At 33.0% G+C, this 124,898-nt stretch overlaps 11 protein-coding genes across 19 annotated transcripts; 7 read left to right on the top strand and 4 right to left on the bottom strand.

The window, feature by feature from the left end:
• The first annotated feature begins 619 nt into the window (after positions 1-619).
• On the top strand, positions 620-4,249 carry LOC105329355 (T-box-containing protein TBX6L). Its single transcript, XM_011430576.4, has 7 exons — positions 620-1,047; positions 1,360-1,627; positions 1,800-1,996; positions 2,864-2,983; positions 3,313-3,359; positions 3,617-3,715; positions 3,992-4,249. Exons 1-7 carry the CDS (start codon positions 647-649, stop codon positions 4,093-4,095), a joined length of 1,236 nt encoding a protein of 411 aa, XP_011428878.3. The 5' UTR covers positions 620-646; the 3' UTR covers positions 4,096-4,249.
• Positions 4,250-9,981: 5,732 nt separating this feature from the next.
• Positions 9,982-15,241, bottom strand: LOC117684123 (uncharacterized). The gene is made up of 7 exons (XM_034454953.2): positions 14,928-15,241; positions 13,899-14,018; positions 13,143-13,186; positions 12,856-12,954; positions 12,406-12,492; positions 11,057-11,143; positions 9,982-10,540 (listed from the first exon to the last, which is right to left on the bottom strand). Exons 2-7 carry the CDS (start codon positions 14,015-14,017, stop codon positions 10,518-10,520), a joined length of 459 nt encoding a protein of 152 aa, XP_034310844.2. The 5' UTR covers position 14,018; positions 14,928-15,241; the 3' UTR covers positions 9,982-10,517.
• An 8,148-nt stretch (positions 15,242-23,389) lies between these two features.
• Positions 23,390-26,169, top strand: LOC136272257 (polycystin-1-like protein 1). Its single transcript, XM_066073541.1, has 6 exons — positions 23,390-23,427; positions 23,677-23,786; positions 24,206-24,312; positions 25,069-25,242; positions 25,485-25,607; positions 25,969-26,169. Exons 1-6 carry the CDS (start codon positions 23,390-23,392, stop codon positions 26,167-26,169), a joined length of 753 nt encoding a protein of 250 aa, XP_065929613.1.
• Positions 26,170-27,715: 1,546 nt separating this feature from the next.
• On the top strand, positions 27,716-41,038 carry LOC117683448 (polycystin-1-like protein 1). Its single transcript, XM_066073540.1, has 18 exons — positions 27,716-27,803; positions 30,532-30,681; positions 31,234-31,442; positions 32,026-32,190; positions 32,393-32,511; positions 32,878-32,988; positions 34,569-34,677; positions 35,569-35,813; positions 36,151-36,385; positions 36,525-36,626; positions 36,883-37,023; positions 37,468-37,602; positions 37,779-38,000; positions 38,142-38,321; positions 38,645-38,809; positions 39,716-39,843; positions 40,003-40,103; positions 40,536-41,038. Exons 2-18 carry the CDS (start codon positions 30,603-30,605, stop codon positions 41,036-41,038), a joined length of 2,949 nt encoding a protein of 982 aa, XP_065929612.1. The 5' UTR covers positions 27,716-27,803; positions 30,532-30,602.
• Positions 41,039-50,659: 9,621 nt separating this feature from the next.
• On the top strand, positions 50,660-54,339 carry LOC136272298 (T-box protein 12-like). The gene is made up of 7 exons (XM_066073676.1): positions 50,660-51,066; positions 51,410-51,677; positions 51,850-52,046; positions 52,949-53,068; positions 53,399-53,445; positions 53,707-53,805; positions 54,086-54,339. The coding sequence occupies exons 1-7, from the start codon at positions 50,666-50,668 to the stop codon at positions 54,187-54,189; spliced, it is 1,236 nt and encodes a 411-aa protein (XP_065929748.1). The 5' UTR covers positions 50,660-50,665; the 3' UTR covers positions 54,190-54,339.
• Positions 54,340-60,528: 6,189 nt separating this feature from the next.
• On the bottom strand, positions 60,529-65,264 carry LOC136272346 (uncharacterized). The gene is made up of 7 exons (XM_066073809.1): positions 65,058-65,264; positions 64,022-64,141; positions 63,266-63,309; positions 62,979-63,077; positions 62,519-62,605; positions 61,279-61,365; positions 60,529-60,799 (listed from the first exon to the last, which is right to left on the bottom strand). Exons 2-7 carry the CDS (start codon positions 64,138-64,140, stop codon positions 60,777-60,779), a joined length of 459 nt encoding a protein of 152 aa, XP_065929881.1. The 5' UTR covers position 64,141; positions 65,058-65,264; the 3' UTR covers positions 60,529-60,776.
• A 7,972-nt stretch (positions 65,265-73,236) lies between these two features.
• Positions 73,237-81,543, top strand: LOC105329373 (E3 ubiquitin-protein ligase TRIM33). 7 transcript variants are annotated; one of them, XM_034454961.2, is made up of 5 exons: positions 73,237-73,260; positions 75,544-76,904; positions 77,647-77,814; positions 78,702-78,743; positions 79,737-81,543. In XM_034454961.2, the coding sequence occupies exons 2-5, from the start codon at positions 75,608-75,610 to the stop codon at positions 80,327-80,329; spliced, it is 2,100 nt and encodes a 699-aa protein (XP_034310852.2). In that variant the 5' UTR covers positions 73,237-73,260; positions 75,544-75,607; the 3' UTR covers positions 80,330-81,543. The 7 variants fall into 7 exon arrangements, with proteins under 7 accessions (XP_034310852.2, XP_034310849.2, XP_011428909.4 ...); XM_034454958.2 differs by lacking the exon at positions 73,237-73,260 and adding an exon at positions 73,514-73,647; XM_011430607.4 differs by lacking the exons at positions 73,237-73,260; positions 79,737-81,543 and adding exons at positions 73,514-73,647; positions 79,104-79,730.
• LOC105329390 (asparagine synthetase [glutamine-hydrolyzing]) lies at positions 81,539-93,657 on the bottom strand. The gene is made up of 10 exons (XM_034454964.2): positions 93,483-93,657; positions 87,478-87,750; positions 85,972-86,212; positions 85,478-85,648; positions 84,968-85,060; positions 84,585-84,712; positions 84,026-84,152; positions 83,291-83,498; positions 82,634-82,871; positions 81,539-81,847 (listed from the first exon to the last, which is right to left on the bottom strand). The coding sequence occupies exons 2-10, from the start codon at positions 87,724-87,726 to the stop codon at positions 81,647-81,649; spliced, it is 1,656 nt and encodes a 551-aa protein (XP_034310855.2). The 5' UTR covers positions 87,727-87,750; positions 93,483-93,657; the 3' UTR covers positions 81,539-81,646.
• A 2,725-nt stretch (positions 93,658-96,382) lies between these two features.
• Positions 96,383-100,357, top strand: LOC117681336 (uncharacterized). Its single transcript, XM_034445341.2, has 9 exons — positions 96,383-96,873; positions 97,031-97,115; positions 97,330-97,415; positions 97,551-97,724; positions 98,037-98,134; positions 98,335-98,474; positions 99,541-99,653; positions 99,852-100,012; positions 100,158-100,357. The coding sequence occupies exons 1-9, from the start codon at positions 96,773-96,775 to the stop codon at positions 100,355-100,357; spliced, it is 1,158 nt and encodes a 385-aa protein (XP_034301232.1). The 5' UTR covers positions 96,383-96,772.
• On the bottom strand, positions 100,157-111,527 carry LOC117681381 (G2/M phase-specific E3 ubiquitin-protein ligase). Of its 3 annotated transcripts, none has more exons than XM_066072861.1 (10): positions 111,289-111,527; positions 109,729-109,840; positions 108,558-109,030; positions 107,928-108,125; positions 106,505-106,611; positions 106,059-106,286; positions 103,403-103,658; positions 103,097-103,239; positions 101,885-102,126; positions 100,157-101,073 (listed from the first exon to the last, which is right to left on the bottom strand). In XM_066072861.1, the coding sequence occupies exons 1-10, from the start codon at positions 111,322-111,324 to the stop codon at positions 100,835-100,837; spliced, it is 2,034 nt and encodes a 677-aa protein (XP_065928933.1). In that variant the 5' UTR covers positions 111,325-111,527; the 3' UTR covers positions 100,157-100,834. The 3 variants fall into 3 exon arrangements, with proteins under 3 accessions (XP_065928933.1, XP_065928932.1, XP_034301464.2); XM_066072860.1 differs by having other exon boundaries at positions 107,928-108,128; positions 111,289-111,526; XM_034445573.2 differs by lacking the exon at positions 111,289-111,527 and adding an exon at positions 109,261-109,325 and having other exon boundaries at positions 107,928-108,128.
• A 3,168-nt stretch (positions 111,528-114,695) lies between these two features.
• Positions 114,696-120,919, top strand: LOC105329399 (calaxin). Its single transcript, XM_011430639.4, has 7 exons — positions 114,696-114,855; positions 115,745-115,888; positions 116,362-116,466; positions 117,176-117,261; positions 118,027-118,092; positions 119,900-120,004; positions 120,526-120,919. Exons 1-7 carry the CDS (start codon positions 114,777-114,779, stop codon positions 120,622-120,624), a joined length of 684 nt encoding a protein of 227 aa, XP_011428941.1. The 5' UTR covers positions 114,696-114,776; the 3' UTR covers positions 120,625-120,919.
• The last annotated feature ends 3,979 nt before the right edge of the window (positions 120,920-124,898 follow it).

Here is a 124,898-nt window from a genome sequence, read left to right as displayed (position 1 = left end):
TACTAGTGTTAATTATAATGAAATATCGAATAATTGTGTAATGGCATGATTCCAAATATGGAAAAAATCCGACAAACAATTATATTAAGTTAACAGTTTCAGCAGTTTAATCTGGTTTGTAGGCGTTGAAAGTAAAAATGCTTTAAAAATCTAGCGAATCAGTTGCCATGTTTTCTGCAAACACTAGAAACTAGAACCTTCTAAAGGCGGAATAGCGAGTTTTCATTAAGGAAATTACGCAGTTTTTATTTCGCGAAATCTATTTATTTCACATAGGCAGCATCAATCTACATAAAATCAAAACTTTGACAGGACCACAAGTAAGTAAAATTTTTTAACATTTATTCATGAAATGATATGACATATCTGAATTTCTTTTTTTCATATCATTAAATCATACGCAATGTTTATCTTTTGCAATTAAATAAGTTTTGAGTTAAGTATCTCAATGTAACTACATTTCACTATTCAAAACCATTTTTACAAATTACTTGGGTTTCATAACAGTTACAAAAATTCTTATAAGATATTTTTAAATGTTTCTTCGTAATTGTCCATGTTGTACTCTAACAATTTGTTTAAGAATCTATTGCAATCGACTATGTTTAATATCAATTTATTTATTCATTTAGGTAACACATTTGCAATGGACTACACAGATTATCTCGTTCTTGAAAAGAATGATCAAGAAGAAAGAAACACTGCAGCAAAGAGGCGGCGCTTTGAAACTTATCAATCCTATTCATCTCCGAGGATGAATTGGTCTCTTTCCAATACACTGACATCCTCTTCCAACGTTTCTTCGTCAGAAGACCTAGAGGTACAATCATCAGATACAGAGACCTACACGGTGTCTACCTCAGGTTCCTCAGGGTATCCAAACACCTCTGGGTCTGAGAGCAAGTATGAGGACACCGAAAGAGGGAATGCAACAAATACGTTTTCGCCTTTGCAAAACGGTTCCGTATCGCTAGAATTGGAAAAGGGCAACCTTTGGAATAAATTCTACAGACTAGGAACTGAAATGATTATCAACAGAACAGGACGGTATGTATGTGTAGATAGTATGACTTAAAATAAGGTTTAGATCTTTTATCATTGAAACATACTCCTAAACACCGTTTATCCAACATCCTTCTGTCCTGGTCTCTCTCTTCAATTTTCTTACATGAATTCTTTGGTTTCACGTCCTATATATGAATATGTGCAAGTAGTTTCATAGATTGGAGTTGAGATATGTGTTGAGTACCTTAACAATATGCATGTTACCATAAGCTGTGGACGTTGCAAAAGCAAAATATATTGACTTTAATAGTTATTTATAATCCCTCGTAACATATGATAACCATTTTATTTCAGGAGAATGTTTCCGTATGTCGAGTTCACCTTGAAAGGCCTGGATCCTGCGGGATTGTATGACATAATGTTTGATATAATCCCAGCTGACACCAATTATTTTAAATTTGTGGACAACAAATGGGTAGCTATTGGAGAAGCTGAACAAGATTTTAATAACAACTTTTTCAAGCATCCAGATTCTCCACAAATTGGGTCGAAATGGATGGACAAAATCATATCATTCCAGAATGTGAAACTTTCAAACCAACCTAGCTGTCAATGTGGAATCGTAAGTTGTTTTCTTAGTCACTTCTTAGAAATATGGCTTATGCCTTGCTTTATTGGTTATAAATGTGTTAATTGATATTTCGATAAGATCGTATTGGGTTTGTCTACGTAGCATTTGACATGTAGCATTTAAGTATAAGTTGATTGTTGCGTATCTTTGCATCAATTTACAGTTCACTCTCCGAACCCTTCAGAAGTATTTAGTGAGAATATCTCTCATCAAACACAAGACGGACAGATTTTCTGTGCTTGAAATTCCAATTCCTGTATCGACGTTTGTAGCAGTTACAGCATACAACAATAGGGAGGTCACAGAGCTGAAGATCAAGAGCAATCCATATTCCAAAGCCTTCCGGTACCCCAAAAGCAGGTAAATCAAATCCTACGTTTTGCATGAGTATCCCAAACAAGATATGTTTCCAAACGATGATATACCGCTGTATTTCTGTTTATTGTTTTTTTTCCTGAAAATATTGATTTTTTTTCTTTTTACATTTTTTCTACATTTTGAGTAAAGATAACAGTTTATACACCCAACGGCCAAGGACAGATCACGTGTTTGTCATGTTGATTTAGACACTTCAGGAAGAAGGTCTATACAGTTTGCAAATGAAATAATTGTTTTAATTAAAATAAACGCACGTATGACCATCCAATGATTAGAAAAATCAGATCCTTCCCTGCTAAGCAGGGAGTCTATTAAATATTCTTTATGCAAGAACGCACGTGTAACCTGGTTTCATTCTAATGGTAATAAGAGATTTAATCAAATGCATGCACTACATATACCTATGATAAACTATTATTAAATCTTCACCACAAAAATGTACATTATTACAGATAAACATTATTTGATAAAATCATTTTTAGTCACATTTGTTTATCTTTTATTCCTTTATATGGATGGAAAGGGATAAGCTAGGATAGAAAATAGCTTATTAGGGGGAAAGGATGCTTGATATACTTTGGTTTCATTAATATTAATGACCCTGTCAATGCAAAGTGTGAATAGAAATGGCACTTCAATGAACATTTAATTTCGTGGATCAACGTAACCACGAAATCCATTAAAATTGGTATTCAACGAATATTGATGAAACCACAGTAATTGATATGTCAACTTTCACGATAGCAGAATTATTATTTTTTGCAATGCATAGTGTTTTCTATTTGATTATTTATAATCGAAACTAACCTTTATTATTTTAAATTAATCTTTATTTGTGTTACTTCTTAGAATGAAAAAGCCTTCAGTTTCTCTTTCTGATAAGAAGATTAATCAACATCACAACAAAAGAATCCCAACATCAAGGATGGATGTGTTCACGGAAAGCTTTGATGATATTCACCACATACAGTGAGTTTTATAAAATCATATAAGGTATATTCTTTATTTTGTACTGACTATCCAATGATTGTATTTTCCATCACACCATGTATAATATACACTAAAAGGAAATTACCCTCAATTAATTATCAATACTTCAATACACTAAATTCATTAAAACGAAGATGAAGAATGTAAAAAACCAAAAAATATATACTTATTTTCAACAAGTTTATATTCTAAAAATGATTTGACATTATTTTCTTACTTTATTTTTCCTTGAAAGCTTTCACATGTATAATATCAAAATGCTACAGTATATAAAGCTAACATTATAAGTAACTAATTCTACATTTCAGACTTCCGCCACAATCGACGGCCTTGCAACACGACAGACGGAGACCAAGTACGTACACGTACCTAAAACTTTTCGAGTGACACATTTAAACAAACAAAGTTACATAATGACTAAAGCTGTGTTATTGGAGATATATATAAAGTAATTAATTTTGAATTCAATGGTTGGGAGAGAAATAGCTTGAATAGTTTTTATGTACTAAAATGACATGTTTAAAGACATAGGGTCTTTCTCTCCTTAGTTTTCTTTTTTTTTAAAAATAGCTGACATAAACTTAACAATCTAGAATTATTTTGTCTTTTCAGGTTTGTCAATCTCCGAAAAATCAGAATTGAAGAACGATCAAGGCACTCAAACAGAACTGTCAATGGCGGATGGAAACTTATGGTGCATGTTACCAGTCTGTAAGTTTTATATGATACTTTCCATAAACTAAATTAGATAAACGTATATTTCATAAGACAATACTTTGAATTCTGTTGACTGTCAATTGAAATTCTGGGAAGGTTATTGAAGGACAAGCGAATATTTCACAAGACAATACATTGTATTCTGTTTACTGTTATCAATTTGGGGTGTGTTTGACAAAGAAAAATGCTTCATCATAAATCGGTATTATATATGACACAACGATAAAAAAAACTTCGTTTTGTTATATGTTTTGCTTGCTTTTCATTTAGGTCCAATTGTGAGGAATCTTTTGAACATGGCGACCTCTCCATCATGTCCTCGCAATATGAATCTGGACATCAACTCAGTGAGGCAATATTTTGAGACATTGTAGCAGGTGGAATCATATTCTGTAGAGAAGAGAATTCCTTGCAACAAGGATATGTATATATTTTAAATCGAGAATTGCTAGAGGAAAATCATGGTGAAGAATAGATTGCTATTGTATTGTTTTCATGTTAATTTTTCATTGCAATAAATATCGTCTGTGGAGAAAATATTCTGATTTTGTTTGTTTTTAATACACTTCAATTCCTTCCGAGTTTTCGGAAAAATGCATCTTTCCAAGTCAAGGGTTTCTGATCCGCTCGACTCTTCATAAACCCTTGACCGATTAGGCATAGTTTAATGGGGTTAGAAACATCGTACGCTGGTTGGTGTCATACAAGCTTGCATGATCCAATAAGAAACGTTGTTTCAATAATGATGTGAAGTGTGCATTGATTGTTTAACCGTTGTCAAATAAATTTGAGACGGACTAGTAGGTAATTTACTTACTGCTATCGGTCTTTAGTCCGAGTGAATCCATCTTTTCTACAAATTCGATTTTGTTTATTGGAGCAGCCATGTTGCTATATTGTTTCTGTTTATAACGCATTCTCTGTTTGGTCAGAACAAGAGATCACAAAAGTTCCAAAATGAGTACACTCACTAGATGGCGTAATCGTTAACCTGCATATGTATTGTCTTTTCGGTCAAGGGTTTATGTAGAGCGGAGCGGATCAGAAACCCTTGACTTGGAAGATGCAAAAAGGCTATAGCTAGCTGTAGGTTTGTATCTCCGGACTAAAAACATTTTAAAAAAACACTAAAAACAGGTACGAACTGGGAGCAACAGTTCCGTACATATTAAAAGCTAGCGATTCACAACGCAAAAATTGCACTAGCTTTTGACTGATTAGTCTTATTTTCAAACATATCTTATACAAAAAATCCTCAGGCAGTTTACTACAAATATCGGCACTTCACTTCCCAATAATATTCCTTTGGGCACCATCTCTAGCCCAGTAAAGTGAACTGTTGCAGCTTGTTTTTATGCAAAACATAGCGACTCACAAAATCTGCACGTGAATTAAACTTTATTCTATGATATCGGTTAGCGTATTTCCGAGAAAGTCTAAGGCCTGTATAGATTACAGTGGTAAATTGCCTGCAAAATATAATAGTACTATTTTTTCTGCAACATATTTGTAGAAATTAGAATAATCATTCCAAAACAAGCGCAATATTTTGTTTTCCGTAAATCGCAACTTTAAAACACGCATTGAACCTTAGGTTCCCGGTCGTCCAACCTATTTTTTTTTAAACCGGGAACTAGATGCCCACAGCTAAAAGAAGGCTAGTCTCAAAAAACTGCCTGCAATAACGCATTTAACTGCTTATGCGATTGCCCCAAACAAATATATACTCCACATCTTTTGTATACTGATGCATATCTCAATTTGACTAATGTGTAACATTGGTTTAAATATATCCAAAAATGTCTTTAGGATCAGGATGAGAGATTTTTATGTTCATTACATCGCTAAATATTTTGGTTAAAAAACCTTTTTGTTGCTGGGCCACAAGCAAGGTTTTCGATGCACACATAGAGATTCTAATGAATTTTGACATGTGCCTTGGTAATGCCTTGCCCGAAACTGGTCATAAATGTTGCTAGATGATATGAAAGCAATAAGTATGATGTCCTGCATGTCATCTTGTTTGAAAAGCATGCATACAAGAACAAGGCAATGCCTTTTTAATCACTCAGAGCAGCTGTCGAACTGCGCAGCTACAGACTTATTTTAAAGATTTCAAAATCTGAAAAAATATGAAGGGGGTTCATTTGTGTCCTTTCTAAATTACACAGCGCAAGGTGCGAGATTTCAAATTCCAATATTTCTTACTTTATTTCATTTCTAAAATTTTAAATGTACTTATTAAAATCCAAATGTCTTTTTAAAAAAAAGCTGACACCATCATTGCATAAAATAAGACTTTAAAAAGTACTAATTGTGCATAAGTTAGTTAAATTGTCACTATTTAAAATGTAAACATACTCTGAACAAATATCAACATTTTAGTAAAACAAAAATGACACAAAAGAGAAATTGGTTTCGAAAACAGGCTTTGTTATTTTACTTAATCAATCATACCTAACATTGCCATATAATATACTGATATTTTGTTATTGCCCCAAAACACTTTGTGTCATTGAATCAAAAACCTACTTGTTGTCTTTAAATCCTTTTAAAAGCGTAAAAAAGATTAACACAGTCATAATTATCGTTTTCGTAATAGGAAAGAAACTACCAGTGGTATTCTCGAAATACAGTTATTGCTAATGCTAGAGTAATCCAGAAGTGTCTTTAGCAAATTAACATGTGCTAGACTGTCGATAAATATATTCAATTACATATCGCCTTACGGCTTTTAGAAGTTATCAACGCATTGGATTTCGTATTGTTTTCCTTGTGTAGCAAAGCACAACAATATGGTATCTCAATTTAAAGACTAAAACTTAAATGAATCTGCACTTTTTTCACGATGAGGCAGAAACTTTATGAGCAAAGGGTGCAATTGAAGAAGTTGACATCCCATCAAATATATTTATTTCAAATTTATTCTTGAACCTCAAAAAGATGGCTATCAAAGATCAATAATTAATTTAAAAAGCTTTAATAATTGTGTAGAATACCTACATTTTAGACAAGAGAATCTGCAATTGAAAAAAATATATATATTGATTTCTATTGATCCAAAGATTGTTAGTATTTATATAGTATATATTAGTTAGTATTCATCCAGATTTTACAAAAATGTTGGCATTCTACTGGAATAATATTTTGTAAAGATTAATGTATTACTTTGAAGCCTCAGCACCGAGAGGTTTTTACTAAGGTATATAAACCAGTATTTGCAGCTTTCTGAGCAACGGATAGTGTTGTTACAATATCAACGGTTCTCTTATTATTAATAAGAATTTTGAAGCAAAAAGTGAAATAGTAATGAGTGATTTAGATTATCTTGGGTTCCCAAAAAATCATTAGAAGTCAGTGAAGACATCAACTTAAAGAGTAAATTTTTGGGCTTATCATTCATTCGATAAATTTTAAATTTTTTTTTGCTAACCGAAGAAATGATCTCTACAATCAAGACAATATGTTAGAGATGTTGCTAGATCATTCAGTCCCAATTCGGAAGATCGCGTCTTTAATTTGTCAAATTGTTATTACATTCAGTGCAATTTTTTTTTACTCTTGCATTATAGAAATATGAAAAGAGTCAAAATAGGAAGTTTAAACAAAATTCCAGCTATGATTCAATAATGCATTATTCAGAGGAAACTGTTAAAAAATTACATGGTGGTTAAACAATGTTGATAGTTTTAATAGAAGACTAAATCTACACATTTATTATTTGGTTGAAACAAACGCATCCATTTAGAACTGGGAAGCAAGTTTTGGTAACAAATTCACTGAAGGATGATGGTTAAAAGCTAGTATGCATATTTCCAAGTTGAAACTTAAACCAATTGAAAAAAAAATTATTCAAAAAGTTATTCCAATTGTCACATTGGTATTTAATCCAATAACGGGACTCTAGGTGCTAATATCAATGCGACAGCTAGACATTGGATTCAATTCAAATCTGAATTGGTGTGTAGAAAAACGTTTCATCATATTAGCAAAATATATAGCTGGAGTTAAATATGTTTGTGCATATTTCTTTTCTAGAAGTTTCTCAAATTCAAAAGAATGAACAGTAAAATCAGATATTTTATGACATTTTTTCCTTTCCCGATATTGATCTGTTTGCTACAAAGCTCAATGCACAAATTGATAAGTTTGTTTCATTGGGTTTTGACTCTGATTATTTTGATACAGATGCTGTTTCTTTCAATTGGACAAATTTTACGCCAGATATTTGTTCTTCCTTTAGATTAATTGGGAAAATTATGGATAAAAGCATGTTAGATATATGTAATGGAGGAAGCTATCATTACTTCTCTTTGGAGAACACAGTGCTGATTTCCATAATTGAACCAAATTTAATATCTATTCCCACCAGGTTGTCAAGGCACAAAACTCTACCGACTATGTCGCACACGAGAGAGTTTCATCCCTTGGTAATGAAATTATTATTCATTGTTTCCCAAACCCTGTAGTGGGGCTGTCACAAACTCTTTAAAAGATGATTTTCGCACTTGGACAGGCCTTTCTATAGGGACAATGTTCTGTGTAGTCTAATTATCTCATGTTTTAACGTATTTGAAATGAACATCTCAAAAGTTATGCTACAAAAGAAAACCAAGCTATATAATACCCTATTGAGCCCAAGGCTCATTACATATAATGTATCTTATCCTTCACATTCCTAAAATTATGCTCGGATTAGGAATCATTATATATGACAGTGGCGTAGCTAGACCAGAAACGAAGTGCATGCTTAAAATGGCAGGGGGTCTGGGGGCCGCCATGAGACCCCTAGTGGGTCCAGGTCGAAGCCTGGCGGGGGCCCAGGGGGCGAAGGCCCCGGAAGCTCATGGATTCTGACGATTTTTAACACTAAATATATCGCAGAAATTTAAAGGAATGCTCACTATTTAAGTATATTTTTAGGCAGTTAAAGTTATAGTTTAGGCATAAAATAAAATATAAAACTTATTTTAAAAAGCTTAAAGAAGAAAAAACTTTTGACGTTTGTTTTTGACCCACTCAAAGCTTTTATTCTTACTTTCATTTTCACCTAGTTTATGGAAATGAATATCACAGCTTTATTGAGATATTCTATAGGGAAAATTTAAAATGATGCGTAAAACTAAGTTCAAATGCAAAATAAATCTTTACTTTATTAGGTACATCCATTGTGTACTGTTTCTTTAATATGGTACTGTAAGACCACATTGTGTGTCTATATTTGGTTCTTGTTTTAGCATTGATGAATTTGTCGATGACCGGTTGATGGAATAACTTAGTATGGACCTTAATACTTGAATTCTTTAATTTTTTTCTTTCTTTATTTTCTTACTGAGTTTCTTCCTCCCCCCCCCCTCAATGATGTGCATGCTCAGGCATATAAGCATACATGGTAGCTACGCCACTGTATGTATGCTCTTTGTAATCATTTTACATAGAAGATGTACACATTTTACTTTGGCGTAATTCATTTATTAAGTTTGATCATAGTTTAAAAATACAATACGAATTCAAAATCAATCTTTTAAGATACTTTCAGCATAATGTTTTCTCGTTGTTCCATAGACCATTTTTAAAAATAAAATCTGCTATCGATTTCATTTATTTTATAATGAAAGTATAAACTGTCCAGATTTATGTTATACATATACCGTATACAATAATTTAAAAAATTAATTATACGACTAAATTCAGAAAATAAGGCCAATTATTTAATATTTAATTTTAATAACGTTAATTTGTACAAAATTTAAACGTATACTAACGTCAAACGAATTAACACATTTTGCACACAAGTCGTATTTTGAAGTAGGCAGGTTTAGTCATATATATACGATATACATATGTATATAAACTTGTATAGCCAATCAAATTAGGTGTTACACTTAGAATAAAATTATTGCACGTTACATTTCCAGTCCAAATTAAAAGTGTCGGTTGTATTTTGGATATCAAAATATTATTTAAAAATAAAGGTTTTGATTGTCTTATCTGATATTGCTTGATGATTTTGAAAATACAATGTCTTTATGTTCCGTTTTATGTTGGAAAAAAAAATCCATATGATCCATATGTTGACAGTTTGTAGGTACAATAGTTTGGTATTTTTATTTTGTTAAAAGCATTCACCCCTTTCTAAGAAGCAAACAACGCAAATAGCTGATATAACGAAAGTTTTTTAAATTGCTTCAAGTCAATAAAAAGCAAAGAATTATTTTTGAGACTATATTTATTTTTTGTGTACAATAAGATTGGCTGTCAAAACATCTTCAATTTACATGTACATTGCTATTATAATCATTATTATCGTCCATTTCAATTACTTCACATTTTGATTGATAAGTATAACTTATGAACTCTTATACACCTACAGATTCATGGACATAACAAAATATCATTTAACTAAAATCAATATTTTCTTCTATTTCAAAACCTACTTTTCATTTTTTTACTTTTGTAAAGTGAATTAAACAATTAAAAAGAAGGTAATTAAGAATAAAAAATACAATTTATGCACAACAACAACAATAACACCATGTAAACACATCTAAACACAAATGAAAAAATGACCTTTTTTGAAACCCAAACACATATTATTGAAAATTTTAATTGATCTAGAAGTTAGTAAATCGCATTAACATTTCCTTTTAAAATATCAAATAGCTTATGATCATCAATTCATTGAATACATAAAGTAAAGATAATATCAACCCACAAAAGCTTTTTATCTGTTGCGTTATCCCTGTAACTTGATCAAAATGATAGAAACAACTGCAGAAGAAGAAAGGACTGCTTTTCATTCATTGTCTTTTAGCCATTCTGTGGGGAAAAAAACAATAAGTACTTACCAGTACGCAATTGAAATGTTATCTACTCAAATGGATTAGTGCATTGTGATCAGAACTTGATAAACGATAAAACTCATCTTATTTAGTCACGACACACTTCAAGTATTTTAAAAATAAATGTCTTTCATATTTTTCATCTTTATATTTGTTTTGGTTTTCCTATTTTTATACATTCGTTTTCCCCAATTTTCATTTTATTTATGAGTATTAACGTTTTAAAAGTTTGTTTTTCGAGATATACAAAGTATCGAGATATAGTGTTATATACATGTAAAGCATATACACTTTTAATCTTTTTTATCCAAGAAAGAAACATTTTTTTTAAAACTGTTGCAATGCTATACAAATTTACCAATGCGTTAGTTTGATTTGAATTGAACATATTTAATAATTATTGTGTAAATATATATTACACTAATAAACTACATATAGGCAACAGACAATGCTTATGTAAGCAATATATTCTTCTATAAGAGAATATTCTTACTTTGAATCCTTGCTTTGTGTTCTTCTAGATGCTCGGTCATCTGTTTCATGTCTTGTTCTGTGGTATGCTCCCATTGAGATTGAAATGCTTTAAGTAAGGAAATATAAAATATTCTAGTATATGTGTCAGCTGTTAAAACAATCATATTATTTATACATTCATTAACACTTCTTTATGTATTTATTCAATGTAAGTACTGTTTACAGGGAAGTATTCACCCCCGTTTTATCTTCGCCCCGTTCACCCTCGTTTTTAGCGGGCGAATTTAAGACTTGGCGAATTCTATGTCCAAAAAAATATATCTTTTAACACAACTACATCTGGGCGAATTCAAGAAGGGGAGAAGCCGTATGCAAGTGAAAAAGGGCAAAAATGACATGGGGCGAAAATAACCCTGTAAACAAAGAAGCATAGTTTGTATGGGTTTTTTTAAGGTCGATAAAATGATAAAACATATTATTTAAATATCTATTTACACTTCTTTATATATTTATGCAATATAATGACATAGTTATGATAAGTTTATTTCGGTCTATACGATCTATTGTACGTATAAAAAGCCAAAACAATAATAGTTTTATTATATGATCACGTGACAAAATAATATAAACATAATAAATTCGTTGTTATTTCATCACCTTTATTTTATATGATCCAGTGACAAAATAATATAAACATAATAAATTCGTTGTTATTTCATCACCTTTATTTATTTTCTTAACATCAAGCTAAATTTATTGCCGAAACCATTGAGAAAAACACATAATTTCATTGGACTAATGATTACCAATTATAGAAAAGTAGAAAAAATCAATTATTATATCCACTTTAACCGTTACGTGAGGGTGATAATAACATGTTATTTTCTTAGAATGTTTGGTTTTAGCCAATCAGTAAGCTGCTAAGAAAAAATATCTATTATGTTTGTGTCTATTTAGAATTATTAACGTTTTCCATTTCTTCCATTCGTCCGTGATAAAAGCAAAAGTGTATTTTATGTTAGTTAATTATGCATGAAGGCATGTACATAATATAACTGTGTCATATTAAGGTCATAAATCAATGATAAGGACGTATTGCTTTTATGCATATTATGATTAGTATGCATTATCCAAATTATCACGTGGTTATCGTCAGTTTTGACCGCCACTGCTTTGAAATTTTAATGTCGCCACTCATTTTTCCGTCTTATTTCTAACAAGTAAGAAATATAAAAACTATAAATTTTAATTTTTTCATACATTATAAAACTTGTTGAATAACTTGTATTTTCTGTAAGACTAAATAGTAAATATCAGCAACAAGTAATGAAATATTTGTTTTATGAGTTTATCATAAGAATCAAAAACCTTGTAGCAATAAGTTGATGTCCAAATTGTTACAGCCAGGAAAATCCGGAAATGACGCCGTGTCCGAGGAACTCCAATCAAAAGGACCTAATAGAATTGTGATAAAAAAACGTAATAATGAAAATCGTGTTAATAGTGTTTGTGCTGTTATTTTATAGATTTTTATTTAATAAATATTTAACAATTTTACAACCATGATAATGAAAAATCGTGTTAATAGTGTTTGTGCTGTAATTAAAATTAATGATCAACAGTTTAACACCTTTAGTTACTCAACATTTAATTTAACTTAATAATAAGAAAGATAAAAAATAAATTTAGTATAGATACATAATATTACTCGCCTCTGCACCTAGCCCTTCCACCCACTCCCATCCAACCCACCTTCCCCCCCCCCAAAAAAAAAACCCCGAAAAAAACCCACCTTGATTGATAGTGTTTTGAACTTACACAATGGAAACATGGACCAAAGGGTTCCATCTGCCATTGATATTTCTGATTGAGTTCCCTGGTCATTCTTTACAAGTGATCCTCCCGACGAGAATTCTCCTGGATAAAAGCACCAACAATTGACAAACTTGAATTTAATTCCCCAAAATATGTTCAGTTTAAATAAGGATTTTTTACAATCCTCTCATTTTAGTTGATAGTTCTTTTAGCAACAAAAATTTATTGACAAAATGCTCCAGATCATAAGTTTAAGCATATTCAGCATCAGTATATGTTTGTGTACGTACTTTGTCTCCTTCTGTTGGAGGCGTCGATGGATAATAAAGAAGGTCTAAAATGTAAACAGTAACTTTTGTTAAAGAATACTTTTCAAAATCCATCATTAATTCTACTCATCAAACAAGTCAAGATAAACTATATTTAAAAAATGTAAATATTGAAAAGTACTGAATTTATACTTAGACCATAGGAACCGACTTACGACCAATTAATGAATATTTATTAATCACCACAAACTAATCAATATTTTATTGTAATAGTTGTAAAATATAATTATGGAAATCAAAATGGATATAAATGAATGGTTTGATATAAATTCTGTTCATCAAAGACCGCTCCATTAGACTGAAAATATTTACGACTCTGTCGTAAGTTCTTTTGTAAAACGCAGCAAGCGAAAACAGCGTACTAAGAAACTATTTTCTTTTTTACTAATTAGAAAGATACTTATTATTCAGCGCTTAACTAGTAATTCTATTATTAATACAATTTAAGGATCATTAAAAATTCAAAAAATATGCTGTATACAAGGAGAACTTTGTCTCCAATTTATTTTTGCTCCTTTCTTCCACGTCGTCAGCAGGCAAATCTAACAATGGGCGAATTCAAATGTCTCAAATTATTTCTTTCTTAACACACTGCATCTGGGCGAACTCAAGACGTAGAACCGTTAACAATGGTAGAGGGTATTAAACAACACGGGGCAAAAGAATCCTGTGTTCAGTAATTTATTTTGATTTATCAACTCATTTCCATCAACTTACTGTGAACGGTCGCTTCCATCGAAACGCCGAGCTCTAGCGTGGACTCTTGATTTTGTGCGTTTGTTTGGATGACTTTTGTAACATTTTCTATTTGCAGAGCTGTTAGAAAGCTTCTTCATTCTAAATAGACAAAAATACAGAAAAATAATATAAACATTTAAAAAGACCAAATTATTTGATTTTAATAAGGTTCTAATAGTATGTCTGCAAAATCTTATAATTTTGAATATGTGTCAATGAGTTTCATGTTTAAATTTTCTAAAATTCTAATAAAAACAAAATGACATTTTTACAGATATAACGTTATTCACACTATGCGTTAATAACATTAAATAAACCATGGAAACCAAAAGCCTAGATTTATTGCGTTACATCAACCACCTGCAAACTGAGAAAATTGATTTGTCTAGGCGAATCTAGAATTGCATACCCTACTCATACGTTACTAATAACTATTGTATGACGTCATCTCTTTAAACAGACCAGAATAGCTTAATCAATAAAATCCAGTATTACAAGAGAAATAGACTTGTCTAGCTATTTTATTAGAAATTCATAGTTTACCAATTATGGTGGATGAATAACAGTATTCTGTCATATTTCTTTTTCGCACAAATAAACTCTTTATTATCCGCTTTTTGCTGTTTTCTTCTATTACTATTTTATTTATGTTTTTTGTTTTGTATCTTAGATTATTGCATAATGCATACTAAACTGCAAACGAATATGCTTGCACACTGAATGCTATAGGACAAATCCAAAGCTTTTAAAATTGCCGCTATCCAAGCATGCACAGAAAAAAAATTTCCGAAATAATTATAAAGCCGATTAGTCTAGGCGAGTCTAGAATTGCAAACTTTTGTTTTGTTTCGTATTTTAAAACACAAACTAATCTGCAAACGAATCCAAGCATGCACTGAAAAAAAATATACCAAAATAATTATAAAGTATTCTGCGTCGAATCTATGACTATGATTGCTTTCATTTTCATTAATATTCAAATTGAATTTCAAAAACGGTAAATTTTACCTGCTGTCGCGGTAACGATGGGGTTTCCAAACACGGATGATTATTGAGATGAAGATTTGTGACCACCAGTTCCCTTCTCGGTTAAAACACAACCGCAATAAATTTTGATGCAGCTGTTCGGTTTTGCAGAACAGAAAATTCCTCCTTTTCTTGTCTTTAGATGAAGTCGCACGGGATACTTATGTCTTGTTTCAAGCGTGAGCTGTGACTGAAAGCAAACAATGGGTGTCTAGTTGTCATTTTGCTCTTATATATTACGTAGGCTTAAAAGGCGTTCACTAAACGCCTTTCAAACGTTCGCATTGTTAATATTAATATCAAGACACTTACACATTCCTAGCCAATAAGAAAAAAGACTTGTTGTTACACAGAACAGCTCACAATTCCACATATACAGTCATGATGTTTTACACTATTTAAAGATGGAAATAAATTTCTATTTCTAACGTAGTCAAAGAGAACCTGGTTACGCTTGAATAGATTAGTTGTGATCAAATTCTAATTCTGCTTCTAAAATACGTTTCCATTTGTTGTCTACGCATTAATTGCAATTTTTTAAGCTGGGATTATATTATTAAACATAATGTCATACGATGGCAAAGAATCCAGACCACTCAATGTGAACTCGACATACGGTAATATTCTTCTGAAAAAAAAGGTTTAAACTGAAACAAAATTGGTTTTATCATTTCGTCATCGATACGTTCATGTAGAAACAGTGTATTAACTTATTCATATAAAAAAAATAACTGAACTTTAGTTAAGCAATTTTGTTTTGCTTTGACAACAAAAGAATTTTAAATGCAATATCATTTATTTATTAAGCTTTTCATTAATAATTTTGTTTATTTGTTAATTGTGAATTATTCGTCCTCAACCAGTTTAAGTTAGTTTAAAATCAGATGTTGATTTTCCATAAAACATGTTTTAAAACAATCTTAAATTAAAACTGAGAGGGGCATGGTCATGATTTTGGACGAATTCTATTTTCATGTTTTTATTATTTATAATGCTTTAGAAATGCATTTCAAATGATCAAATAAAATTTGAGAGTCAATCGTAAAGTTATAAGCAAGATACAGGGCTCACAATTCTTTGTCATGTAAAAAAGGCCCGTTCCCTGTTTTTGGTTACATAGGTTCAATATCCCAGTACAAAAACTTTTCCCAGCCTATGAGTCTATCTTTTTATTTATTTTAAGCATTGATACACAGTTCCTAACGTTTAACACATTCGTTTTTAGTTTTAAAACTGAAATTTTTACTTCAACGTTCAAAAGGTAAACAAACGCTTTGTTTACATATCAAGAATTTCAAGCCCTGTTACTCGCTTGAAATTCAACAAATGACACTCAAACTTTGGTTGCCTATTAAAAATGTCTTTCTGAAACATTGTAAATATTAAAAACAGAAAAATAATTTTTAAAACAAAAAATCGTGACCATGCCCCTTTTAACACATAACGTCCCGTTATGTTAATCATCTTTTAAGTTATCAATATAAAAAATCGGTCTAAAAGTAAATACTTTCGAAAGGCAACAACACAGACCCGTGTCGCAAGGGAAAAGCCCCGCTTGATGCATTTGACGTATCATCTCTGTTCCTATAGAACTTAAATTGAACTAATCAGTTCAGTTCCAAATATGAGGAAGAAGATAATGTATACAGGGTTATTTTCGCCCATTGTAATTTTCGCCCTTCTACACTTTCAAACAGTTTTGCCCCGTCTTGAATTCCCCCAGACACAGTTGTGTTTAAAGAAAATCAATTGAAGACATCGGAATTCGCCCAGTCTTAAATTCGTCCGTTAACAATAAGGGCGAAATGGGCGAAAATAAAACTGGGACGAATATGTTTCTGTAAACAGTACCCTTTAAAGACAATATCTCACTCCCATATCACAGGAGCAAAAGCCTCACCCAATGCATCTAAAATAGATCTTAATCCGTCCCGTATCTCACCTTTAAACTAGGCAGAAAAGACATGGGGACTTTGATATCCAATGTTTGTACTTCTGATTCTTCCGACGAAGAACCGTTGGATAAGGAGGACAGTTTTGTTTTTGTGTGTGTGTGTTTTTTTATTTTAAAGACAGGCCGGTGTAGACCGCACACTCAGAAAAGAACAGGCTGGTTTTTGGAGAGGTAGAGGGACTGTTTCTGAATTTTATATATATATATATATATATATATATATATATATATATATATATATATATATATATATATATATATATATATATATATACACACCATTTAAACTTATTTGTATTGTGATTCAACTTTTTCTTCTGTAATTGTAACATGTAAATCAAGAAAACTTTGATGATATGCCTTACCTTTATTACTTTCCGTCAATTCAAACGTAATTATGTGAAACTGAAAAAGAAAAATCTGACAAAAACATCTGAAAAACAAGAATCCTTGTGTGACAGATTTAGTCAAATTTGACTCTGTAGTTCTGAGTTCTAGATGAAAGACAAAGGTTTGAGATTTACCTTGCATCTTCTTCGCCAAAGGTACATGATTTTTTTTTTCGCTATTTTGTAAAAAAAAACTTTTTTGAAATGTGTGTATTTTAGATTTCGTTAAATTTGACTTTGTAGTTCTAAATTCAGAAGTAAACACTAAGGTATGATATACCATAGGTATAAAATACCTATCATACAGATTACAAAAGATAGGACAGTTAATACCGGGCAAAATACTGGGTATATTGTAGACAAATTGTCCAGAAACAAGGTTGTCATGTTGAAGAAATCACGACGAACAGATAACTGTTAATTATCAATCAGTGACAAAGACTTTTGAGTATATCGTTTTATCAACTTTTTCTTATAAAAAATGGTATTCTTTAATTTCATTTAAGTTTAAAATTGGTAATTTATACTTTTTGCAACAACAATTTTAAACTTTTTATAGATCTGGATTTTTATCACAAATCTTTATCTTTAATTTTTACAAATTCCATTCTTATTCTGTAGAAGAAGAAAAAGTGTCTGCAAAGTCAATTATGGGGGAAAGGTTTCTGCATAGTCTAGTTTAAAAAAACCCACTTTCCTCAGAGTTTCTGCAGCGTTTATAATGAAAGAAACACTTGCTTCAGAGTTTCTGCAGAGTCTACAATGAAAGAAACATTTTCAACAGAATCTATAATGGAAACACTACCTTTAGAGTCTTAAATGGGAGAAACACTTTACGTAAAGTCTTTAATAAAGACGCTTTATGTACAGTCTATAACCGGAGGAACACTTTCTGCAGAATTTGTAATGGAAGAAACAATTTTTACGGAGTCTTCAGTGGAAGGAACCTTTTATGTAAAGTTTACAATAAAAAATAAAAACACTTGGCAGAGTCTTAAATTGATGAAACACATTCTAGGGAATATTTTCTGCTGAGTCGCTGGAACGCTTTATTTAGAGTCTATAATAGAAGAAATACACTCTGCGAAATTTATAATGGAGTAAACACCTTTTTCAGTGATTGCAATTGAAGAAACACTTTCTGCAGGATCTATTATAGAAGAAACATTTTTAGCAAAGGAAGATACATTTTCTGCAGAGTATATTATTAAAGAAACAGTTTCTGCTGAGTTTATAATGGAAGAAACGCTTTCTGCAATTTATGAAAGTACTTTCATCTGAAAAAATACTTTATGTAGTCTACAGTGGAGTAATAATTTCTACAGAGTTTACTTTGGCGGACACAGTTTTTGCGGTGTTTATAATGGAAAAACGCTTAAATGTTTAGAGCTTTAAATGGAAGAAACACTTTTTGTTGAGTCTGAGGTGGGATAATCATTTTGGTAGGGTTTGTAATATATAAACACTTTTCGTAGTCTGTATTAGATTAAATACTTAATCTCAATTCGAAACATTTATTCATTTGAAACGTTTTCATACTTGAGGAAATGTTTTATAATTTGTTTTATTACCTTATCGAAGGGATTTTGTTGTTTTATTACCATTTAAATATTTGCGTTTATTTTGAACTGCCAGTCAATAGACTGCGATCTATTAGACCACCGGTCAATAGACTGCGATCTATTGGACCGGCAACGCATTTCAGAACGCGGGTATGTTAATGTTACATCCTTTCAATAGTTCTCGGGGAAGGTATATTCCATTACATAGACGTTGTTTTTAGTACTTGGTGAAACCAAATTCAATGTTATCAAAATGGAGTATCAAATAATCAACAGCTTTAAAGCCTCAAATAAGGTAAAAGACTATTTAAAATCTAATGGGTTTAAGACCCCCTCCTTTGTGTAAACTAATATTAAATTGAGATGTTGTAATGCATGCAACAGGTTCTGTGCATGTAAAAGATGAAAAAAATCTTAGTATCTTGCATAATGGCACAAAAACCATCTGCAATATGCAAATTGTAAACCCCGAAAACTAAAAAAGGAATTAGGTAATAAAACAATTATTTAATGCTTGAACACTCAATAGACCAGAATTTTTTTTTCCGTTGGTGCAGCGAAACAGCTCATTATGATTTATTGCCCGCGGCCATTGGCCTCGGGCAATAGATCATACTGAGCTGTTACCTGTACTTCGGGAAAAATATTCTGGTCTATTGACTGCTCAAGCATTAAATAATTGTATAATATTCCATGGTTAATTTATACAAGAGAATTGACGATATACAATAACTTTAATTCCGAAAGTCAAATGAACGCCACTACTAATATAATTAATCAAATGTACTACATATTTGCTCTTTTACATTTGTTTGCTTGTGTTTCGAATGTCTTGTTACTATGCATAGATTCTATCAAACCAAAACCAGTAAAGTATAACTGAAACGTTGAATGATTCATTCATTTTATACTTTTTTATGCTGCAAATTGTATAAAAATATTTGAGTTTGAAAACTAATGCCATGAAATTAAATGAAGACCTTAATAGATTGATATTGTTAGAATATAAGGACACTTGAAAGCAAATTATTTTGCAGTTAATACAGGAATATTGATGATACTCTATATTTTAGGGTTTTTTTAAAATCTAAACACATGATAAAAAATCGTGATTTTAAAGTTTTAACAGTTTTTTCTGCTTTAAAAAACTCACTAAGTAAATGTACATGTAAATAACTGAATTGAAACTTTTAGTAAGCATACATGTATACACAGGTATCTGATGGGAAAAAAAATCAAACACAAATTAAAAGAGAAGAAATCTTTAAGAAGATTCGGTTTTACTGGCCATTTTGGTACATTAAGGTTTTCAACGAGAGAGAATTATACAAATCCAAAAAAAGATTTTGAATTAACCTTAATGAATATAACTTTATTGTAATGTTAATCATATTTACAAACATTGAAGGTAGACCTGACAGGCAAGCTGGCCACTCGTCCTCATTAAAATCTTGCGCAAGGATCACTAGAAACGTTGTAACCTTTCTGGAATTATCTACGCAGTTCTACATGTACACATACTAATGTTAATTATAATGAAATATCGAATAATTGTGTAATGTCACGATTCCAAATATGAAAAAAACCGACAAACATTTATATTAAGTTAACAGTTTCAGCAGTTAAATCTGGTTTGGTGGCGTTGTTAATAAAAGTACAATAAAAATCTAGCGAATCGGTTTCTATGTTTCCTGTAAACACTGGAAACAAGAACCTTCTAAAGGCGGAATAGCGAGTTTTCATTTAGGAAGTTGCGCAGTTTTTATTTCGCAAAATGTATTTATTTCACACAGAAACCATTAATCTGCATAAAATCAAAACTTTAACAGGACCACAAGTAAGTAAGATTTTTTTTTACATTTATCCATGAAATGATAATAATGACATATCTGTATTTCCTTTTTTCATGTTCTTAAATCATAGTCAATATGTATCTTTTGCAATTAACCAAGTTTTGAGTTTAGTTATTTGGTATCTCAATGTAACTACATTTCAGTATTCAAAACCATTTTTACAAATTACTTGTGTTTCATAACAGTTGAACAATTCTTATAAGATAGTTTTAAATGTTTCTTCGTAATTTTCGATGTTATATTCTAGCAATTTGTTTAAGAATCTATTGCAATCGGCTATGTTTAATTTCAATTTATTTATTCATGTAGGCAAGCACTTGCAATAGAATATACAGATTATTTCGGAGCTAAAACGAGTGATCAAGAAAAAAGAAACACTGCAGCAAAGAGGCGGCGCTTTGAAACGTATTCATTCAATTCATCTCCGAGGATGAATTGGTCTCTTTTCAACACGCAGTCATCCTCGATCTTCCAACGTTTCTTCGACAGAAGAACTAGAGGTACAATCATCAGATACCGAGACCTACACGGTGTCTACCTCAGGTTCCTCAGGGTATCCAAACACCTCTGGGTCTGAGAGCAAGTCTGAGGACACTGAAAGAAGGAATGCAACAAATACGTTTTAGCCTTTGCAAAACGGTTCCGAATCGCTGGAATTGGAAAAGAGCAACCTTTGAAATAACTTCTACAGAAATGGAACTGAAATGATTATCAATAGAACAGGACGGTATGTATGTGTAGATAATATGACTTAAAATTAGGTATATATCTTTTATCATCGAAACATGCTCCCAAACACTGTTTATCCAACATCCTCTTGTCCTTGACTCTCTCTCATCAGTTTTCTCATACAAATTCTTTGACGTCATATTCATGAACATGTTTAGTAGATTAGCTTTAAGAAATGTGATGTTGAGTAGGTTAACAACATGCATGTTGGTAAACTTGGGACCATAAGCTGTGTGGACGTTGGAAAAGCAAAATATTTTGACTTTAATAGATATTTATAATCCCTCTTAACATATGATAACCTGGTTTGATATCATTTTAAATACATGTATTATCCATTTTATTTCAGGAGAATCTTTCCGTATGTCAAGTTCACCTTGAAAGGCCTGGATCCTGCGGGATTGTATGACATAATGTTCGATATAATCCCAGCTGACACCAATTATTTTAAATTTGTGGACAACAAATGGGTAGCTATTGGAGAAGCTGAACAAGATTTTAATAACAACCTTTTCAAGCCTCCAAATTCTCCACAAATTGGGTCGGAATGGATAGCCAAAATCATATCATTCCAAAATGTGAAACTTTCAAACCAACCTAGCTGTAAATGTAGAATCGTAAGTTTTTTTTTTAGTCACTTCTTAAAATTGTGGCTTATGCCTTGCTTTATTGGCTTTAAATGTGTTAATTGATATTTCGATAAAATCGTACTGGGGTTGTCTACGTACCAATTGACATGTAGGATGTGTTAATTGATATTTCGATAAAATTGTACTGGGGTTATCCACGTACAATTTGACATGTAGCATTTGAGTATAAGTTGATTGTTGCGAATCTTTGTATCAATTTACAGTTCAGTCTCCGAACCCTTTAAAAGTATTTAGTGAAAATATCTCTCATCAAACACAAGACAGACATTTTTTCGGTGCTTGAAATTCCAATTCCTGTATCGACGTTTGAAGCAGTTACAGCATACAACAACAGGCAGGTCACGGAGCTGAAGATCAAGAGCAATCCATATTCCAAAGCCTTCCGGTACCCCAACAGCAGGTAAATCGAATCTTACGTTTTGCAAAAGTATCAAGATATGATTCCAAACGGTGATATATCGCTGTATCTCTGTTTATTGTTTTTTCTGAAAATATTGATATTTGACATGTTTGCAAATGTAGAGGGGCGAAAATTACTCTGTATACAGTATTATTTATACATTTATTAAATAATGGTTCATTTTGTACATGTCAATCAATGGTTTGTTTTAGCGCCAACGAGGACCCCGTCTGTGTGACCCTGACTGTGATGGCGCTGATTGTATACGTCACACTGATGGTTCTCTGCCACAGGGCGGACCGTCACGACGCCAGGAAGGGGGGATACTCTACCTCAGGGACAACGCCCTCACCGACAAGCAGAAATTCGAGGTCATCGTGGAAACGGGGTTCAGAAGGGGGGCCGGAACAACTGCTAAGGTGGGAGGAGCTAGAACAGTAGAACGATAATTAAAAAAGAAAAAAATCAAGATATAAAGACTGAGTTATTTTCTATGCATGTTATTTTCGCCCTTGTATGCTTGCAAACCCACTGTTTTGGTAAAAATACAAAATCTGTTGCCATATTGTAAATTGTTTATTTGCACCTACATATACCAATGTAATTCAAAATTTACATACGACTCAATTATGACACAAAGTAAATATAGAAGTGATTAACTGTAGTCTATATTTTGATTCCTCAAATACTCTTACTACAAAACACCTGGGTTTATTTAGATAGGTTTATCATTTTAGTTAACTTAATTTATTTTAGTTATTAAGTTATTTTTTTTTTGTTCTTGGCTTTTTAATTTTTTTTAAAAACTTTTTTTTGCTCTTTTTTCAGATCAGTATAATTTTGCACGGAGAGGAGGGAATGTCCGGTACAAGAGAAGTGATCAGTGATCAGTGATGACGACAGACCGATGTTTGAAAGAAACTCCAGGGACAAGTTCATTCTGACGTAAGTCTCACGATATCCACAATAGCTTGGTATTGACAAACCCTCTTTAACTAAAACTGTTGCTCTGTATACCGCCTTTAAGTGACACTTAATTGCGCAGATGTTGACAATGAATCCCAATGGTAAGACCCCCCCCCCAAAAAAAAGTGCTTGCATTTGAATTAAGGTTTGATTGCCCACAAGAATGTATAAATTTTGCATTGATTTAACACAGCCAACATGCTTTTCATTTGTTTTTCTTTTGTACAGGCTGCCTGAGAGTATCGGAAAAATCTGGAAGGTTCAGATTTGGCATAACAATGTTGGATCCTCCCCCAGCTGGTACCTGAGCCGGGTCATCGTCAAGGACCTTAACAATGGTCAGTGTAGCAATCATTTATTTATTTTTTAAACTTTTTTCTAAAATGTATAAAACTTTTTGCTTGCTCTATAAACAAATAAAGGATACATAATGCAATACCAAAATTATTCCAAATACATGTATACCTCATACCTCTTTATTTACAGAGTTCTCACTGGTTTTTATGCAAATTAAAAAAAAATTGAATTGATTTATTTATTAAAATTGATAATGTTATTTTATGTAATCCTATTTTCAAAATCCGCAGGTAGTTAATATAAAATGTTGATGGTAAACAAACTTGTTTGATTGAAACGTGATATATTGAATACCGGTATTCAATTTATGCAAGAAAAGTAATATTATAACTCTCAACCATTTTTGTTTTAAATGAAAGACCGAGTCAAAATAATAATGGTCTATTTTGTTATTTCCCAGAACGTGAGTTCTACTTTATATCGGAGAAATGGCTGGCGGTGGAGGAGGAGGATGGGAAAGTGGAGAGAGAATTCCTGGCACTGGACGGGAACCTGGGGTTCAAACGAGTAAAGATATTAAATCTATTTCATCATATCTATTTTTGTACATGTATGATTGCTTTAAGGGACATTGTCACGGTTTTGGTCAAATTCTTTTTTTCTGATTTTCTTATTTACAAAGCTTTCGGAATGCATTTCTAATGATCAAATAAAATTTGAGAGTCATTCGTAGAGTTATAAGCAAGATACAGGACTCACAATTCTTTGTCATGTAAACAAGGCTCGTGCCTTGTTTTTGTTTACGTATGTTCAATATACCAGTAAAAAATCTTTTTCAAGCTAATTTGTCTATGTTCTTATTCATTTGAAGCACAAATAGACAGTTCTTAACGTTATTATAATACACATACATTTTAGTTCTAAAACTGGAATTTTTACCTCAATATTCCAAACGTAAAAAAAGTTTTGTTTACATAGCAAAGAAATGTAAGCTCTGTAACTCCCTTATAACTTAACGAACGACACTCAAATTTTGCATGGTTGTTTATTAACAATGCCTTACTGAAGCATTGTAAACATTAAAATTGTAAAAATAATTTTTGACCAAAATCGTGATCATGTCCCTTTAATAGATCTGCATGTAAAAAAAGTCGTCGCAAGCAAAAGTTAGTTTTGGTACCCGGTCACAATAAAGTTAACATTTCTGACGCAAAGATGTTCTCTCTGCTTGATTGTCAATTTATTAACATCTGAACGCATTATGTTTCACATGTATAATATCCATTTTCTTTTAATCAACACATGTATTGTTTTTGACTGTAGGTGTTCCTGACCAAGGGGACGCAATACCTGGCGGACTATCACCTGTGGTTATCGCCCTTTACCTGTCCCTCCTATAGTCAGTTCACGCGGACCCAGAGGTTGACCTGCTGTCTGACCCTGTTCTCTGTCTACATGTGTCTGAATACCCTGGTGTACCATTACACCTATAAACAGGTGAGAATATATGCGGAGAACACACCTGTGTATCACTACATTCAATTAAGGCAAACTTTCTTTGATTTCATTTTTTGAGTCGATTTTCGAAATAAATAAAAAAAGAAATATTAAAAAAAAATCATTCGGTTAATCTATTGTCCACGAGCTGTATAAATAAATCAAATTGCACTCATAAATTGTTATATTAGGTAAAGGAATGTTTTTTGAGTGTTTTTTTTTTTGAGTGCTTGCTTTTTCAGTACCGCGGTGAGTTTGGGTTGTTGTTAGACCTGTCTTGGAATAGCGTTATTGTTGGAGTCGTTTGCTGTGTGGTAGCCATTCCATTGAATTTTGTTTTGTCCTTTTTATTCCGGAGAAGCAAGGTACGCGTTGGTTTCAAACTTAGATTGATTTCTACTAAAAAGTTCAACCTTTTTGAAAACGTACCAACAATTTGACTTAATTTAAACACTTAGTGCTGGAAATGTCATTGAAAACATACTATAATGAGATTAAAATTTCACTAGTGAGCAAATACCGATGAAATTTAAATGTAAAAAAAGTCAAACGTTTCTTTCAGACGCGACACATAAGTTTGTTAGCATATCTCGGCGCCAGATTATTTTAAATAACTAGTTAAATTAAAATGTTGTCAAAGGAAAGTTTAGAACAGTAAGATAATTGGATTAGACGATGCAATGTGGTTAAAAAGATCATTGTTTTTTACATTCATTTTTATTTCAGCTGGTTCCAACAGCGCGTAGTAAAACCTCATTAGCAGAAGACAAAGATGAAGATGCGTATCCGAGCGGGAAACCGAACGAGCACTCACAGGAAGAGGAAACTGACACCTCGGCGGAAGTGGTCCAACCCATTATGACGTATTCCATTCTTGATCAATCTATTTTGAACTGGCCAGCTATACAGGTATCTGTCTCAAACTGAAATGAAATGTCTAATGTTTAATAAGATGTTATTAGACGGGGTCACGTGACCCCGTCTATTGGTTTACTGTCAGCCGAAGTCTAAAACCGGAAGGCACGCGTAAAACACATGAATTGAGTCTACGCATAAGAAAATAGTGCAGAAAGCTTTCTGGCTTAGTTGGAATCTGGCTTGGGGTGAATTACATTGTAAAATAATACATTACATTACCATTACTTCATGAGTAAGGGCATTAAATTACCATTACCATTACTTAATTTTCTTGAAGTAATGCATTACATTACCATTACTTTGTGAAAAGTCAATAAGTTTTAAAAAAGTAATTTAAAAACTAATTAAAGAGTTTTTGTAAATATTTCATAAATAAAACATGCTTAAAATATTTACAGGTTCATGTTCATGTTCACTATCAGGTTCAAATTTAATGACTTATACAAGATTGCTGCACTTGTAGTTCTAAAAGTAATTAAGGTTGGTCCCGTAACATTCACAAGCTAATGGCGGAGTTGACAATCTCTGTTATTTATGTCTCTGATTTTCAGAGTATAATTTGTAATGAAAGGAACGGTTGTATCGTAATTCGTGTGGGTGATGCACGAGTTTACACAAAAAAGTAGTAAGTGGCGAACGGATTTATTTTTACCTATTAATTTTGCATAAAACGCAAATGAAGAAAATCATGTCAGATAAGTCGGTCTTAAAAATCAAAATGGCGACCGTGACAAATCTTTTTATGCTCATTGTCAAAGTTCTTGGAATCTTTTTGTAAAAAAAAATATTTCTAACGTCAGGTACGTGTGTTTGTTATCAGTATACAAATGTTCACTTTGTTTGTTAATTCAGCAGTTTTAGAGTTTTCATAAAACTTTTATTACGGATACAGTGGGTCCGACTTGTGGATTTTCCCTTGGATCACAAAATTGAATAAATCTAATGATTAAAATTATCTTCTTTGATATAGTTGTTTGATTTTCCCGGTTATTAGTATTTTTTAAAAATTTTCCTTGGGGTCTTATTTTACATAATATACCGTTGTGTCAATTTTCTACAATTATAAAGGCCGGGATTGAGTAAAATTTAGACAAAGTATCGGACAATTGCAAAAAAGCCGAATTAACATAGATTGTAACAACTTTTTCAAACTAGTAAATTTTGGAAGCATATTCGAGGAAATCGAGGACAATTACAAATTCAAACTTTCAAGACCCCGTCTTTCAGTACTCTCAGTACTTTGATTTTGATATTTTGTCCTACAGTTAAGAATAAATTTAAAACTGTATTCACACAGGCCTGTTTACAATTAACCAATGACATATTGCAAAGTACAAAATATTATAAAATACAATAAAGTAAGAGCAAAAATGTTATGAAAACAACCAGTTTTAGCAAGTTGATACCGGTATATCATACGTAAACAACTTATTTATTAATTCAATCCTTATAACTAAAATTGCTTGTGAGCTGTGAGACAGATAAAGTGGTAATTGTTTGATTGTTATAATGATAATATTTACGCCAACGTTCTCGTTTGTTTTGTTACGTATAGAATTGGGCACAAAAACAATGGATCAAGCGTCAACAAACTGTCAGCAAGGAGAGTCAGAGTTCACAGACCGAGGCCCTACTCAGTAAATGTAGGTATCTACTCAGTAAATCTTGGTATCTACTCAGTAATTGTATGTATCTACTCAGTAAATGTAGGTATTTACTCAGTAAATGTTGGTATCTACTTAGTAAATGTAGGTATCTACTCAGTAAATGTAGGTATCTACTCAGTAAATATAAGTACATGTATCTACTCAGTAAATGTAGGTATCTACTCAGTAAATATAGGTATCTACTCAGTAAATGTATTTAATTACTCAGTAAATGTAGGTATCTTCTCAGTAAATGTAGGTATCTACTCAGTAAATGTATTTACTTACTCAGTAAATGTAGGTATCTACTCAGTAAATGTAGGTATCTACTCAGTAAATGTAGGTATCTACTCAGTAAATGTAGGTATCTACTCAGTAAATGTATTTAATTACTCAGTAAATGTATTTACTAACTCAGTAGTAGATGTATGTATCTACTCAGTAAATGTAGGTATCTACTCAATAAATGTATGTATCTTCTCAATAAATGTAGGTATCTACTCAGTAAATGTAGGTATCTACTCAGTAAATGTATTTAATTACTCAGTAAATGTATTTACTAACTCAGTAGTAAATGTATGTATCTTCTCAGTAAATGTAGGTCTCTACTCAGTAAATGTATTTAATTACTCAGTAAATGTTGGTATCTACTCAGTAAATGTATTTAATTACTCAGTAAATGTAGGTATCTACTCAGTAAATGTAGGTATCTACTCAGTAAATGTATTTAATTACTCAGTAAATGTAGGTATCTACTCAGTAAATGTAGGTATCTACTCAGTAAATGTAGGTATCTACTCAGTAAATGTATTTAATTACTCAGTAGTAGATGTATGTATCTACTCAGTAAATGTGGGTATCTACTCAGTAAATGTATGTATCTTCTCAATAAATGTAGGTATCTACTCAGTAAATGTAGGTATCTACTCAGTAAATGTATTTATTACTCAGTAAATGTATTTACTAACTCAGTAGTAAATGTATGTATCTTCTCAGTAAATGTAGGTATTTACTCAGTAAATGTATTTAATTACTCAGTAAATGTTGGTATCTACTCAGTAAATGTATTCAATTGCTCAGTAAATGTAAGTATCTACTCAGTAAATGTAGGCATTTACTCAATAACTGTAAGTACTTGTACAATAAATTTATGAACTTACTCAGTGAATGTATAGTTATTTATTCAATAAATGTATTTACTAACTCAGTAGTAAATGTAGGTACCCACTCAGTAAATGTAAGAACGTGTTCAATAAATAGAGGTACCTACTCAGTAATATAAGAACTTGTTCAATAAATGTAGGTACCCACTCAATAAATGTAAGAACTAGTTCAATTAATGTAGGTACATACTCAGTAAATGTAGGAACTTGTTCAATAAATGTAGGTACCTACTCAGTAAATGTAAGAACGTGTTCAATAAATGGAGGTACCTACTCAGTTAATGTACGAACTTGTTCAATAGATATAGGTTCCTACTCAGTAAATGTAAGAACTTGTTCAATAACTGTAGGTACCTACTCAGTTAATGTAAGAACTTGTTCAATAAATATAGGTACCTACTCTGTAAATGTAAGAACTTGTTCAATAAATAAAGGTACCTAATCAGTAAATGTAAGAACGTGTTCAATAAATGGAGGTACCTACTCAGTTATATAAGAACTTGTTCAATAAATGTAGGTACCCACTCAATAAATGTAAGAGCTTGTTCAATTAATGTACGTACCTACTCAGTAAATGTAAGAACGTGTTCAATAAATGGAGGTACCTACTCAGTAATATAAGAACTTGTTCAATAAATGTAGGTATCTACTCAGTAAATGTAAGAACGTGTTCAATGAATGGAGGGACCTACTCAGTAATATAAGAACTTGTTCAATAAATGGAGGTACCTACTAAGTAAATGTGAGAACTTGTTCAATAAATGTAGATACCAACTCAGTTAATGTAAGAACTTGTTCAATAAATATAGGTACCTACTCAGTAAATTTAAGAACTTGTTCAATAAATGTAGGTACCTACTCAGTAAATTTAAGAACTTATTCAATAAATGTAAGTACCTTCTCGGTAAATAAGTACTTGTTCAATAAATGTAGGGATCTTCTCAGTAAATGTAGATACGTGTATTTACTCAAACACTGTAGATAATTTTTCAAAAAATGTAGAAACATATTCAAATGATGTAGGTACATTGTACTTTGAAAAAAAACTAAAGCTCTAAAAATCAAAATTAATTTTTTTTATGTTCGTTTTAAAAACCCTCTGCCATTTGGTTTTAAAAAGAATATAAACCGCTATCTACAGCACATGTATGTAATCAATCCAAGTATTGTAAACTCTAGATTAGCACAAGAATAAGTACAATGTATTTGAAAACTTCAATCGCATGTAATTTCCTTCTTTTAGTAATGCCAATTTTTATCAGTATTCAACAACTCCAGAGACGTCAGAACGTTAAAAAATATTCAGTTGCTGCTGCCTCTATGCTAAGACACTTTAAAAATGCGTAGTTTATTTTTTTTTTTCAATTAACCATGAATTCTAGAGATTTTTTGTTTGTTTGTTTTTAAAGATATTTTTTATGTAGTTAATCATACTTATATAGCAAAGCAAGACACACAGAAACTATTATAGTTAGTTAGCACTTGAAAATTAGAGAAAAAAAGGTTAATAGTTAACAATGATATGCAAAAATAAAGACAATTTTCTTTCACATTTTCATCAGTGATAGGTTCAGATACGGACATGGCGTCCAGCGGTTTCGAGGACTCGAACAGTACATAGCCCCAACCACAGATGACCCTCAGTTCTACCGACGGCAGCGTCAAGAACAAGACAGCGTCAGAGAGCAGTCAAAGCTCGGCCAATTGTCCAGGTGAGTCAAAGTAGATCTAAAAAATTAAACAAAAGATTCTTTGTTCTATGGTATATTTTGTTAATACTTTATGAAAAAAAGTCTGTTAGGTATTGTAGAAATTATATCAAAAGAAAAAATCTTAGCAAGATATTTAGATATTTAAGTACATTCAATTTGTAAAAAAAACCTGAATAAGTTACTAGCGGAATATAAAATCCAATCTAAGCAATATTTCATCAGGTGAGTGATTTGTTATCATAAACGGTGACGAGGAACAATTTAGAGATAGGTAAAACACTTATCTATACATCGACATACCTGTGTTTATCAAAAAAGTATTTTACAACGTAATTTATATTTCAAAATAATACTTGTTATATATAGAACGGCGAAGGATAAATTAGTACCTGCAAATGGTTTCATTGGAGTAAGGAGCTTCGAGTACTACTGAGAAGATTTCCAACTTTTATCATAAATTGATGATCATTTGCACATCGCAACATTGATTTCTTCGCTTGCCCGTTACATGTAACATCTAATATAGTATTTTTTATGAACACCTTTTATTAGCTCCGTCTAAGAAGAACCCCAACTCTCGTCTGCTCCTGCCCACGTGGATGCAGTACGTCACGTGGTTTCTGTGTGCCATCATTATCGTCTGTTCCACGGTTCTGACGATTTGGATCGGTTTCCGGTTTGATGAAGTCCGTAGCATCCTTTGGCTGCAGTCCCTCTACATCAGCGTGTTGTTCTGTATATTCGTTGTCCACCCAATCCTGGTCAGTCGATATTCATTGCGTGTTCAATTAAAGAGATTGAACACTCAACAATTTAACCATCAGATCTACCTCAAGGAGGCTGGGGATCAATAATTTAACCATCATATCTGCCTTAAAAGAACTCAATACATACATACATATAATTTTACGACATAAATTATGTAAAATTTATGACAAGATAAAACAGATTCAAACAGTTTTGGTTAAGAATATGAATGTTCCCTTCTACTGTAACTGAACATTCCATCTGCAGGGGGAAAATAAAGACTTACAGTGATTACGACCATCTAGCATTCTTGAGCAAGCGTCAAATTTTATATTTGCCTTTTAATAATTAAGTTTTTTTAATTATAGATTCATCTGGTCTAACCTTTTTAAAGCCTAATTTTGTTCAAGTGTTTTTATCTGCCTATCTTGGCTGTTTTTTTTAATATACTCGAAATTATGCATTTATCAACGGAAAAAATATCATTTTCAAAACAGAAAATCCGAGAATTTCAAAGACTTCATGTCTGTAACAAAAGTTTTTGCTTTTATTGTTTCATGCTCTATTGTTTTGAAATGTTTTTATTTTAATAAATAGATATTCATTGCAGTATTGTACACTACGATACGGTATCGGTGTGATCCCAGCATCCTGGACCATTATGAAGAATCCTATTTCGGCGAAAATGCGGAAAGGGAAATATTCCGTAGGAAAAAGGAACAGTCGTGTGAAAGTTGGAGCGAGGCAGAGGAGTTAGACAAGGTGAATTTTCATTAAAAACATTCAGACTAATAGGATATTTTCAAAACATTATTGAAAACTGCTTTGCTTTTCACTTCCATTATGAAAAATTAAATGTTTCACTTATTAACTGTGTTGAAAAACATGTATTTTGGGTTTGCTTTTAGTACCGTTTGTCAATTTAACTGTATGGTATAATAGCGCTATTGATCTGTCTCTTCAGGCTGTAGCTGCGCGGCAAAGATCCCGGTACCTGCGGTTTGCTAGGCCTCCACAGGAAAAACAGCTTATTGAATCCAGAAAAAAAGTCATGAAGGAGAAAAAAGCGCTCACAATACTGTTGTACGTTCAGAGTTTTGATTGAATAGTTTTTAATTAACATATCGGTATTTTTAAAAAAGAAACTTATTTCTTAAATTGAAGTCTAGAGAAATGCTTCATACTTATTCTTTGATGTATATTTCCTGTATATTCATTTTAGGAGCAATTTGTTAAAGATAAGGTCTATCTTCTTTTTTTATTAATTTTGCGCCAGTCATTTTTGGTGAATTTTAAAAAGTAGGATGTTTGACACAATATGGGACATACATGTACATGTACATATAATTTCTGAAGTTACATGATTTTGCGAAATATAAAAAAAATGCCAAAAAATACGTAATATCATAATATATTCCGATTACTATGCGATGTATTTCATTTTTGTAGAGATATAGTTTCCCTAGTAGTCACTTTCCTCATCGTTCTTGTTATGGCGTATGGCAAAGATATCAGTCCAGAATACCATCTCAACAAAGCCGTAACAGACCATTTTATCAGGTACCTTTACTAAGTATCTCTTAAAACGTTTATTTTAAATAATACTGATCACAAGTATCATCCCAAGACTTTAATTTCACATCCTGCCTTTAGTAGCATTTTGAAACTACATGTATTTTTATTTTTATACCCCCGCAAACGAAGTTTAGGGGGGTATATTGGTTTCACCCTGTCCGTCTGTCTGTCTGTCTGTCCGTCTGTCGGTAGACGCAACTTTGTCCCCCCTATAGAATTTTTTTACTACTGCATGGAACAGTCTGAAAATTTGTACATAATTATATTGATCACCATCTGAAAATGTGCACCTGCATTTTTTTTAAAGATCAGACAAGATTTATTGATTCTATGACAGTTTTCATTTTCCTTATTCTATAAATTGTACACTGATGTTGAAAAGTAAGGGAGGTAATCCTTTCATATTTTATTAATTAATTAATAGTATTAATATTCATATAAATACATCCAGATGGAGGTTTTTTTCTTTTTGTCTTAACTAAATCTATTTTCTATAAGTATTCTATCAACTGACAATGCCAAATTTTTGATTGTCAATGATAAATTATTAGGAGCTAATAAGAACATCAAAGACAAGTGTGGCTGAATTCATTTGTCCCAAGGGAGCCATTATCTGAGCCATGGTTTAGATGGAGCATGTGTTTAGGGAAAATTGATAATCTGTAAAATGGGCGCTGGTTTTGGGGCTATTTTAAAACTGTTTCATGTAAACCAAAAGTTTCTGTCATTATAAGGAAATAAATAATATCATTATCAATAAAGAAGTTAACTATTTTTAGAAGTTGTTTAAATTTATTAGTCAAGTAAAATTGATGAAGTGAACCTATAGGGCATTAATTTAAATACAAAATTCAAAATTACTGATATGATTGTAGTGTTTTTGCAATTTAAAAATTGTATGTTATATTATTTTTTTTTTACATATTTTTACATAGTATGGTAATTATGGTAATGTTTTGGGAGTTTATTAAATTTGACAAGCTCATCAAGGAAAATCATAGTCCTATGGGATCAATTTTCTGATATGGAGTTCCATTGTACCATAGGAGAAAGTGAGGAAAATTTGAAACAACCAATTGCATCTGGCAAGACTCTTATTAGAAAGATATTCAAAGTTTTATCAACAGAAGAGCCTTGCTTGGCTACTGGTATTTCCATTTACTCCAAAGGGAGGGGTTATTGTCATTTTGTTGGTTTTTCTTTGAAATATCATCAGATATATATAAATTTGTAAATGTTTTACTTTTATACATATGTATTTACAGTGAAATTCTGACAATTTTGATTTTAATTGTTCTTTGTTACCTAATTTTTTTTTAACAATTCTAAAATTTATTTACTTTTTTGTGCTCCAAACCTTTATTATTCAATTCAATTATTGTCCAATTTGAAATAGCCTTGCGGGGGTATTAGTCCCATTAGGACAATTCTAGTTTCAAAATAATTATCAAATAATTCAATTAACCTCAGATATTGTTTGATTTCATTGGAAAAAAGTATTGTATTTTATAAAGAAAGGTAAGCGTGACATACATGTATATCAGATGTTTTTTTTTCTGTTGAAGAAATGGTTCTCCAAATTTTACATCAATAAAATTCAGACAGGAATGGTATGATTGGGCTTCAACAACATTTATGGAAAGTATCTATAAGGAAAATTCAGTAAGCAAACAGGTACCAGTATGTATTGCATCAAAATGATTCATATTTTAAAAAGCGGAGAGTGGTTCTTTCTAATTGAACATTAATATCCTTAGACACGTTGGCGTACAAATTAAAATTTCAAATATTGCTTCTCTAATACCTGAAGCAGGTGCGCACAATCTTTTAATTGTAATTAAAATATGAATCATCAACTTACGTGGTGATATAGGTCGTGGATTTCCCACGTTTAATAAGTCTGAAAAGTGAACAATCGATGATGTCTGGGTGACGTCTTACGACGGTACATTTAATAATTTCATGATTTGAACATGAAACAAGTAGGTGTTAAGGAAAGCTTTCTCTTTCCAATGAGAATTAAGAATTTCTCAAAATTTCTCTCTGCATAATACAAATATGCAAACCAAAATGCAACAAACGTCAGTTAAAATATAACAGTATATAAATAGTGTCGTTTGGGAGGGTAACAGTTGAAATTGACACCCCGAAGAAACCATTGTCAACCGACGCGAAGCGGAGGTTGACAATGGTTTCCTCGGGGTGTCAATTTCAAATGTTATCCTCCCAAACAGGCACTATTTATTTTATTATACTGAATGTCTTAATTTTAGAGAATTTTTTACTACATTTATATAGAAATGACATGAATTCTACGGCGAACCGTACGTGCATGATTTACGCGCATGTAACAATTCGTTGTGTTACCCGTTGGTAGGTGTGTTGCTAACACTGAGGGTAAAAGAACGGATTATCAACTGCGTCTAAACCAATCAGATTTCAGTATTTAACATGAAAGTATAATAATATTAAATGTATTTATGTTAACAGCAAGCTTTTAAACACAGATTGTATGTTCTGAACGCCATTATCATGAAATACATACTTTTCTCTCTTTTGCTTCAGAAAAGAGTGTTGCAAGGTTACATCATCGGACACGTCCAGTTGCGAAAGGTCAAGGCCACAGAAAGAGAATGCGCGGCCATGAACGATATGCCTTACCTCTCATTAAGATGTAGAAATATTTCTATAACTCGATCAAGTGAACCCGAGAACTCTACATTCCAGTCCAAATCTTCTCCATATTTGTTGTTCGGTCGACATGGTATCTATGACAACTCTGGTCACGTGATTAAGCTAAATCATTCAAGGTATTTTTACTGTAACATTTTATTTCCATACAATATATAACAAATTGTCGTTCTTTTGTATTTTGGAATATTTTTGGTCTTAACACTAACAAATGGAAAGAAAATAATGCTTAAAAGTCAAGTCTGGAATTTTAAAACTCTCATTTTAGCAATGTTCTTCGCCCTTTTCTCTGTTGTTCATTTTTGATTAAACTTTTATTCTAGTTATTGAAAAAAAATTACTAAAACAAATAAATATCGTAAAGCTCTGGTATAAATGGTGTTTATTGCGAAATAAATGACTTTACACGAACATAGACCGTCATGAATATGTCATTTTTCCTCCCCACATTTTTAGAAATGAGTCCGTGCTTCAAATTCAGAGACTGGCCTCCTCTCACTGGATGGACGACTTCACCAAAGCCGTGTTCGTGGAGTTCACTCTCTTTCACCCGTCCACTGGCCTCTTCACCTCCGTCATTCTGTACCTGGAAATTCCGGACACAGGCGGAGTGACCCCAGGTCACAGTATCAGCTCCACCTATCTGTTCAAGTATACGTCAGGAACAGATAACTTCCTTCTTTTTTGTGAGGTATAACGTCATTATATTTTTTTTCAGAGTTTGTTAATACATATGTAGCATCATTTGTTACATTATTTAGCTCAAATTCTTACAATAAAATGATTTCCCTTTAGATAACTTTTGAATATTCTTTTGATTATATTTTCAGCTGCTTTTCATACTACAGACACTATGGAAACTGAAGATTGTTGTATATGACATCGTTAAACTACAAATGAAATTTCTACATTATGGTTGGAAAGTGTTACAGGTGAGAGAGAGAGAGAGAGACAGACAGAGAGAGAGAGAGAGAGAGGTGCATTTTTAAGCACAGTTGTCGAATAATTTGCATTAATGGGCAGTCTTCGTAAATAATTTAAGCTAATTTTTTAAGGTATACCTGTTAATGATTTTTTTTTATTAAAAAACATTATAGAATATCAGTAATTAAAGGACTATTTAACGTAACATTTGGAACAAGTAGTCATGGTTTAGAAGTTAATTATTCAAGTGTTCTTGGTTTACAGAGTGTTTTAAGCCTGGTGTCCGTTGCGTACATCGGTTGTAACATCTACAGATTCATATTGGTTTCTAATGTTATTGAACAACAGAGAACAACATATAACGAGGATATCGTGGATGTCTCCTTTGTTACATTCTGGGACGAGGTATTTATTAAAACCTATTGTATTAAGTAATGTGGCTTTATCAGTATTCTGGGCATCAGTTTTTGTGGTGAAAATGACAGTTTCGAGTGTATTTTAAATCATGATGGCTAATGCTCTTATCAATACATTAGGTTTTGGATATTACATAACAATATTACACATTTATTCTCTTTGATGAACTCGACAAAGAAATCCAAGAAAATTAATATAATGAAATTACGAGTATTGATAGAATCCCTGTACATTTTGATGGTAGTGTAGTATTTTAATTCACTGTAACAATGACAAGGAAACATAAAAAATGATAGTTACTTATCATCATTTTCAAATTAGAAAAAAAAATCATTGTAATCGAGATTTTATTTGGAAGAAAAATAAAATACTATAGAAATACAACGCCTGTTCATATGAACGTTTGTAGTTATTGTTAAACTTTTCTTTCAGATGTTGCGGTGTATGGTTGGCTTTATCCTGTTTGTAGTCATTTTGCAATCTCTACGACTTCTGAGATACGAGCGATTGTTTCTTCTATTTGGAAAAATATACAGCCGTGCTCATAGAGAGTTGAAAGTGTTGGCGGTAGTGCTTGTTGAATTTAGAGTTTCCTCTTTCAAACTGATATTTATCTATCATGTAAGAGAATTAATATTATGTGTATTATAAACTGTGATTGACAACGTTTTTGAAACAAATCGTGTTCCGGAAAAATAATTCGCATTTTTAATGAATAAAAAACTAAATTGAATTCTTTGTAGATTCTGCTTTTTGTGTTGCTACTGGGGTTTGCTGCTCTTGGTTATGCCTTATTTGGTGTCTTGTTCTTCGGTTTTGTGGATATGTGGACCAGTATTTTTACAGTGTCGGCCATACTCTCTGGGCGCTACGTTGATCTGACATCTGAACCCTCTTTGATACACGCTACCCGGATGTTTATATTTTTTTTTACTGTATTTGGCCTCGGTCTGTCCACAATTTACGTAAGCAACTTTTTATATCACACAATCCTGTGTATTCTCAAAAATAATATTAATTCAAATATGTGTGGAAACACATTATAATTTCCCCACTTAGCATGTAAATTGTAATGTAAAATAAAATAATACACTCTGCTGTTTCAGGTTGTTTCTTTCTTAACGTTTCGTTTTCACGGGACAAAAAGGCGGCAGCATAAGATGCTAGCTTTAAGTGGACCGGAAACGCTAACGTACTACTGGCGCATGCTCCATCAGCTGGCGGGGTTTAGAACTGTTGATACTAGCACGGAATCTGAATCCGAGCCAGACAATACTTTGCCACCGATAGAATTGTTTTCCCTACTTTAAAATAACCATGCAGTGTCTATCAAGTCAAGCTTCTTAAGCTTCAATGTATATTCTATTCATTATTTTTTTAACTAAGGCCACTATGTTACTTGTATAGTGTCACAATTTAACTTTGAAAACTATCCGACGGTGGTATTAGGTGCCTTGTGAAAATTAATCTTAGACCTGTAGATTATACAAAAAAGAAGCGTTCAAAATCATTTCAAAATACAGTAACCATATGATAAAAAAATTGTAATGTACAGGTATAGATGTTCTACACCTTTTACAATTCATTATAATTTTACATTTACTTCTAGGAGTTTACAATGGCTGAGATCGAATACCAAGTGGACGAGCTATTCTACAGAATTGCCGCTTTATCCGGATCCCACACTTTACCAGAAAAACCCACCAATTACTTCACGGATTCGGACGGAACCTATGGCGCGGGAGATGACAGGATATCCAGTGCAGGATCTGAGGTACAGAACCCATACTAAAGTTCATAGACGTAGACGTAAACTTAAACGAAGCGTACGTTTTCGTCTTCTGTATTCACAAAATGACGTTGACGTAAAAATTACGTCAAAACCTAAACTTACGTCTAAAAGTAGCTAAATTAATACCATTTCAAGTGTTTAGAACTTTAATCTTACGTCATTCGTATCTTCTACGTTTACGAATTTTAGTAAATACGGGTACTGATCTATATTGTAATTAGTGAATGAATTGCTCTTACATGTAATAACAACGAAACCACACATTTGCATAACAATATGTAGGAAAATGATGTTTATTTTTAATTGTAATAACCCACCCCCCTTCATGAGATGTATGAAATTACCGTTGACAAGAGTTTTTGAATACATGTAATGTTTTGCAGGTGTTGCTTTGCAATATAACAAGTAAACGAAATGGAAATATGAAAATTCCTTATGCAAAAATTTCCAGTGAGATATATTATATTTTTGTGTTCCTCTGTAATGCCTTGAAGGATAATAATTCTGCAAAAAAAAATCATAAAAACATGCAAGGTGTTTGTTTCATAAGGATTTATGTCACTATATAATACTATCTGATATTGTTTTATCAAAACAAGCGGGGTTTTTTTTGGAAAATTCATCTTCCTACAAGAATTTAAAATCGTTCTGAACTTATTTAAAACAAGTAGAAATCGGAGTCCCTTAAGACTGTGAAACATTCTAAATGTCTCACATATTTTCCCCGAATAGTTTTTTATGAAATCAAGGCTAAATATATCATATTTAAGATAAGAAATGTAAGTTTCTAAAGAGAAAAACGTTTTGGACTCAATTGAAAATTCGCCGTGGACTAGTTCAAATAGCTACATTGACAGTGTCTTAATTCTCCAATTTGAACTTATTCAGGTTCATGATGAAGAGAGACTTGAACACCGTGTTCACAAAATCGAAGACAACCTGTGTTCAAAGGAACCCTACTTAGCACAGCTTTTTGGAACAGATAGTTTATCAAAAGACCAGGAAAATCAAATCAGGTCGGCTTTTTTTTTACCAAGCAAACACTAGCAGTAAATGTATTTATGAAAATAAATTTAAAAGACAATGTCATTGGAAAGTCAAAATTCAAAATCGCTGTAATTTAAATATAATTGATATTAAATATATTTAGTGTTTGCATTGGTCATTATTTCAAGGTCGCATCTAGAACTAGAGATTTTCCGCCAGCTACAGATTCAAAGACAAACAGGGGGAGAAAACGAAACTACTGGTGCAGACCCAAACGCGAGGGAGCAAGGTAATGGATTCAGTGTATTAATCATTGGTGCAGACCCAAACACGAGGGAGCAAGGTAATAGATTGAGTGTATTAACTATTGGTGCAGACCCAAACACGAGGGAGCAAGGTAATGGATTGAGTGTATTAACCATTGGTGCATACCCAAACACGAGGGAGCAAGGTAATAGATTGAGTGTATTAACCATTGGTACAGACCCAAACACGAGGGAGCAAGGTAATAGATTGAGTGTATTAACCATTGGTGCAGACCCAAACACGAAGAAGCAAGGTAATAGACTGAGTGTATTAATTGCAAACTGCATGAAAATTTGGATCGTGAAATTGATACTATCGTTAGTTTATATTATCAGCTTCTTGTGATCTAAGACAAGCCAATTTTTTTCAGACTGCAAGCCTTTTAGCATATTTTTAACAAATTATTTTGTTTCAGAAACCTCACCACAAACAGAGCCAAAATCAGGAACAAATAATCCTGGCAAATTAGAAATAGAGGAGGCTAGTAATTCTAATCTTAGGGACAAAGAGACGTGTCCACCGAGGCCCGATTCACCAGAGTCGGTGAAAAACTCAACAGAGAAGACGAAGAAACCAGCGGTAGGGGAAGCATCACCTGAACTATGTCACCCCAATGCAAAACCAGTTATCAAAGCTCAAAAATGTATGAAGAAACCCGAGTTGCCCGCAAAACCAACTTTCATAAACCCCGGGACATCTCGAGGGGGACCATTACATGAAATTCATAAGCCGCAAATAATCAGTAGTCCTACATTACGTCAGCTAAAGGCAGACAAGTTTGGCATTCGTGAAGTTTTGTTAGACGAAATTGAAAGTGAACTTCAGCAACGAGAATGTGCAAGTGTAACTGACGATAAGTTCGTTATTCTTGAACAAGAAGTGTTGGAAGTCATTGATGATGAACATTTAAATGCATAAGATGCGTCTAAATTTCTAGAGTTTCTATTACAATTGTACTAGGTAAGATAAATTAACTGGTCCCTTTCCTTTGCCACGTGACTTTGTTTTACGCAAGTTCCGTTTCCCCATTGCTGTCACGTGGCCATGTAGAGCGTCTTGTTCAGAACCGGAACTTGATTCAGTAATACTACTTCCGCTGTTACTTTCACCTTTAGCCCCGCCTTTTTCTCCACGAATAATAAAAGTTTTGTGAGAGAAATTGACATCGTTATAGTAACAGCTGAATTCATCAGTAAAAGAAAACTAAAATCATTACCATTCCAAATTTAAATGTCAATTTTCTATATATTATATCATTTTACGTCGATTATGAAAAAACAATTACTCATCTGAATATCACTAACGAAAGATCTCTGATTAAGAAAAGAAGACGTCTGATTTTCAATTATCTCTTTAAGAATTATGTGTCGTTTTTGCTGATTTCCATGCTCTTGCTGAATTCTTGAATTTTGCCCCTTATTTCGTTTACAACTCTACATATGCTTCTTTGACAGCTAGGAATATGTATCTCCGCAAAAAATCGTCAAAACTGGCAAAGATGGTAACAAGGAAGAGTCAATACGATTGTGAAATGAAATGTTGTACATTTTATTTAATTTTTGCACGCATAGTCATGTACGTTGTAGGCACATACGTTGTATATGTAAAAGAGGGGAAAAAATTTACATTGGCAGTGTTAAGTCAATATGAAAAGAAAAAAGTCTTTTCTCATTTACTTGTTTAGAATACCCAAACTTATTAAGTATTTTAAAAACTAGATATGAACTGATAGGTTACAGTCCTTCGTGGGCCATCTGTTAATTGAAGGAGTGAGTTAATACTCTTTAGTGTTAATGTGTTTGGTGAGATTGTGTTATTGCGCAGTACACAATGTCTCATGAGTAAACTGCGTTTCTACGGTTGTTTTGCAATTTCTCTCTCAGATGAAATTTTCAAAACTTACTTGTGAAAAACTACAAAGGATATAATCTTACTTGTAATAAGTCAAAATACAGACTTATTTACCCACACATTTACACTGTACGCAGACATAAAAACAATTGCGCATCATTTGATTAAAAATTCAGCCCACATATTGAGTACGTTTTCTCCTGGGTATATTTTTCTCCAGCATTCTCTCTGAGAAAGGGATCAATGCTTGTTATTTTAAAATGTATAATCTAATTTTGGCAAGTAATTAAATGAGGAAAAAGGTGATCCACTCCTCATTAAAACTTTAAGGAGGCAATATTCATATTTAAACTTTTTAAAACAATTTCTTTTCCAACACATCCCTACATTCTTGAAATATAAACTATATTTTTAAGCATCCTATGGACTGTAATGAGTACGTTTTTCTTCAAGTGAAGATTTGTGTAGTTGGTCATGCATGGATTTCATTAACAAGGTTTTGAATTCAAATTCTAAAATATCAACGTTTATATATATCTCTCTTGTCGTTGTTTTAAATGGTTAAATTACAATAACAGCATAATCAATTCGCTATATTGTGTTTTGGAAGGAACCAACAATTATACTTCAATGTCGTCAAGAAGCTGAAGTTTTATCCCAGGCGAAAAACTGCGTATATTGTAGACAAATTGTCAAGAAACAAGGTTATGATGTACGACAAACCGTTAATTATTAATTGCCATCATAAGTGACAAAGACTATTGGGTATATCGTATTTTACATGCACAAGTACTGTATTCATTCTAATGTTTACGAATAATCGGAAACTTTTTTTTCTTTTCTGTTTTTTTTTAATTGTTTAAACAGTTCACCATTGGTAATAAGAGGCGCGTCCGAGTTTGTGACCCAAATGGCCGAAAACTGTTGGATATAATTTTTTAATATATTGAAGTATATGAACAATTTATAAAAAAACATCTACCGTACCTTTTAACTGAAAACAAAACAAAAAATGTCGCCTATTCATTTATGATTTTAAATCATTCTGGAGATAGTTCCTATTGTACTGAATATAAATTAGGGCGAATGAAATATCAAGAAAAAATACACCAACTTTGGTTGTTGGACAAAATTTAATTTAATGAAGATGATACAAAAGATATTTTATCAGAATAACAGAGAAGAACTGCTAATGAATTTAAAGTATCTGATAGTTTTCTCCGTATTCGTAATTATATTCTTACACAATATCTCCATATTTGATATTGATTAACACATACACGTATATCAAGAACTGCGTAGAGAATTCAGGAAAGGTTATTATGCTTTGGACATTACCTAAACAAGTGATTGGATTTTTTAAAGTGGTTAGCACATACAGATTAGGCGTAATGGCATACGACCGAAACTTTGGCCAAAGAGCTACGGTAACCAATGAGGAATCAAAGTATTGAGATTACTGAAATATTTGGTTTTGTTTGTTTCACTTTATACGTATACATATTTTATGGACATGAATTATCTTCTTAAAGTTCTACTTAATCATCATAATATAATCGCTGTTCTTTTACAAGGAGCATGCATTTATTCAGTTTTGACTCAGAATTTGGTAATTAATGAAACGACAGTTTATGATGCCAATTAACGTTATCGTATTATATTTTACAATTGAATTTTTTTAACGTTACATATGATTTATTTCTAGCTTTTCGTTCAACCAAAATAAATGTGAAAAATTAGATGGGGTTTGATCTCTCCTTTTTTTTTGGTAATCTTACTAAAAAAAACTAACAAGTTTTTATGAAAAAAATATTAGCTAGTCTTACAGTACAATGTTGATTTATGTAGTCGTATATTTGAACTCTACAGTACCTTACATGCAATCTTCTTTCAAGTATTCCCGACTGATTTTCGGTATTTTTCGAAGTTAGATTATTAGTGTTCATCACTGTTCTATAAACTAGATACCAAGTGGAAAATGTTCAAATCGGTTTCTATGTGTACCATCGTCTAAATTAGAATCTAGTTGGGCTGAATGGTTTCATGATAAATTATAATACATTTACAGGTCTCAACGTTTTTAGAGAAAACTGTCAATTTTAATACAACCAATTACTTTGAATGAGTCATTTGCATGTCCAAATCGTTGTGACATTTCCGGGAATTTCTACGCAGTTCTAGGTGTATTAATGGTTGATTATAATCCAACAAGAAGACAGTGTGTAAGAATACACCAACACATGCGGAGAAAACCAGCCAATAAATGATTAATTTAACAGCTTCAGCTGTTAAATCAGGTTTACCATCCTAGAATAACGACTCTTCTATTTCTAGATACATTTGTATAAAATACACTTGTTTTGTTCATTATTGAACATATTTGAAAGTTTTAAACACTTGCACGTACATGAAGACACTCATATATTTGAAATACATGCTTTTATAAATTGCTTAATTATATTAATGAAAACTTTATTGATGTTTCACTTTCATTATAATACATGTATTTATTTCATTGATTTAAAACACTCCGAATAAAGCTGTTGTCGATGCACATATTCTCCAAACAAAAAACTGTTTAAACAGACTTATTCGTATTGTAATTTAAAATTTTTTACTTTTTTTAATTGTTTACATTTAAATTTAAAAAAAAAACTATGATTATATGATGCGCACATTTTACTTTCCGGCGGACGGGAGTTGTTTGATTTAATAAGATGTATTTGTGTCCCAATATTAATAAGCATACACTTCAAATGTAGTTATGTGAAACTGGAAAAAAAAGTCTGACAAAAACAATTGAAAACCAAGAATTATTGTGTGGAAGATTTAATTAAATTCTGTAGTTCTGAGTTCAGGATGAAAGACATAGGTATAATTTACCTTTAATCTTTTTTTTTTAAAAGAACAATTTAAGAATGTTTGTATGGTAAATGTAGTTAAATCTGACTCTGTAGTTCTAAATTCAGGAGTAAAGACTTAGGTATAATATACCATATGTATAATAAATGTACCTATCATACAGACTACAACAGATAGGACATTTTTTTCCTAAGCAAAATACTGCGTATATTGTAGACAAATTGTCAAGAAACAAGGTTGTGATGTTAAAGAAACTACGACGAAGCGTTAACTGTTAATTGCCATCATAAGTGACAAAGGCTTTTGCGTATATCGTATTATCAACCTTTCTCCTATAGACCCTTTCACAATGGGCGCACGAGCACTTTACAACGCTTTGCGATCGGAATTTTTTAGATTCGCAGGAGATCTCTCATATGTTGAACGAGCACTCAAATACGTTGCACGAGCTCTCGCATTCGTTGCATGCGTTTAAGTGCTCGCATCAAGTCTCCTCAAAATATTGGACATGGACACTATTCAAACGCGACCAAATGCGATCAAAATCATCGCAGTGCAACGCACGAACATAAGTACGTACGTTTTATAACGTTTTGTGTACTCGCAAGAGTGATGCACGATTTTTAAAGGTCGTAAGATGAATCGCATTTGTTTAAGCGCGTATTGTGCGACCATGAGACTGTTGCTCAACATGTCTCATGTTATCTTGCATCGTTGTACTATCATTGCACGACTTATTAGTAATATGCCATGCTTTGCCACTAGTATATGTACCCTGTATAAGCATCTCTGTTTCAGACTACAATTCAACAATATACATTTATTGCATAATATTGAGGGAAAAATGAAGATTTATTTCTCCAGGAAAAATCATTTATTTCCCGAAGGCATTGCCCGAGGGAAATTTGTTTTTCTTCGGGGAATAGATTGATTACGTTGATTTCTAAAAATTGTTTGACTTTTTGATAGCAATAACGTCGTAATTGTTTGATTTCCTATGAAATCGCCCTGCCACGTGACTTTCTAGAACAATTAAAAGTAATAGAAAAATCATATTGAGGTATAATGATAAATGCTGCTGCACCCCCGTTTCTTTTGGGGCGACATGGTCTCTCTCTTTCAACTATGTCTACTGAAGAGCGTCGGAATTCGGCGGTATATGTACCCCCTCTGACTTGCACGAGCATTCGTACCATGGAACGCATGATCGCACGTCCAATCGCATTGGCGCACGTTACATCGTCTGATCACCTGGTCTCTCGCACGATCCAATCGCATTATCTTTCAACAGTCGTTTTCATTGTAAAACAGTCGCATATAAACTCAAGATATATCGCAAGATTTGATGCGTTTACATCGCACAGCGCTCGCTTAGATCGTGCGAATTTCGTACGAATACCTTTTTCAAATGCGATTATTTCGGCAACAGTTTACGATTCATATCTAATTTTATCAGTCCCACGAATATTCAGTCGCTTCTGGTCGTGCGCCAATTGTGAAAGGGGCTATAGAAAATGGTATTCTTTATTTTCATTTATGTTTAATATTGGTAATTTCTATTTCTTGCAACAACTAAACAGCAAAGGAACTAATTAATTGACCACTGTAAACATTTAGTGAATAAGGATTTTTATTCTAAAAATTTATTTTGTTTTACGAATTCCATTCTTATTCTGTAAAGAAGGAACATATTCGGCAGAGTATATCATGGAAACAAACAATTTCTGCATAGTCTTTAATGGAGAAAAAAACTTTTTTTCAGAGTCTAGTATAAAAAACCCACTTACTTCAGCGTTTCTGCATAGTTTATAATGGAAGACACAATTTCTGAATAGTCTACAATGAAATGATTACTTTCATCAGAGTGTATAATGGAACACTTTATGTAGAGTCTGTAATCGAAAAAACAATTTTTGCAGAGTCTATAATGAAAGAAACACTTTATGTAGAGTCTTTGATAAAAAAAAAACCACTTGGTGGAGTCTATCATGGAAGAAACACTTTCTGTGGAGTTTATAATGGTAACACACTTTCCTTATTGTCCGTAATGGACGAAACAGTATCTGAAGAGGTTTTTTTTGTGGATACATTTAAGCAAAGGTAGAACCAGTTTCTGCAGGGTTTATAATTAAAGAAACAGTTTTTGCTGAGTCTATAATGGAAGAAACACTTTCTGCAATGGATGAGACAGTTTCTGCAGAGTCCAAATGGAAAAAAAAACACTCTATGTAGAGTTTATCATGGACTAAACACTTTCTGCGGAGTACATTATGAGAGAAACACCTTCTCCGGAGTCTGTAAAGGAAGAAGAAACATTTTCTTCTTTGGCTGTTATGGAAAAATAAAAAGATTTCCGCAGTGTCTTTTATCATTTTATGAAGAGAGCTTTTTAGCAAAGGGAGAAGCAGTTTCTGAAGAGAATGAGTTAAGAAACAGTTTCTGCTGAGTGTATAATAGAAGAAACACTTTCTTAATAGGAGTCCATCATGAAAAAAAAACACTTTCTGCAATGGATGAGATAGTTTCTGCAGAGTGCAAATGGAAGAAACGCTTTATGTAGAGTCTATAATGGAAGAAACACTTTCTGCGGGGTAATTTTTAAAGCGCTAAGCATAGCTCAGCGCTTTATTGTCGTTAGACTTCTACTTCCGGTGCAACGAATAACCGCCCCCTATGAGCATAATTATACATCATTTAAACTGGTTTGGGAACCAGTTTCAGGAGCTGCACGGGCTAGTACGGGCTACTGTGAATTTGATGTACAGGGCTTACATACATCATTGCAGGGGCTGTCACGCAGTGATGAGGAAATATATTGCGTATACAGAAACTAAAATGTTATATACATATATCTTTTATATACAAACAGAATCTGGGTTAGCGCTTTTCAGTACTTTGATTAGAAGAAACGTTTCTAGAAAAGGAAGGTATTTAAACAGTTTCTGTAGGGTCTTATATGGAAAAAACATTACTAGCAAAGAACGTAACAGTTTCTGCAGGGTAATAATGGAAGAAACGCTTTCTGCAAAGGATGAAAGCACTTTCCTCTGAAGAGTCTATAATAAGAGAAAAAACTTTGTAGAGTCTATTATGGAATGACAATTTGTACAGAATCCACATTTAAAAAGAGTTTTTGCAAAGTCTCTAAGAAGGAACTGTACATACTTTCGCAGAGTCTCTAAAGAAAGAAACACGTTTTCTAGAGCCTCTAATGGATTAAACACTTTTTGCAGAGTTTATAATTTTAAAAAAAATCTTTCAAATGTTTTGTTCTTCTGGCGACTTCAAACTTTTCATATTGAAACTATTAATCATTTAAAACGTTTTCATAATTTAGAAAATGTTTTATCATTGGTTATATTTCACGGTTAATCAATGAAAGAAAACTGACGATATACAATAACTTTTAATGTGAAAAGTCTAATGAACGTCACTTTTATTATTACGGGCCGCCGGAAGGCGGTCCGTTATTTGATATACATTTAAATATTGTTACTGCGTTTCTGCGGGATAGTTCTTTTTTTAATAGAATTAATACTATGCTTATTTTTATGAATTAAAAGTAAATTTGCATGTAAAAATATGTTTTATGCCTTTTAGAAAATATCACATAATTTTTGTTTTACTCGTAAATGAAAAGTAGGTCATACTTAATAGATTGTCGTGTTTGGCGCGTTTTTATCGAGACTATAATCTATTCAGAAAATTTCGGAGTTCTTCATTCTTTTCAAAACAATGCATCAGGATCGGTATGCGGGATATACTAAAGACCTGAAATACTAAAGACCTGAATGTCATTAAATTCTATATAAATGATATATTTGAATTTCTATGTGTCGTGTCAAATAAAATGACTTTGTGTGTGTATTTATTGTATTTCCAAGTAAAATGTGGTAGAAAATATCATGAAATGACATCCATATCAATTATTTACGCAAAAATATTACAGAAAAGAAAATTTGAATTGACTGGAAAATTTGAACTAATCCATTTCTATTTTATCTTGTGGTCCCTTGAAATCATATTAAACTAATGCATTAAGTTTTCATTCAATACAATGCAACAAGAAAAAACCAAAATGGTTTGAAATACGTCATCTCCAAGAGAAAACAAAATGATGATTTGAACTTTGTATTAGAGTAATGTACAAATCAATGTGTTCTCCATTACTTTATGCTATGGCAATGGTCATACAATTATCGTTAGAAATGCCTACAGTAACGAACTCGATTCTTAATGATAATAGTAAAATGTTAAACTTCAAAACAAGTTGCTGAAAGTATTTTAAAATTTACCATAAAAATTATAACCACCAATTCTATTTTCTTCTTTGTGGTGCGTTTTTATGTAAGCAACCAGTGATTCATAGAACAATTATATTTTTGCGGCCCATTTGACGCCTGCGTCAATATGACTTCTTGTAATTATTTGGATGCATGTACTACATTCTTGCTCTGCTACATTTGTTTGCTTGTTGCGAATATAGTATTTAATTCAAAATCAATACTCATAGATTATATCAAACCAAAACCAGTAAAGATAATCTGTAACGTTGTATGATTCATTCTCTTTATAATTTCTTATGCTGCAAATGGTTTAAAAATTTACTTTAATTCTTATATCTAATGCCAAGAAATTAAATGAAGACACTACAATAGATTGGCAATTGTATTAATATAAGGACACTTGACAGCAAATTATTTTGTAGTTACATGTATTTCAGGAATATTGATAATACTGTACATTCTGGTTTGCTTTTTCTGATTTAATCACATGCGAGAAAATCGTGACTTGAAAGTTCCTACAGGTTTTTTTTTGCTTTAAAAACTCAATAAGTAAATGTACATGTAAATACCTAAAGCGAAACGCTTTACGCTTTGTATTTCGTGTCTAATTCATAAGAATGGTAAAACACAAGTTAATAGAGACGACATTTTTAAGAGGGTTGGGTGATATTGGCCATTTTGAGACGGTATTGTTTTCAATGATAAAAAATTTAAGAAATAGAATTTTGAATTACCCTTAATGAATATTACTTTATTGTAATGCTTATCATATCTACAAATATAAAAGGGAGACCTGACAGGCAAGCTGACCACTCGTCCTCATTAAACTCTTGCGCAGGGATCACTAGAAACGTAGTAACCTTTTTGGAATTATCTACGCAGTTCTACATATACTAGTGTTAATTATAATGAAATATCGAATAATTGTGTAATGGCACGATTCCAAATATGGAAAAAAACCGACAAACAATTATATTAAGTTGACAGTTTCAGCAGTTTAATCTGGTTTGTAGGCGTTGATAGTAAAAATGCTTTAAAAATCTAGCGAATCAGTTGCCATGTTTTCTGCAAACACTAGAAACTAGAACCTTCTAAAGGCGGAATAACGAGTTTTCATTAAGGAAATTACGCAGTTTTTATTTCGCGAAATCTATTTATTTCACACAGGCATCATCAATCTACATAAAATCAAAACTTTGACAGGACCACAAGTAAGTAAAATTCTTTAACATTTATTCATGAAATGATATGACATATCTGTATTTCTTTTTTTCATATTCTTAAATCATATGCAATGTTTATCTTTTGCAATTAAATAAGTTTTGAGTTTAGTAATTTGGTATCTCAATGTAACTACATTTCACTATTCAAAACCATTTTTACAAATTACTTGGGTTTCCTAACAGTTTAAAAAATTCTTATAAGATATTTTTTTAATGTTTCTTCGTAATTGTCGATGTTGTATTCTAACAATTTGTTTAAGAATCTATTGGAATCGAAAATGTTTAATATCAATTTATTTATTCATTAAGGTAACACATTTGCAATGGACTACACAGATTATCTCGTTCTTGAAAAGAATGATCAAGAAGAAAGAAACTCTGCAGCAAAGAGGCGGCGCTTTGAAACTTATCAATCCTATTCATCTCCGAGGGTGAATTGGTCTCTTTCCAATACACTGTCATCCTCTTCCAATGTTTCTTCGTCAGAAGACCTAGAGGTACAATCATCAGATACAGAGACCTACACGGTGTCTACCGCAGGTTCCTCGGGGTATCCAAACACCTCTGGGTCTGAGAGCATGTCTGAGGACACTGAAAGAGGGAATGCAATAAATACGTTTTCGCCTTTGCAAAACGGTTCCGTATCGTTAGAATTGGAAAAGGGCAACCTTTGGAATAAATTCTACAGACTAGGAACTGAAATGATTATCAACAGAACAGGACGGTATGTATGTGTAGATAGTATGACTTAAAATAAGGTCTTTTAGATCTTTTATCATTGAAACATACTCCTAAACACCGTTTATCCAACATCCTTCTGTCCTGGTCTCTCTCTTCAATTTTCTTAAATGAATTCTTTGGTTTTACGTCCTATATATGAATATGTGCAAGTAGTTTCATAGATTGGAGTTGAGATATGTGTTGAGTACCTTAACAATATGCATGTTACCATAAGCTGTGGACGTTGGAAAAGCAAAATATATTGACTGTAATAGTTATTTATAATCCCTCTTAACATATGATAATCTGGTTTGATATCATTTTAAATATTATCCATTTTATTTCAGGAGAATGTTTCCGTATGTCGAGTTCACCTTGAAAGGCCTGGATCCTGCGGGATTGTATGACATAATGTTTGATATAATCCCAGCTGACACCAATTATTTTAAATTTGTGGACAACAAATGGGTAGCTATTGGAGAAGCTGAACAAGATTTTAATAACAACTTTTTCAAGCATCCAGATTCTCCACAAATTGGGTCGAAATGGATGGACAAAATCATATCATTCCAGAATGTGAAACTTTCAAACCAACCTAGCTGTCAATGTGGAATCGTAAGTTGTTTTCTTAGTCACTTCTTAGAATTATGGCTTATGCCTTGCTTTATTGGTTATAAATGTGTTAATTGATATTTCGATAAGATCGTATTGGGTTTGTCTACGTAGCATTTGACATGTAGCATTTAAGTATAAGTTGATTGTTGCGTATCTTTGCATCAATTTACAGTTCACTCTCCGAACCCTTCAGAAGTATTTAGTGAGAATATCTCTCATCAAACACAAGACGGACAGATTTTCTGTGCTTGAAATTCCAATTCCTGTATCGACGTTTGTAGCAGTTACAGCATACAACAATAGGGAGGTCACAGAGCTGAAGATCAAGAGCAATCCATATTCCAAAGCCTTCCGGTACCCCAAAAGCAGGTAAATCAAATCTTACGTTTTGCATGAGTATCCCAAACAAGATATGTTTCCAAACGATGATATACCGCTGTATTTCTGTTTATTGTTTTTTTTCTGAAAATATTGATTTTTTTTTTGATTTTTTTTTTGATTTTTTTTTTTTTTACATTTTTTCTACATTTTGAGTAAAGATAACATTTAAAACACCCAACGGCGAAGGACAGGTCACGTGTTTGTCATGTTGATTTAGACACTTCAGGAAGAAGGTCTATACAGTTTGCAAATGAAAGAATTGTTTTAATTAAAATAAACGCACGTATGACCATCCAATGATTAGAAAAATCAGATCCTTTCCTGCTAAGCAGGAAGTCTATTAAATATTCTTTATGCAAGAACGCACGTGTAACCTGGTTTCATTCTAATGGTAATAAGAGATTTAATCAAATGCATGTACTACATATACCTATGATAAAATATTATTAAATCTTCACCACAAAAATGTACATTATTACAGAAAAACATTATTTGATAAAATCATTTTTAGTCACATTTGTTTATCTTTTATTCCTTTATATGGATGGTAAGGGATAAGCTAGGATAGAAAATAGCTTATTAGTGGGAAAGGATGCTTGATATAGGATAGGATATACTTTGGTTTCATTAATATTAATGACCCTGTCAATGCAAAGTGTGAATAGAAATTGCACTTCAATGAACATTTAATTTCGTGGATCAACTTAACCACGAAATCCATTAAAATTGGTATTCAACGAATATTGATGAAACCACAGTAATTGATTTGTCAACTTTCACGATAGCAGAATTATAATTTTTTGCAATGCATAGTGTTGTCTATTTGATTATCTATAATCGAAACTAACCTTTATTATTTTAAATTAATCTTTATTTGTGTTACTCCTTAGAATGAAAAAGCCTTCAGTTTCTCTTTCTGATAAGAAGATTAATCAACATCACAACAAAAGAATCCCATCATCAAGGATGGATGTGTTCACGGAAAGCTTTGATGATATTCACCACAAACAGTGAGTTTTATAAAATCATATAAGGTATATTCTTTATTTTGTACTGACTATCCAATGATTGTATTTTCCATCACACCATGTATAATATACACTAAAAGGAACTTACCCTCAATTAATTATCAATACTTCAATACACTAAATTCATTAAAACGAAGATGAAGAATTTAAAAAACCAAAAAAATATATACTTATTTTCAACAAGTTTATATTCTAAAAATGATTTGACATTATTTTCTTACTTTATTCTTCCTTGAAAGCTTACACATGTATAATATCAAAAGGCTACAGTATATAAAGCTAACATTATAAGTAACTAATTCTACATTTCAGACTTCCGCCACAATCCACGGCCTTGCAACACGACAGACGGAGACCAAGTACGTACACGTACCTAAAACTTTTCGAGTGACACATTTAAACAAACAAAGTTACATAATGACTAAAGTTGTGTTATTGGAGATATATATAAAGTAATTAATTTTGAATTCAATGGTCGGGAGAGAAATAGCTTGAATAGTTTTTATGTACTAAAATGACATGTTTAAAGACATAGGGTCTTTCTCTCCTTAGTTTTCTTTTTTTTTTTTTTAAATAGCTGACATAAACTTAACAATCTAGAATTATTTTTGTCTTTTCAGGTTTGTCAATCTCCGAAAAATCAGAATTGAAGAACGATCAAGGCACTCAAACAGAACTGTCCATGGCGGATGGAAACTTATGGTGCATGTTACCAGTCTGTAAGTTTTATATGATACTTTCCATAAACTAAATTAAATAAACGTATATTTCATAAGACAATACTTTGAATTCTGTTGACAATCAATTGAAATTCTGGGAAGGTTATTGAAGGACAAGAGAATATTTCACAAGACAATACATTGTATTCTGTTTACTGTTATCAATTTGGGGTGTGTTTGACAAAGAAAAATGCTTCATCGTCATAAATCAGTATTATATATGACACAACGATAAAAAAAAAATTCGTTTTGTTAAATGTTTGGCTTGCTTTTCATTTAGGTCCAATTGTGAGGAATCTTTTGAACATTGCGACCTCTCCATCATGTCCTCGCAATATGAATCCGGACATCAACTCACTGAGGCAATATTTTGAGACATTGTAGCAGGTGGAATCATATTCTGTAGAGAAGAGAATTCCTTGCAACAAGAATATGTATATATTTTAAATCGAGAATTGCTAGAGGAAAATCTTGGTGAAAAATAGATTGCTTTTGTATTATTTTCATGTTATATTTTCATTGAAATAAATGTCTGTGGAGAAAATATTTCGATTTTGTTTGTTTTTAATGCACTTTTATTCCTTCCAAGTTCTCCAAAAAGGCATCTTTCCAACTCAAGGGTTTCTGATCCGCTCGACTCTACATAAACCCTTGACCGAATAGGCATAGTTTAACTGGGTTAGAAACATCGTACGCTGGTTGGTGTCATACAAGTTTGCATGATCCAATAAGAAGCGCTGTTTTAATAATGTTGTTAAGTGTGCATTGATCAATGTTGAACCATTGTCAAATAAATTTGAGACGGACTAGAAAGTATTTGACTTACTGCTGTCGGTTTTAAGTCCTAGTGAATCCATCTTTTGTACAAATTCGATTTTGTTAATGGGAGCAGCCACGTTGCTTTATTGTTTCTGTTTATAACGCATTCTCTAATTGGTCAGAGCAAGAAATCACAAAATTCAATAAATAAGTAAAATCACTAGATGGCGTAATCGTTAACCCGCATATGTATTGTCTTTTCAGTCAAGGGTTTATGTAGAGTGGAGCGGATCAGAAACCCTTGACTTTGGAAGATGCAAAAAAAACTATATCTAGCTGAAGGTTTGTAACATTCAGAGGTACGAACTGGGAGCTACAGTTCCGTACATATTAAAAACTAGCAATTCACGACGCAAAAATTGCGCTAGTTTTTGACTGATTAGTCTTATTTTTAAAACATATCTTTTACAAAATATCCTCAGACAATTTACTACAAATATCGTCACTTCACTTGCCAAAAATTACTGTAAACCAAATATTATTCGCGACAACTTTATTTCGCAATTTCCCTAAAATTAACTGGTTCGCAACGACTTATTTTTGCGACCAAGCCTTTTTTAAAATTACGATTATATGGTAAATACTCGTCCGCGGCGAGAAATTTTTGCGACGATGAGGCTCTCGCGAACCTCGCAAAAATTTCTTGCACGCGTATAAAAGTTGGTTTACAGTATTCTTTTGGGCACCATCTCCAGCCCAGTAAAGTGAACTGGTGTAGTTTGATTTTATGCAAAATAAAGCGACTCACAAAATCTGTGCGTGAAATTAACTTTATTCCACGATGTCGGTTAGCGTATTTCTGAGAAAGTCAAAGGCCTGTATAGATTACAGTAGTAAACTGCGTGTAAAATGTAATAAAACTATTTTTTCCGCAAAATTTTTGATAAAATTAGAATAATCATTCCAAAATTAGCGTAATATTTAGTTCGCCGTAAATTGCAACTTTAAAACGCACATGGAACCTTAGGTTCCCGGTCTTCCAACTTATCTTTCAACCGGGAACTAAATACCCACAGCTAACAAAAGGCTAGTCTCAAAACACTGCCTATAATAACGCATTTAACTGCTTATGCGATTGCCCCAAACCAATATATACTCCACATCTTTTGTATTCTGATGCATATGTCAATTTGAGTAATGTTTAACATTGGTTTAAATGTATCTTAAAATGTCGTTAAGATCAGGATGGGAGATTGTTACGTTCATTACATCGCAAAATATTTTGGTTAAAAATCCTTTTTGCTGCTTGGCCACAAGCAAGATTTTCAATGCACACATAGAGATTCTAATGAATGTTGACATGTGCCTTGGCACAGAAAATTGCGTGGTCCCTAGTATTGACGTGAACGTGGTAACGACAATTGAACATGTCCAATACTCTGAGGAGCCACGATTTGGTTTTGAAATTGACAAATAGCTAATTCAAGCTTTGATAGAGTCAAAAGAGTTTGCAACATTAAAAAAAATACTAGTAGGTCATGTAACATATTCGAAAGTTGGCGGCGTGAAAGTAATGCGCAGTATCAATTAAGGGCCGGACTCTTAAGGGGATGTGCAGCTATCTTGTAAATTTAAGGATAAGAATGTAAACTTTTCTTGAACTGGCTTGTTTCTGCCCGAAACTGGCCAAAAATGTTGCCAAAAGATATAAAAACAATAAATATGAAGTCCTACATGTCATTTTGTTTTAAAAGCATGCAAACAAGAACAGGACAATGCCTTTTTAATCACTCAGAACAGCTGTCGAACTGCGCAGCTACAGACTTATTTAAGGGATTTCAAGATCTGAAAAAAATATGAAGGGGGGGGGGGGGTCATTTGTGTCCTTTCTAAATTTCTAAATTACACAGCGCAAGGTGCGAGATTTCTCATTCCAATATTTCTTACTTTATTTAATTTTTAAAATTTTAAATGTACTTATAAAAATCCGAATGTCATTTTTAAAAAAAGCTGACACCATCATTGCACAAAGTAAGACTTTAAAAAGTACTGATTGTGCATAAGTTAGTTAAATTGTCACTTTTTTAAATGTAAACATACCCTGAACAAATATCAAAATTTTAGTAAAAAAATGATACAAAAGCGAAATTGGTTTCGAAAACAAGCTTTGTTATTTTACTTAATCAATCATACCTAACATTGCCATATAATATACTGATATTTTGTTATTGCCCAAAAACACTTTGTGTCATTGAATCAAAAACCTACGTGTTGTCTTTAAATCCTTTTAAAAGCTTAAAAAAGATTAACACAGTCATAATTACCGCTTTCGTCATAGGAAAGACACAATTGATGGCCATGGTATTTTTGAAATAAAGTAATTGCTAACGCTAGAGTAATCCAGAAGTGTCTTTCGCAAACTAACATGTGCTAGACTGTCGATGAATATATTCAATTACATATCGCCTTACGGCTTTTAGAAGTTATCATTGCATTTGATATGTAGTGTTGTTTTCATGTGTACCAAAGCATACAATTTGGGATCTCAATTTAAAGACTAAAATTAAATGAATCTGCACTTTTTTTCACAATGAGGCAGAAACTTTATTAGCAAAGAATGGAATTGAAGAAGTTGACGTTCCAACAAATAAATTTATTTCAAATTTATTCTTGAACCACAAAGAGATGGCTCTCAAAGACCAATAATTAATTTAAAAAGGTCAAATTTTAATGAGTTTGTAAAAAACTAACATAACAGACAAGAGATTCTGCAATTAAAAAATATGATTATTTGATTTGTATTGATCCAAAAGATGCTTATTTTATAGTTAGTATTCATCCAGATTTTACAAAAATGTTGGCATTCTAATGGAATAATATTTTGTATAAATTAATGTATTACTATGTAGCCTCAGCACCGAGAGGTTTTAACTAAGGTATATAAACCAGTTTTTGCAGCTTTCAGAGCAATGGATACAGTTTTGTTACATTATCAACGGTTCTCTTATTATTAACAAGAGTTTTGAAGCAAAAGTGAAATAGTAATGAGTGATTTAGATTATCTTGGTTTCTCAAAAAATCATTAAAAGTCATTGAAGACACAAAGTCAAAGATTAAATTTGTGGGCTTATTATTTAATCGATAAAATTTAAGATTTTTCTATCCTGAAGAAATGATCTCTAAAATCATGACATTATATTAGAAACAATGCAAGAACATTCGGTTCCGATACGGAAGTTTGCGTCTTCGATTGGTCTAACTGTTTATACATTCAAAGCAAAAATAAAAGTTGAAAAATTCCTGCTTTGCTTTAATAACACATAATTCAGAGGAAATTGTTTAAGAAATTACATAGTTGATACACGATGTTGAGAAATTTAATAGAAGACTAATTAAAAATCTACATATTGATTATTTGGTTGAAACAAACGCATCCATTTAGGACTGGGGGCAAGTTTTAGTGACAAATACACTGAAGGTCAATGGTCGTTGTTAGAAGCTAGAATGCATATATTTGAAACTTAAATATATTGAAATCATTTTTGAAAGTTATACCAATTGTCACATTAGGATTAAATCCGATAACACGACGACTGTAGGAACTAATGTCAATGCGACGGACAGTATGTCTTCTAGATCATTGGATTTAATTCAAATCGGAAATTGATGTATAGGAAAACATATTATTATGTTAGCAAAAAATATATAGGGATTTAAATATGTTTGTGCATAATTGTTTTGTAGAAATTTCTAAGATTCAAAAGAATGAATGTTAAAATCTGATATTTCTTTCTATTAGGTTTATTTGGGAGAATTATGAATAAAAGCATATTATCATTTCTCTTCTTTGAATAATACATAGTTGGTTTTCATTATTGAAATCAATTTTAATATCTATTCCTACTAGGTTGTCAAGACACAAAACTCTACTGATACATGGGAGAGTTTCATCCCTTGGTAAGGAAATTATCCTTGATAACTTATGTTTTATCTGGAAACAGAAGAAAAGTGGGTTGAATAGTGCATTTAATGGAAAATTAATCTCTGTCAACTTTCTGAAGTGAATGTTCTAATATTCAGTTATAAATTTTAACATAAATCAATTATTTTTTTAACTCATTTTTTTCAATGTAAAAAAGATTAACAACCAGACATTGATTTCAACAATGATTAAAAGATATTCTTAATATAGGCCTCCTGAGACTTCCTGTAAATGTAAGCGGCGATGGATGTTTCAAAGCGATTTTTTGTGGTCTATGTCCACTTCAAACATTGAATCTCAAAATGATGTCTCTTAAATTAGTAGCACTCTGGGCAATAACTACTACCGCAAAAGCAAAAAGCCTATCAGTTTTGAATTTAGATTTTATATGAGTATTTTCAATGATAAAACCGGATTACAAATTCAAACTCCTGTAAAAACGTCAAGGCCAAGAACACCTTTGCCTTCAATTACGTTTCACAAATATGATAAACTAATGTTATGCGTCTGAGGCCTAAGAGGATATCATATACCCACCTACAGACGCCTTTTGTTTTGTTTCCCAAACCCTGTAGGGGGGTTGTCACAAATTCGTTTAAGATGGTTGCCGCGCTCGGACAGGCCTTTTTAAAGAGGTAAGGTTCTGTGTTGTCAAATGATCACCCGTTTTAATGTTATGCTACAAAAGATAACCATGCTATACGATACCTATTGAGCCTTAGGCTTATAACATATAATGGATCTTATCCTTCACACTCTTAAAATAATGCTCGGATGAGGGACCATTATATATGTATGCTTTTTGTAATCTTTTTACCTAAATGATACACAAATTGCACTTTGGCGTGATTCATTCATTAAGTTATAACAGAAGTATTAAACTGTCCAGGGTTATGTTACACGATATATAGGAACTTGTTTAGCCAATCAAATTATGTGTTACAATCAGAATTAAAATATTTCACTTAACATTTCCAGCCCAAATTGAATTTTTGGTTGTATTTTGGATATCAAAATATTATTCAAAGAGAAAAGTTTTGAATGTCCGATCTGAAATTGCTTGAAAACTTTTAAAATAGTCTTTAGATTTTATTTCATGTTCGAAAAAAACAATCCATGTGATTCATATGTTGACAGTTTGCATATACAGTTGTTTGTTATTTTTATTTTGTTAAAAGCATTCATCTTTTATCCCTTTCTGAGAAACAAACAATGCAAATAGCTGATAAAACAAAAGTATTCTAAGTATTGCTTCAGGTCAATAAAAAAGCAAAGTATGATTTTTTGAGACTATATTTATTTTTTGTGTACAATAAGATTGGTTGTCAAAACATATTCAATTTACATGATCGTACATTGCTATTATAATCATTTTTCCGTCCATTTCAATAGCTCACCATTTTGATTTATAAGTATAATTTATGAACTCTTATACACCTATAGATTCATGGACAAAACAAAAGATCATTTAACTTAATACAATATTTCTTCTATTTCAAAACCTTCTTTTCATTTTTTTACTTTTGTAAAGTGAATTGAAAAATTAAGAAGAAGGTAATAAAAAATAAAAAATACAATTTATGCACAACAACACAAATAACACCATGTAAACACATCTAAACAAAAATGAAACAGACATGACCTTTTTTGATACCCGAAAACCTATTATGGACATTTTTAATTTATCTAGAAGTTGTTAAATCATATTATTATACTTTCATGTAAAATACTGAAATCTGATTGGTTAAGACGCAGTTGATAATCCGTTCTATAACCTAAGCGTAAGCAACACACTTAGCAACGGGTAACACAACGAATTGTTACATGCGCGTAAACTATGCGCGAACCGTTCGCCAAAGAATTCACGTCATTCATATATAAGAGTAGTAAAGTTTTCTTTAAAATTGAAACATTCAGTATAATAAAATAAATTGTGCCTGTTTAGGAGGGTAAGAGTTGAAATTGACACCCCTCGAAAACCATTGTCAACATCCGCTTCGCGTAGGTTGACAATAGTTTTCCCGGGGTGTCAATTTCAACTCTTACCCTCCTAAACAGGCACTATTGATATAATAACATCTTTCAAAATATCAAATAGCTTATGATCATCAATTCATTGATACATAAAGTAAAGATAATATCAACCCAAAGAAACTTTTTATCTGCTGCGTTATCTCTGTAACTTGCTCAAAATGATAGAAACAATTGCAGGAGAAGAAAGGACCGCTTTTCATTCATTGTCTTTGAGCCATTCTGTGGGGGAAAAAACAATAAGTACTTACCAGTACGCAATTGAACTGTTATCTACTCAAATGGATAAGTGCATTGTGATCAGAACTTGATAAACGATAAAACTCATCTTCTTTTTTTTATTCGTTTTTATATTTGTTTTGGTTTTTCTATTTTTATACATTCGTTTTTCCCAATTATTATTTTATTAATGAGTATTAACGTTTTTAAAGTTTGTTTTTAGAGATATACAAAGTATCGATATATATAGTCTTATATACATGCAAAGCATATACACTTTTAATTTTTTTATCCAAGAAAATAACATTCTTTTATACCGTTGCAATGCTACATGTATTTAAATTTACCAATGCATTAGTTTAATTGATTTGATTTGAATTGATCATATTTGAATATGTAATTATATTACACTTATAAATTACATATAGGCAGCGGGCTTTGTTTATGTAAGCAAAATATACCTTTATAAGAAACATTCTTACTTTGAATCCTTGTTTTGAGTTCTTCAAGATGCTCGGTCATCTGTTTCATGTCTTGTTCTGTGGTAGGCTCCCATTGAGTTTGAAATGCTTTAAGTAAGGAAATATAAAATATTCTAGTATATGTGCCAGCTTTTAAAACAATCATATTATTTATACATTATTATTTATACGAATTCTATGTCAAAAATAATATCTCTGTTAACACAACTACATCAGGGCGAATTCAAGACGGGCAGAAGTCGTATGCAAGTGAAGAAGGGCAAAAATTGCATGGGGCGAAAATAACCCTGTATACAAAACATAGTTTGTACATGTATGTATTTTAGGTCGATAAGATGATAAAACATATTATTTAAATATCTTTTTACACTTCTTAATGAATTTATGCAATATAATGACATAGTTATGATAAGTTTATTTCGGTCTATACGATCTATTGTACTGATAAAAAGCCAAAACAGTAATAGTTTTATTATATGATCACGTGACAAAATAATATAAACATGATACATTCGTTGTTATTTCATCACCTTTATTATATGATCCAGTCACAAAATAATATAAACATAATACATTCGTTGTTATTTCATCACCTTTTTTTATTTTCTGAACATCAAGCTAAATTTATTGCCGAAACCACTAAGAAAAACACATAATTTCATTGGACTAATGATAACCAATTATAGCAAAGTAGAAAAAAATCAATTATTATATCCACTTTAACCGTTACGTGAGGGTGATAATAACATGTTATTTTCTTAGAATGTTTGGTTTTAGCCAATCAGTAAGCTGCTAAGAAAAAATATCTATTATGTTTGTGTCTATTTAGAATTATTAACATTTTCCATTTCTTCCATTCGTCCGTGATAAAAGCAAAAGTGTATTTTATGTTAGTTAATTATGCATGTAGGCATGTACATAATATAACTGTGTCATATTAAGGTCATAAATCAATGATAAGGACGTATTGCTTTTATGCATATTATGATTAGTATGCATTATCCAAATTATCACGTGGTTATCGTCAGTTTTGACCGCCACTGCTTTGAAATTTTAATGTCGCCACTCATTTTTCCGTCTTATTTCTAACAAGTAAGAAATATAAAAACTATAAATTTTAATTTTTTCATACATTATAAAACTTGTTGAATAACTTGTATTTTCTGTAAGACTAAATAGTAAATATCAGCAACAAGTAATGAAATATTTGTTTTATGAGTTTATCATAAGAATCAAAAACCTTGTAGCAATAAGTTGATGTCCAAATTGTTACAGCGAGGAAAATCCGGAAATGACGCCGTGTCCGAGGAACTCCAATCAAAAGGACCTAATAGAATTGTGATAAAAAAACGTAATAATGAAAATCGTGTTAATAGTGTTTGTGCGGTAATTTTATAAATGTTTATTTAATAAATATTTAACAATTTTACAACCATGATAATGAAAAATCGTGTTAATAGTGTTTGTGCTGTAATTGAAATTAATGATCAACAGTTTAACACCTTTAGTTACTCAACATTTAATTTTAACTTAATAATAAGAAAGATAAAAAATAAATAAATTTAGTATAGATACATAATATTACTCGCCTCTGCACCTAGCCCTTCCACCCACTCCCATCCAACCCACCTCCCCCCCCCCCCCCCAAAAAAAAAACCCCCGAAAAAAACCCACCTTGATTGATAGTGTTTTGAACTTACACAATGGAAACATGGACCAAAGGGTTCCATCTGCCATTGATATTTCTGATTGAGTTCCCTGGTCATTCTTTACAAGTGATCCTCCCGACGAGAATTCTCCTGGATAAAAGCACCAACAATTGACTAACTTGAATTTAATTCCCCAAAATATGTTCAGTTTAAATAAGGATTTTTTACAACCCTCTCATTTTAGTTGATAGTTATTTTAGCAACAAAAATTTATTGACAAAATGCTCCAGATCATAAGTTTAAGCATATTCAGCATCAGTATATGTTTGTGTACGTACTTTGTCTCCTTCTGTTGGAGGCGTCGATGGATAATAAAGAAGGTCTAAAATGTAAACAGTAACTTTTGTTAAAGAATACTTTTCAAAATCCATCATTAATTCTACTCATCAAACAAGTCAAGATAAACTATATTTAAAAAATGTAAATATTGAAAAGTACTGAATTTATACTTAGACCATAGGAACCGACTTACGACCAATTAATGAATATTTATTAATCACAAACTAATCAATATTTTATTGTAATAGTTGTAAAATATAATTATGGAAATCAAAATGGATATAAATGAATGGTTTGATATAAATTCTGTTCATCAAAGACCGCTCCATTAGACTGAAAATATTTACGACTCTGTCGTAAGTTCTTTTGTAAAACGCAGCAAGCGAAAACAGCGTACTAAGAAACTATTTTCTTTTTTACTAATTAGAAAGATACTTATTATTCAGCGCTTAACTAGTAATTCTATTATTAATACAATTTAAGGATCATTAAAAATTCAAAAAATATGCTGTATACAAGGAGAACTTTGTCTCCAATTTATTTTTGCTCCTTTCTTCCACGTCGTCAGCAGGCAAATCTAACAATGGGCGAAATCAAATGTCTCAAATTATTTCTTTCTTAACACACTGCATCTGGGCGAACTCAAGACGTTGCAGAACCGTTAACAATTGTAGAGGATATTAAACAACACGGGGCAAAAGAATCCTGTGTTCAGTAATTTATTTTGATTTATCAACTCATTTCCATCAACTTACTGTGAACGGTCGCTTCCATCGAAACGCCGAGCTCTAGCGTGGGCTATTGATTTTGTGCGTTTGTTTGGATGACTTTTGTAACATTTTCTATTTGCAGAGCTGTTAGAAAGCTTCTTCATTCTAAATAGACAAAAATACAGAAAAATAATATAAACATTTAAAAAGACCAAATGATTTGATTTTAATAAGGTTCTAATAGTATGTCTGCAAAATCTTATAATTTTGAATATGTGTCAATGAGTTTCATGTTTAAATTTTCTAAAATTCTAATAAAAACAAAATGACATTTTTACAGATATAACGTTATTCACACTATGCGTTAATAACATTAAATAAACCATGGAAACCAAAAGCCTAGATTTATTGCGTTACATCAACCACCTGCAAACTGAGAAAATTGATTTGTCTAGGCGAATCTAGAATTGCATACCCTACTCATACGTTACTAATAACTATTGTATGACGTCATCTCTTTAAACAGACCAGAATAGCTTAATCAATAAAATCCAGTATTACAAGAGAAATAGACTTGTCTAGCTATTTTATTAGAAATTCATAGTTTACCAATTATGGTGGATGGATAACAGTGTTCTGTCATATTTCTTTTTCGCACAACTAAACCCTTTATTATCCGCTTTTTGCTGTTTTTCTATTACTATTTTTATTATTGTTTTTTGTTTTGTATCTTAGATTATTGCATAATGCATACTAAACTGCAAACGAATATGCTTGCACACTGAATGACAGAATGCTGAAGGACAAATTCAAAGCTTTTAAAATTGCCGCTATCCAAGCATGCACAGAAAAACATTTCCGAAATAATTATAAAGCCGATTAGTCTAGGCGAGTCTAGAATTGCATACTTTTTTAAATTTTGTTTTGTTTCGTATTTTAAAACGCAAATTAATCTGCAAACGATTCCAAGAATGCACTGAAAAAAATATACCAAAATAATTTTAAAGTATTCTGCGTCGAATCTATGACTATGATTGCTTTCATTTTCATTGATATTCAAATTGAATTTCAAAAATTTTACCTAATGCCGCGGTAACGTAGGGTTTCCAAACACGGATAATTGTTGAAATGAAGATTTGTGATCACCAGTTCCCTTCTAGGGTAAAACACAGCCGCAATAAATGTTGATGCAGCTGTTTGATTTTGCAGAACAGAAAATTCTTCCTCTTCTTGTCTTTTGATGAACTCACACAAGATGCTTATGCCTTGGTCGATGCGTGAGCTGTAAATAAAAGCAAACACTGGGTGTCTAGTTGTCACTTTGCTCTTATATATTACGTACATATGTGTAGGCCTAAAAGGCGTTCACTAAACGCCTTCCAATGATCGCATTGTTAATATTAATATCAAGACATTTACACATTCCTAGCCAATAAGAAAAAGACTTGTTGTTACACAGAACAGCTCACAATTCCACATTTACAGCGGCTCCCATGATGTTTCACACTATTTAAAGATGGAAATAAATTTCTATTTCTAACGTTGTCAAAGAAAATCTGGTTACGCTTGAATAGATTAGTTGTGATCAAATTCTTATTCTGTTTCTGAAACATGTTTCCATTTGTTGTCTACGCATTAATAACGATTTTTTAAGCTGAGGTTATATTATTTAACATAATGTCATACAATCGCAAAGAATCCATGATATCTCTCAATGTGAACTCGACATACGGAAACATTCTCCTGAAATAAAAAAAGGTTTCATCTGACACAAAATTGGTTTTTCTTCATTTCGTCATCGATACTTTTATGTAGAAACGGCGTATTAACTTATTCATATAAAAAAGTAATTGAAGTTAGTAAAGCCATTTTGTTTTGCTCTGACAACAAAAGAATTTTGAATGTTATATCATTTATTTATTTAGCTTTTCCTTAATCATCATGTATATTTATTTGTTGTGAATCATTCGTCCTCAACCAATTTAAGTTAGTTTAAAATCAGATATTGCTTTTATAATTCAATCACATTGTATGGAGTCTGCCATTGATTTTCCATAAAACATGTTTTAAAACAATCTTAAATTAAAATCTTAACACATACATACTTTCCTGTTGTGTTAATCATCTTTTAAGATATCAAAATAAAGAAATCGGTCCTTAATTAATTGATTTCTAAAGGTAACAAAACAAACCCATGTCGCAAAAGAAAAGTCTCGCTTGATGCATTCGACGTATCATCTCTGTTCCTATAGAACTTGAATTGAACAAATCAGTTCAGTTCCAAATATGAAGAGGAAGATACCCTTTAAAGATAACATTACAGTCCCATGTCGCAGGAGCAAAAGCCTCACCCAATATATCTAAATCAGATCCCAATCCGTCCCTTATCTTACCCTTAAACTAGGCAGAAAAGACATGGGGACTTTGATATCCAATGATTGTACTTCTGAATCTTCCGACGAAGAACCGTTGGAAAAGGAGGACAATTTGGTTTGTGTGTGGTATGTATTAAAAGACAGGTCGGCATAGACCGCTCATTAAGAAAATAACAGACGGGTTTCTGGATAGATAGAGGGACTGTCGACCAGATGTTCATCTTAAAAAATATCCTGAAGCAGCTAGGCCAGTGAGTGAAATGCTACTATGTATATAGTCACTTCGTGGATTTTGAGAAGGCCTTCGACTCAGTGCACAGAGACAGTCTTTGGATCATCATGAGAAAGTAAGATATACCAAATAAACTGATCCAAATGGGCAAATCACCTTACAAAGACTTCCAATGTTCTGAAATTAAAGACAATGAGACCACAACCCCTTTTCCTGCTATGAGTCTATGACCGGCGTAAAGCAAGGCTGCTTCGTGTCAGGATTCTTGTTCCTTTTGATAACAGACTGGGTGATGCAACATACAGTCAAAGAAGAATAAACCGGAATTCAATGAGACTTCACCATCATGCTTGAAGACCTCGAGTCCGCGGACGACGTGGCTTTGCTGGCATCTACTATGAACCATCTCCAGTACAAGACAACAAAGCTGGAAGACAACTCAGCTAAGGTTGGTTTGAAGCGCAATGCCAAGAAATGCAAGGTGCTGAAGGTCAACAGTAAGAGAGAAGCCAGCCTTAATGTCAGGAACAGTGAAGTTGAGGGGGTGGGCAGCTTCATGTACCTGGGCGCCAATAACATCACGGACAGCGGAGGCAGAGCCGACATTAGGAAGAGGATAGCAATGGCCTGTGCATCCTTCAGGAGGCTAGACAATATTTGGAAAGTTACAAACATCAGCAGTGAGATTAAAATCTCTCTTTTCAAAAGCCTAGTCCTCTCCGTATTATTATATGGATGTGAGACGTGTAACCTCACGAAAACAGAGGAAAAGAAGATTAACTCCTTCCAGACAAAATGAGAACGCCCAATGTCAACGTGGCGACGGATGGTGAAAGTAGAACGAAACAAGGTTGGCAAGAATTCCTGGAACACAACACGCCTTGAGGCTTCAGACCGCAATACAAAGCTCCGCGTTCTACAAGTGTATGCTTCTTGTTCTACATCTAGTAAGTAAAATCTTATTCAGATAATCTAATTTTTATCGACCCTGTTCCCTTCAAACATGTGTTTAAACATACATATAGCAATAAAAATATCAAAGAAAAAGCACCGAAGCAATTATATGTCTGAGTTTGTACCTGTCTGTGGTTTTGAATGTCTGTTCCATGTCACATGTTTACCATCTGTAGCCCGTTTGCAGTTTTACTCAGTGTGTAAATATATAAAATGTATTCTGCTGGAAACATTTTAAAGAATCGCACATCCTTTTATTAATAACTTTTGAATGGAAAGCCGAATAGGGGATCCCAATGGCTTTCCATAGGTATTTTGTACTAGAAGAGGAAAAGGAGCTGTATATAGAAAATGCACATCCAAGATCTTCCGTGGAATCATTTTAATTCGAGGGGGAGGGGGGGGGGGGCAATTTGGTGGAATGTGGGATTTTTGTTTATTCTTAGGTAAATAATTTTGTGGGTGGGTTTCTTTTCAGTTCCAATACAATGTAACAATTATAACACTTTCTAAGTTCGTTTTCGTCAGGGATGTTTTGTGGGGTTGGGCTACACACGAAGTTCTCTATATTTTAATTTTTTTTTCGACATTCTATATTTAGAGGTTGCGACATCAAGCAACCACTGACGATGTGAGTACATGTATCACGTGACCTGCTGTACACATTGTATTTTCGATGCAATGATCTATTATGTCTTTTGAATTGTATATCTTTAACTGACAATAATACCGTAAAAATAGTTGCATGCATCTATTCTATGTTATTTTCTCGATGATATATGGGCGTTACAAATGATAAAATACAGTACCAATCAGACCCAACCTAACAGAAAGTAAACCCCAACTAAACCCTGGGTTTACTTTCTGGGTTTACTCCAGGTTTTCTAGAGTGGACCCAGAGTAAACCCAGAGTGGACACAGAGAGTAAATCCTGTCAGAAATATACCCCTGAAAACAGATGCTAACTGTGTATTCGGAATATTCAAGGGGCAGGAATTACAGGCAGTAGGATGGTAAGATAAAATACGGGTCTATTCCACACTTCAGTGCGTACAGTTGACCTCAAATACAATTTCCAAGTAAACCCAAAGTAAACCCCGAGTGGACCCAAATTTTCAAAAAGTAAACCCCATGGTTTAGTTGGGGTTTATTCTGTTGTTAGGTTGGGTCTGATCGGTACTCCATGCCGATTTTATACAGCTTGGTTCACCTCAGTATAAGTCACATTTTGTACAAATCGTCACTTTTAAGTATGATGTGAACGGTCCTTTTTTCGTGACAATAGCTGATATGACTACCAAATATGTCCCAGGAAAAGTTTGAATTAATTTCTAGAAAAAAAGGATCTTTTTATGAATTGAGTGAAACGTTTCCATGCCTTTCCCTTTTACTGTCAATTAATACAAATGGTACATAGAGAACTAAATAAACTATTTTAAGACTTAAATAAAAATATAATACGAACTGTATGAAAGGAATGAAAGGCAAAAAATCTTAAGTGTGGACATTATCAACAAAACTTTCCTCCGCGTTTAGTCCGTTCCATTTCAGCGTATTCCTCAAGTTCAGCAGAACCAGCATCCGCCTTTGGACAATCCGATCTTTATCTAGCCTGTTCCCTTCAAACGCTCATATTCAATACAAAGTTAAGATATTGACGAGAAACAAAGATATTGTAGATTTTTTTTATTTTGACAGATTTGTATTTGATGAAATTGTGTTGAAATGGCAATGCTTGTTGCTTAGATTAATTGTTTCCAAATCAATTGACAATTTCGAAGTTTAAACACCAAAATCGGAAAAAAAAGTAATGCTTGATTTAATATAATTTTGTAGCATTTACAAGGGAAATCATCTCTTTATGATTAAGACCCAAAAGAAATTTGAAGTAAACATTTTATTGGAACGTTTAATCTTGGAAATTTACTAATGCTCCGCGTCGGCAGTGTCCTCCGCGTTCGGAAATGTACTTCGCTTTTGGGAAAGCCATATAATGGGGGTGTGCGTAGTTTAACTGCTATATAAGCAAGTTTGGTCCATATTCGGAATCATAATGTTACACAATTGGTGTAACAAGATGTTCGATTAGACATGTAATTAACATCAATATATATTTTTTATTATATATGTATTATACCTCAATATATTGCCCTTGGGAAATACATATTTCCCTCATAATCATGCAATAAATGTACATGTATAATAATACGCGTAGGTATATCTCACTGTATGGAAAGTGCAACTAAAAAATGGGTTGATTTGGATCACTAGCTTTATTAATTGCAGTACGCTTGTGTATTTTTGAACACGTCTTTGTTATTAGCTTGCAACAATTATTTTGCAATTACCATATTTTTTTGGCCCCTTCGCCCTAAAAAAACAGCGAGTGAAGTTTTATTTTTTTTAATATATCATCAGGAAGTAGAAATCCTTAAAATATTATCATTATGATTAAAACATCACATGGCCTATCATCGTCGTCGTGTTCTCGTGATGCTTAAATATAATACCCGATTTTGTTATTGTTGCGTTGGGTTGAATGGAAATATCATCCTTGATTTGGGCATGTATCAGTTATTGTTACAAAACTTAAATATTAAACAGTGTGAGGAAAAAAACCTCACAGATGTAACTGGTATTTTCTCATTTTTTCAGTGGTTTGAGGTAAATGATTAACTCCACCAACCTTACCAAGATTGACGATGTAATTAAATGCATATTTCAACGTGACTTCGCCATGAGACAAGATGTATTGGCCATGTATGGAACGCCATAGCTGCCTTATGTGGCTATTTTATATGTAGATGGTGCTTTATTATATTATGCTGTGGTTATTTCATGTGAAGATGGTGCTTTATTATATGAAGATGGTGCTTTATTATATGAAGATGGTGCCTTATTATATGAAGGTGGTGCTTTATTATATGAAGATGGTGATTTTTTATGTGAAGATGGTGCTTTATTATATGAAGATGGTGCTTTATTATATGAAGGTGGTGCCTTATTATATGAAGATGGTGCTTTTTTATGTGATGATGGTGCTTTGTTATATGAAGATGGTGCTTTTTTATATGATGGTGCTTTTTAATGTGAAGATGGTCACTCGGAACTTTATTTCTGAAGACTGAGTTAAACATTTATTATCTCGAAATTTTGAAACTAGAACAAAATTGATACAGTTAAAATCCATTTAATACACAATTGCTAGTTTCTCTTTTTTTAGCATAATAAGTATTTATGTTACAAGATGAACTGTACGACTTAATCTCAACTGAATTGACAAATATGATTAATTGAATAATACAATATTTTGTCAGTATTTCTTGACATTTTACTTTTGCCTTTACCACTTATAAAAGGACCTTCTTTGAGCTATATTATAGTATAGTAGACCTTTCCCTATGACTTTCCCTTACTTTATCTTCAAGTCAAATCCTATCACCTAGAGCATCAGTCTGTTTAAAATCAGATCCTCAATCCGTTCCTTTATTTGTTTTTTTATAATGTTTTGTTTTGAAACACTCAGAATGTGAGCTCTTCGTCCAACTCACCACTTAGGTTAAAGAGGAACGGTCATCAATAACGAAGACCGACTGGGCGATGACAATAACAAAATCAAAGTACTGAAGAACTGACGAGAGTTGATTTTGTCGATGATTATTTATTTTAAAATCAATGATATGTTATTTTGCATGACAAGTACATGTAGTTTCTAATTTGTATTTGAATTACGCACATTTTTATAATATGAATTTTTGGACTTTTTCGACAAGAATGTCGAGAAACCCCCCATACGAATCATCTTAAATAATATTTAAAGATAAAATTAATTCAATCAAACTATGTATCAGTAATAGAAATATTTCTCCAAAATTGTATGAATCCAAGCAATATTGAACTCTATAGTCTCGTTCAACCAAACGCTCGGCTGACACTGTAAATCTCCGACAAGCAAGGGAGACTCTCTGCTTGTCGGAGATTTACGGAGACAGCCGAGCGTCGAGTTGAACGAGACTATATTGAACTCTGGCGTAGGAATACATACGACTACAAAAAATATCTTAATTGTTCGTACCATTTAAAATCTGACTATTTTCAAGCTATTTATAAATAAGTTTCCTTGAAAAACAATTCTTTAGCATACATTACATCGAATTTATCAATTATGTTCAAGAACTAAGTCTTGTCAGCAGCGATGATTTGTGATGAGGTCCAAACACTGTTTCACTTTCGGTTTGTCTGAGTAACTGCATAGGAGAGTTGATTGAAATCAACTCCCAATTAAGAGCGGATCAAAGATCTTATTTTAATCAGATTGCAAGGGCATAACCTTCGCTGAAACACAAATAATTATTAAATTCAATTTTCTGCTTTTCAGGAAAACGTTACTAGGCTTTAATTCTTGTAATATTCCGTTATTACATAGTTGTCACTTAATAGATGCAAGTTCGGTTGGGGTAAAGTCGTACACAGCTAGATCTTCTCGATAGCTTATATACTAATTGTGCTAGAAAAAAGAGGAACTAGCAAAAGTGTATCAAATGGATTTTGATCGCATCAATTTTTTGTTTTACTTTCAATATTTCGAGATAATACATAAATGGTTAACCCAGTATTCAAAAATAAGAAGAGTTCCGAGTGACCACCTTCACATTAAAAAGCACCATCATATAAAAAAGCACCATCATATAATAAAGCACCATCTTCACATAAAAAAACACCTTCACATAAAAAAGCATCATCACATAAAAAAGCACCATCTTCATATAATAAAGCACCATCTTCATATAATAAAGCTCCACCTTCATATAATAAAGCACCATCTTCATATAATAAAGCACCACCTTCATATAATAAAGCACCATCTTCATATAAAAAAGCACCATCTTCATATAATAAAGCACCATCTTCATATAATAAAGCAGCACCTTCATATAATAAAGCACCATCTTCACATGAAATAACCACAGCATAATATAATAAAGCACCATCTTCACATGAAATAGGCACATAAGGCAGCTATGGCGTTCCATAGCCATGTCTTCTGTGCATGTTAGGTGGCACACTTTAATCCTTCCAATAAACACCTCAGACATAGGGTGAATCATGCATAGACATTATTACACGTCTGGCGAGCGAAAAGGGCCTACCACATATCATTTATCCATCTCCTTTTTTTTGTAATTTTGTTTCTTTTTTATTAAAATTTAATGACTGTCACTCTACATTCATATATGACGCAACGGTCATAAACCTTGTGTTTTTAAAAAAAAAAACGGTTTTTTTTTTTGCTTCGAGTTGAGGCAATATTGTGTACATTGTCATATCGTAAATCTAAGAGTTTGACAATGCGTTGATTATTCATATGGTAAGTTTTAGGGGGCACTAACCGTATCTTAACCTTAGAAGACTAGGATAGAATTCCTTAATGATAATCTAAATTCGTTTAGTATTTCTTGTGAATCACGGGTTTATGATAGGACTGGTAGACAGAAAATTAAGATCTAACAGCTGATTTAGAATTGTACAAAAAAATGTTATTACATACATGTATGTAAGTGGTGAATTTGGCGTTCAAATTGGAATACTTCCATAGATACGAGTGTTTCGTTGTCTGGGTAGTTTGAATGTATCAGTATAATAGTAAGGCAATTACTATTCAACTCTTTAAATTAGATCGAGGGCGTTGAATACATGTACCATAATTTATCTCTGGAAGGCAGGTAAGACAGAACACTAAGACATGATTTCTTAATCTAAAATTCCTTTGATATTGCTTATGACTCACGGATGGATTTAGAATTGTTACTTGCAGATAAGGGAATAAAAAGAAAAAAAGTTTACTACATTCGATGCAGTTTTACGTATTCTAGCAATTCCATATGAAATTAATTTACTATAAAATTCATTAGCCAAAAGTAATCTTGAAGGAGAGGGAGGGGGGGGGGGGGGGGGGGGTTGGATCTGAATCATAACATCGCAGTAAGTTATTATATAAATAAGTGCATGATGTCTACTTTCGTTTTAAATTTCCTCGTACAAGTCAAAGATCGATATAGAAAATATTTATCTATACTTCCCATTGGCAGCTGTTGTTTTCGAGAAGTGAGGTATGAACTTAATAACATTGATCTGGTGGGAATAAGTTTTATTTGTCAGATGTATTAAACTATACGTATATACATGTCACGGTAAGTCTATTATGTTATACCCGATTGTTGATACGCCATTTTTTCAAAATGGATGAATTAGCCTGGTTCTGAGCTTTGCAGTTGATGTAATAAAAACATTTTCGTAACAGTGATTCTTCAAGTGAGGAGGTTGAATTGTAGACAACACTTCAGAGTGAACGTATCCAACATCAATCTTAAAGGGGGTGGGGGTGAGGGGTCAACAACTTCCATGTGTATCGTTAGAATACATAGGAGTACAGATAAACACAGAATATTTACAGTGCATAAACTTTAACCAGATAACAGGACCAAGTGTTGTAAGCTATGCACTTCTATGGTCATAAAGCAGATAAGGGTAGGGAGTAAAATGTCAAACTCTAGAGTAAAGGGATGGTCACGCGCGGATCTAGGTGGTGTTGGTGGGATCCACCACCCCCCCCCCCCCCCCACCCCTGGAAAATTCAAACTTATGAATTTTACGTAGAAAAATAATTATCTTTCGCCCGCTCCTGAAAAAACCCCAAATCAGCTCATGGCGATGAATATTTGAATTAGGAAATATAAAAAAGCAACGTGCACTTTCCCAGCCTGAGGGTAGGGTGGATCAAAGTACATGTATGTAACTTTGGTTCAGAATTGAAATAAAATACAATGTTATTCGTTTCTAAATTGTATTTCTAAATTGTGTGATTTTATATTTTTCGAGTCATCCTCTAAATGTTTATTGTACAAGTATCTGCCTGACACTTTTTCGTTACAATTTTATTTGAGTAAAAATATTCCGGAAAACCTTGTTGTCCTTTTAACAAAATATAGACTGTCATCGCATATGCTTTTGGTAGAGCAAGGCCGTTATAATGGAACTGTCAGATCGATGCGTATCTGTAAATATTGTAATTTAGGTGAAGTCGAGGATGAATTCCATTTCATACTTATCTGTCCATTTTATAAAAGTCTACGGGTATTGTATTTAAAAAAATATTACTGGTCTCGTCCTTCAATGTTTAAGTTAGTTCAACTCCTTGCCATTCATAATCGCAAACAATTGTGCCATCTCGCAATGTTTCTGCGTGAGGCAGGTAAAAAACGGGATGTCGGATAACTAGTACATCCAACTGATGTATTATTACTATCACTATTATTATTAATATTACTATCATTATCATTATTATCATTATTATAATCATTTGATTTATTGATTTATAGGGTCTCTCCTCCTATGAATGTACATGTATGAATAATATTTTTTTAGAATATTGTTTAACGTCAATAGCGAACTGTTTGATTTTGATTGGATAGAGGGTAGCATTATATATTTATAATTATGTACATATGTTTCAACAGCTTATAATTCATTTGAATTTAGCCAATAAACAATACAATACAATATACTATGACGTTAGCTTTGCTGCAGGTGTAGTGTTGTGTAAAATAAACAAAAGCAATTATGACAAATTGATTGTTCATTAAAGCAATGTGCTATAAATCAATTTGTCAAATCAAAGGCGAGATAAGTACGGGTTGAATTGCATTGTCTACTTTAAATCTAAACCTCAAACAAACACAACATGCGATGCATGATTGAATATATTCTATTCATATTATTTTTCCGCGAAACATGTCAAAACTTGCAACTTGTTTGCTAATGTAAACCATCAAAGGGCCTTATTTGTTTTTATTATATTTTTTTTTGGGGGGGGGGGGATTTGTGGGTGGGGGTTATTGTTGATTTTTAAAAAAAAAGTGTATTAACGTATATAAAATATTCTCGATTTGATGCAAATCATTGTTCAACATATTTCATTGCTGATAAACACCTTGTTTTTATTTCAGACTTTGCCCCATTCCATGTATTATTAATTAAGGGACATAACTCACAGAGAACCAAACTCTAACAATGGAAAGTGATCGCCCTTTGCGTTTCTCAAGTAATGAAATCGAGGCTGAGTTTTTGACCTGTCCTGTATGCAAGGGGAACCTTGTAAACAGAGACACATCTCAGGCTCATTTGTTGCCATGCCTTCATGCTATATGCAGGTCTTGTTTACTGATCAACATCAGAGGAGAAGGTCAAAATCGCACCCAGAAAATAAATTGTGTTGTATGTGGAGAAGGTCATGACCTTAAGTCGAGCAATGTAAAGGATGCATTTCCGGTGGACAATACGAGGCCGGATTTATGGGAGTATATCCAGACGAAGAAGACAACTGCAGCGATAGATTGCGCCTCCGTTAATTGTAATAATGGCAAAAATGCTACCGCCCGATGCGTGGATTGCGCCGAGTTTTTGTGCGATGACTGCACGCTTGCGCACCAACGAAATTCAAAAACCAGTCACCACGGCATTTTAGACATATCCGAACTAAAAGAAACAGAAAATCTGAAAGCGTTCCACAAGCCGTTGGCCTGCTCTTTGCACGGTGAACCTCTGTTATGTTACTGTTTAAAGGTGTCTTGCCAAAAACCAGTCTGTTTTATGTGTGCCCTCACTTCTTGTAAGGAATCAGAAGGTCACACAATCATAAGTTTGGAAGAAACTGTGGCTCAGCTGAAATTGGATTTAGAGCAACAAATGAGAACTCTTGGGACCAAAAAGCATGAAATTCAGAAAGTTGGAACTCTCGTCGAGAGGGAGGTTGGAAAGTTAGAGGAACGCAAGGAGATGCTAGAATCGGACATTGATTCAACGATTGATGGGATGATTATAATGCTGGAGTCGAAGCGAGTGGAGCTGAAGACCACATTGAGGAAAAAGATAGACACCAAGCGACAGCATTTGAATGAACAAAAGAAAAGTTTGGATGGGAAGGATGCTTCTATTTCCCAGGGTCTTCGTTTAGCTGAGACGGCGCTCTGTTCCACAAACAATGCCGCTTTCTCACAACTAGAGAATCCCATTCGGAAACGATTCGATCGATTGGAGCACGATCCATTTGATAGGAAACCTCACGAGCGAGCTGCCCAAATTAAGTTCGATACGCTCAACGCTAAACAGGCACTGCAAAAAATCTTGAACGAATCGGTAGAAGTCTGGTCCACTTCTGTTTTCCCGCCATTTACAACGATTGAGATTTATGGAGAGCCGAGGGAAAACACATTGACTAAGATGTCGATATGTCTTCATGACTATCAGAAACGCCCAGTTGACCAAGACGTGTCTGCCGGTTTGAAGATATTTGTTGTTGACCCATCAGGTAATTTGATATTATATAAATAGTGCCTGCTTGGGAGGATAACTGTTGAAATTGACACCCCGAGAAAACCATTGTCAACCGACGCGAAGCGGAGGTTGACAATGGTTTTAGAGGGGTGTCAATTTCAACAGTTACACTCCCAAACTGGCACTATATTTTTTATTATACTGAATGTCTTAATTTTATAGAAAATTTTACTGCTTTTATATAAAAATGAAGTTAATTTTACGGCGAACCGTACGCGCATAATTTACGCGCATGTAACAATTCGTTGTGTTACCTGTTGCCAAGTGTGTTGGTTGGGCTGAAGGTAATAGAACGGATTATCAACTGCGTCTAAATCAATCATATTTCAGTATTTAACATAAATTTAAGTATAATAATATAAATTGTTTATTTGCTAATGGTCAACAAATTAGCCGTCAGATCTGCTTAATAAGGTAGGATTTGATTTATTTAGCTATAACCTTTAATTTATTCAGAAAAGAGAAAAAAATCATATACTTTATATTTTAAATTTGGGTATTTTCCTATACCAGTATTTCTTACAGTCTGAGAGCTTTTTGTATTTAGGAGATAAATACAGTCTTAAAATGGCCGCGAAAATTCTTGAGTCACCCTGTACACGTAACCCATCAATGAGAGCCACAATACAAAAATTCATCTCACTAAAATAAAAAAAAAACCCATAAAACATATCAACAAAAATTTCAAAATGTAGTCCATAACATTTCATCAACAGAAAAGAAGATGGAGCTACAGCTGACCAAAGGGAACCTGTCTGGTGATCTACTTGTTTCCTATGTCCCGTTTTCTACGGGAAAACACGAGATTTCTGTCGAGCTGCTCGGCGAAGATGTTGGTCGGAAGGCGTTTATAGTGGATTGTGCTGATGGGAAAAACACACAATGTAAGATGTATGGCTTGAAATGTACATACTTATGTAGTTTTAGTGCATTTTTACATTGTTGTCGATTACTTTATAGAAAATTAACCTCCCATCGCACTCTCTCTTTCTCTATTTCACTCTCTCTCTTTCTCTCTCTCTCTTTCTTTTAAATATCTGTTTATCAAATAAATAAACTAGTTTTAGAGCACAGTAATTTTTAAAGACAAGTATTATAATAAGAGAACTAAACTCTTTATGCTAACTTAAATAGATAAAAATTATTAAGATTTTATACCTATGATGCAATTTAGTGCTCTGTTGCATGATACTAGTAGTTTTAAATATGTAGAGTCTATTTGTCAAATTTTAACTAATCTCTCTCTCTCTCTCTCTCTCTCTCTCTCTCTCTCTCTCTCTCTCTCTCTCTCTCTGACGTAACGCACATTTCCCTGTTCCTTCCTGCCTACAAATTACGTTTTACTTTCTATCTGTCACTAGGCCACCTTTAAAAAATTGTTTGGTGTTTGGTTGCTCTCTTTCTCACCAACTTGAGGAAAGGTTCCCGACGCAATTCGTTCCTCTAACCAATCTGAGGATAATTTTTTTTTTTTAATCCGATTGTTTGTAAATCTTTTATAACTCTTCACGCAACTTTCAAATTTTTTTCCTTACTAAATCAATCAAAATTTAATTTGGGAAAGAGTAAACAAAATGTTTTTCTTAAAGGTGGCCAGATCGTTGCCTTAGCATGAACTGTGTTTTCGTGGGATAGAACGAGTGATGTGTTTGTAGTTGTGTTCATAGCTTTTATTCAATTAACACTACAAGACTAGTTACTAGATGACACAGATTTCGCTAGGATTGCCTGTTTCCCAGCATGCAATGTATACGCCATTGTGATATTGTAGGCGAGAATAGCTGTCAAGACATCGAGAACGGAGATACAGGCAGTAAGTTCATACATGTATTTTTAGACAACATGACGAACGCGGCATTTCCATTGGGCTAAAAGTGTCACGTGGTAATCATATTGGCTTGCAGGATAGTGTGTTAGATTAACCATCTTTTTAAAAAGATAAACTTTTATTTTTATCATTGATTCATATTACCCAATTTGACTTTGGACCATATTTAAAAGAAATATTGTTCGATTTTTTACCTAGCCAAACACTTTTTTGGGGACAGAGTACCAATTCCTTTGCCAGGAATTTTTTCAATCATAGTCTTTCTCACTTTGTACTTTGCTATAAAGCTACATACAATGTACTATGGTAATTAATCTTTGTTTTTTACTTATTGTTCATTAACAGCCTCGTTACAAGTACCATCGAAAAACACAGAATAAAGGATCCCATCAAGTTTATAGGAAATCTTTCTCATATTATCGAATATATTAGTAAATGCAGTTCAAATCAACACTCCCACTCCTCCCCCTTACCCCTGGAATTCCTATATTTTCCTATGTAGCACATCTTGCGTCTGACCTTTGAGAGAAAGCTTATTATTTATGTACTCATCTTTTATTATGGGGCGATCAGTCACTATCCTTTGATATTAATAAGCAATTATTCTCATTAGTTCAGTTGTATACAAGGAAACGGGTAGATTCGTTTAATACAGTATATGCATGTGCTCCTTTCTTATACTAGTAGATGTCACTTATTTTGCTATTTTGTAATTACTCTACATCATGTTACAACAATTGTAACTTTTGTACAATTTTTTTATTTTAATGGTAAAAACCTTGTTAGTTGTCAAAACTTGTGTTCTAACGGTTTGTATGTATCTTATGTTACGTGTATATACAATAAAATATGTTCAAACCTCTATTTGATTGGATTACTAGATAGTAATACCTAATAGTATTTGAATGCATCATTTAGAGTAATTTCTCTACTTAAAAGGACGGTGTGCCTTAATAAAAGATTTATTTTACATTCCAGGACAGATTTTCACATTTGACAGCACGCTTTCACATCCAAATGTAACAATATCAGAGAACGGAATTTCCTTTGAAAATTTTACTTCACTTTCTTCAAGCCCAAGTCTGTCTGCAAAACGTTTTCGGCGTTTTAAAGGAACCCGGGGAAGCCTTCCTTTCAAAACTACAGACATTGCCTCATATAGCATGTCTGTTCGATTCTGGGTAAGACAGCCACTCGGCAAAAGCCAAGTCATTTTTGAAATTGGCCTCGCTTTGGAAACTTCCATTGACAACAATCATCACGTGGATGGGCAGCCATTTTGCTGGTCCATGGTCGGATTCCATCATCCCGAATGTGACGCCATTTGTCTCGTTGTTGCACACAGAGGGCAAGTTCTTTGTCATGAAAAGATGGCCGAGAATCGTGCCGACTGCATTTTCCAGACAACGTTTTCTTTCAACGTGGATATGAAAAATGGCCGCTGGGAGATTTTGAAGGAAAATCGAAAATTATGTTCGGTCGAGATAAATTCGGATAATCCCCTTTATCCTGTCATTTCCGGGTATAATCCATCTAAAGTTTGGTTAAAGGTTAATCTCAAAGATTGTTGAGATGGATAGACGGATCTATGCCGATACAAATACATATAACACACAATGAATCATTCCTATGCTACCGCGCTTAGGGAAGGGATATTGTTATCGGAATAGACAGTTATTCGGATTAAATAGGCATTGTGTCACAGTTTTTATTTTGGTGCACTTTTTATGATCTGTTTGTTTGTTTACGTTTACAAAATATAATTTCATAAAATGAATAGTGCTTTACTGTTTAAACAGATTGAAATAATTGATATGTATTTACGTAATAATATAAGTGCATTTAAATGTCTTAAAATGAATTTGAAATGTTTAAGATTAGGTTATATTTATACAAAAATAAGTTGTTGGATTTTCGATGCCAGAACAAGGAAATCCGAACTGACTATTTATAAGGAGGGCTTCTTCTAATAAACATCATCTCTATCGCAGATCGAACTAAATATAGAAAAAATACTTAGTGTTCGGATTGACTATGATCACGTTTTTATGTGGGTGTGACGATGTACCATGCAGTTTATGAACACGTAAACATTTGTACCAACCTTCTCGGAGACATTTATTTCCTCATTGTTACGTTGATATCAATATCGTTAATGGATTATAATTTTGCGAGTTCTGTGTAACAATCTGGTTTTGCATGAAGGCTTTTTCTTGTTGTTGCTTTTTTGTGGGTGGGTGGGGGTGTAGATATAAGGAAGTATTTTGAATGTGTCTTCCATATCATATTATTGTTTAAATACATGTAACTCTTGTTATGATGAATATTACATATATTTGGTTTTGTATTTATTATACTATTGATTATGTATTTGTTATTTCTTATTTGTCTCTGGCATGCACTTCATTATGTTTTGAGCATAATTATATCGTGAACTACTATATTAGAAAAGTTTTTACTATATTTTATTATGAAACATTGATACACTTAAATCAAAATGAGTGTATAATTGATAAACACGCTGTTATATATAAATATTGTTTTATTATACAATGTTCTTACACAAATAGATCGAGATTGAGATGTCGAACGTTTGTTTTCAATTGTAATTATCTGTTTGTTGTTGGGTTTTTTCCTTCAAAGTATTATATAATATATGCCTAACATTTTATTAATCAAATTGAAAACTCACAACCAGAAGGTCGAAATTTTGTTTCTGTATAAAAGTATGCATTTATTTGCATTTGTGGTAGACCAAGCAAAATAAAAACAAAATCAAATCAAATATTCGTTATCATTTTATTTTTCTGTAGGACATAGACATCTCTCTCTCTCTCTCTCTCTCTCTCTCTCTCTCTCTCTCTCTCTCTCTCTCTCTCTCCACACCCTCACTCGTTTTTGTAGTACTTTAGAGTTCTGGCTGACGGATCTGACGCCACAGTCCAGCGTGGCATCCAGAAATAGGGTATCCAGTCAGCCCTGCCCGGGTAGAACGACTCGAACACCTTCCGGAAGTACAGCGCCTCCTTCGTGAGCGGGGTATTGTGGGGATATTTTGATGACGCCTCCTCAAGTTCTCCTTCATTTATCTGGCGATAAAGCAACAGAAATTTTCAGTTTGTAAGGCAGAAGTTACTAACGCCCGTTATACAATGAGTTCCTTGTTTATCAATAATAAGCAGCTCTTTAGTTCTCAGTTTTTATTATGAACCAAACGGGGGCACTACTGACGGCTTCTGAGTCCGTGATATTTTCGTGTCAAAGACTTCTGTTTTCAGATAAGAATGATTGATCCCCCTAACCGTAGCCCTAAACTCCGCTTAGAAGGTATACTCGCGGGTAGGCCCGGCCAGTGGACCTTCGCGGCGAACAACACGGCTCAAGAGTTACAGCGGAGAAATCGCATTTCATACTGGTATTCAATTTCAGAATTTTATTTTATCTTACTACATATCTATTAATAATAAGTTAAACGAGATCTCTAAAGGATTAATATAAATGGTCTTATTATGAAATTTTTAAAATACTTCAAAGGACACTTGTTGAAAGACAAAGAAAAATTGCTTGAGGTATTGTTCTTGAAGGTTTGATCGTTTTGTATACTTGTCCCATTAAAATGTGAAAGCAAGTGTTTGGTCACAAAGCAATTTATAGAAATTTTTAAGGTACACTTACTCTCTGATAAGAGAGATGACTCTTGGTAGTATAAAATTATAATGACAATAATTCCTTCGTAAAATTTGAGTCCTTTTGGGACATTAATATCTGATTCATCTGAATCAATAAATAAATTATAGTGAAATAATGTGCAAGTAGAACTTTAACTATACGATATTTGGACAAATGGCGTGTCAAATTATAGACTTTAGTAATACCTGATCACATAAATGATCCTGCAGGATCTCATACCACGACCGCTTCACACTAGAAAGTCCATCGCTAAAGGCCTCCTTTGGCCGCCATAGAATGTCATTTGGCAAGAGTCCAGTTTTGTCAAAAGCCGCTCTTAATAAATACTTTTCTATTCCGTCACGTGGTTGTCTCACTTCCGGTGGAAGGGACAGGAAGTAGCTGGTTAATCGATGGTCAAGGAATGGTACACGGATTTCCAACCTTATGAATTAATACAAAATAAACTGTACTCAAAATAACTTTTTTTATGTATTATAAATGCAAATTTTTATTTTATTCGTGTTCAATAAATCAAAGTGTTTAAAAACTTATCATTGATTTTTTAGATATATATTTTAAAAGAAAAAAGGTTTAAACAACTCGAAAAAGCTTTTCGAGACCCTCTCTATTTATCTGAAAATTGAGTGACCGTAAATTGGGTTTTTCGACTTGTTGCAAAATTGAAGCTTATCTGTATTGTTTTTTTATTATTCCAAACAATAAATATGTTTTTATATATACAATGACAATATCACAAAAATATAAAACAGTCTATCATCACGAAGTTGACAGACGCATGGTACGTGACATTAAAAAAATATTTATTTAGTTGTTGTATTGTTGAATACGTAATGACCTACCCCCAGGCGGCCGTGGACCGGTCCCCCCTCAGTACGTCGTACATATACAGGTCCCTACAGAGGCGCAGGCTCTCTGTGTCCGCCTCGCTGGGTGAGGGCGCCTTATGGAAGTAGATGTAGCCCTGCATCACCTCGTCCGCCCCCTCCCCCGACAAAATCACGCGGGTGTCGGTCTTCTCGTTAATGTACTTACTCAGTAAATACATCGCTAAAAAAGAATGAACAGCTCTTTACCAAATTTAACGGTTTCTAAAATAATATCAACCAGTAGAATAATACTTGTTTGTTTGTATGTGATAAAGTGGATTGGTGGAAATGGAGGTGGTTCTAGATTATAAGTCGTTACGTTTCCGGATCAGTGATGTTCGATTGGTTTGCTTATTTTGATAAATAATTCAGAAAAAAAACCTGTAAGTAAACTTTTATTGGCGATTATTTCTTATTTGGAACAACAAATTTTCGCGACCATGCCTATATTTAATATATGTTTTTCAAGTGATTTAAGAAAATGACATTGCGGGAAGAATTTTCAACAACAAAAAATTCTGACAAAGTTATTGCACGTGAATGAAAGTCGGGTTTACAGTGAAGGCATGTAGCAACGGAGGTGGAGACAGGCATTTTTCTTAAATGTAATTTAAAGAAAACCCGCCCCTTTCCCATTTTTGGAAGCATGGTTAAGTATATTAGGTACTACTTGTCAGTAAAAAATTTAAAAGTTTGAAAAATAATTACCGACAGACGCCCGGATCGTAGTGATGTCATAACTTTCTAGATGGAAGATGACAGATTTCAGGGACTCTATTCCCTCGTCCGGAGTCATGACAACCTCGTGATGCTCGGTTCCAAGGTGCTTAGCTACCTGTAATTACCACAGAATGAATCCGATCACTGATATCTTAAATTTACAAAAGGAATTAATCCGGGACGGTAATATTCGACCGTTTTCGTTGTTTGTTTTTTTTTCATTTTTACGAGCAACATCAATTTATCTCTACTCTCACTTTTTTCAATTTAATTTAGTTCTGCAAATTCTATACACAACTTTTAGTGCAATATTTCATTAAGGTATTATAATAATGGGTGCAAAGGTCCCATCTAACTTCTTTTAAAGCAATAATATCTTATGCAAACTTTCCTGAACTAATGGTCAGCTATATAAATGTACATGAATATTTGCCAAAAAAAAACATAACCTTCTAAAAACACAACCTTTCAAATGCTACCTCCACAAATAATGCTCAAATGATATCTAATAAATCAAGAATTACATAAAAAAAAATACCACACGTACCTTTCTGGCGGCCAGTAAGTCCGGACTATTTTCCATACCGATAGAGAATGTTTGGATTGGGTACTTGAGTCCGATTTCCTTGGCCTTTCTGACAAACAGGGCGGTCACCAAGCTAGAATCAAGACCGCCTGTAATGTTAAAAACTTGTTATCGTAGGTAGAAGAATAAATACGATCATACTCTTTTAAAATCATATGTACCCATACGTTAATGCAGCAGAAACTGTTACATGTGTTACGGGAAATTCAATATGATTCATAATGAGCAACCAGTATGCAAATTTACCATTTCCTTCAGATAAAATACATTTATTTACTTTCAAATTAATTTATGGGTTTAAGGAAATTTTATTAGTTGAAAATAGGAAGAAGCATGAAACGGACCTGACAGAAGACAGCCTATTCTCCTCTCAGCCATTGTTCTTTTATGCACTGCAGCATCTAGTAAAACACGGATGCTCTCATCAACGTCATCATCTGTAAACATTGTGAACATTGACAGTACTATATTGGACATTGTTCTCCCAGCAGAGCTTGCATTGACTTAATTTTTAACGAAGTAATGGTAATAGAAATGCATTACTTTACACATCACATCATGGGTTTGATGATCTACTTTCTTATCATTATAGTTAATGGTTTTCTAAAATTATAAAAATTATAAAAAAAAAATTGATCGTCAACTTTCACAACTTTATAGCTTTCCTGGGAAAATGTTTTAGAAAAAGAAGTTTGTGAAGTATTTGAAATCCATTCCCTAGATTTCATTATTAAAGATTTTCCAGATATCATGTACTATCATGTCTTCGCATACGAAATCTGGTGAGGGAAATGTCTAACATTTATAAAAACAGACTCAAAGACAAACAACAAAAAACATAAAGTCTCACCCACCTACTGGGTTGACCAAAGTCTTGTATGCTGGAGGTTCTCCAATTTTATGGAACCGTGTTGTATTGACGTATGTGGCCCTTCCGCTCAGATCGAGGCTATAGGTCTCCACGTGACCGGGAGGGAAAATGGAAATCTGAACGTTGTTGTCGATCTGTTGTAATGGCATCAGACCTGCAGGAAGTCAATTTTATGTATGAAAGGTTATATTTGTGACGAGAAAACATTTCAAATATATTTCACCAAATGTGTATTTAAAAGCATATTAATATTACGTACAACATACTTAGTACCATAAGCTCAGTCTGATGTACAACATACCATGTATATTTGTATAAAAAGTTCAAGTTAAGTCATTAAGAATTCGACAACAATCATTTGCTAAGAAATTATTAAAAGTTCTGAATCACTCAAGTTCTCAAGAATTGCAAGTGTTTTATTTGTACAGTGTTTCTAGTTTAATAATTATATCCTTTCGAAGAATTTGAAAAAAATACCTTTAGCCTCAGAGCAGACGGCAAGGAACCCCTTCTGTTCAATGTAAGATTTAAAACCGGGTCGGACGCCGAACGTATCCCGGCCGACGTACACGCGCCGTTCCGCCGTGTCCAGGATGACGAAACAGAAGACGCCGTCCAGGTGTTTGGCGGCGTACTCCGCCCCTCCCTTGGCGTACAGGTGAATGATGACCTCGCCGTCACAGGCAGTCGACGTGTCAAAGTTAAACTGCTCCTCGAGCTGTTGGAAGAAATCGAATAAAAAAATTGAATTTTGCAAAATAAATGATATTAAAGATATACTGCATGGTTATGATTTTTTTTTCTGCAGTGAGCTATATTTGCTATCTTTTTGTAGTATCATTGCAAGCTACATAAACTAATCTAAAAAAGAAGTGTTATCCGAAAATATGTCCGAAAAATTGGCAAAGTTATCCAAAAGCTGTAGACATTTTCTTACAAGTTTCTGTGTTTTTCGTACATTTATTTAATATGTATTTAGTCGGTTTTTAACATTGAATCGCGGTTGCTGCGAACAAATTTATCAATTGTGAATAGCAAAAAATAGTGGCGAAAAAAAATAACAACTTGTTTAAAAGTAAGTTCAACAGAAGATAAGTAAAGTTATATATCATGCGACCCTACATGCACAGACATCAATAGTCAATGTCAGCAAGATGACACATGCTCGATGCTAATGCATGTCACTCTTAAACACGTGCGATGCAATGTAACATATGTTTGAATGATGGTAAGGGGACAAGAAATGTTTTGGGGAGCAATTAGACACATCCGGTCCGCTGTTGGAAGCTAACACAGCAGTTTATGGCAATTGTCTGGGTGCCAAAAACTAAACTAAAAATCTTAGTCTAAATTTTGAATTGATATAAATTTTACAGTACATACAAAAATCAAATGAGGGTTGATATAACTGAATATTTCTCAGATGAGCAGCCTTTTTATTATTAACGTTGTAAGATCTATTAATTTCTCAGTTTTTATTCTTGGGAAAAGGTCTCTCCTTATAACATAATTTAGCGATCGTGGTTCGATGCAAATCGAGCAATTGATATCAAATCAACAGATTAACTTCAGTTTGATTTCTCAGAGTATCAATGCCTGAAAATGTCCTAGCAAAAATGTAAATACAGTGTAAAGTTTTAATGGAGTTTTGTAATTTTGTCATTTGAAATCTTGGTGAATTTAATACTTTACTAAAATTATTGACGTACTGGGGTTTTATTAATATTCATGGATATCAATTTTCGTGGATAAAGTGAAAATCACAGTTTCAAGGATACGTAAATTCGTGGCCAATGACCCTTTCAATACAAAATGTTAATGGAAATTGCACTTCAATGAACACTTAATTTCGTGGATCAACTTAATAACGAAATTCACGAAGATTGGTATTCAACGAATATTGATGAAATCACAATATCAATAAAATAATTGGTTTCGTTGATAAAACCCTTTTCTTTTTTAAATTATGTATAATATTCTTACTAGTTTATGGTTATATATTTCTCCATTGTACATTAGCCAGATGTGAGGATATTTGAAAACTCTCATAGGCTGCATTCCCGCTAAATCGTCAACAATGGCTAAACGGTGAAACCCGAGGGCGCAGTTCGGGAAGTGATGGATTGTCTCCAATCGGAAGGCATCGGGTCCCCTGTGTGTGATTTTGTGAGCTGCATTGCACTGCATAGCAACATCGTCGTCGCTTCCAAATATAGCCCAGATTCCGCACATATTTATTCTCGTCTTTTTTGAGTTCTGGTGAAAAACATGTATATCAATTTACAGATCACCTTTACTAATGGAATATTTATATAGTGTAAGTTAGACTGATGATTTTTATTTAAAAAAAACATACACCCCAAGGTCTGTCTTTTATAATAGCAAAACTGTAAACAAAAAACAAAAAACAAAAAAAACCCAAAAAACTTCCATATAAAAAAAATTACACTGACTACAGCGACATTCTGGATATGTACATTTGTATATGTCTAGAATATAATTAGAAGGTTTGAATAGCATTGTCTTATGGCCCATTTCCTACGTGTAAAATCCTTCAAAAAGATGCGACTGACAGTGTTTAATTTCAACAGTACGTGGAGTTATGAATGAAATATCAGTAGGTGTGCTGTGTTTAAATAATATGACTAAGTAATCACCCGTTTTATTTTGATTTTCTTGAATGAATAAGAATCATATGGGCGACGTGTGAATAATATATATTACTTGTCCTTGAAAAAACAACGAGCCCAAAAACGCATTGAGTTTCAATAACAAATTATAACTCCTCCAACCTCAAACATTGGCATTAGTGGGAGTGAACTAGATGTAACATACAAACAACAACAGTTTATTTGTCACTGATATATTGTCTTGACTATTTGTCTTCGAACATCTGATGTCAAAAACAAAACGTCATATTGCTTGAGTTAATACCGTGTCACTGCTCCAATTTCACGCTTTGGAAGTATAGTGGGAGTGAACTAAATCACCATTTGTTTTCGTCTAGAGTGATTATTCAATTAAACATATATTTGAACATATTTGACATATTGCAAGGTCCAATTGAATTCAATTTACAAGTCCTACAATTCCACACCTTTTCTTCGGTGGGAGTAAATTAATATATCCCCAGTTCGACAAAAACACTTCGGAATATGTTATTGTTTTACCTTGCATCGTCCTAAATATCACTCCCACCATGCATCTCCAAAGTGTGAAGTTGTAGGAGTTACTTGTAACAAATTGTAAATAACACATTTCATAGTTCCTCTACATTTGTTACATGTACCTCCTACAATTTCGCACTTTGGAGATGCATGGTGGGAGTGAACCACATTATTTGAAACAACATAAAAAAGGTTATGACTTTGTTACACTTGTATTGTCTAAACAGGCACGTAGCATCGTTTTTGAAAGTGTGTGTGTGTGTGTGGGGGGGGGGGGGCAGACTCATCCAAAAACTCTTGACAAGCAAAAAAAAGGGTGGGTTGAATTTTCCAAAATCTTCAAAATTCTAATCCGTGTGTGTTTGGGGGAGGGGGGGGGGGGCAGAATATCTATAACTTCGACTTCAATTTCACTCCTAATTTCCTTATTTTTATATCAGTTCTTCATTTTTCAATTTTTTACATACTCCCAAAAAAAAGTGAGGGGGGGGGGGGGGGCACCTCAATGATAATTCAATTTTTTATGTGTCAATTAAAAAAAAATTGTTGCTGCGAAAAAAATTGTGCCCTGCCCTCCCCCCCCCCCTCCCCCACTGTTGCTACGTGCCTGCTTAAGGTTAAAGTTAAATTATTTGATACAAAACATATTTGACATAAAAACAGTCCCCCTTCCAAATTAACACGCTTGGGTTTGTGGGAGTGAACCTAATTACAAGACAGACACTAACTTTCTTATTGTTTAAATATTGCCTTGTCTTAAATTGAATATTGAAACAAATTTTGTTGTACGTGCATAACTGTCACAATCTGGTTCACCCACGACCGCCTCCAAGTGTTAACTTAAGGTGCCTCACTACACCTTGAAATAGTTTCTCAAATCAGCAGACAATTACTTGATTATGATAGAAAGCATGATGGATAAGAAGTATATATATCAAATAGGCGAAAAAATGTGCAACTTTAGATAAAAAATAGTATTTTCAAAAATTTCTTATAGTTAATATAAACAAAAGCCCCAAGTGGATTCGAACTCATGACCTGCGGTTCACAAGCCTGATACTTTAACAACTTAGCTATCATAATGACGATATACATCTGAATCGATTGATACAAACACTTTAACAAAACATTTAAATCGCCATCGTGACGTAGTGTCTTAAAAAGTATAAGTTTCGGTGTAGTGAAGTACCTTAAAAGAGTAAAATGTTATTCAATAAGCAAGTTCGACCTTGACTTCATTAAAAGTGCTGCCTTAGCGTTTTGAAAACATGGACTAATTATAAGGCACTGCCGTTTTCCAAGTCGTGGTTTTGACGTGTTGACTGCATGCATATTTAACATTTTTATTTCCTTTACGTTCACCAATATAATGTAGTCATTAGGCTTTCATTTCTCTTACTGCAAAAATTCTTCTGAAAGCACTTTAAATATAAACCTACCTGATTAATATCTTTTAAACATTCATTTACATAAACAAAATTTACACTTTCTTTGAGAGGTCGGCAAAAAGGAAATAATGCATATGTTATGCAATGAAATAAAACAATTGCATATTGTAAGATACATGTAATTTCAATATATTTGTTTGTGAAATGTTATAATATTTACATGTACATATGTTAATCGATAAAAAGTTTGTTTACTATTAAAATGAGCCATTAGATACATAATCTTAAGTGTCATAGTCATATCATATGTTGAGTATTGCAGTTCTCAAAAAGATCCTTAACAATAGTTTATATATGGGATATAAACCTACATCAAACTCTGAACCTTCTTGTGACGCCAAAGAATTGTCCTGGGGCCAAAGTCTTAACAATTATAAAGAATCATCTGGCTGATTAGTTTCTGAGAAGAAGATTTTTAAAGATTTTCTCTATATATTCCTTTGTTAAACTTTGACACCCCCATTGTGGCCCCACCCTACCCCTGGGGATCATGATTTTCACAACTTTGAATCTGCACTACCTGAGAATGCTTTCACACAAGTTTCAGCTTTCCTGGCCGATTCGTTTCTGAGAAGAAGATTTTTAAAGATTTACTTCATATATTCCTATGTTAAACTTTGACCTCCCCCCCCCCATTGTGGCCCCACCCTACCCCCAGGGGTCATGACTTTCACAACTTTGAATCTACACTACCTGATAATGCTTTCAGAAAAGTTTCAGCTTTCCTGGTCTTATGGTTCATGAGAAGAAGATTTTTGAAAATTTCTCAAAATTTTTCATAAATTCCTAATTATCTCCCTTTGCAAAAAGGTGTGGTTCTTAATTTTCACAAGTTTGAATCCCCTTAGGCTAAGGATGCTCTGTGCCAAATTTGGTTGAAATTGGCCCAGTGGTTCTTGAGAAGATGTTGAAAATGGGAAAAGTTTACAGACGGACAGACGGACAGACAGACGGACGACAGACAAAATGTGATCAGAATAGCTCACTTGAGCTTTCAGCTCAGGTGAACTAAAAAAAACAACAAAAAAACTTTCCATATCAATACATTTACAATGACTACAGCGACATTCTGGATATGTACATGTATATTATACATTTTGTATATCTGAAATATAACTTATGATTTAGAAAGTTTGAATAGCATTGACTTTTGGCCCATTTTCTACGTGTAAAATCCTTCAAAAAGACTTCAGCGCAGACCTAAAATGCAATTGTTTAATTTCAACAGTACGTGGAGTTATGAATGAAATATATGTAGTTGTGCTGTGTTTAAATAATATGACTAAGTAATCACCCATCTTATTTTGATTTTTCTTGAATGAATAAGAATCATATGGGCGACGTGTGAATAATATATATTACTTGCCCTTGAAGAACGCATTGATTCAATAACAAATTATAACTCCTCCAACCTCAAACATTGGCATTAGTGGGAGTGAACTAGATGTAACATACAAACAACAACAGTTTATGTTTCACTGATATATTGTCTTGTCTATTTGTCTCAGAGCATCTGATGTCAAAAACAAAACGTCATATTGCTTGAGTGTCACTGCTCCAATTTCACGCTTTGGACGTAGTGGGAGTGAACTAAATCACCATTTGTTTTCGTCTAGAGTGATTATTCAATTAAACATATATTTGAACATATTTGACATATTGTAAGGTCAAATTGAATTCAATTTACAAGTTCTACAATTTCACACTTTTTCTTCGGTGGGAGTAAATTAATATATCCCCAGTTCGACAAAAACACTTCGGAATATGTTATTGTTTTATCTTGCATCGTCCTAAGTATTTGTGAAAGTCAGCTGCATTGATTAGTTCCTTTACAATTTGTTACAAGTAACTCCTACAACTTCACACTTTGAAGATGCATGGTGGGAGTGAACCACATTATTTGAAACAACATAAAAAGGTTTTGACTTCGTTACACTTGTATTGTCTTAACAGGCACGTAGCATCGTTTTTGAAAGTGTGTGTGTGGGGGGGGGGGGGGGGGGCAGACTCATTCAAAAACTCTTGACAAGCAAAAAAAAAGGGGGGGGGTTGAATTTTCCAAAATCTTCAAAATTCTAATCCGTGTGTGTTTGGGGGAAGGGGGGGGGGGGGGCAGAATATCTATAACTTCGACTTCAATTTCACTCCTAATTTCCTTATTTTTATATCAGTTCTTCATTTTTCAATGTTTTACATACTCCCAAAAAAAGTGAGGGGGGGGCACCTCCATGATAATTCAATATTTTATATGTCAATTTAAAAAAAATTGTTGCTGCGAAAAAAATTGTGCCCTGCCCCCCCTCCCCCACTGTTGCTACGTGCCTGCTTAAGTTAAAGTTAAATTATTTGATACAAAACATATTTGACATAAAAACAGTCCCCCTTCCAAATTAACACGCTTGGGTTTGTGGGAGTGAACCTAATTACAAGACAGACACTAACTTTCTTATTGTTTAAATATTGCCTTGTCTTAAATTGAATATTGAAACAAATTTTGTTGTACGTGCATAACTGTCACAATCTGGTTCACCCACGACCGCCTCCAAGTGTTAACTTAAAAGAGTAAAATGTTATTCAATAAGCGCGTTCGACCTTGACTTCATTAAAAGTGCTGCCTTAGCGTTTTGAAAACATGGACTAATTATAAGGCACTGCCGTTTTCCAAGTCATGGTTTTGGCATGCATGTTGACTGCATGCATATTTAACATTTTTATTTCCTTTACGTTCACCAAAATAATGTAGTAATTAAGTTTTCACTTCTCTTACTGCAAAAATTCTTCTGAAAGCACTTTAAATATAAACCTACCTGATTAATATCTTTTAAACATTCATTTACATAAACAAACTTTCTTTGAGAGGTCGGAAAAAAGGAAATAATGCAAATGTTATGCAATGAAATAAAACAATTGCATATTGTAAGATACATGTAATTTTAATATATTTGTTTGTGTATATTGTTTTAATATTTACACGTACATGTTTTAATCGATAAAAAGTTTGTTTACTATTAAAATGAGCCATTAGATACATAATCTTAAGTGTGAATTTCCTAGACAATTTTTAACATTATGAATGATGAATTGCACTACTTGTTCAAACAGTTGAGTAACGCGTGCAACGATTAGGAGATATAGCTTATATGATATCTTAAATGACGTTCAAATCCAATATATTTATTGATTTCCACGCACCAAAAATAAGCTTTTTAAATTTGATAGGTGAAGGAATTTAAATGCACTACTTGCAAAATCGAGTTAAAATAATGCATCCTGATTATTGCAAAATCAAGTTTAAAATTAGATAACCCTAGACATAAAATAAGTTAAAAGCAAATACTTAAAGTACGTATGTTAACATACAAATGCAACTTACTGAGAGAACTTCAGTCTTTTTCCGATGTCCCTAGAAAGTGTCTGGATTCCTTGCAGATGTCCAGACTAAATACCCACCAAATAATGATGCAATCGTCTATTCGTCTGTTTGTTTATATACTTTACAGAGACTTCGTTCACCATCATGCTTCCGCCTCGTGGTGAAAACATGATCCAATTTGTTTTATTCTTGTGTTACGGTTTAGTGGTTTTTTTTGTGAACCTCGAAACGTGTCATGTGTGCGTTAATATTAGGACAGTCGGTGCTTCCGTCAGAGAGAGAGAGAGAGAGAGAGAGAGAGCGGTGCTTCCGTCAGAGAGAGAGAGAGAGAGAGAGAGAGAGAGAGAGAGAGAGAGAATAAGAGAGAGAGAGAGAGAAAAACCATTTTTGATGTACATGTATTTTAATTAGTGCTATTTTTCCACTTGTCTTTATTACAGCTCGAGAAAGAATAATTAAGTTGCTTGTAACTTAACTAAACTTTTATTAAAAAAAATGCTTGATCTGCAATACACATTCATTTAGTTTAAATAATCATATGTAAAGCTAAACTTGCCTCATAAACAGGTAGTGCTCCAATACTGATCGTTTCTCAACAGAAAATAAAGAACACACGCAAATGATTTCACAAAAGTGTGAATCATATACCCCTTAACAATTCCAACAGATAGTTTATTCATTTGTATACAACATTGTATACATACGTATTGTCGAATTAACAAGCCAGTCAGTTAATTAAAAGGATCTATTACGAATAACAATTGAATTGACCTAAAGGACCGTTATTGATTTCTGTCTTTACAAAAAACATATCGATTACCGTTCCACATCTTGATTTTATATAGGCCATACATTGTAAACTCTTAGGTTCTAGTTCTCATGATGTATAGTGATTGAAAAAAAGTTTCACAGTCGTTGTCCGAGCAGCATGAGTTATGGTCGCCTTTTTACTTGATTATCTTTAAATTTTATTTTCAGTTTACTTGCTATACAGGCACGTAGCATCAGGGGGGGCCAGGGGGGGGGCCTGGCCCCCCCACTTTTTCTCGCAACAACAAATTTTTAAAAATTTACATATAAAAAAATGAATTATAATGGAGTTGGCCCCCCCCACTTTTTTGGAAGTTAGTAAAAAATTGAGATGAAAATAAGGAAATGAGTAGTCAAATTGAATACCCCCCCCCCCCCCACGGATTAGGAATTTCATGATTTGGAGGGAGAAAAATTTTGGTAGGGAAGAATTTTTTGGAAGTATAGTTGAGTCCCCCCCCCCCCCCCCCCCCCGGATTAGGATTTTGAAGATTTTTGGAAACTTTAAATTTCCTTATTATTTTTTTTTTTTTTTGCTTGTCAAGATTTTTGGGATGGGTCTGGCCCCCCCACTTTCAAAAACGATGCTACGTGCCTGCTATAATACGATACATGTTCTTTATGTGCGTTTATTTACAACCAGGGACATACTAGCAAATATCGAAAGTCTCGCGTTAAGCGATTTCAAAGGTCGCAAACCCTTTGAATCTTTGCTACAGATAATGCACGTCGCCTTAAGTTTTTTTTCAACAGAAATAACAGGAAGAATAATGTTTGTAGATGTATAAGGATTTTTACGAGGCGTTCGAACACTATCATCATTCACCGTACATTCAACTGAATTCTTTTCTGTATTAAATGCTACATCCTTTGTATAAAGGGACTTACTTGATGCCGGGATGACAAAGGGACAAATTTCAAACCCTAAATATAACGCGGAAAGGACCTTTACATATCCGTTTCGCTTGAAGAGTCATATTATAATAAAGACACTATTACGTAGACCACAAATTTACCATGTTTACATAGCGGATATGTTCTGTATGTAGGAAAATACAGAAATACAAACAATTTACGCGCATTTCAATCGCACCAAATACAGTTAGGAAGATGACCATATATATTCTGTATTTTGATGTACATGTAAACATATATATGAGCCATGATATTAATTATTCAGACATTTCGTAAAAAAAAATAAATAAATAAAGCTGATACCCTACCGCTCTCGAGAAAGATTTGAAATAAAACTAAATGATCCACTGAGCAATATTAAGTTTCATTTAGTAAAATATCACCTATAAGTGAAATGTGAACTCTCTTTTAGTACAATCTGACATGATAGAGCAAAATACGTTTTCAATGAAGTTATTCATGTTAAAACATTAATAGAAAAAAAACCAAAGATGGACACATTCATTTTAAATCTAAGGTGGGGCAATTACAGTAGAGTTGACAACAGACTCTCATCAGCACTGGGGTACTGCATAACATATGCGAGAGTACATGTAAATGTATACCGAGAATGACCTCGTGGCTGCAGAGGATGAGGATGTTGAAAACTCTCAACCGGAGTACGGACAGGACAAGGGATAAGGGGATCCGGTCAGATACCGTCTGATCAGAGCCCACTCCTCTTGAGAAGCTCAGACTTGCTTAAATAGTTCAATCTTGAGTTGATGTCAAGTAAATTGGGAATATTTTTTTTGGTATTATTTATTTACAATTTACAATGTATGTTGTTACATTGAATTTTAATGCATTTAAATGCTTTTAAACGTCAACGGATAATTTTAATGAAAGTTACATTGAATTAATTTTTAGTTCATTATAATGAAGCAAACAAATAGCTGTAATACGTGCATTTTTAATGTCATGAAGAATGTTGCTGATTTTTTACAGTTTGTATTGTTGTTACCTTTTTACGTCTGTTATCAAAACAATTTAATGTATAAATTCCATAAGAATTCATGTATGAATTCCAAACCGCAACAAGTTGCGAGAAAGACAATGCTTGAGCCGTCAGTCGGTTAGTGTGTCAATCCGTCAGTCTTTTTTTTTTTTTCACTGCGTTAAATTTCACGAAACTATGGAATCCGGATAGGGCCATGCAGTTCACTATCGCACCATCGCACCATCGAGGTTGGGGTCGATAGCGCGATGACGCGATAATGCGATGACGATGGCGCGATGATGCGATGACGATGAAGCGATGGTGCGATAGCGCGATGACGATGATGCGATGGCGCGATGATGCGATGACGATGAAGCGATGGCAAGATGAAGCGATAGCGCGATGAAGCGATGGTACGATAGCGATGATGCGATAACACGATGACAATGGCACGATGATGCGATGACGATGATGCGATGCTCTATCGTGTCATCGTCATTGTACTATCGTATCATCGTCATCTCGTCATCGCACCATCGTGCTATCGACCTTCTATAGGAAGCATTCCCAGCAGCCATTGCGCAAAATGGCGTTTGTTGACGAAAGGATTCAAGAGTATTTTTTTAACGGATATGATAATAACGAAATAATATTCCTTCTTTGGAGTAATCATAATGTGAAAATAAGGTAGGTGTAAACAATAAAAATATTTCATATTAAAATTATATCATAATACATGTAGTAAGTAGGCTAATATTTCAAAGTAACAATACATCAGTACTGTATAAAATGAAGGTCAGAACTTTTATTTCAAGTAATATTTTATGTATTAAAAATATTTAAGCTGCAGGCATTTGAAAAGGCGCTTGGCCAGACTAAATCTGAGAAGACGGAGATACAGCCTGGATATGGCAATTAGAGCCATTCAGGTATGATAGCGATAGTATTGCTATCGTTTTGTTCAAGTCCTAATAGCATTTTTTATAGATAGGTAAAGTACAAGAAAATCCTCTAAAACATAATTAATTTAAAGGTCGTTATTATTATTATTATTATTATTATTATTATTATTATTATTATTATTATTTAACTCATTTGACTGTTCCTCCTCGACTGATTTACATGAAATTATTCTACTGAAAGGAGGAAATGATGTTCAGTGGTCAGACTCTTGGATGTCGCTCGATGAAACGGAGACTTCTTCAGAAACATGGAATCTTTATAGGAAGGTATATACAAATATAGTATACTATGATAAATTAAAATGTGTTTCTTGCGTCATAATATATTTAATTACAATACGTGTAATAAAACTGATTTCTAGTTCCTTTTAAAATTAAATAAGTGATATAAAACTGTTTCAGGGATGACGTTTTGTGTTTATTGAGAATAATCGATCCTGATGGAGTTGATCTGAGAGCGAGTCACTGCTTGACAAGAAGAATGTATCTAAACAATGGACCAAATTATCTTATACATGTTGATGGTTACGACAAATTAAAGCCATTTGGTTTCGCTATTCATGGTGCGATGTGTGGGTAAGTTGTATGTATCAGTTCTTTTAGAGTTTGGTTGGTCATGTAAGATGATAAAAATGCTTCTTTTATAACTCTATTTATACAGCATTGGCGTCGAAACCGGGAAGAGGGGGCACCCCCCCCCCGGTTTTTGTGTCAAGATTTTTGATAAGTCTAGCCCCCCCCCTCTATTAATTTGCTTCCGACGCCACTGTACACTCAAAATCAAGTTTGATATTTTATGATTGTTGTACTGTTGTATAAATATAGCTGCATATTAGAAAACAATTAATAAAATATTATAAATGATCAGCTGTTCTGATTTTTTAAAAGATTTTCAAGGCGAATATTGTGGCTTCAAGTTGCAAGAACGAACAATGACCCTTGTGTTGTAGCTTCATATTTCTTGAAATACCTGGAGGAAATAAACAGTTAAGTATAAGTTTACATTAATTTGGATTATCCTTGATACTATAAATACAGTTTTTAATTAGCTCCACAGTTTTAAATGATTATGTGCATTCTTTTGTATTTATAACAAGTAAAAAAACATAATTTTATGAAATCATTTACTTAAAAGTAAAAAAAAATCACTGTCTTAGTTTATAGCTGTATTAGTTTTCTAATTCAGGTGCTCCAAGGTGCGTGAGACTTGATGCTGGAACTGAAAATATATACATTGAGGACATTCAAAAATCTTTTCGTTGGTACCATGATGATGACATGTGTGGAGAAAAGAGTGTTATCATAGGAAGATCAATGTCTAACCAGGTACTATAAGATTCAGTAACATATGATGTAAAGAAAATTACCAAATCCAATAAGTTTAACCTTTTCTTACATGTACACTGAGAAAATCTACTCTCATGCAAAAGCATAGTTTGCACTTTGGTTTAGAGTTATATAGGATTATATATATATATATATATATATATATATATATATATATATATATATATATATATATATATATATATATATATGTGTGTGTGTGTGTGTGTGTGTGTGTGTGTGTGTGTGTGTGAAGAGAGAGAGAGAGAGAGAGAGAGAGAGAGAGAATTTCAGTGTAATTCCTCCCTCAGGAGAATGTTCAAAGAAGTACTGATAGCTTTAAAAGCCTAAAGTGATTTAAGAATGAATGAATGCATAATGTATGCATGGTCAACTGCACGGTTTGCGGACAATTCAACCTTTGTGTAGTTAGGAATACACATGCAAATAAAGCATCCAATGGCGTCAAGTACGTTGAAATTTAACTTGTGGATGTTAATATAAGTTGAATAGACTGCAAACCGTGTAGTTGACCATACATTCACTCTTTATTCACTTTGGGTTTTAGTACTTCTTTGAACATTCTTCTGAGGGAGGAATTACAGATATTATACGTGTTTGTGCAAAAACTCAAACCTTGGTAATAACTTTTGAACAATTGATGTGAAGGCTTTCAAATTTTATGGTGTATTACTTTTGACATTACATATATTTAATTCCCCACTTGTTTTTACTTAATGACCTTGACCTTAGAGTTTGACCTACTTTTGAAAAATGTTTAACCTTGGCCATAACCTTTGAATGATTAGAAAGAGAGATTTAACATGTAATATGTATAAACCTTGTAAAAAATCATCTATCAGTATATATCAACATTATTAACCTAATAAGAGTTTAATCTACTTAAATTTGTAAAACTTTCACACAGGTTGTACCTGTGTACATATTAATATACCTTAATTTATTGGACCTTTGAGTACCAAACTCTTTTATCCAATGACCTTGAAGTGTGACATACTCTTTAAAAAATTGCCATCAGTATTTAACAAACTGATCTTGTTATAAGAGAATAGAACGCTGGTGGAGAACACTGAGAGAGATGGGCATTTCCTTCTGGATACACTTGTTCAAAGATATGGAAGACCAAGGGATGTTTTCATTGGCAAATAACGAGCACATGTAAGATGCAAAATATTTATTTTTGAACATTATGAAATAAAATTTTTATAACCTAATACTTCTGCAGGTTACCTGATCAATTTTGTAAACCAACAACTTATAATAAGGATGGTTTTTCAACAGAATTATTAAGAGATATTTTTAACATAAATTTTACAGTACTTTTTTTTAAATTACTTTTTCTATTTACCAATTCAGAGAATGCCTTCGTTTCTGCTTTATGAGAATAATACAGCAAGAACTTGATCAAATAAAAATGGAATGGAATAACCATTATATTAGAGCACAAAGACGCTATGATGATGATGGAAGTCTTCCAGGAAAACCAGATATGATGTTTTTCCACCCGGAAATTTTTGGTATTTTCTAGCAAAGATTAGTTTAAAGAATTTAAATTCTATTTTTTTACATTTGCCCTCCTCCTTTAATACCCTGGTTGTTTATCAAAGTGCTAAAATTAAATCGGTATTAAAACATTGTAACTAAAATTCTTTTCATTAACAGGTGCTGTAGATTATAAATTTCCAGTGGATATTTGTGATGTGCTAGAGTTTCAAAGACTATTTCCAAGTCCAAGCCCGAGAGGATGTTGTGAGGACTACGCAGCATACTTCGATCATTTGCTTTTAGATGGTGGGAGAACTGTTCCACAGACCATTGAAAAGGCCATCGAGGCTTTGAATTACTTGGTTGAAAAGCTCTAAAATCCAAATCAAGCCCAGAGAATACACCATCACCTAATGTTGCACTTTTTAATTTAATGTTGTATACCTATCATCAGTACAGCTAAAAGAAAGTGTTTGAATTAAAATTTACAGACAGAAAACTTTTTGTTGATAATTACTGAATTTATTAGATAACCATATTCACTCATGGAACAAGTTTTAATGAAAATTGCAAAATAAGGATTAAAAAATAGCAAACTACCCCAAGAAAAACATGAAAACCATACAGATGCAACAATCAAGCATTCTAAAAATGTTCAAGTGTATGCTACTACCATAGATACACCAGAAATCAATATTTATAAACAATTATCAATGCCCCTTGGTACATGTGTATTATCTTTGTTTGAAGAAATACCTTTATTCATATGACTATCACTGCCATTTTTTAGTTTAAAAAGAAAATGAATAAAAACTTTCAAAACACATATATATCATTAAATAAAGTTCCTCTTCTTAAGCAAGATGGAATTCCCCGCCACAAGTGATGGCCAACTCCATTTTCCTGTGAAATTCTTCAGGGGTTTCTCCTCTGGATATTTCCAGTAAAAGATCGCAAGTATGTGCAACTGGCAACAGAGCAGGGTCTTCGACAAATTTAATTTCAAGCTTTTTGTGAAACCCTAATGGAGGGATTGTTTCAGCTCCAGTCCAAAAGGCCAATAGCATATTCAGATTGATTTCAGATGTATCTTCTGAAAGAAAAAGAAGTAGAATAAATTGATGTGTGAGCATAAATGCCTCTTAGAACTATGAAAGTAATGTCAAAATATTGCATATTATAACCTTCTGCTACAAGGAAAACAATAAAAAATACACCATAAAAAAGACCACATAGCTCACCTTAGCAATGGTTCCCAAGAGTTTGAATAGTCAATTATTTTAAAATCAAAAAGTCAGAATGTCTTGTAAAAGTTGGACATTGCATAGGTGACCATGTCAAAGGGCCCCTGTTTTAGCAAAGGACATTACTATGAATAAGATGAAAGACCCTTAATACAGGGCATTCATTTGAGCCAGATGGGACTCGAATGGTTTTGAAAAGTTACACATATTTGCTATAACCTTTACCACTACCCTAAACACTTGGCAAAAGGACAACAAACACTCTTTTATGCAAACACTTTTAGAGTATTGCAACACTATTCAATTACCAACTTTAGATAACATTTTGTCTTTGCTAGGTTATTTGTGTGACACACTTAAGACAAATTGCAGAACTCTTATTTGAAGATGACAAAATAAAAATGTCTTGTTTACCTATGTGACTTAAACATCTAAATTGGAATGAAACATTTTTTCAGTTCATAACGGTTTGATGAATTTTAAAGTTAACTATGTGATAGACAGGGGAAGAAATATCTAGATGAATTCTCTTTTCTTGGAGGGGATGTGGGTGGGTGTTGGACGAGGCTTGGAATGAAAATTCGGTATAAAGGTTGTTTTTATGGCATCCATGAATTGTACATATATTTCACAAATAAACATGTACACCATTCTTTATACCTGAACAATCTTGCAGGAAAAGTTCAAAAGCATACATAGTATCTTCTTCCTTCCTCTTGTCATTTGAACCATCTTCACTGTAGTTAATGTGTATGATTTCTTTTATTTTCTGCATGGTTACCATACTGTTGGACAACATGTGAAGAAAAAGCCCCCTTACTTCCTCAGAATTGCTCTTCATAATTGTGTAAAATTCTAAAGTGTTCAATCCTTTCCTGAACTGTGCAATTTCTGCATGGATTCTGAAAAGAAAATTAAATAAGATGTAATTACGGTATATTGCCAAACAATAAAAAGAGAAAAAAACTTAAATTTCTTTCAGTGCCGTTTTAGCCAGATATTACTGTCCAGGATAATGCGTATATCAAATAATCAAAGAGGAGGCCCAAATGCCTTTATAGTCACCTGAGTACCATAGTCCTTAGATCAACCTGTCACATTTTATACTATAAAATAAAGAGAAAAAAAATACATGTTCACTTAATGGCCATATTTGTTATCCCCATCCGCAAATAAAAAGCCTGAGCCCTGCCCCATGGGCATTGAATTTCTATTTATGAAGAGGACATTATGGACATAATAACAGTGCACTTAGTTATCTCCCGTGACAGTGAACATACAGAACAAAATATTATGTACAATGTTATACATTTCACTATTAGGCCATATTGACCTTATCTAAGAACCTTTTTACAAAAGAACTTATGACTTATAACCAAATTAATGAGTGCTTAATAATCACAAATTAATCATTATTTGAATTTAATGGCTGTAAAAATAATTATAGAAATTATAATAAGGGTAAATTAATGTTATTATATAATTTTTTTTGTAAAACCCAGCCCTGAACCCCTGACCCTGGGGTATTCAATTTCACAATCCAATTTGGTAGAGGGCTTCATGAACATCATATCTATGCATTTATTTTTTTGGGTGGGAGTAGAGAAGAGGATTTTTTTCATATTTGTTTTTTTTTTTATATTTGACCCTGCCCATGAGGTCCAAAGGGAAGTAAAGTCGCTCTCTTATCCTAGAGATGCTTCAAATCAAAAATTGACCTAAAGGCTTGTATATTTCAAGTATAAAGTTAAAAATGTGAAATTGCCACATGACAATGGACGAAGAACAACTGCAATAGGTCACCTGAGTGACTAAGGTGAATTCAAAATATGTGAAGGTACCATGTATTTTAAAAATAAATTGGAAAATCACCTTAGGTAAACATGACTCTTCAACAATTGTCTTGCCATACAATCCCTCTTCTGTTCTGTGTATGGTGGAACAACACCATAGACTCCTTGTTCCACCATCCAATCTGACAAAAGATTCAGTTCTTCCTCATCTGCAGTTTGCAGCTGGAAATATAGAGAATTCTCTTACTATATCTTTGCTAGGATGTTATACAAGGTAGCAGTGGTACTGATCTAGTATCTCAATACAGCCATGCAAGTTCAGTTAATTTAAAACTCCTGCAACTGATTTATTATTTTGTTTAAGATGAATAAATAAAAACCATACCTTTTGTATTTTATTTTTCACATCAAGGTCTATGACATCATCAGTGGAATAGACAACATCTTTGGGTTCAATTAAAAGCTGGTACAGAGTTGAATTCAGAAAAGGGAAGCCTGGCCCCCCATGGAGAATACTCCATACAATCATCCTTCCTGCTTTGAAAAACATTTCCTTGTCTAACAGTGGGACAGAGTGGATGAAAGTCTTATTATAAGGTTCTCCCTCCAGAACTGCATTTGCAAGCTCCTTCATAAGACAACTAAAATACAACATTTTAATTTGTTAATTTCTAAATAAGTAGCAATTTATGTATTTAATGACATTTTAACAAACTTTCCTAAATGACTTCATATCATTGAGATGGCCACCAGCTCAAAGGGACTTTCATAGTTTAAGGACATTATGATGAAGGGACATGTAAAGGACTGTACTAGCTTATGTAAATGACCTTAACTTTCAACTTACACTTTAACCTATGGACACTCTTTGGATGAAGAAGGAGTCAGTTGGGGCCAAAATACAGACACAAGAGATGTTTGTAAAACACTTATGCCCCGGCCTCCCTTTGACATACATGATAGGTTGCACAAGCCTTTTATTATCGGCAGTATACACTATGGGCAGTTTATCCGGAACATAGAAATAAACTTAACCTTTTGAACTTAAAAATCAATAGGGGTCATCTATCTATACTATCTGAAATGCATCAACTTATCAAGTAGGACGTGTCTATGCTGAAAAGTTGGAGCAAGATTTCATAAAGGGAGAAAAAATGTGCTTCAGACAAAGATTTTAATCAGCGCCTCCTTTTTAAATGCAAAGAATCAATAATCATCTAAAATTGCAAGAAGCAATCCTTGCAGATTTTGAAACTCTGAAGTAAATGGAATTATAACAAAAAAGGTTTTATATTCTAAAAATTTGATACAAAACAGGAGAATCATGGAATCAATATAAGTAATCCCTTTAAATAAGGAAATTACAATATGTGAAGTATGAGCTTGCATGATTAGGCCAGATGAGAGAAAATAGTTTTCATGGCAAGTGATAATGAACAAAAAGATGGACATACGGATTACAGTAAACAAACTTTTAACCAAACAACATTATTTCATGATTTACTTATGATTAACTAGTTCACGCCAACTAATTTTCCCGAGTAAATTTTGTGTTGTTATAACGACTATACCAAAAAGGCTGGTTTGCAGCGATAAAATTTCACCACAATGACGCTCTTGTGAACCATGCAAAATTTTCTTGCACATGAATACAAGTTGGTTTACAGTACAGTAAAACTCGGTTATAGTGAAGTCCTAGGGACCAAAAGATTTACTTCGTATAACAAATTCGTAATAATAACTATAGTGAATTCACTATATACACCTGTTTCCTTTCACAAGACTATAATTTTTGGGAGTTGATTTTAATCAACTCTCCTATGCAGTTACTCTAGCAAACCAAAAGTGAAACAGTGTTTGGACCTAAGCACAAATCATCATCGCTGACAAGACTTAGTTTTTGAAAAATAATAAAAAAATTCGATGTAATGTATGCTGAAGCATTGCTTTTAAAAGAAATTTATCTATAAACACTTTTAAAATACTGTGGTTTCATTAATTTTCGTGAGTATCAATTTTCGTGGATTTTAGAAAACCACAGTTTCAAGGATACGTAATTTCGTGGTCAATGATCCAATCAATACAAAATGTTAGTTGAAATTGAACTTCAATGAACATTTAATTTCGTGGATCAACTTAACAACGAAATCCACGAAAATTGGTATTCAACGAATATTGATGAAACCACAGTACATGTAATAAGATTTTATATAATACTTACAATTTAGATATTTTTGTAGTCTCATGTGTTCCTACGCCCGAGTTTAATGAAGTCTCATTCAACCAGACGTTCGACTGTCTCCGTAAATCTCCGACAAGCAGAGAGGCTCTCTTGCTTGTCGGAGATCAACGGAGACGGTCAAGTGTCTGGTTGAATGAGACTAGAGTTCGATATCAATAGTGCTTGGATCCATACGATTTTTAGAATTGTTTCGATTACTTATACACAGTTTGAAATCTATCTTTAAATATTACACAACATGATTCATATGGGGTTTCTCGAAATTCTTGTCGGAAAAGTCTAAAAGTTCATATAACAAAAAAGTGCGTAATTCAAATACAGACTAGAAACTAATTGCCATGCAAGATAAGTTGATTTTAAAATAAATGATAATTGATAAAATCAACTCTTGTCAGTACTACAGTACTTTGATTACTTATTGAGGCTTAGAATAAAAATTACTTTGAACCCATAATGATCGGATTGTGAGTTGAAAAATTTATATGAAAATAAATTTATTCAAACTACTATGTTAAATAGTAATGCAAACTTTATTAAACTGAAAGAAATTCGTTATAAAAGTGTTAAATTTTGTAATTATTAACTTCTATGGGACTTAAAATCAGTTCGCTATATCCGTAAATTTGTTTTATCTGAATTGGTTATTGCCGCCAAATTTTGCAAAGGTTTGTTAAAATTTTAATCGGGGACTCTAAAAAACTTCGCTAAATCCGAGAAGTTGCTATATACGTGTTAGTACTAAACAAGTTTTACTGTATATGGCACATTCAGAGCAGGGCCCTATTAAACCTTATCATACCTTAAAAATTCCCTCTTTGGTCCTCCGTAATCTGCTCCCAATTCACCAGGAAATTCTACTTTGAATGGTTCCTCCAACTTAAATGATGCCCTGTCCAAAGCCCTCAGAGCTGAATTCAGTACATGTCTCCTGTGTACCACAATTAACTGCTTTACATTTTCCTCCTCCTCACTTTTGAGTGTGTTCATTGTCCACTTTCTTAAATCAAGGTCAATGAAATGCTGTGGTCTGTTGATTCACATAAAATTAGAACTCATAAAATTATTATAAAGTTTAAATACTTTAAAAATCATAAAACAGTCACATGTTTTTAACTTTTTAAAGTTTTCAAATAACACTGATTTAAACAAATTAACTGTGTATTTATAAATATTAATTAAAATACGAGACTAAGTGTCAATATTTGAGAGAAAATAAATTCTACAAATGTAAGCATTTATTCTTACTGCTGCATCATTTCTAAACTAGCACATATAGCTTCCTGCATTTGCATGTCTCCATCTAAATCTTCAGACAAAAAGGGTTTGTTACCATTCTTCTCAGGTTTAGGAGTCTATGGGGAAAAAAGGACAACAATTTATTCCCTCTTTTTTATGATGAATTGATGCTACCAGTATATCAATGCTGTGATATGAAAGTGATAACTGTATTTCATAATAATCCAATTCATAAATTAATGCATAGAACAAAAAATCATCCTTGCTAGCCAAGGGTTTCCGGTCAACTTCGCTTCTCATAAATGAGGGGGGAAGTGGACCGAAAACCCCTAACTAGCAAAGATGACACAAAATATGTAAACCAACTTTTATTCGTGTGCAACAAATTTTTGCAAAATTTGTGAGAGATTCGTCATCGCAAATATTTCTTGCTGCAATCTAGTTCTTGCTAGTTATAATTATGGCTATAAGAGCGACACAAAAATTGACAAGGCTTGATCGCTTAAATTAGTCCCAACGAACCAGTTTTTCTCCAGTTAGTCTTGAAATAAAGTCATCACAAATGAAAGGAAAAGTAAGCAAGCTTACATGCTTCATGCTCCGCTATTACTTGACAATGAATGGCAAAGTATGCATTAAAATACACAAAATAATTTGATGAAGGACATACTCACAAAATATTCCAGCAAATATTTTAAGTTCAAAAGGGCCCAAACTTCCACAAAATAAAGGAATCAGAATTTTCTGGTTACATGCACATCCATACTTTGTGTCCTAAATGTCTACACAGTTTTACTTAATTCTATGCAGTGGTTTAAGAGGGGGTTGTGCTTACAATCTGTACATAAAAATACAATATTTAACATAGGGCCAAAATTCTGAGTTCAAAAGGGCCAAAATTCACAGGAAAATAATGAAATCAGAATTTCCTGGTAAAATGCACATCTTTAAATTGCATCTACAAAGTTCACTACATTCCATGCAGCAGTTTAAGAGATGTTGCACTTACAAAAAACAGCTAGGACTAATGGACTGACTGACGGACCTGTCAAAAACATTTTAGCTCTCCCAACTTCATTCTAGGAAAAGTTGGTTTACAGTTTACCACATAAGAAGTGTGAATTAGAAAAAAAATTCAAAACATGGATTATTGGCCGATTATTAGTTGGTAAGAGACAACTGCCAATTAATCGATTATGATTCTCAACCGATTTGACACACTAACATACATGATGTTACAGTTATAATTGTATGATCACAAAATTTAACAGCTAAGGAGTATTTTTGTTATAATCAAAACAGACAGACAAAAAAGGATGAAATCTACAATATCCTCTAGTTTCAGCCACAAGGGACTGATAATTTAATATATTATATATGTAAATAATTGTATCAAACATTGTTACTAAGGGTAATATTACAGATTACTCACTGAAGTCAAACGAGTCTGGGTTGACTTTTTGAAAAATATCACAGGAGTACCAGCATTTTCAAATTCTGCATCTGATCCTTCATCAGTACAAACTGCATCAAACATGCGTGATGTGCCTGGCAGCAACTGCGGGTCTTCCAGCTCACTAGACAGGCTTAATGACTGACTTTCCATGTCTTTAGAGGGACCTGGAGAACTCTTCTGAAAGTAATCATGAACAAATAATCATAGCATTCCAAAATAAAAGGTTTATAGAAATAAAATAAAAAATGTGTATTCATATTGCACATGATATAACAAACAAAATTCTTGCAACTTATTTACAAAAAACCATACAGACACGTTCTGCACTGCATTACCATGGTTTGGGTTTGTCAGAGAACTCCTGTCTTTAATTTACAAAACAAAACCATTTCTCAAATATATTTGGACAAAACAGCCACGCAGTTCTCAAAATAAATTCCATGCAAAATGCACCTTATGCCGGATATACATGTACATGTGTATATTTATATATTGAAAAATTCTCTCTCCTCTCTCTATCTCTCTCTCTCTCTCTCTCAATAGATTTCTTTGAAAAGTGTTTTTAAAATAAATGATTTAACTAAAGAAATGAAAAGGAATTAGTACCGATATATCAGGTAGATAATTGTCATCATCTTCATCTTTTTTTGTAGTATGTAAGTACACTCTAACTGGATATGTCTTGATATGGTCAAAATAATTTCCAACCGTAAATTCATGATTGTTTTGAAAGCTTCGAGGTAGTGGATCCCCAGAAAAGGATGCCAAATAATGATTCAGGTCGGACAGCTTGAGATTCTGGGCCATTGATCTTGCCTTTGGAAAGTACAGATCAAGGATTTGTTTTTCAAGGACTTCATAGGTTGTATCTTTTGACACATCAATAATTTGTTGTCCACCGCCTTTGCTCAAGGTAACAACTTTGAACACATCAGACCTCACTGCATGTTTCCACCCACAATAAATTCTTCTAGTTGGTTTGAAATGCCTCTTAATTTTCTTTGTTTTCTGTATACGTACTCTTTCTCTTTTCAAATCGAAGAATTTTTTAAGCACTGGTGAAGTATCTTCACTTTTGGCTGAAAATAAAATTGTTTGATTTATATACATGTATTTTCATTAAATCATTTAGCTTCCTCTGTTGCTTTACATTCAAATACAGTATGTTAAATACCGTAGACAAGGCAAATAATAACAATGGTTTATTTACTTTCACTGTGTTAAACTTTGCCATTTATTGGTTTTTTGCTAAATAAAACCCATAGTAAATATTAACATAAGTTTTTTTTAAATGTGTTAATGCTTATACTTAAATCACTGGTTTTCATTGAGGATGAAATTAAAACCATCGGAATTGGTACTCTTTCAGAAATCCTGAAATTTTAACACCGTGGAATTAAAACGAATTATAGTATACTATACATATGTACATAGCTAAGGAATGTTTTGGGGCATGCCCTGGATATTTTAAGTCATAAGCAGTTAAGAAATGAAAAAATCTTTCCAAAATAACTGCTTATGAACTATCAGAAACTGCCTATCAACTGTTTAGGCTTATGAAACTGCTTTTTTTGTTAAAGGGTTTATTGTGGTTCCAGCATGCCCCTAAGCAGTGCAGAGAGCTAGGGTTTATAAACTTTTTCATAAAGTGCACAACACACATCAAGTGACCACAGCAGGGTTTGAACCTGTCGGTTACTGGCCTTACGCCCATGACCACTGAGCCATAAGATTTTCATATATTATTATAGTAAAACATTTTCTTTCAGTTAATTACCTTGAAGGTGATTTCGACAAGCTTGCTTTAATCTTAGTTGAAGTCCAATTGCTGTAACCCCAAGCTTTTCAAAATCTTTTTCTGTAAGTTCAACTACATCCTGAATTCTGATCTGAAAATAATGTACAGTACACAGCTTATCTTGGGTCCATTTTAAAAAACTTTGAGGATTTGTTACACTATGCACATAAACCATGGATATTTAAAAATTTGTAAAAACTTATCAATTGACAAGTGTTTGTCTTTTAAACTTTGTAACACAAAAGATCATCATGGGACAAAAGACTTTTGGCTAGCAGATTATGTGTTGGATTGCACAAAAAGCATTTGCTTTTATCAAGTTTATTGTCAATGCAAAATTGCATTTATTTTTTATATTTTCATTTTGCATATCTATGTGGGGAGGGGGGATCATTAGTATCTGAAGAATCTGAAGAAAGATGTGCCGTGGGTTGTTTAACTTGTCAAAAAAATCTTAGTCCGACAAGTTGACGTGGACACACTTCTCCCTACTTCCCCCTTAGGTTGGATACCGGTACATGGTACCAATTCCGTACCGAATAGTTGCCTTAAAAATACTGGTAAAATACCGTTTCATTTATACCAGTACTGATAACGGTATTTCTGTATCTTTGAAACCTTTTTATACATTAAAAATGATTTAAAAAAACGACTTTAGACTCGCTAAAATTCTCCGCGTTTTGAAAGGATATGCTAATTAACGAAATACTAGTATATGCTTTATCATTTTTAGTACAATACTTGATTCGACTGCCAATATTTAAAGTAATAACTCTGTACATATATAACAAATAATAAAATAAACTTACAATATTTAAATAGTGTACAGTTTAAATTTTATTCTGACAATAAATGTAAATTAAAAAGACAAAATAGCGCAAAATAAGTTCTTCCTTTCCATTCAATTTCTGATGTTTCATCAATTAGTGCGACCAAACAATGGCTGGCAACTGGGTAAAGCACTCGGCTGTCTGGTCTCTTTTCAGATGGGAATCAGATGGTGGTGTTTGCAACCATTTCCAATGTGATTATTTATGTTTCTAGTCAAATCAGTTTGAGATTTAATTTACTTGTTTGTTGATCTTTTATTAAAGGATTGAAACATAAACAGTTTTTAAACTCGTATTTTTTAAGTAAAAATATATAATACTGTTTTTATATATAATAACACTGAAAGATCAAAAACACATTTATTATAAAAGGAATTATCATTTATCAAGGTCTTATACCGTATCGTTTAAAATACCGGTACAGTATCGTACAGTTTCATCCTAATGGTATCCAACCCTAGTTACCCTACTACCTCCCTCCTCCCGAAAAAAAAAATATCCTGTATCAATGTCACTTTTGCATATAGCCAATCCACAAAAGAAATGAGTTCTATAACAACATGCACACACAATATTTTATTGAGCATTATGATTACAGAAATGCACAATGCTTGTTTAATTGACACATTTCTTAAATTAATTATCATTATAGTAATCATACTAAATTGAATGTGTTATGTGTAACAAGCATTCCTTAATTTTTCCTTACCATGTTTTCCTTGAACACATTCTTGTATTCCTTCATTTCTATTTCTTCTAATATGTTGAATATATCTGTATCATCTGAAAAAAAAACAACATTTAGGCTAAATGAACATATTAAAAGAATGTGAATTGTTCAGCACTGACTTTATAAAGCAATGTGTACTAGTTAAATTTATGACCTGTGTCTCTGGACAAGCCTTCAACCAGGCAGAATATGTTTTTTCTTTTAATTTCTGGAACATATAATCTTTGTATTACTGTATTAACGTTAGAGCATATAATGTATGTGATAAACATTGTTGATAAATATGTCATACGATGCAACTGTCCTGCGGTATACATGATGTCATGATACCTCAAGTCAAAATGAATTTAAGTAACTGACAAACATACTGTATACGTGCATTCCGATATACGTGTTACTTAGACATTCCGCACACTGGTTACAACGCACATCATATCACAGTAAAAACTTAAAGCTTTTAAAGAAATATACCTTTTTACGCAGAAGAGCATCGCATAAATTAGATAACTCGAGCATAGGTTTCTTCGTTCAATGAACTTATTTAATTTTTGTAGTAGATCTTCATATATATATATATATATATGTATAAGTTACAGGCACGGTATTACCAATAGAAGATGGGTTGAGATAGACTTTAATTTGTTTTGTTTTGTGTTAAAATTTTAATTTTCGTGAATGTGAATAACATCCACCCGTTTTTAAGAACCATGCGGGTTTCTTCTAAATTGTATTGTAATGATATTAATTAAAGTATGGTACGTTTAACTCTTCTATATATTTATATACAAGAACGACATGCCTCGAATACCTAATTATAAATAGAGAATCAAGTAACCAAATAAGGCCGATTTCACAAAATATATAAATCCATTCATACCTTCACTTCCAGACGCCATGTCTTCTGAATGGCGCATGCGCAAAAAAGTCGATAGCACGATGGTGCGATGACGAGATGACGATGATGCGATAGAACAATGGCGATGACACGATAGAGCATCGCTTCATCGTCATCGCACCATCGTGCCATCGTCATCGTGTTATCGCATCATCGCTATCGTACCATCGCTTCATCGCGCTATCGCTTCATCTTGCCATCGCTTCATCGTCATCGCATCATCGCGCCATCGCATCATCGTCATCGCGCTATCGCACCATCGCTTCATCGTCATCGCATCATCGCTTCATCGTCATCGCATTATCGCGTCATCGCGCTATCGACCCCAACCTCGATGGTGCGATGGTGCGATAGTGAACTGCATGGCCCTATCCGGATTCCATACGAAACCCTGTGTGTAAATATACATATTGCGAGAAATTTTGTAATACGTGCATTTTTAATGTCATGGAGAATGTCGCTGATTGTTTTCAGTTTGCCAGAAATTTTGATTTCAAGTCTTGGCGTGTTTTTTCTTCTTCTTATTTTTTTTATATTTTTTTTTTTGGTATATTTTGACCCTTTTAAATCTAAAATTTATAAGAATTGTGTTGTTGATAAAGACAAAAGTATAGATATGCAATCTTGTAGGAAGTTTTGATGTGACGATTTCTTGGAGTAATGCTTGTGTAGTAAAGAGGGAGAGTAATATATACATGTAGACCTATACGAGCGTGCTCACCTTTTCTTTCATTTTATTATAGAAGGGCTATAAAATTATTCTAAATTTCTATTTTACAATGAATATACGACTAAACTCACAAATTTAAATCATACAATCATATTCATTTTAGAAACGGATATAAATGTAGCAAATTTTCGTCTTAAAAGAGAATTCACAAGGGCTAGTTTTACATAATATTACATCAGAAATTACCTTACATGTTGTTTACCAGTATTAATTTATTTCAGTCTCTTTATTTACAAAAAGGTTTCCTGTATTCATAAAAGGCAGCACAGAAAAAAGAAATTATATCAAGATACCTGCTTGACTTCTACTGCGCGTTTCTTCGATATTCTTTTCACATCGTCCCATTAAGTTAATTATTTGAAAGAGAAAAAAAACAACATTTTCTCAAGTAATTGTCCTTTCTGACATATATTCAAATTTTCACATTTCAAATATTCACATTTTTCAAATAATATCTGCAACATGACTACTTTAAATTTTGATTCTCAATAATCTAAATTTTTGTAAAGGACATAATCCCAACAATAATTGCTTGATTTTATGCAAAATTTAATTTTAATCCATTGTCTTATGAACATAATATAAATCATATGTACCCATGAATTACATCTAGTTACGGCAGAAAAAAAAAATGGGTTCCAGTGTATATTTTGATCATTTGAATGGTGTTCATTTTGTTTTTGTGCAATTCAGCCTTCTATCATTTTTAAAGTGCTATTTTTACTTTTTATTACAAGAAATTGCCTTAAGTTACCAGTAAGAATTATTTTACTGTCTGTTAGTAACGAAATGGTCTTCTGTAAAAATAGAAGCACGAACATTTGTAATATCCTAGCAGTAAGCACTAGTACCTATTTGCACAGTGAATTCTAACAATGACTATTTCATTTTACACTCTACTGAATGAAGGGAGATTCAAATGGTAGGCTTAAGGTGATTCGGGTAAAAATTGTCAGGTCGGACCCCCCCCCCCCCTCCCCTTTTTCAAATTATACATATTTATAGATTTCATTTCAGATAACAAAATATTAGAATTTCAGAAAAAAATGAACAATAGGGGAAAATAGCTTATTTGTTTTGTACTACCTGACAGGCAAGTAGCTTCTTTTTTTAAAAGGGGGGGATTTATCCAAACTCATCTAGACAAGCAAAAAATAAGAAAAAAAGTCCTACTTCCCATAATCAGGAAGATTCTAATCCGTGGGTGAAGGGGAGTGGGGGGGGGGGGGGGTGGCAGCGAAACTTACATGTAAATACCACCTTACAGTTCAATTTCTTATTTTCGCTTCAATTTTCATGTCGTCCCAAGAAGTTGGGGGGGGGGGGGGGGCAATTCCTTCATAATTCATTTTTTTTTTCTTTTTCTTTACATAAGAATTAACAATCCTTGCTACGAAAAAAGGTGGGGGGGGGAGACAGCCCCCTGCCCCTCACCCTCCCATGCTACATGTACGTGCCTGCATGTTTTATGTTTTAAACAAAATATTTCAAAGTATATGAAAAAAACTCTAGGCTATAATTCATAACGCTCTCTCTCTCTCTCTCTCTCTCTCTCTCTCTCTCTCTCTCTCTCTCTCTCTCTCTTCTACGCATGCGCATCGCACTTGGCGACGGATAAACATCATTTGAGACGAACCTGTTTTTGTAAAGAAACGATAAATCAAAACAAATAATAATTTACTACTAAGAGGAACAGAACAATAAATGTTAAGTTGATGTTTAACAACATTTAAATTGATTCTGCTAAGTAAACATTTTCTGAGATCACATCTATAATTGTATTATTTTTTCGTTATTCGCCTTGTGAAATTTTAAACTCTGAAATATAACTGGATCAAAACAATGCCATCCAAAGCGAAACCTGTGTACAAAGGTGGAGAAAGAATGAAGTTTATTGAAATGCTTCACCATAAGAGCCATTGTGAGTACATTTATGACGTTCTCGGTTTATACCTTTCTTATTAAACATTTGGTTATCAGTATTTGTGTTTCTCAAGTGTTGAGGAAATTCGAGCTAATAATTTAGTAGTACCTTTTAAAGCTCCTCAAAAGACCTCCACCAAATTCACCACCAGATAAAGTGTATGAAAATGGTTTATTTATGTTTTCATTAATTAGGACCAATTAAACAACATACAGTGCATGAAAATGAGGTTTGACCTTATTGCACTCAAATACACAAAATTGATGATTGATCTACGTGTACTTAACAAACATAATACAGGCCTATGAGTCAGGATTTCAGATTAAAATGAGTAACTTTAGGATAATTGGCATATTTACCTAGAAATTCATACGCTTTTCGGTCCTGTAAGTCCTTTAAAACTGTAGGCCATATAATGATGTGTTTTATTGAAAAGATTTTGTTTTTAAGATATTTAATGCACATGAAAAATCACTATCTTTTCTATTTATTCTGATTTTCATAAAGTCTCATATGTAGCAAACACTTTTTTCAGGTAAACCAAAAGTGATCAAAAGTGGGGAATGCGTGTTATACATAATGTAACGGGGTGGGAGAAATAATGATTGACCAGAGACCGGGATTAGAACCCGGGCCCCTGAATCTCTAGATAGGTGCCCTACCAACTGAGGCTGAGCTATTTGGCACCTATAGTTTTTTAGAGCATGTTTCTGGATACTTGATTTCAGGATTACTAAACTTTTGCATTTAAATATCAAACATCAGATTTTTATTTAAGATATTAGATTTCTGATTGTCACTGGCGATTCTATTTTTTATAATACATTTACAGATCAGCGCTCAAGTATTAATTTCAAAAACCTTTATCAATATTTTATGTTCACAGTCAGCAAGACAGAAGTGGAGAGGTTGTTACAGATGCTGAAGCAGCAATGCCCAAACAGTCCCAAAATCCGCATGGACCGCAATAAGTTCAACGACTTTGTGCACAAGAACTTTGAGATGACGGATGAAATGATTGTGGACAGAGGTAAGCCATTGACATTGTTTGAGGCTCTCAGAAGTGAAGTAGGGACAAGCTGTGGCTTGATCTTGATTAGAAAACAGACCACAAGGAGAATGCCTTGTATTTCTGGATTGCTAAATTTTAAAACCAGTTTCTAACATGTAAATAAGAGACTTTTAGTGTAATTTGAAAAAAAGAATACTGTATTCACCTGGTTTTCCTTCACTGTAACCAACAGAATACTGTGAATCAACTTTTAATTGCTTGCGAGAAATGTTAGCGAGGTTTGAGAGTGCCTTCTCATTGCGAATATTTCTCGCCACGACCTACATGTATTTGTTGATAATGGTTGTTATAACGAGAGGGCTCTGGATAATGCTTGGTCGTAAAGATTTGTTGTCACAAACCAGCTTATCATAAGTATCGCGAATTGAAGTCGTGGTGAATAAAAGTTGGTTTACAACAATTAAGTGTGATATTGGTTTACATTTGGATAGTTTTCCGAGCCTTTGACGAGGACAATGATGGATTTATCAATGAACTTGAGTGGGTCAAAGGGCTGTCCATTTTCCTGCGTGGTACGATGGAGGAGAAAATGAAATGTGAGTGAAATAAATAGTTTTCATGTTATTTCTATTTATAGCCCATTGCTTTCTGTGTATATTTTTTCATCTCTATAGTGATATGAAACTGTTTTTAACAACACAATGCAATGTCAATGTTTAAACACAATTAAGTAAAATGTATTAATGAATAAAAAATTTCAACTGTTTGTTATAAATTAAAGGGTTCTCAACACCCTGTGACTTTTACTTTTTATGACAGTACGTTATAACATGGCAATTTCAACTCATTGTGAAACTGTTTATGTCATCAAAATTGGATGTATATATCTGTACTGCAATGGGTATAGCTTTGTTTTACTGACCTTCAGGTCTTGAGTTCGAATGCTGCAGGGACTTTTGGTTTTATGAAAAACAATACATTTTTAGAAAGTGATTTTCTCCAAAAATTGAACATTTTTTCTTTCATTTTCAAGTCAAATGCATGCTAGAATTCCAAATATCTTTAAGGAATATAAAAATTTCCACTTTTGTTCCAAACTTTTTCAGAGGGTGTGGAGAACCCTTGATAGATTTAATAATTATGTTTTTGTTGCCTGATTGATGTTTGTAGGATATTTCAAAACAATATGTATAACAGTAAATTGAATATTTATCATATAGCAGATTTATATATACATGTAACATTTTGATTCTAAATATATATATACATGTACATGTCCATGAATATTATGTTATTCTATTGTAGTCTGCTTTGACGTCTACGATATGAACGCTGATGGTTACATCTCAAGAGAGGAAATGTTTCACCTCCTAAAGAACAGCATTCTTAAGGTAAACAGCTTATACATGTATGAATGTCATGCCTGCCAACCTCCAACATGTGAAAATCTGGTCATGACCAGATTTGGAAATTAAAAGTCTGGTCATAGCGCGTAACGACATTCAAGACATATTTTCCATGCATTTCATAGGTAATATATACTATAGAAATATGTGTTAAAACTTATGTGTAATACCTTAATTTACAAACCAAATAAGGAGATTTTCGGGTTTTTTCGACAAAGATCGGTTGAAAAGCATGACCCGCCGGGTCATAAAAAATAATCGGGTGAAGGGTCGAAAATCGGGTGTGACCCGACAAAATCGGGTCAGTTGGCAAGTATGATGCATGTACTGTTCTTATGTAGAAAACCAAATGCTTTTGAGATTATTTTAATTTTCATTTTGGTTCATCAAAATTCACAAAAGTAATGACTCTGCACAAAAAACAAATCATAGCCATGGCCTCATACTTTGTACATCTTTCCACATTGCAAATCTATGATTTGATATATATTCTAAACATATAACATTTGGCTGTGTATTCTGTAAAGGGTTTTGGGTAAAAAGTGGTTTCAAGTATATCAAGTGCGTTTATAATTGCTTAAAGTTATGTACACTCATAAATCTATACAAATAGGTTCATTCAGAAGTGTGCTAAATCAAATCTATGCTACCTAATTGGTTGAAAAAACCAATTTTCAAAATATTGCTTATAATAAATATTATATGCTCAAAAATATAATGCAGTATTGATGGATATTTTGTTATTGATAGCCGGCAACAGAGGAGGACCCAGATGAAGGCATCAAAGATCTGGTGGAGATCACACTCAAGAAATTTGTGAGTACACCCCCCCCCCCCCCCCAAAAGAAAAAAATTTAATACAATTACATTGTTTTGCATTAGCTGTAATTATGAAGCCCTCTCCAATTTTTTTTCTGACGCTTTCTTGAGAGGTTTTGCATATGTCATTGATATTATACAAGGTAACTGGCTTTTTTCTGTTGGTGCTAATTAATTTTAGGCAATATAATAGTGTTGCTGGTGTTCCGTTCAGATTTTAGGAATTAAAGGTTTTAAATAATACATGTACCTGTAAACCTACAAAATCTGACTGTAAAAGATTTATACTGTATTTCAAATTTGGTATAAACTGATAAAAATATTTTTTCCCACAGGAATAAAATTTAGAGGTATTGTTTGGGTGGCGGGAGGAATTGTCTTTTATTGAAATACAGTCACGCAATCAATTCCATTAATTCGGGGACTCTGAATTGGGTGGTTGATGCACACATAAACATGTTCGTTATCCCAGTCAGTTACCATACTTGACCATTAACACTGTATGCACATGGAATAAAGCTTTTCACCCAAGTTCTCCATTTCTCAGGACTGAGTTCTTTGTTATTTTCCTCTACTCTGGGATGATAGACTGACCTGCCCTCATGTCCAGTCATGATTTTTCGTATCTTTCTCTTATCTCCCTCATTTTCCTAATGGTGTCCGTATAATTTTACTCTTTTGATGGATCTTTGCTATAAGTTTGTTGCTGTCTCCAACTTTTTATCTTCATTTCTTACATGCATGAAAAAAGTTTATGTAATTATAAATGATAGTTTTCACAACATTAATTCCCCTACCCCTGTTCCATGTGTAAACAAATTCTTTTATTCAGGTTCCTATGATATTAATTTCCTAAGACATTAGAGAAGTTTAAGAATTTCTGTATGAATATTTTATTCAGGTTCCTATGATATTAATTTCCTAAGTACATTAGAGATGTTAAAGAATTTCTGTATGAATATGATGCCATTCCAAGACATTTTTGTATGACTATACCATATCAAGTAAAGACTAAGGACATATTTTTGTATGACAACAATAAATAATATGCTAATATTTTTTCTTGACTACATCATTAAATTTTTCCTCATAAACAATGTATTTCTGCAGGTCCTTCTCTATATAAGTCAACATATGCTACATATTTTTCAGGACAATCGCTGGTTCTTGGAATACTGTAGACAATGCAGTTTTTGCATCCAGTGAATTTTTTGTCCCATTTACCCACACTGACACTCTCTGAATTTAAAACTGGGCTGATTATAAACTGCAAATTCTTCTCTGTAACTTCATAAGGAATCATTCTTTGAGTGTTATGAGGTGATAATTTCAGTCGGGGCGTGATCAAATCCAATAAAGCCCGAAGGGCTTTATGATAGATTTGATCACGCCCCAACTGAAATTATCACCTCATAATATTCAAAGAATGATTCCTTATTACTTATATTTATATAATTTTCAGTTTATAATTTTAAATATTTAAATATAAATAAGCAAACCCCGCTGGCGCCCCAATTTGACATTATGGGTTATATAGTACAAAATCAATACGTAGTGTTATCACAGGCAAAGACACTAGCAAATGTAAATATAGCTGCATAAAGGCAATTTCAAATGGATCGTAATCTTTTAACAACCATATAAATTAGGTGGAAAACACAATAGGGCAAAAATAACTCAGTAAAAAGCTGTAAAATCTGTTGTTGATCAAGACAAAATTATTGATGTTACATATTATTAAGGACATGATGATGCATTTCTATATACCTAAGTAAAAATATAATACCGATACTTGTTTTTAAAGGACTACGACCATGACACCCGGGTATCCTTTGATGATTGGACCAAGTGCGTGAACGAGGACAACTTGCTGCTGGAGGCCCTCGGACCATGCCTGCCCAACCTGAAAGTGAGTCCTCACCAGTAAACACTTAAACTACCTTCCTCACACATTAATATTACATGTAACCGAATTACATGTAACGTATTGCTGTGTAAGCTTATTATGTATAAACTTATTATTATATGTAAGCCATGCAGTTATTTTTTTGTGAAAGTTAATTACATTTTTTTCATATGAGTTCATATGATTGCCATGTAAATGTATTACATGTAAGCTTATTACATGTAATCCATATGGACTGTTATCCGAGTATCTAGTGTAAACAACATCCACAAAAGTAATTTTTTCCCACTTAATCAAGTATATTACTAAATTCTATACATATATGAATGTAAAAAAGTTAATTCAGAAAAGCACTTAATCAGATCAAAACTGAAAACAAAGAAAAACAAATTACACTAAGTTACACTTTAATTTTTAATTACACTTTGCAGTATTTATATACAAATAAATTTCGGAAATGATTGATGATGTAATAATTCATTACTTGTAATAGTAAGAGAAACATTTATTTTCATTGTTCACAGACAAAGAATGCCTTTCTGGAACTTGTGAGTGATGCACAGCATGATACAGGGATGAGCATCTCGGCGCAGCAAAAACTGAAAGGGAAAGTGACCTACTAATCTAGAAAACTCATATTTTTCATACCAATGAAAAAAAAAGATTTTTAAAAATGTGAAAAAACAAAACTTTTAGTGTTCTATGTATTAGATGATTTAAGCTTTATTGTTTGCACCTAACTACATATGCATTATATTTTTAATTTATTCTGTTAGTTTTTTTTATGCATGATGCCTTTAAATGTTGGTTGTATTATTTTGTTTTAAGAATTTTTTACAACATTATTAACTTTATAAGTGGTTTATTAGCAGAATGTCCATCTTACTTAAAGGCTGAACATAGTAAATAATCTTTAAATTTGAGTTTTAAAAAAGTTTTATTTAAATAGCATCAGAAGGGACCAGTTTATCTTATTTTAAATCATCTCAGGAACAAAATAGACTTTAATTAGCATGGCTTTAAACAGTTTTGCTTTTTACATTTTTTTTGAAATGCCATGCACGAAAGCAAATATTTGGTGTGCAACAAGTGATATAATTAGCTAAATGATACCTTTTCCCAATGCATTTAAGTTTTAATCAGTTTATATGTACAATTCATTTATTTGGTGAAATATATCTAATGATAACATTATGCTAACGGTTCCCAATGGGTTTAAAGTTTTGAAATTTACAGTCTTAATTGATACCTGATATATTAAGTTTTAATACATGTATTTATTCACATCTGGTTAATAGGAGGGGGGTTAAAATCTAAATCTTCTAACAAGCAAGAAACACCCAGTGCTAACTTATTTTTTAATATGTGTTTTAGAACTGTAATTGAATGTTTTATTTAATTTCCGTCCAAGTTATTTGTGATAGAGTATGGATATTTAATGTGTTATTAATAAAATTAAACCAGTTTTACCATGTTTATTCTTTTGTTATGTGTATACATATGTGTTCACAAATCTGTCAATTTCTAGCATGTACATGTATTATGGTATAGGTGAAACGGAGCAGATGGCTCAGTGGTTATATACAATTGGCCACAAAGATTGATGGTTCAAACCCTATTATGACCACTTGATGATGTGTGTTACGTAGTTTTATAAAGCTTTTGCGCGTGCTTTACATCTCGGCCTATCCGGTCATCTTCTCCTGTTCCCGATAGGATTTAAACCAGTTGTCACAAAATTATTTGAACGATTAATCAAACCACTTGGTCAAACAATTTATATTTTACTGACAAGTAATGGCAATAAATTGTTTTTGACCATTTTTCTTTCTTTTTCCTTTTTTAAAGCGCAAATTCTCTTAAACCACTGCACAGAGTTTCGTGGAACTTCGTAAGTATTAAGGACAATACGTGTACAATGTAGATTTGCATCTTACCAGAAAATATTTTTCATAATTTTTCTTTCGAATTTTGGCTCTTTTGAACTTTATATTAAATATAGTAATGAACAGTTTGTCAGCGCAACTCCTCTTAAACCGCTGTACAGAAACTTGTGAAACTTTGTAGATGTTTAGGACGCATCGTGTAGATGTGCGTATTACCAGGAAATTCCAAAGCAATCATTGCGAATTTTGACGTACGTTCGAATTTAGAATTTTTTTGTTAAAGTATAGTGTTCATAATTACAGGACGTTTTGATGTAATGACCCTTTATTGAATAATTTAATGCGAACCCTGCCATTCTTTACGTGTATCATTCTCACGTGATGGGTCAGCGTAGTGTATGTGAGCTCACTCTTTTTTTCATTTATGGATGATCTACGTAGTTTGCTATTTGTTTCAGTGTCACAATAACATTGTATACACGTATAGTACTACGAAGATTAGAAATAGAGAAACCCTTTTCTGAAACGTAAGGTCAGCTACACACTTGTCAAATAAATAAACAGTTGAAAGATCGTCGGTTTTGTACACAACAACAACAAAGATTTCAATTTCAATTTCTCTTTTATTAAGACTACCGCCGTCTTCTTTCATTTCTAAAAAACATTTTCAGAAAATAAACTCTGAAACCAATTGTACATGTTACAAAGTTGTCTGCTTATAATTATCAAAATTTGTTTCAAATGATTAATTTACATAAAAGAAAATATCAATTAAATTCACGATGTACATGTATGAATTTTAAAGTCTATCCAAGGCATCCAAAGAATCTCCGTAGACGAGCCCGCCAGCCAGATTTCTTTTCGATGACGACAAAGGGTTGCTCTGGGGGAGGGATTCCAGTAGTGCACAGAAATACGTACTGTGCCAGCCTAGGCTGAGCGGGCTTGGCCTCTTCAGTGCCTGTTTCGAACCCGATGTCAATCTCTGTGACAGATTTCTCAAGTCTAAGAATATCTTTCTCGGTCAAACCCGGCTTTTTGGAAACAGTTATCGGCAATGGATTGAGTGGCACATGATGCCGGTTGTCTGTTTTCTTTAAGATAGTCTTCATTCATGTTAAGAATGGTCTTCTCCTTCAACTCCTGCATCACCTTGACCATCAAATTTGTTTGATTTTTTGACAAGTGATCTAAAATCTCCGAATGGTTGTAAAAGTCTGTAGCATAGGCATGGGCATTATTGAACAATTTCTCTTCACTCGCCAGGATACGCTGTTCTTGTTGAGATGATATCCTCTTGAACTTTCGCGCATGCTCGCTCAATATGCCAAAAACATAGGCTCTTATATTGTCTCTGTAAGTGCCCTCGACAATGAGATGGTTCAAGGACGCCCTTTTAAGTTCGGTTTTGTTTTTTTCGTTGTCGTCTGCTTCTTTCGACATTTTCTTCTGATCTGTTTCTCCTTTATCCTGTTGACCACATCTCATGGTGCGATGTGTCTTATCGCGCAAATGCTGAAGGCATTCATCGTCCGCCCATTAAAGGAAAAACGAGGCTGCACGTTCTGTTTTCTTTTTAAGATCTTGGATCTCAAAAACAACGTCATTCTTTTGTCCTTCAGTGGTACCGTACTTGATACCAAAGCCCAAAGCCGCCTCTTTCATCGGGTTTTCCATTTTCACTAGCCTACTCCACGTCGCTTACTGATTTGTTGTGAGGGAATGTGATGACGCGTTCAATACACTGTGACGTGCCAACATTATGACGTTTTAGATAGTATGACGTCATGGCACTTATGACGAAATTATAGTCTCGGTTCCGAGCGTCTGTTCGAAGGGGACTTTTTGTAAACCATCACTTGAATTTGAAGTAGTATTTTGATCAGATTAGCCTAAAACTCTGGTTTCTTTCAACCCATATTACAAATAAAATTAAATTTTCGTGCGTTTAAAAAGAATTTATTTCATTTGCTTTAATTATTGTACACCAACTATACTCCGTCTCAAGTTATTGTTTCTCCCACTTTTTTTGATTTGCACAATATATTTAGACATTCATAAATAATATTGTTTGAATATCCAAACCACATTCATCCATGTAAACTAAACTGAAATAACATATTAATTTATTTAATGTATTTTTTGTTTGTGTCAATTTCTCCGGGTATAAAGGGGGAAAGATAAACAGAAAAACAGCAAACAGTGATAAAAAGGTAACTAACTTGGGAGAGACTAATGGCGAAAAAAAGGGTACAACCAATATCAGAAATGACATAGAACGTTTCACAGATTTGGATTAATTTAATGAAAAAAAATTATATATAGTATAAAGCCAACAAAATTTTATATACAAGGAAAATAAAAGTTTCAACATTGTGTGCACTTTGATAACACTTGTTTATCTTATTATACTTGAAATGTTGTGCATATATGTAGTTATATGGCGATATAAAAGATAATATATTGATATGAATTCAATTAAAGCACGAGGTATCACCATTACCTTATTTTGCTATAAATATGATTTTTTTTGTATAATTTCGAAAATTGCTTCCATATAGAACATGCAATGTCAAAATTTTATTAAGCATTAATGAATTTTACGTGTCTGAATAGTATATATACTAGCGCCTGATCAGTTGATCTGTATATGATATTCGCGTGAGTTTTAAAAAATCATATCCGTTAGGAAAAACTACACATATGTATACACAATCACACCCAGTGTGATGAAAATATTAAAAGAAGAAAAAAAGAAGAAGATTTTCTGAATTTAAAACTGTCGACATATTCCATATATACATACTTATATAATAACACAGGGTAAATTATGCCATTGACAAGATGGTAATTTTGCACCATTAAAATTCTAAGGTACAGAACTAGTCCAACAAAATCATATGCCATATGATAGACCAATGCTAAATGAAATATTAATCATTTGTATCATGCGCGGACCCAGAAATTTTTTCCGGGGGGGGGGGGGGGGGGCGGCATCCGAAGAATATTTG

Source organism: Magallana gigas, chromosome 10, assembly GCF_963853765.1.
Source record: "Magallana gigas chromosome 10, xbMagGiga1.1, whole genome shotgun sequence".
Classification (NCBI taxonomy): Eukaryota; Metazoa; Mollusca; class Bivalvia; order Ostreida; family Ostreidae; genus Magallana; species Magallana gigas.
Note: the sequence above shows the minus strand (reverse complement) of the source record. Positions and strands in the feature narration are given on the sequence as shown.

What these genes read in the sequence shown, in the direction of transcription:
- LOC105329355 (XM_011430576.4), top strand. Translation starts at nt 647, where the DNA reads ATGGACTACACAGATTATCTCGTTCTTGAAAAGAATGATCAAGAAGAA. An exon ending in ATTATCAACAGAACAGGACG is followed by an intron (nt 1,048 to 1,359) that starts GTATGTATGTGT and finishes ATTTTATTTCAG; the next exon opens with GAGAATGTTTCCGTATGTCG. An exon ending in GATGATATTCACCACATACA is followed by an intron (nt 2,984 to 3,312) that starts GTGAGTTTTATA and finishes TCTACATTTCAG; the next exon opens with ACTTCCGCCACAATCGACGG.
- LOC117684123 (XM_034454953.2), bottom strand. Translation starts at nt 14,017, where the DNA reads ATGAAGAAGCTTTCTAACAGCTCTGCAAATAGAAAATGTTACAAAAGT. An exon ending in TTGGTCCATGTTTCCATTGT is followed by an intron (nt 12,493 to 12,855) that starts GTAAGTTCAAAA and finishes CAATTCTATTAG; the next exon opens with GTCCTTTTGATTGGAGTTCC. An exon ending in ACACAAAGCAAGGATTCAAA is followed by an intron (nt 10,541 to 11,056) that starts GTAAGAATATTC and finishes TTTTCCCCACAG; the next exon opens with AATGGCTAAAAGACAATGAA.
- LOC136272257 (XM_066073541.1), top strand. Translation starts at nt 23,390, where the DNA reads ATGTTTGAAAGAAACTCCAGGGACAAGTTCATTCTGAC. An exon ending in GGAACCTGGGGTTCAAACGA is followed by an intron (nt 24,313 to 25,068) that starts GTAAAGATATTA and finishes TTTTGACTGTAG; the next exon opens with GTGTTCCTGACCAAGGGGAC. An exon ending in TTTTATTCCGGAGAAGCAAG is followed by an intron (nt 25,608 to 25,968) that starts GTACGCGTTGGT and finishes TTTTTATTTCAG; the next exon opens with CTGGTTCCAACAGCGCGTAG.
- LOC117683448 (XM_066073540.1), top strand. Translation starts at nt 30,603, where the DNA reads ATGACCCTCAGTTCTACCGACGGCAGCGTCAAGAACAAGACAGCGTCA. An exon ending in AGGCAGAGGAGTTAGACAAG is followed by an intron (nt 32,191 to 32,392) that starts GTGAATTTTCAT and finishes CTGTCTCTTCAG; the next exon opens with GCTGTAGCTGCGCGGCAAAG. An exon ending in AAAATTCAGTAAGCAAACAG is followed by an intron (nt 34,678 to 35,568) that starts GTACCAGTATGT and finishes CTTTTGCTTCAG; the next exon opens with AAAAGAGTGTTGCAAGGTTA.
- LOC136272298 (XM_066073676.1), top strand. Translation starts at nt 50,666, where the DNA reads ATGGACTACACAGATTATCTCGTTCTTGAAAAGAATGATCAAGAAGAA. An exon ending in CTAGCTGTCAATGTGGAATC is followed by an intron (nt 51,678 to 51,849) that starts GTAAGTTGTTTT and finishes ATCAATTTACAG; the next exon opens with TTCACTCTCCGAACCCTTCA. An exon ending in ATGGTGCATGTTACCAGTCT is followed by an intron (nt 53,806 to 54,085) that starts GTAAGTTTTATA and finishes CTTTTCATTTAG; the next exon opens with GTCCAATTGTGAGGAATCTT.
- LOC136272346 (XM_066073809.1), bottom strand. Translation starts at nt 64,140, where the DNA reads ATGAAGAAGCTTTCTAACAGCTCTGCAAATAGAAAATGTTACAAAAGT. An exon ending in CATCAACTTATTGCTACAAG is followed by an intron (nt 61,366 to 62,518) that starts GTTTTTGATTCT and finishes CCTTACTTAAAG; the next exon opens with CATTTCAAACTCAATGGGAG. An exon ending in ACTCAAAACAAGGATTCAAA is followed by an intron (nt 60,800 to 61,278) that starts GTAAGAATGTTT and finishes TTTCCCCCACAG; the next exon opens with AATGGCTCAAAGACAATGAA.
- LOC105329373 (XM_034454961.2), top strand. Translation starts at nt 75,608, where the DNA reads ATGGAAAGTGATCGCCCTTTGCGTTTCTCAAGTAATGAAATCGAGGCT. An exon ending in ATTTGTTGTTGACCCATCAG is followed by an intron (nt 76,905 to 77,646) that starts GTAATTTGATAT and finishes TTTCATCAACAG; the next exon opens with AAAAGAAGATGGAGCTACAG. An exon ending in TGATGGGAAAAACACACAAT is followed by an intron (nt 77,815 to 78,701) that starts GTAAGATGTATG and finishes GTGATATTGTAG; the next exon opens with GCGAGAATAGCTGTCAAGAC.
- LOC105329390 (XM_034454964.2), bottom strand. Translation starts at nt 87,726, where the DNA reads ATGTGCGGAATCTGGGCTATATTTGGAAGCGACGACGATGTTGCTATG. An exon ending in AATAGGCTGTCTTCTGTCAG is followed by an intron (nt 84,713 to 84,967) that starts GTCCGTTTCATG and finishes TTAACATTACAG; the next exon opens with GCGGTCTTGATTCTAGCTTG. An exon ending in TACGATCCGGGCGTCTGTCG is followed by an intron (nt 83,499 to 84,025) that starts GTAATTATTTTT and finishes ATTCTTTTTTAG; the next exon opens with CGATGTATTTACTGAGTAAG.
- LOC117681336 (XM_034445341.2), top strand. Translation starts at nt 96,773, where the DNA reads ATGGCGTTTGTTGACGAAAGGATTCAAGAGTATTTTTTTAACGGATAT. An exon ending in AATCATAATGTGAAAATAAG is followed by an intron (nt 96,874 to 97,030) that starts GTAGGTGTAAAC and finishes AAAATATTTAAG; the next exon opens with CTGCAGGCATTTGAAAAGGC. An exon ending in ATTCATGGTGCGATGTGTGG is followed by an intron (nt 97,725 to 98,036) that starts GTAAGTTGTATG and finishes ATTTTTTAAAAG; the next exon opens with ATTTTCAAGGCGAATATTGT.
- LOC117681381 (XM_066072860.1), bottom strand. Translation starts at nt 111,324, where the DNA reads ATGAAGGAATACAAGAATGTGTTCAAGGAAAACATG. An exon ending in AGTTTAGAAATGATGCAGCA is followed by an intron (nt 106,287 to 106,504) that starts GTAAGAATAAAT and finishes GTGAATCAACAG; the next exon opens with ACCACAGCATTTCATTGACC. An exon ending in TTTCCTGCAAGATTGTTCAG is followed by an intron (nt 101,074 to 101,884) that starts GTATAAAGAATG and finishes TTTTTCTTTCAG; the next exon opens with AAGATACATCTGAAATCAAT.
- LOC105329399 (XM_011430639.4), top strand. Translation starts at nt 114,777, where the DNA reads ATGCCATCCAAAGCGAAACCTGTGTACAAAGGTGGAGAAAGAATGAAG. An exon ending in GCTTCACCATAAGAGCCATT is followed by an intron (nt 114,856 to 115,744) that starts GTGAGTACATTT and finishes TTATGTTCACAG; the next exon opens with TCAGCAAGACAGAAGTGGAG. An exon ending in CATGCCTGCCCAACCTGAAA is followed by an intron (nt 120,005 to 120,525) that starts GTGAGTCCTCAC and finishes CATTGTTCACAG; the next exon opens with ACAAAGAATGCCTTTCTGGA.